At 42.5% G+C, this 115,527-nt stretch overlaps 1 protein-coding gene across 4 annotated transcripts; it reads left to right on the forward strand.

The window, feature by feature from the left end:
* The first annotated feature begins 5,860 nt into the window (after window positions 1–5,860).
* Window positions 5,861–108,336, forward strand: ASIC4 (acid sensing ion channel subunit family member 4). 4 transcript variants are annotated; one of them, XM_070956744.1, is made up of 10 exons: window positions 5,861–7,300; window positions 75,297–75,441; window positions 76,565–76,692; window positions 80,239–80,419; window positions 82,238–82,294; window positions 86,815–86,968; window positions 87,162–87,253; window positions 89,009–89,088; window positions 91,456–91,560; window positions 106,435–108,336. In XM_070956744.1, exons 1-10 carry the CDS (start codon window positions 6,725–6,727, stop codon window positions 106,552–106,554), a joined length of 1,638 nt encoding a protein of 545 aa, XP_070812845.1. In that variant the 5' UTR covers window positions 5,861–6,724; the 3' UTR covers window positions 106,555–108,336. The 4 variants fall into 4 exon arrangements, with proteins under 4 accessions (XP_070812845.1, XP_070812863.1, XP_070812871.1 ...); XM_070956762.1 differs by lacking the exon at window positions 106,435–108,336 and adding an exon at window positions 92,972–93,681; XM_070956753.1 differs by having other exon boundaries at window positions 5,862–7,300; window positions 80,260–80,419.
* Window positions 108,337–115,527: the final 7,191 nt, after the last annotated feature.

Consider the following 115,527-nt stretch of genomic DNA (forward strand, 5'->3'; position numbering starts at 1 on the left):
AGTAGCATGTAGAATGAGAGGTGGGACTGAGAGCTTAATTCTTGCCGCATATCCTCTGCCACAAGTGCAAGAGGAGGAGAAACAGATTTGACCAACAATCTGTCTTATCCCCCAGTCTAAACAAAAGCAGCGAAGTGCATATATCTGACAGAGGTCACTCCATGGAGGACAGAAAAGTGGAGGCTTTAAATGACTCTCTATAAGTATGCATTATTCTGCATGAGCAAACAGCAATGCAAGTAGGAGAATCTGGTGGCGGCAAAAAATTGATCGTTGGATTGTGTGCAGGCATTCCTTTCTTTGTTTTTATTGGTTTTTATGTCTGTAATATTTCAGGGTACAACATTGCACAGTTTTCTTGCTCACAAATTAAAGAGCTTGGGGGGGGAGGTAGAAGCGTATGACAAAATACTGTACAAACACGGTTTATGGTAAAAATATTTTGGATATATTTTTGCAGTAAATTGTTAATGCAAGATTGAGTCTGACCAGTGCATGTAAACACATTTATATGTCTTATGATGGAAGAAAATGGGTTTCCTTAACTTTGGTGGAAGGAGTTAACAGTACTAAATTTAGTTTGGACTATACTCAATAGCCTGCTAATATACTAGGAAATAAAAGACATTCCATTTGACTTAGTACTAGTACTACTTGCATTTTTGAAAGCACCCATATTTTTTTAAAATAAAAACTGCAAACTAAAACTTGGGTTTAATATGTGATGTGAATTATTACTTCCAAAATAATGAAACCAATTACTTTGCTCCTTTTAATCTTTTTTCCCCAGGAATGCCAACAGCAACAGAGTCACTGGGATTTTAGTGACTCCAACACAATGGCTCCAATGCCCAATTTTGTTTTGCAAATATTTCAGAGGTGCATTCTATTCTTCTTTCTTCTACGCTGTTTTTGAGGAGCACCTCATATGTGCTTGGACAGTACCTTTATGAATAGAACATTGCAAAACTTTCAAAATGTGTGTGTGTGGGGGGTAAGGGCTTATCGCTTTCTAGTTAATGAATATTAAATGCCATCAGCCCCCACCCTCCCCACCCTGAAATGTGCTTTTTCTGCTCTGTTGGGGAATTCTTTTAGTCCCATTTATGATCATCTCTGTTGTAATTGCACATCATCTCTTAAGCGCCACAGCAGTACATGCAAATTTGTTTCCTTTTGGACCAAATATGTTTCCTAAGACAAGGTTGATGCTATGGTGCTAGTTTTACCTGGGTTGTAATGACTTCACCATTCTCATTTGCAACAAGGAGGAGGAAACTGCCTTTCTCCTGCACAAGAGGCAAATTACCTGTGACAAAAGATATTCCATTTTATTCTTACATTCTGTAGCCGGAATTGTTTAAGCAAAAGTGTGAGAATGCATAGGGTAGAAGGTTGCATAAAACCAATGTATTACTGATCTGTTTTTGTTTAATCCATACTTGAAGAAATCTAGGTAATGAGGAAATGTTTTTTTTCAGATTCTTTATGCTTGAAATGTTTTAAATGTTTTCCTTGTGCAGTGACAATGGGAGGCATGCGAACTCCAGCATATACATCATTCAGAGGAATATAATAACATAAACCCGTATATCTGATTGAAAAACACCCAAATTACCTTGGCACAAAGGACCAAGAGAAACATTCCAACAGCTTACCTATATAGAGCACACAGCTTCATCCCTTAAGCAGAATGCTACATCTTGGATCATATTTGCTCAGGCATAAATAATGTCCAGACAACTAAATGAGACTCTTGTATCGAACATAAATATGCATATATACATTCATATCAGAGGTGGGTATTCAGCAGGTTCTGACCAGTTCTGGAGAACCGGTAGCGGAAATCTTGAGTAGTTCGGAGAACTGGTAAATACCACCTCTGACTGGCCCCGCCCCCATCTATTCTCTGCCTCCCGAATCCCAGCTGATCGGGAGAAAATGGGGATTTTGCAGTAATCTTCCCCTGGAGTGGGGAGGGAAAGGCGCCCACCAAGCCATGCCACGCTCACCAAGCCATGCCCACAGAACTGGTAGTAAACTTTTTTTAACCCCACCACTGATTCATATGATATATTGAGTGGTATGTGCAGTATATGTACAGATCGAAAGAGACTGTCCTTTTGCATTAAGAGGCACATTACACATCACAATAAGAACCCCCATCTACCTGGGCCTGGGGTTACTTCTTTGGTGTTTCATGCATTCTGGAGTTTGATGGTGTACTGAAGTTCAGAATCTTGCTATATGCTTGTCTAGTAACATAGCTGTGATGCAGATATGAGTGTATGGATGTCCCATTGCCTCACTATTGCGGCTGGTGTAAGATGTGGCTACATCCCACATTCTTTCTTCATTGTCCTTTCTGCTTCCAGCCATCCAAATCCCAGATGTTGCTTCTTCTTATCCTTCTATGTTCAAGAAGCTGAACAGACTGCAGAGGAACCAGCCATGAGGCTGCCCCAGATCTTTTGATGGCACATGTGTAATTGGACTGGACATCTTGTCATCCCAGATCTCCCAAAGGCAGTGTGCTCCTGTCACCCTCATTGTAAGCCTGACCTGGCTGCTATAACAAGCACCATAGGAAGGGCACCAGCCCCCTCCTCTCTGCCACAAGTTCAGGGTATTCTGCTTGACATAAGACTCATGCTTTAACCCAGCTGGGCTTTACAGTCTCTTCAAGTAGATTAAAATTAACATGAGTCCAAATTTTATTTTCTCTAAACATGTGGCTGGGCATGCAGTTGGCTGGGTCTGAATTAGGATAGAGGACCTAGAAAGTGGAGGTGGTGCCAGATCCAAGATGGCACAATGCCTAGAGCCACAGCTTAGAAAGCTCCCTGCTGGCTCTCACTAGTGCTGCCCTTGGCCAGTGCCTTGAAGAGGGAGGGATGTTTCCCTGAGTCAGCATAAGGGATCTTTCAGAGGCAAAGGGAACACAGCGATTGTAGTCAGGTTTAAAAGCTATGTAGATGGAATTTATTCCTTTGACTAGAGACAAGTCTTCTCACCAGCTGTTTTCTTCCCTGATGCATCACTCTTTTAGCCCAAGTTTCTTCAGCTTGTACCCCTTGTACCCCCCAGAACAACTACTCCAGAATTCCAAACCAGCATGACTGGAAATTCTGAGTATTATAATTCCAATATTTCTGGAGGCACTAGGTTGAACAAGCCTGTCTGGGAACTCTGGGAAAAAATAAATCACAGTTGATGGCAGGCGGGGTACATTTATGACTTTCAAGCAGATACTGTAATGCTTTTGTTACTGAGAGACCTCTATTGCCATGCTCTGGAAAATTCATCTTTTTGCTAACAAATCCAGGGCTGTTTTATCAGAATCTTAAACGCCCAATTGTAAATACTGCAACTTCTTAAATGTAACATGCATATTATAGAGATATGTTCATGAAGGAGCTAATGTCGGCTTCAGCTTTCCATAAAGTGTCTTCTTTCTGGTTTGTGCAGAATTTGTGAAGTGATTCTGTAGCATCATTTGTTCAGTCTTAATGCAATTCTGAAGCTACTGGCATAAGTAAGGAGTCTGTTCCAAACTCTGTTTCACAGCCCCCAAGTTCCTTGCATTGTCTTTGTGTATATTACTTTGCTTAGTGTCTTAATTGTAGCTTAAGGATATTTTGCTTGCAAAGATAGAGGGAAGTCTTAAAAGAGAGAGAGAGATGATGGAAATGGTCTTTTATGAGTTTCCTAACTCAGTGAGATGTTTGGAACTGTCAATTGATAGATCAAAAAGATAGATGTGAGATTGAAGGAAGCCCTCAGAACATAATTTAATTGGCTTAATATGGTTGGAATACTAAAGTTCAGTGGAACTGTGGTGATGGGTATTGGTATTGTAATCAGTCAAGCTTCAAACACTTTCGCCACTCCCAAAATTGGCAAATTGATGAACATTAGGATTTGTGGTGAAAATCCAAAGAAATAAAATGAATAAATTTTTGGTGATTTTAGTCTATCTAAAGTTGTAAATGTATTTTAAAGAAAAAAAAAAGTAGACCCATCTGCTTGCCTGATTACCCACCACTGCAGCCTCCAGCCACCAAAAAGAGCAGAGGAAAAGGGTACACTTTCCCAGCCATCAATAACATTGCTACTCCTAGTGTAAAGACCAAGGTCAGCCTGCTGTGTGTACAAGTAATATATAACTTAGATTAAGGTAAGATTCCTAGGTCAGTAGCAAGCATTCAGAAATTAAAGCAACAAATCTTTTATTCTAGACTTTGGTAATCTGGAATCAAGAACAACTGACACTTAATAGAGTGAGGCTGAGAGTATTTGTGTCTCAAATACTCTCAGCATACAGTTTTGAAAAAGATCTTAAAGTGACTTCAACCACAACCGCTTGGTCTGCCACTACCAGTATTTCAGTGTACAACTTTTGCACTGTGCACTATGGCGAGGCGAAGCAGGCGTGGTGCCTTTTGAAACTGGCACTGCAATGGCCGGATCCTCTCCCTGATTTTTGACTTCCTTACTCCTTAACGCTGATCGTTCAGCTCCATTTGAGAAACTCCATGCCCTTCTCCTAATTTTCTGCCACTTCCACCTCCACCCCTTTCCCGCTGGGACACAGCCACCTTGGCATTCCGCCCTGGGCATCGGTTAGCGCTTCCTGTCCAGAAGGGACTTATCCTTCCATCTTCACCCGCAGGGACGTGCATCTTTTCCTTGCAAGGCGATTTCAGGGCTGGAAGACGGGCGAACGAGCTCCTCGGCCGTATTTGGAGTTGACATCGGGCCTTGCCGCCCAGGGAAGCTCGCGGTGACAGGCAAAACCGCCGAGGGAGAAGGGATTTCGGACTGCGGTCTTGGGAACGAGAGCGCGGCGGCGGCAGCACATTTCCTGCCGTAGCGGCGGTTTCTCACCATGGGCCGCCGAAAACCCCGCCGATCCCCCAAACGGAGAGTCGATCGGTCGGTCGGAGGACCTCTCTCCCCAGAAGGGAGCACCCGTCCACGGCCTTTGCGCGCCGAAGCCTTCAGTATAGCCGAGCTTGGAATCTCCGTGAGGGAGCGCCCCAAAGACCGCGGCCTGCCGTCTGGACTCGTCTGGCCGGCGCCTGGAAGCTCCCTCGCAGAGTCGAGTCCGACCATCGCTTTGCGGCCTGAGCCCGACTGCCTTCGGAGCAAGGCGGGCGTCGCCTTCCCAGAACTTTAAACCCAGCCGGGATAACCCTGCCTGCGCCCTCCCGCTCGCCTCCGCACAACACCTGCTGGCGTGGTTGGCGAGCCTGCATTTCCTGCCGGCGCCCTCCTTCTCCTCCTCCTCCTCCGCCTCGGCCCTACCCGGCTCTCCCACCCCGCCCCACGGGCGTCCTCTAGTGCATCACGCGGGCCGGAGCGCTCCGAGCTCTGGTCCCGCGCCAACTGCAGCTGCTGGTGGGTTTCCCCAGCCTGGATTCCACTTGTCAGGCAGGCCGGGTGGGAGGAACTCCAATCCGTTTGGAAAAGCAATTAAAGTGCCTCCGGAGCCAAGGGAGGGAAGGGGATCGATGATGCAGGGAAGGGGGTTGCGCTGCAGCCTGGGTCTGGGCAGTGCCGTGGTCCCGGCTGCGCGGCATTCATTCGCCTCGGAAAGCGCTCGCCTCCTTCGCCTCGCCCGCCCGCTCGCGCGTGCCGTAATCCCCGGCAGCTGCGCTCCCTCCCGCCGATCAATAAGCCTTTCACTTTTTGCCTCTTGTTTGTTCCGTGGGGAGCGGGATCAATAGGAGGAGGGGGCGTCTCCTCCTCGCTTCCGCTTCTCCTTCTTCCGCCGCTCCTTCTCCAATTAAGACAGTTCTGGAGCCTGCGGGGGGGGTGCGGGGGGGGGTGTCGTGTGTGCCGCCGCTGTCCATTGGACCTGGTACCAACCCACGACACGCGAGGAGTCTCCGTCCCTCTCAACTTTTCCTCTCTTCTTCCGCGGCGTTGGCGAGGAGGCGTCGGAAGGTCCGCGGAGATGGAAGGTAGGAGGAATTAGCCGGGCAGCCGCTTTGGGCACCTGAAGGGACTCCCCGGAGGAAGTGGGTGTCAGGCACGGAGTGAGAGCCAGGGAGTCTGTCTCAGGAGCTCCCGCAGCCGACAGCAGCAGCAGCAGCAACAGCGGCGGCGGCAGCCTCGATCTCTGGTTCCTTTGCTCCTTTCCTTGGCATAGACTTTTGCCAGCTTGCGAGTGATTCAAACAAGTGGCTCTAGCAGCACTTTGGAGTGGTGGCTCTGGCAATCCAAGCTCTGGCTTCTATCTTCCGCTAGCTCTCCCCCCTACACCCTGCTTTTTTTTTTTTCTTTTTCAAAAAAAAAAAATGAGGATGAAATAATGTTGACATGCCTTGAATTATTAAGTATCCCCTGGATTTTATTAGCACATGATGCCTAAATGCTGCCTGTATCTGGTGGGGTCTTAACCGGGCGTGCAGAGGAGCGGCACACACAGCGGCACAGGGAGCGGCGGGCAGCTCTGACAGCTGGGCTTGTGCAGATAAGCAAACGGAAGCACCAGAAGATCACTAGTGAGACAAGAGGAAAGCTGCGTTCAGAAGCTTCTGAGAGACTGGGGCCCGATTCCCCAGTCGCCCTCCTCCTCCTCCTCCTCCTCCCTGGTTGGGTTTACTAATTTAGGGGCGTCCTGCAGCAGCCAGGGGTAACCGGCCGGTGCGGGGCACCTCAGGCTTCCACTGCCTCCCCTCACTGGGGAGGTAGCGTGCTGCCTGGTGCCTCGGCACAGATGCCGATTGAGATTGTCTGCAAAATCAAATTTGCAGAGGAGGATGAGAAGCAGGCGGCGAAAGAGGAAGGGGACAAGGAGAGCTTGCTAGAGGAGCCTAGCCGGCCACACCATCCTGACCTGGCCGCCTTTGCTGGCACCAGCACCCTGCACGGCCTGGCTCATATTTGCCGCTCAGGGCAACTGGGGGTCCGGCAGGCCCTCTGGGCACTTGCATTTGTGGCCTCTTTGGCCTTTTTCTTGTATCAGGCAGCTCGGTCAGCACTCTTCTACCTGGAGCATCCGCATGTCACCACCCTGGGCGAGGAAGCTACCCAAAAGATGGTCTTCCCAGCCGTCACCATTTGCAACATCAACCGTTTCCGTCATTCGGCGCTTACAGACGCCGATATCTTTCACCTAGCCAACATGACTGGATTGCCACCCAAGGACCGTGATGGACACAAGGCCTCTGACCTGCTCTACCCTGACCCAGACATGGGTGACATTGTCAACCGCACTGGGCATCAACTTGATGACATGCTGAAGAACTGCAGCTTTAGTGGTGAGAATTGCTCTGCAGAAAACTTCACAGTGGTGAGTATCTATTCTGACTTCCCCGTGTTCTTCTCGTGCTTTTTTTTTTTTTTTTTTTGGCATTAATGTCTTGTCAGTATCCAAGTTTATGTCAAGGCTGAGGTTGCATCTTAAGTATCAGTCTGAAAAAGAAGAGTAGATGTGGTACAAGTGCTACCCGAACATCTGGGAACTTGGGACACTGGATGAAATATGCATGAGATAATATACGAAAGAAAAAAAGGATGACCTAGGCATAAGCAGGCTGGACATTATAGGAACATCCTGGATAACTCTTACTTGTTTTAATAGATAGCCACTGAGAGTGAGGAAGCAAGAGCTGATAATCCTGTAAATTACAAGGGAAGACCATAAGGTCTCAGATATTTAAAGATATGAGATGCCCAGATGGGTACTGAATACGCTTAGGGATTCCTGCATTTTTCCAGGGGGCTGCTCCTTAAGTGCTTTTCCCAGTTTCAAACAAACTGTACTCCCAGTTCAGTGCCCATTGTAGCAGTGGCATTTTCCAGGCCAAGATGGCATGGCAGTCACTCTGCCATCTTCTCTCTTGGCACGTTCTGGCATGGTATTGACTGCATTATCTGAGAAGCTTCCTACTGGGTGGAATGAGCCAGCCCTGTGCTTGCTTGATATTGGGTCTGAAAATCACAAATCCCCGCTGTGGTTTGGGGAAATAAATGTGCTGAGCGGGCGGAATACCTGATGGGACCCTTTTCAGACCATAATGACTCTGGAAATGAGCTGCTTCTCTCCTGCGGACATGGGAGACTGCTTTGCCTTCTGATCACTGTGTGCGTGTTGCCGGGGGGTGGGGGTGGTGGTATTAAAAGGAGGAGTGTGCCGAACAAGAAGAAGTATAAATGGAGAGATGGGGAGAAAATGACCCATGCCTATGCATAATAAGCACACATATTAGGTGGGTCAAAGATCAGCTTCTAGGCTCCTGCTTGCTGTTGTCATCTGGTCTCAAAGTCTGAGCTATGAAAGTGCATGTCAGATTTGGCAGAGGAATACAAGGCAGGAGCCGGCTAAAGATAGATGACAACTTTGGTCCAGAGTTATCAATGGTTGTTTAAAGTGCTTGGTTGCATGAGCCTCATGTAAACTGTGTCAGAACCCCTAGCTGGAGTGGGGGAAAGAACCAGCAATACGAAGTATGAATTCTGCTCTGTAGATGCATCAGCCTGCCATCAAAATACTGAGGTGAAATTGCACAAACTGCATATTAGTCAGATTAAGCCCTGCCCGCTCAGACCACCACCATCCCAATTCCTCAGGCTTCACATTTGCATCTGGATCTCCTGATTATTTACTTGAAATGGTTGTTATTCTTGAAATGCAACCACAGAGTCTGCCAATTTCTTCAGCAGTTTGAGAGAGGAGGACCGAGAGGGTGTTTAACACGCCTCTCAGTTCTGTTTTCCTGGTTTAGATCTGCCCTTCAATCCAGCTGTTGTTGGCCCCACAAAGGAAATTCTCAGGCGTGCATTTCCCCTCTATGGGGCCAACAGTCGATCAGGAAGGAGTTTATTCTTTTTTTCTTTCCTTGATGCAATGAATTAAGTCTCCGTTTCTTTCCCAAGCGCCGGTCCAGAGAAATTGGCAGTTCCTAAGGCTGCATTTCATTAAAACACCATCAATCAATGAAACAACCAACCAACACTATTATTAGGAAATCTAGTCATGGTTCTTCTTAAATAAGGTGTCCTTTGGCCCTGAGATTTAAATGTCTGATTCAGAACTAATGTCTGCTCTTATGCAGCAGAAGACTTGTGCAGTTCTGGGGGCACTGCGTGTTGTGGGAAGCTGTTGAGGGAAGGGTATGTCCCATCCATGGAATCCGTGTGCCAAAGACATGGCGTTTAATGAGTGGCTTTAGGAGGACAGGTAGGAGGATATGGGGACGAGAGATTCCCTTTACTTTTTTGGCCATTCTAGCTGTAGTATTAATTTCGGCTCTTGGTTACTTTGGAGGGGGAGGGCTATGAATAGAAATAACAGGTGTAAGGCATGGGGAAGATGAGTATGTATCTAGTAGCAAGGTACAGAAAGATCACTGAAAGGGTCCAGCTTCCCTTCGGAAGAAGCGCAGCTGCTGCTTCTGCTACTTACCGTCGCTGTGACCACTTCACTGCTAAGCTGACGGCTGCACCAGTCTTTGCCTCTCCTGATGAATCCCCTTTAAAGAACCTGTAAGTAAGAGCTGTGCTTGGTAAATGATCTCCCTCTATTTAGCGTCACAAATTCACATTCTTTATGGGATGGCAAATTAAAGAGCCGCTGGGAAGATTCCCCAGCGTAAGCATCTTGTGTGCAGTAAAGCCCAGCCTGTGTAGTAAATCTTAGCGGGCTTTGCCCGCTCCTGAGCCACGCTGGCCGCCTGCTCTCTTTAGATGCATGGGGAATGAACGGCTACGGAAGGGGAGACCTCAACCACTTACCCTGCACCTCCTCTTTCCTGGTGATGTTGTGAATGCATCTGTGCGTGAACTCAGTGGCTTAGACTCCTCAAACAGTGCTAAGCAGGGTCCTTCCTCCCCCCTCTGCCCCCCCCCCCTCACACATACTCACACACACCAACTGCTGTTTGGTCTGTGCCGGGAAAATCAATTGGTTCTTTGTATTCTACTGGAGAGGAGATTCCCTGGCAGCCATGCATTAGCTGAGGGAAGTGTTCTGCTTTGGTCTCATCCTGTCCCAGTCCCTGTGCAGCAGCAAGGATCACAGGCAAACCATTTGGTTTAGCCATTAACCCCTTCAGGATCAGTTTGCAACACTTTCCAGCCAGCTGTTTTGGTTGTTACCAAATGTGTATGTTTTCTAACCTTGATTTCTTGCCCTGGAAGCATCTGTATTATGAGTGGATCTGAACTTCACATTACTCATTTTCTTAAATAGGCGCATCCCACCCCCACTCAGTGGCCATCGTATTTACAGGACAAGCAGTCTGCTTCCCGTTGGGGCAAGACTGCATTTTTCCTCAATGGAATGCTGGAGTACAAAGCCTCTCACAGATACAAGGTGGAGAGGCTATCATGGCAGATCACAAGGAAGTGGTAAAGGGGAAAGTGCAAATGAAGTTTTATGGAGACGTGCTGGAGGAAATAAGCTCAGCCACACCAAGTGTGCACACTCAAAAGAACAATTACCCAGCTGGCATCTGCTCTGCAGGGATTCCACTTCCAGCACTTGGAGGGGAAGCTAATGTATTTCTAAAAAAATGGAGTCAATGTCAAAGGTTCTTTGGCAAGGGCAATTGTTTTCTTTTTAGATTTCATGCCGCTGGTCTTACCTCTTTCCCTGGAAGAGGTTGTGAGGTAGATCGCCACTTTCCCCTTCGCATCCTGTTTCTTTGACCTTGGTATTTGAAGGCCATGAGAGGGGAGAAAGAAAAGCATCTGGGATATGCGACATCTAGCCACAATGGGTGTGTGTGTGGAAGTGAGGAATATGCTGGAACTATTTAATTCCGCAAGACAGGTTTGCAATGGTGTCCAAAGGGTTGGACGAGAGCTTGAATTGAAAAACAAGGAGGGCTGCGATTCTGACAGAGGAAAGCCACCAGTTAAAGGATTGTGCTCTCCAGAATTTCCAAAGAAGTCAATGGTGATGCAGTAGGTCTCTTTGCTTGGGTTTCCTTAAGCAACGTCTTGATTGGAGCTTGAAGACCGAGACGGTGGATCGGTCAGAGAGGGTGTAGGCAGATATTATACTGAAGTATCTCATGTGGAACAGCAAGAGTCACTGCTGGTGCATTTTAGGCTTGAAGCACCCCCCCCCACAAAAAAAAAACAACAACAACAAACCAACAACAGCAGCAACACCCAAACACACATACATTTCTGTTTCTCTCCCTGCCCTCCCCCACCTCCCCAGCTGCTGTTGTTCAGCCTGGCTTTGCTGCCTCATTCCCCAGCTGTATAATCAGCGGCACCCCATCTTGATGCTGGGGCTGGCAATGACCTTTCTTCCACAATTGTACTTAATAAATGTCACATTTTCCAGCCTATTTTTACTCTGGGTAAATGAGTTTCCTGTTCTGCCTCCCCCTCCATCTGCTGTCTCCTGCTTGCCCATTTGTGCAGCTCCTTGGCCACCACTATTTGAAGGCAGCACCGCAATCCATTTCCCTAACACAGCCTGCATAATGGAAGGAAAAGTGAGAAAAGGAGCCCATGGGCAGTCCAGACGGTGATGGATAGTTAGGAGGAATGAGCAGATTGATTCCTTCAAGCCGGAGAAAGACACCGGTTGCCTAGAGGAAATCACCCTCAAAGAATCTTAGATCGGGCAGATTGGGCGACTTCAGTTTCATGTGGCCCCTGGCCTGGGTTTTTCTAGCAAAGTGGTTTCAGAGGAACCTGTTGCTCTCCTGTCATATTTGGGGGAGGGGGGAGAAATGGAAGTGGGAACAGTCTGCTGTATGTCAACCTATCTCTCTTGTGTGAATCCTTTGTCCTCTTCACCATTCTGCAATCTCCTTCATTTAATATAACCACAGATTTTTGTCCAGGGCTTTGATTGTTTCAAGAGTTTACATCAGTAAATTTTGCATTGCCACATTTGCTTCATTGTCTCCTCTGTCTAGATTTGTGAAAAAGTATTTTGTTAACCTATATCAGCAAAAACTGATATTGATGTCAGTTGCCCTTATGTCTCTGCGTCCCATCATGAAAGTCTGCTTTTCCATTTCATATTTATTTCTCCATTTTCCCTGGGAATTCAGGACAACATACGTTTTTCTCTCTCCTGCATCCCCTGCAGATTTACTCACATAATTATCCACTGAGGTACGTTAGTCCCGTAAACATTTAATTATTTTACTTAAAAATTTTATATACCACTTTCTGTTAAAAATCCAGAAGTGATTTACAAGATCGAAAGCATCTGATTAATCCAAGTTCATGTCTCAATCTTGGGTTCATAGAGACATATTCCAGAAGATGAGTGCTGCAAAAGATGTTAGCAAAAATGGCAAGGTGCTGCATGTCACTTTATAGGAGTACTATATTTTGTATACATTTTATTTAATATAATAACATATTTTATTGCAGCATCAAGTCTACTTCATCAGATGTACAGCATGAATCTGTCCATTCTTTGAAGGCTTCTTAAGCATAAAAAATTTTTTTTAAGCCACAATAAATTGTTATCTTACCATACATACTGTTTGTCTCCATCCTAAGACAATTACATGAGTTCCAATTGCAATTAAGATCTACAACGTATTCATTGATTAATGTGATTGCATGGCTATACTGTTAACATATTCTAACATTCAGTGTTCTGTGTTTAAAGTAAAAGGTCAGAAATGTGGGGGTTTTTTCTTACTCTTCCTAGCCTTTAAACAATAATGTTTTGAACACCCCTAGATTCTTGTGCTGTGCAACTCATTTCTGTACCTGCATTTATTCACACTTGCAAGCATGTACCACTGGTTATTCAAGCCTGATCATTCTTCTTCTCAAAGACTTTACTTGGTTCTTTGATTGGAATTCAGTCACAGAATGACGTAAATTAATAAAATCTTCCAATTACTCCACAATAGTTCCATTTAATAGCTTGTTTGGCTGTAGAGTCAGTAAGTGGCAATCCCAAACAAGTGAGCTTTTTCTTTTAGCATAGGAGGCAAGGATATATATATGGCTTGCGCTTTCTTTATGTTTCCTCCCTTCCCTGCAATTCTTGCCTTGTTCTTGTTTGGCTCCACAGTCAATCGCTTCTGACAGTTGTTGGGTCTTGCCGGATCAGACTAATTCATTAGCCTCACACGTGCCATTATTTTGCAGGAAAGAAAAGGTGAAGAGGCCATCATCCTTGTATCTAGAGGCTGCACCTTATCTGCCCCTAAGCTACCACTCAGTTATTTAGGAATTGGGGCAAGAAGGAGAGAGCGAAAGGCATCGGAGAAAAGCTGTAGCTGCAGAAAGGCGCCTAGTCTTGGCTCTGCAGTGAGAGAAGGCTGTGCTCCATCCATCAGAGCTGCCCGCAGGCTGGAAAATGCTAATAAGCAACCAACAAAGAGAGGGGATCTGTGTCCAAAGCATCTGAATAAGTAACCAGTCCCAGGAGCTGATGTAGCCTCTAGGCCTCTGCACCCCCTTGCTCAGCTCAACTAATCAATTTTGCTTCTCCGCAAAGGTCCTTTCTGGGTAGGGAATGTTCAGCTTCTGATTCTGATCACCAGGAAAGCCCTATGCAGCCTAGAGCTTCCCCAGACTTCCTAACGTGCAGAAAACAGCTTTTACAACGAAGGTATCCCATCTCCGTCATTGGAGAGTTGCTTTGATTTCCTTGTTATTTCATACATCTCTGGCAGCAATTGTATTCTAGCAGGCTGTTGATAGATGCATTGTGAGGTCTTGATGTGGACTCTGCTGAAGAACGCTGTGACAGATGTGAGGCTACTGTCCCAGCCACCGTATTTTCAAACTCTGCCTTATCTTGAATGCACCCTATTCCTGTTCCTATTCCTGTTCATGGCTCTAAAGCAGGGGCCTCCAAACTTGGCAACTTTAAGACTTGTGGACTTCAACTCCCAGCTTTGCTGGCTGAGGAATTCTGGGAGTTGAAGTCCACAAGTCTTAAAGTTGCCAAGTTTGGAGGCCCCTGCTCTAAAGGTTAATGCATTGAGGAGGAAGGACTAAAGTGCTTTGTCTGAACCCTGCATGAGGCTGAAGAACAAGTATGCTATTTTGAGTTTTCTTAATTGACTTCCTAATTATGTGTAGGCCTTTCCTTCTGTATACCATAAGGCAATGGAAAACCTAATTGCAAAGAAGTTTGCTGCTATCGAGAGCCTGCACTTCTCTCTGGACAACCAGGAAAGTAACTGCCATAGACAACAGTAGTCTATGCGTTTCTCAATATCATTGAGATTTTGATGGATTTTTTTGGAGATACACCCCATGTCCAGTTTAGGATTAGCAAAAATGTAAGTGATGAAGGCTCTCAAGAGACTTCCCTTGCAGCTGCATGGAATTGACTGGGCTCTCCCTTTCTTTCCCCCACCTCTGCGGAGTTAAAAGCTGGCATAGCCCCCATCTCCTGACAGATATGAATTGTTCCCCAGGAGCAGTTAATTAACTAGGGCAGGAGCGCAACCAGCCTTGGGAGACCAAAAGCCTCATTAACTTCCAAGGAGAGGGGGCGAAATGGTTGGCTGGAAATGTTGGGGCATTTTTCTTCCAGGACATATGTAAGCTGGGTTAGAATATGCCCTGTTGGGCAAGGATCCAAGTCTTTGTCCATGACAGCAGAATAGAAGAGGCCCTTGCCCTTGCCTCTCCATTCTGTTTTCCTTACTCACAACCACATATGGAGGAGAAATCTCAGGCATAGAACAAGAAATACTTGATCTTGAGATTCCCCGAGGAATCCAAGAAAAGGACCACAGAGAAATCCTGGATTGGCTATGAGTTTTGGCTTACAAGTTTTTGGTGCCTTTGAGTCAGTATTGATTCCTAGCAACTACTGGACTAGTCCCAGAAGTTTTCTTGGAAACATTTCTGGAAGTGGTTTGCCATTGAGTGACTGGCTCAAGTCACCCAGTTGGCTTTGTGAAACTCACAGTTTCATGGTCTTTATCTTGGTAGTTTAACCACTACTCCAAGCAGGGTCTTAAGAAAGGAATTGGCAAAGAGTGAATCCTTGCTTGAGAACACTAGCTCAGCCCAGAAAGAAGCACAGTCAAGAGCAGAGATGCCAGCAGGCATAGCTCCATGCCTATGATTGAGATCAGATTGCTGCCATACATAAAAAAGCTATCTTCCTAATTATATTTAATGAATTGACTTTAAAAGCTCTTATGCTGTTATCTGGGTTAATTTAATATTACACACTTAATAAGCCTGTCTGTAATACTATCAGGGCGTATATGAGTACTAGGCCCAAGGAGCCTCCTTTATGCTACTCTTTCTGTTCTCTCTTTGAGGGAAGTAGCCCTATGCAGCTGTGTTTACCTGCCCACCCGTTGGGGACAAGAAGCAACCTGAAGCTCTAGCCTGGAGCTGATGTCTCTTGCCTTTCCCATAATTGCCAGAGCTTAAATTGTGCTGTCGTGGGAATACCTACAACTGAGAAAGAATCAGTCAGGCGACAGGAAAACTGGTAAGCTTAGGTTGCCACTGAAAAGGTCCCCAGTTTGATTCCCCCTTAAACTCCTCAGGGAAATTTCTCTGAGGAAAAGTATACTTTGTGACTTTCTACAAGCGGAATAAAACTACTCTGAAATCTTTGGAGGTCTGTTGAATTATGTTTTAGCTCTGGGGACTTTCCATTTCACCTACAGATAGAATCTGTTTTCTTAACAGAATGGCATCAGACTCCTGATTTCCCTAGGAATTATACTTGGTTTAGGACTTATGGCTTGGGGATTTTCTGGACTGAGTGATAGTCCACTTAGTTGACGTTTGGTTTGGTTTGGTTTGGTTTTGGATTTGGTTTGGATTTGGTTTGGTTTGGTTTGGTTTGGTTTGGTTTGGTTTGGTTTGGTTTGGTTTGGTTTGGTCCTAAATCAAAAGACAACAACTTAAGTCCCTCCCAATATTGCTGAACTATTACCAGCCTTTGGATCAGATGCTGAGAGTAGTTATGCAGCTTGCAAGAGACTGTAAGTTACCAACCCCGCCCCAAGCCCAGAAAGTAGGAAAAAATTAGGAGTGCACAGTATCTACTTTCTGTCAACTCACTGTTTTATTTTTACAAGGTGAAAATCCGAGAAGTCCAGATAATGTCTGCATAGGTCCTCTTCTATTCACAAGAAGTGTTCTTTTGGCCCCAACATGGCTTTTGAAAGTCCATGGAAATAGACCAGGTTGCTCCCTGGATCATTTCTAGCTTGGCAGTTTGGGTAGTTTGCTCACTCGCTCGCTTACTCCCAGCCGTTTCTCACCCCTGTCTCTTTCCAGTTGCCAAGGGAGGGCATAGAGGGCCGTTTATCTTGGCAGATGGCTGCCTTCTGGGGTCAAGGCCACAGGCTTCAGGTTACAGAAACGCTGTCATTGTATCTTCTGTTAGGTCACTTTAGTATATGTCAAATGCCAGAAAAGCTTCTTAGGATGGACAACATGCTGTTTCTCTCTTAAAAGAACAATAAAAACACCATGGCTGAGAACAGTAACTACTTGGTCAAAGAGTTGGTACATTTCTTTTCAGTGTAGGGAAACAGTGATGGAGAGCCACTTCCAGATAAATTGGAAAATGATATCCCTTCACAATACTTCGGGAATTGAAAAAAAGAAAAAAAAATACACAGCCAGTGAAGCTAGAGGGCACTTATTGCCCATTAAAGATCTACCCTTTTTAAAACTTCAGTCTCCTTTTTCGCAACTTGCCATGTCACAATGGCAGGTGCTCAGAGCGTATCCGAGGGGACTGGCAATGGCTCTGTCATATGTGGGATGAGTAATTTTGGGAACTGCCAGAGTGAATGCCGTGAAAGATGGTGTGCATTTATTTAAGCCCAACCAGGACTTGAAGGGATTAGAGCAGACAGAAATGTATTTTCCTTCCAGTCATGTATTTTTGCATGGAGTAAGGTAGAGTGGAGCAATGTTTTCATCTGAACTGGATCAGAATGTATTGCTAACCTGTGATTTCAGAATCAGAATGGAGCTGGAAGGGACCTTGGAGGTCTTCTAGTCCAGCCCCCTGCTCAAGCAGGAGACACTTCAGATAGGTGGCTGTCCAGTCTCTTCTTAAAAACCTCCAGTGATGGAGCACCTACAACTTCGCTTTAAAGGGTTTGGGGCTTACATAGACCTGTCTGTTTCTCTTTTCCTCGTGTCCCCTTCTTTCCTGGTTTGCAGCATATTTTGATTTGTCCTTTCAGATTTGAAACCATCATTTGCCTTGGTCCTACAAAGACTGAAAATCGCACTTTGAGTTAGTGGATGAATGGAAGAAAGAATATTTCAACCCCTTTGTAATTCATTTCTTATGTAACACCAAAACAATGGTTTGAACCACTGCCAGATAGAGACATTCTTCCACATTTTACTCTACCAATTTTTATTCGGTTTGACAAAAGACAATTTGCTTAATTGTCTTTTCAAAAGAGAAAATAATTTTAGAGAAATTCCCATGGACCCGTGTGGTATTTTTGCAGTTACTTAATTACGAGGTGACCAAGGAATGTGTGTGAGCGTTCATTCCACAAATCTCTCCTATTCCTTCTTGTGTTTCCCCCATTTCAGCTAAATCCCAAGGGAACACAGCAGACAGAATTCCTCCACTGGGTTTTTTTAAAAGCAATAATACTGTCACTGCTAAGAGGGAGTCTTGCCCTTGAGAAATTTATAGGAGTTTTGAGAAACGTGAAACATTTTGAAAGGACAGTGGTTTCCAGCTGTAATTTGAACCAATTAATAGCATTAGATTAGTCACAATGAAACACTAGCCATAAGTTAAGCCTGCTGTGTTTCTCTGCGATTTGGATAATTATTTATTATCTTTTATAATTCTGTGACATTATTCCACAATGCTGTTGGAATGTGTAAAATAGAGGTTGACAACCTCAGCCTAATTTCAAAGCAAGTGACCAGACCTCTGGCAAGAATAATCTGTTCTGTTTTAAGAAGCTGGTATGACTCCGAGGCGGGTAGAAAAAGAAACATGGTTAGAAAAAGAAACAACAAGAGGAGGAAATGGCTATCCACTCTGGACCTATCCTCCATTGCTTTGAGTCAGTCCTAGCCAGTAGACAACCACTGCATCCAAGAGAAGATGAGCTTGGTAGAAACGTAGGTCTACATCCTTGGTTTAAAAGAGTGAGAATGAAATAAATGTCAGACGCGTATGGAATCTAAACCTCATGGTGGTCTTATTATAAGAAGTGATGATCATATGAGACAAGTCTCCATAGTTTGTTTCCCTTAAGTGCTGAGTGATTAATAGCATTGTAAGATAAAACAAACTATTCTCATTCTGTTGCTGTACTATAAAAACATGCAGTGGGAATATACACATACCATGATTCTGGGAAGTTAAGCTTGCAACAACTGGGTGATGTTGGCTTTAAAATATTGTACGTCATGTGTGAGGTTTTAGGGGAGAACTGTTAATGTTCATGGTCTTGTGAGTGGGAAATGATTCATGACTTTTGTGTAATTTCCTCATTAACCCAAGACTAATTAAGTAAAGTTTGTTTAATTGTGCAAGATTAAAAGATTGGTGCAGATTACCCTACCCTACCCTACCCTACCCTACCCTACCCTACCCTACTATACTATACATAGTCATCAGTTTACAACAGTTCATTTAGTGACCACTCAGTTACAATGACACTGAAAAAAAGTGACTTTTGACCATTTTTCACACTTCTGACCACTGCAGTATTCCCATGGTCGTGTGATCAAAATTCAGATGCTTGGCAGCTGATTCATATTTATGATGATTGCACTATCCTGAGATCATGTGATCCCCTTTTGTAACCTTCTAACAAGCAAAGTCTATGGGGAAGCCGGATTCATTTAACAACCATGTTACTAATTTAACAACCACAGGGATTAATTTAACTGTGGCAAGAATGGTCATAAAATGGGGCAAAACTCACTTAACAAATGTCTCAGTAACAGAAATTTTGGGCTCAATTGTGGTCGTAAATTGAGGACTACCTGTATACTAATACTAATACTAATACTAATGTAATTTTTTTTGCATTTGCACTTCTTTTGCACTTCCTGCCTGAGCATGGGGTTGGACTAGAAGACCTTCAAAGTCCCTTCCAATGCTGTTATTCTATTCCTTCCTAGGGCAGACTGGCCCAAGGCCACCCAGCTGGCTTTGTGCCTAAGGCAGGAGACCTATGGCTCCTGATTTCTAGCCCAGTGCCTTAACCACTATACCAAGTTGCTTCTCAAATAACATATTAAAGCTTCCCAAATAAGATACCTTCTATCTATTAGAAGGCAATAGGCACGCATTATTGGTGACTAGGAAATGGACTGAAAATCAGTTGCCAAAAATGCCAGTTACCAATAAGCAACTCCATAGTGGGAAAGTTACCTTTTATCTTCTCTCTGGCCAAGGGCTCTTGTGCAAGTAATTTTATTATCAAATAATAAAAGTGCAAGTTAATAACCCTTTAAATATTAGCTTTTTGTGGATTTTTTTTTATTATTTGGGTATGTATTTATGTATGTATGTATGTATGTATGTATGTATGTATGTATGTATGTATGTATCACTCTTCTTTTCAAGAATATTCTTCTTTTAAAGAAAACTATATGATGGCCATAAAATGCACTGAGCTATGGCTGATTCTCATAGAAGCAGAGAGAATGCAGAAGAAACTGGAAATAGGAAAGTGTCCCCAAGCCTTACCTGATTCAGAGGAGAATGAATAGTGTGTATGTCATCTGGGAGAATTGGGGGTGGGGGGGCATTGAGAAATGTTTTCTGAGAGTATATCTGTATCACACAGAATTTTGTGCCAAATATTCCCAGCTGCAACTGTGGGCTGAATTTTTGGACTTGGGGCTTCCATTCTTTCAGGATGGAATTTGGTGCAAGGTATCACAACTTGTAAATGCATAGGAGGCAAGCACGTCTCTGAATTAGAGGGTCCCCCCAAATCTCTGGAACTGAGTGTGTGGCAGTGTGTCTCCCGTTAAGCACTCCACACAGCATTTTGTGCAGAACAGAAGGTTTACAGAGCTGCACTAAATGACGCAAATGATTTGAGGGCCGTAAAGAGGGACGGTTTTATGTCACACGACTCTATAAAGCACGGCTGTTCTGCCATTGATGAGATACTGGGCTTTATTTATAGAAGGCCATGATTGTGCTAGAGGCCTGCGTACTCTGAACACCAGCCAGAGCCTGGGGATAAGAGGGTAATTCATTTCCATGCAGCTGCTGTCTTCATTTTCACACATTAAAGGGGAAAAATTAACAAGTTTGCAGGCAGTCAGGTGGAAAAAACAATAATTGTTTAAAATTGTGTTCCCTCCCCCATTCTGAAACACAAATTGCTGGAGTCTTCCAACATACTTGCAACGTGCAGCACCAAGATAACAAGAGGCCAAAAGGTCATGCCACAACCTAGCTAGCTAGTCTATATTCTTCTCTCTTCTTTCTTCTTCTTTTTTTTTTCATTCAGGTTGTGTAGAATTTTGGTGCTTTGGCAGCCCATGGTTAAGACATATGCAAAGGAGGGCATTATTGAATGCACATTGTGCAGAATCAGGGAATCTCATTTACAAGCCACAGAATCATGTCATATTACCCAATATTAGGGAAATAAAGGTTCAGTAGCATACATTCCACCCACGATCCTTCAAACCCTATTCAAGAAAACCATTTTCAGGATCAGACTAATGTTTTCTGAAGGCACCTCACGGCCTTCAGACAGAGGGAAGAAGCTTTCTTTGCTGCATATATAAACAAAGGGGGTAACAGGAAAAGCATTACTGTTAACAGTGACTTTTCCCCAATTCTCCCTTTGATGATCCATATAGGATCCATGCCTGTGATGTTTTCTTTGGGAAATATAATTGTGTATAAATACTAAAAACTAACATCTCTCATCTCAAGGAACAGAACAGTTTGTATAAACGTAATTAAATTGATCAGCCAATAAAGGCTTGAATTGAATTTGATCGGCCTCACCTATATCTTACATGTTCTCTTATTTTCTGCTAGGCTATCAGGGATTTTATAGAAGTAAAAAGCTCAAGGTAAAGGTTCCCCCGCACATGCGTGCTAGTTGTTCCTGACTCTAGGGGGCGGTGCTCATCTCCGTTTCATAGCGGAAGAGCCAGCGCTGTCCGAAGACATCTCCGTGGTCATGGGGCTGGAATGACTAAACCCCAAAGGCGCACGGAACACTGTTACCTTGCCACCAAAGGTGGTCCCTATTTTTCTACTTTCATTTTTTATGTGCTTTCGAACTGCTAGGTTGGCAGAAGCTGGGATAAGTAACGGGAGCTCACCCCATTACGCGGCACTAGGGATTCGAACCGCTAAACTGCTGACTTTCTGATCGACAAGCTCAGTGTCTTAGCCACTGAGCCACCGCGTCCCTTTTATAGAAGTACCTAGCATCATTTGAATGCTTCACCTATTCTCCATCATGTTTCCTTTTACATACGTGGTAACATGAACCGTATGTACTGTACATATAAAACACATAGACTTTATATCTATGATAATAAATATTGATATCCTGCTTTTCAGTAATGGTATACTCAGCATTCCCAGGCATTGATCATCAGGTTTAATTACTTTTCCGCCTCTATTGCATCATCAGGGAATCGTCCGGCCGCCCTGTTCAGGGTAACCTGCTCCCTGCTCCATCCAGGAGTGTGGGAGGATCCCTTGGAAGGCAGGGCGGAGGATTTCGGACAATACCTGTATGACAAAATCGCTCAGATCCGGGGGGATTTGGACTCTGACTGGGTAGATCAGGGCAGGGTGACGAGGAATAGTCTTGAGAATGTTATCTGGGAGGAGTTTGATGCTGTGACTCCTGATGATGTGGACAGGATTTTGGGGAGACTTAGTGCGGCCACATGTTTACTGGACCCGTGTCCCTCCTGGTTGGTACTGGCTTCCCGGGAGGTTACACGAGGCTGGCTCCAGGGTGTTATCAACGCTTCGTTGAGTGAGGGTTATTTCCCCACTGCCTTGAAAGAGGCGGTGGTGAGGCCTCTCCTCAAGAAGCCGTCCCTGGATCTGGCAATATTGGCCAACTATCGTCCTGTCTCCAACCTTCGCTTTATGGCGAAGGTTGTTGAGAGTGTGATCGTGCGACAGTTTCCGCAATTCCTGGAGGAAACATCTTATCTAGATCCGTTCCAGTCGGGTTTCAGGTCTGGGCACAGCACGGAAACGGCATTGGTTGCGTTGGTTGATGATCTCTAGAGGGCTCGGGACAGGGGTTGCTCCTCTGTTCTGGTCCTGTTAGACCTCTCAGCGGCTTTTGATACCATCGACCATGGTATCATGCTGCACCGGCTGGAAGAGTTGGGGGTGGGAGGCACCGTGTTACGGTGGTTCTCCTCCTTTCTCTCCGACCGGTCGCAGTTTGTGTTGGCAGGGGGGCAGAGGTCGACCTCGAGGCCTCTCATTTGTGGAGTGCCGCAGGGATCGGTCCTCTCGCCCCTTCTGTTCAACATTTATGTGAAGCCGCTGGGTGAGATCATCCGTGGCTTTGGGGTGAGATACCACCAGTATGCTGATGATACCCAGCTGTACATCTCCACCCCAGGCCACCCCAACGATGCCCTTGAAGTGATGTCCCAGTGCCTGGAGGCTGTGCGGATCTGGATGGGGAGGAACAGGCTCAAGCTCAACCCTTCCAAGACTGAGTGGCTGTGGCTCCCGGCATCCCGATATAGTCAGTTGACTCCATCACTGACTATTGGGGGCGAGTCGTTGGCCCCCACAGAGAGGGCTCGCAATCTGGGAGTCCTCCTGGATATGCAGCTGTCCTTGGAGGAACATCTGACGGCTGTAACCAGGGGGACCTTTTGTCAGGTTCGCCTGATTCGCCAGTTGCGGCCTTTTCTTGATCGGGATTCCCTGTGCACAGTCACTCACGCCCTTGTCACCTCTCGCCTTGACTACTGCAACGCTCTCTACATGGGGCTCCCCTTGAGGAGCACCCGGAGGCTCCAGCTGGTCCAGAACGCAGTGGCGCAGGTAGTGACGGGAGCAGCATGGTGCTCCCATGTAACACCGCTCCTACGCGAGCTGCACTGGCTCCCGGTGGTCTTCCGGGTGCGCTTCAAGGTGCTGGTTATCACCTTTAAAGCGCTCCATGGCATAGGGCCTAGCTATCTTCGAGACCGCCTGCTGCTACCGACGACCTCCCATCGACCCGTGCGCTCCCACAGAGAGGGCCTCCTCAGGGTGCCATCAGCCAATCAATGTAGGCTGGTGACCCCCCAGGGGGAGGGCCTTCTCTGTGGGGGCACCTACCCTCTGGAATCAGCTCCCCCCAGAGATAAGGAGAATCCAGGACCTCAGTGCCTTCCGTCGTGCCCTTAAAACCCATTTTTTCAAGCAAGCCGGGCTGGTTTAGGAAGAAATTTTTAAATGTTTTTAAATGTTTTAATTGGTAGTGAGTTTTAATTGGGCCAAATTTATATATCTTTTAATTGTTTTTTAATATTTGTCCTGCATGTTTTTTAATTCTGGCTGTACACCGCACTGAGTCCACAGGGAGAAGGGCGGTATAGAAATTCAATAATAAATAAATAAATAAATAAACTCAGGATTCGCCCATGTGATCGCATTGTATCCCTTCAAATAATTCCATTATGGAACTATCATCTACATGTATTCGCTTATTATTTGATATCCACTTTTCCTTTAAGGAATTCAGAATGTCATAGGGTGCTCACTTCACAAAATGTCAATATTTGATCAATGGTCAGTTGTCTGATACTCCCATTTTCCCCTTCAGTGCAAAATAGGTTTGGATTTAAATTTATAACATTAACTAGACTTAATTTAATAGCAAAGGAGAGAGAATTCTCTGAGCATCTCAGTTTGTTTCTATCTCTGCATTAGCCCCTCCCTCAGTCTGGCTATTCATTGACCCTTCTACTCTGTTAGTTGAAATGCTGCATAGACGCTACTTCCAAGACAACTGGATGGGATGAAAGGAGAGTTACCCATCTCAGTTACTGTAGATCAGTGGTTCTCAACCTGTGGGTCGGGACCCCTTTGGGGGTCGAATGACCCTTTCACAGGGGTCACCTAAGACCATCGGAAAACACATATTTTCAATGGTCTTAGGAATAATTTTATGGTTGAGGGTCACCACAACATGAGGAACTGTATTAAAGGGTCGCGGCATTAGGAAGGTTGAGACCCACTGCTGTAGATAATAGTAGATTTATTTTTACCGAGCTTTCTTCAGGCCATGATGGTCCCATCTGCAACCACTCCCCATCTAGAAGCCTCACACGTGAAAGGATTCTGAGGAATGTTTACACTGCTTCTGTCGTCACCCAAAATGAGAACCCCTTTTTTTAATGTATTACCTGACTTCTGGGGATGACTTGCATCAGTTTTACCTGGGATACAGGCAGGGGTGAAATCCAGCAGGTTCTGACAGGTTCTGGAGAACCAGTAGTGGAAATTTTGAGTAGTTTGGAGAACCGGCAAATACCACCTATGGCTGGTTCCAGAGTGGGGTGGGAATGGAGATTTTGCAATATCCTTCCCCCAGGAGTGGGGAGGAATGGGGATTTTGCAGTATCCTTCCCCTGGAGTGAGGTGGGAATGGAGATTTTGCAATATCCTTCCCCTGCCATGCTCACCAAGCCACGCCCACAGAACCGGTAGTAAAAAAATTTGGATTTCACCACTGGATACAGGTTTCTTTAAAAGAAATACATGAGAAATGTGTTCGTAGGATTGTTTTTTGAAGAGCGAAACAATATTTACAATTTAATGAATGAAAATATCCTGTCTTTCTATTTCAGTTAAGACTGCAGCTCTTTGTAACCCCCCTTTCTTTTTGTGTTATAAAAACATATAAAACCAATCAGAAATAGGGAGATTAGATCTTACTGCTTACTTCCATTGGGAAATGTGAAAATTCTTAGGTGGAATCTTTAGGGACTATAATGAAAAAGTAAGGAGAGCTGTGGTTCCTATCACCTTGGCAATTATACGCAATGAGGAGAAGGGTAGGATGGCTTCATGTGGAAGAGGGCATTCCAAGAGAGAATTATTCTGACCTTCGCACAATTTTCACTGACCCAGATATCACATTATCCTTTGAGTTCTCTGATGGCAGCAGGAACCTTCTTGAGAGAATTTGACAACAGAAGATGGAAGGAGAGATGTAAATCTGATCCCAGAATGTTAATGACAAAAACAAAAGGACCTAAAATTGTCAGTTGTCATATTTTGTTCTTTAATCCTCCTTCTTCCTCCCACCCCACCCCACCTCAAATGAACCTAAAATAATTGCGGGTCTAAAACCCCAAATGATGTGGCTATTTCATGTTGTTATTTTGATTCATGTTTAGTTTTTCTAAGATTGTCTACTTTGTTTTCATTGTTGCTCTGTTTGTATGCAACTCACAGACACATTATGTGAGATGGGCGGGCGTATAAATTTGCTAGATAAATAAATAAATAGAGTGATTTGATTATCTGGAAAAGCTAGCTTCCTGACATGAACAAATTCTATTCTGAATGTGATCAAACTGCCATTGCTCCTTGTCTAAAAAGCATCCTAGAATGAGGTAGATTATGAATTATTCTGAAATGGAATTGTAGTCACTAAAATTCAGAATCTGGGCAAATTCTGAAGCCCCATAATAGTCAGACATTGGCTTCGTGGGAGATTGGGACATTTTTGTGATATCACCCACTGGCCTATGACAATTGAGTTATTTTTATTGTTGTCAGTTGTCTGATACATTCTGGCTTAAACTCTTCCTTTCTCATTGTTCTAGAAAATCAAAGTCTTGTTAAAGTTGTTCCAGTTCAAGGTAGTACCTTCCCTTACCTTCACTAGTTTGTTTGTTTTTTTCTCTTCAATTATCCTATAGCAGTTTTATCGTGCCTTTGTCTCTTGCATAAATTGATATTTTAATACTATTGCTGCATTCTTATTGTTACTAAATTTATACCCTGCTTTTCTGCTTACCGGTATATATAAGCACTCAAGGCAGTTCTCAAATAAAAAAAAATTACAAAATATTAAATGCAACAATAAAGGCAATACAGTTCCAATCAAAATTAAAATCAAGTCAATTAAAATCAGTGTAGCAGCTAAACACTTGGCAGAAGAGATTAGTTTTTGCCATTTTGCTAAACACGGGGACAGTCAGGGCCAAATGTACCATACTTTCTTGGAAAAGCATTGCATTGCCTTGAGCCACAAAGAAAATAAGTCCTCTCTTATGAACCAAAAGGCTAAAACATTTGGCATCAGAAAGGCCTCTCCTGAGGAAATGACACATCCCCATAACTACTGTTCAACTGCCCTTCTATATCCTTCCTTCCTTCCTTCCTTCCTTCCTTCCTTCCTTCCTTCCTTCCTTCCTTCCTTCCTTCCTTCCTTCCTAAAGCCTGGCAAAGCTGTGCAAGAGAATTACGTATGTAAAGATGCCATTTACTTCTACATATACCGACTGAAGCTAATTTTCTAGGTGGTTATTGTTCCTCTTTATTCCTTTCCATAATTACTCCAAACATCTCAGCTCCTTTCAACAGCTGCAGCCCATTGATCTGACATTTTCAGCGGGCTAGCCACAAGAACTTAAATCTTTTTCCTGAGCGGGAGCACTGTTATACATATATAGCCAATCATAACTCTTACTTTAAAGGATTGCTTTATCCTTGTGTCTGCACCTGCATGCACAGGCATTACGCTCAATCTGATGCTTCATTGTCCCCTTTCCCAATTTGTTTGGGTCCTTTGGGGAAAGCTCCCAATGATCTGCTTCAAATGGTCCTAGGTAAATGTGTATTTTCCCCCTCCCCAACACACCATATCTCTCAGTTGCTATTGAAATCAGATCTTTCTAACACATAGTGTTTACTTCTTTCTGGGATGAAGATGACCATAGATCCTTGTCCTTTGTATCTTATCTTGTAATCAGTTGCTCCTAAAATGGAGAGGGCTGTTGATCCTATCTTACATGCTACTTAATTTTCTTAAAAGCTTTTAGTTTCAAGACTTGTCAGGAGAACTTTTGAGAAAATTGCTTTCCTGGTAGCCATCCTCCCATCTGTTTCCCTCCTCCTTTCCCCTGGGACTCTATTTAACACTCACTACTTCCTTTGTTTTTGCTAGTTCTGCACACCAGCCAGAGAGGCAATAATGGTGCTGCAGTGGATTTCTTCTTACTTGGCAGTGAGTTTCTTTAACCATAGCTAGACTTAACCATAATAGCAGGCAGTTGAGTTATATTACACTAACACTCTTGTTTATATGGCTTGGTGAAGACTAGCTTAAGACAGCCAGCAAAATTGACAAAATAACATTCAACCAATTGTCAATATAAGCAGGGGATGACACCAGACCATCAAGAAGAAAATAGTACCCTAATCAAGGAACTAGCAAGGATAAAATGACCAACACCCGAACAATGTATATAAGCAGAGAACAAACACCACACTCACTCATACTGAAGACATTAACTAATGAGGTAGTGAAATATTTACAAACAAACAACCAAGCTCAGAGAGCACGAAGGACCACACAATTGTTCACACTTAGCACATTCTATCCACACTTTTTGAAATAAATTGTGCTTCTTCCTTAATGCCTTTTTGCAGACAGGTGTTTTGAAATTCATAGCATTCTAAATATTGTTAAAATGAGAGCTACATTCTTTAAATGGGATTAATCATAAATTTTAGGAAAATATGTTAAGATGTGCATTTTTAATTTTTTTGGAGCATTTAAAAAAAAACATTTTGAAAACCAGTTTTGGTTTTAGCCACTGAAACAACAGGAAAAAAAATAAACAATATCTAGTAGAATTGGTGAATAATCAGGTGGAACCTAGTGTCTAGAATTCTGTGCTTTCTACCTTGATAATGTATTTTATATCCTGTAGTTACAGTCATGCAGGTTGGCAAAATCCTTTAAACATACAGTAGTTGGTTGTGCAAACATGTTATAGTTGTAATTTCTGCAGACAATGGTTTCAAAGTGAATATGTAGTACAAGGAATGGGGATGCTTTGAATGTCCATTCTCATGTGATATTGTCAATCCTTAAGCTGACTTAGGTTCACTCAGCTGCTGCACTCCAGAATTTGACTGTATAAATGTAATGGCTTTAAATATCCAGCCTAATTGATGTAAACATTTTCCTTCTTCTTCCACTTCCTTTTTTTCAAGGGGGAAGGGTAACATCAGCCTGAAGAAGAATTCTGGAAAATTCAGAAGTTTGCACACACTTTGTTTTGTAAATAAGATAGATCCTACTAAGAATATCAACAAGTAACTACACTTAAGTGTTTTATTTCAGCTCTGAAGAAAGTTGGATGTGTTTAGTTCAGGGCTGCAGGCTACATGTGAGAGTTAGTATACATTCCACAAGAGGACAATAACAAACTACTACTGTACAGTTGCTAAGAAAATTAAATAGATATATCCGTGAAATCTCAAGAAATCAAGTTCAACTTTATTTAATAATAGTATTGTTTCTGCATTGTATCATGGGGATTTGTGATTTATCTTCAGGTGTACAGATCTCTTGAGAAGGATGGTCGCTGCATTCTATCACTCTTATATCTGTATTCTTAGTCACAAGGTCTAGCTTTGCTAATGCCCATACTGAAGACATGGAAAAGGTAGGAGGGGGAGATCTGTCAACCCTATCTGTTGACAAATAGGAAGTATCAGGTCTGAGATGGAGCAAGAGTCTCCGGTCTATAATTTGTCAGAATACTTAATCTAATCCTACTTGCCTTCAAGGGACAGCAATAGATGTGACAGGAACACATTTATTTGTACTCTTTACCGCCTTCTGGAACTAAATGTGAATCCGAGAGAAGGGCTGAATAGGTCAGCCCTTTCTGTCTCATTGGGATAGAGTGGTTTGGGTTGCAGAGGGGACAAGCATGAGCCATATAGAAATTTGCTGGCCACAATGCTTAGTGAGATCAGTGACCCCTTGATCAGGAAGGAACTCATCTCAGCTGCTGCCCTGCCCTTGTTTCCAATAGCAAGGAGAGAAGGATGGCAGCCCTCTTAGAGTACAGTAGAGGGATGCAAATGGGAGCATGATTGATGCAACCATTAATTTCCCCCTTTCCATTCTAGGCTTTCTTGGCCACAGATGCTGCCAAAATAGCCTCAGCAAGAGATGGCTCCTTGCTGTGAAGCAGCTTTGCTGTGGCTATGCCCTATCATGGCCTCTTGACTTCCTGCTCTCTTTTCCCCTCCCTCCCATTTGCGTCTGTCCACAGCCTGGGAGCTACTAATAACCAGCTCTCTTCTGCAGGGAGCACAAGGGTGATAAATAATCTCCAAACAGAACAATTAAGGCTGCATGTGGCGGACTCTCGCTCCCCACCTCCCCCTCCATATTCCCACCAGCTCTTGCGCATGGAGTCCAAGACTCCTAAGGCGGTAAGAATCCCTCTTCATTAATCAAAGATCAGCTACAATTACACTCACTAATTATTTGCAAAGACTCTTTTGTATTTTCTGTCTCTCCAGCAAAATGCTGATTGGACTCTGCAGAGGCTCCACTGCCCTTGGAGAATGAGGACAGAGGAATGAGAAGGGGGGTGGAGAAGCTGTCCAAAATAACCCAATTCTGTGGTCCTCACTCCATCTAGTAACAGTGCTGAAGTAGGCAAGTCTTCCTTGCAATGCATGGAGAGATCATGTATATGTTAGTATATATCAAGCAAGTCCTCTACAGACTCCAGGCCAGGATGAATTCACCTCACAGTTAGGAAAAGATTGGTAATAGCATTCTAATTAAAATAACCAGTTACAGCTATTTATTTTTGATAATTTTATTTTTCCTTGTGGAGTAGAAAAATAAGCAACTTGGCTACCAAAGTCTGCTCAGTCACTTTTAGTTATCAAATGTCACTAAGGAATACTTACGTATTTTTGCACTAGCTTCTATACTCATTAGGCTAAGAGCTTATTTTCTTCCTAAAATAAAAACAGACTCTCGGGATAAAGAGGGAACCTGGCACAGGCGCAGTTTATTTATAAACTTACTCTATCTTTTTGTGTACGTGTGAAAGCATATTTTTCCAGACATTAAAAAAAATCACAGAAAAGGGTAATCTAAATAATCCTAAGAAGAAAGAGTAATGTACTTCGGGTTTTTTTAATTTATGAGGGAGAATATGATGAAAGTTTTTTACAGATAGGCATGAAACTGGCGGTGCAGTTTTTTCTCTCTTGCCCCTAATGCCAGAACATTAGTTCATACTGTAAAACTAATTGGCCACCAATTTAAGCAGTTAAATAACTTTCCTCTAGGCATAATTGTTAAAATTCACTACCATAAGATCCCCATTGGATTAGCTAGCTTAAAAGGAGGTTGGACATATTCATGGATGGCAAAGACTATCAAACACAGCTTAGGTGTATGTATGGGTATGACAACTTAGCAGAAGCTCCGTTTACAGAGGCAGTATGTTTACTGTTATCTGTTGCTGGAGGATAGTAACAGGGAGGAACTATTGTCTTGATGTCAGGTGGACCACTGTGAGAAAGAGGATACTAGCCCACATTGGCTTGTGAGCAGATCCTGGTGTTTTAAATTACTATTGAAGTAGAGTAACAGCTTGTGTATCTAAGAATATAGGCCACTTTGAAACTTTCTCTCAAATGGAATTGCTATCCCCGGTTATGGTTTGGTCTCACTCTATCCTGTAGTAGTTCATTCTGGGCTCTCCATACACATTTATTGGAGACCTAAATGCCTGGTGTCTTGCTCAACATTGCCATTTTCTGATAACATTACATGTTTTCCAATAACAGCTCCACCAAGCATTCTCTGGACAGAAATAGTTTCATTATTTGACTCAGGAAGGCTGGTAATGACTGAATGGAGCTGTGACTGATTTGATGTACACTATAAGCTAGGTAACACACAAGCCATCTGTTTCAGACAAGAAAAATAGAGGAGAATGTTGCCCGAGTCTTTGTTCGTTGTTTTGGACATTTATTCTTTTGTTTTGAACAAACACTCAAGTGTAATGGGTATGTACTCAAGCAATAAACTATAAGAATGGGTAGAAAAGGAGTAACCATCATGCATCCTATGTCCAACATGCAATGCCTTGGTTGGGAAACAAAAAACAAAAAAATGGTCATTGCCGTGACACCAAAAGATAGGGACACATTTGTAAGATGAATTGCTCTGATATATAAACCTTTGCTAATCTGCCTTCTGTCACCCTTTTGGCCTTCTAACAGTAACAGTATAACAGAGTTGGAAGGGACCTTGGAGGTCTTCTAGTACAACCCCCTGCTCAAACGGGCCTGGTAGCTCAGCAGACTAAAAGCATTGTGATTAACACCAGCTGTCTGCAATTAATGTAAATTCGAATCTCACCAGGCTCAAGGTTGACTCAGCCTTCCATCCTTTCTAAGTTAGGTTAAATGAGGATCCAGTTTGTGGGGACAATAAGCTGACTTTGTATAAATATACAAAAGTATGAAGGCTATTGCTTAACGCATTGTAAGCCGCCCTGAGTCTCCGGAGAAGGGCGGCATATAAATCAAATTAAAAAAAAAAAACAAGAGGCCCTATATACTATTCTGGACAAATGGCTGTCCAATCACTTCTTTAAAAAACCCCGAGTTGGAGTACCACAACTTCTGGAGGCAAGCCATTTCCACTGTGGAAATTTCCACAGGAAATTTCTCCTTAGTTCTAGGTTGGATCTATTTTTGATAACTTTCCAATCATTCAAACCTCAGGTGCTTTGGAGAATAGATCAACCCCTCTTCTCTGTGGCAGCTCTTTAAATATTGAAAAACTGCTATCAAATCACTCCTAGTCCTTCTCTTCACTAGACTAGACATCCCCAATTCCTGCAATCATTCGTCATATTGTGCTCAGCTTTAAGCAAATTGCCTTAATTCTGTAACACTTTCTAAGTATGGCCATTGACCATAGCAAGCAATCTTTTCTGTTTGCTTTTATGTGTTTATAGCCATACAGCATTTGTTATTTTTTTTAATCCACTATTGCCTCCTTTTAGTTTCGTCCAGAGAGGTTTTCCAAATGGCTCAGAATTTTTAGGGATCTGGTCCTAGTCATGTAGAATATTTGGTAGTTCACTATGACGTGTTGCTGGACTCTTTGAGGCAAAAGGGATCAAATTTGTCAAGAATTAGACCCTGCAGTTCAGAACCTCAGTCAGAGAAACCTCAGTCAATATAAAATACTATAATAAAAATACTGACTAGAATTTAGCAATATAAATAGATTATTAAAGTTCTTCCTTATCTTCTCTGACTTCCAATTTGTTTCCAGACCGAATTCAAAGTGCTGGTTTTATGTTGTAATTATAAAACCAACCATAGCTTGGGAACCCAATATCTGAAGAAATGCCTTTATATTCCTATCCATACTCCTAAGTTATCCTCAAAGGACCTGCTTTGGATGCCATCTCATGCTGAGTTGTGGTCCCTTCATTATACCCAGGTGTAGGCCTTTTCAGTGGTATCTCCTCAATTTTAGAATGTCCTTCTCAGGACATCTTTGTATCTTTGTATCACCTGTATCTTTGACTTTGCTGTCTCTTTGATGACAGGCAAAGTCAATTGTTAATGAACATCATTCGTATTCATTCTGCTGTGATGTTTAACATTTTAACTGTGTTTTTTTATAATGCCTATTGTATGTTTTGATTAATTGTTTTAACCCATTATCTTCAATATGAGAGGGTTTTATGTAATTGAAGATAGCTTTCATATATTTCAATCATCTTTGATCTAGGTTAAGTATATCTAACTCCTTCAACTCTTTCTTATTCAGTAGAGCTTGGCTCTTGTTTCTTCATTGTCACCTTCTGTATACATTCTAGTTGCTGGTATCCTTAAATTGTGATGGCTAAATCTAAGTTGGCCCCTGCAGCAGCACAATTGAAGTATACCATTACTTCTTGTGATATGGATATTTTACTTCTGCTGGTAAATTCTTGAATTGCATTTAGCTGCTGCCTGATTTACTGTATGTCTAGTTTATTGCCTATTAAAACCCACAGCTTTTTTTTTTATTTATTTCAACTTGCCCATCCTATATAAATGCAGTCTTTATATTTCCTCTGATTAAATGCATTTACTGAATTTGGTCGTCGTCATTATGTTAAATTCATCTTAAATCCCATCATTAAGTTGCCTCATCTAGTTTGGTGTCATCTGCAGATTTAATGAAAACCTTAATTTTCTTCATGTCATTTATAATATTGAAAACCATTTGGGTCAAGATAGAATCCTGTGATGGTCCACTTGTCACTTCTATCCAACAATGACATAGAACTGTTGATCAGCATTTTTTAGATGTGCTACATTCATAGGTTCATATTGACTGAATATTAGCATTGTCTAGCCTGCCATTCAACATCTTTGTAAATAGGAGGATTTTATCAAAAGCCTTGTTAAAATCAAGGTATATTGCTTCCTCAGTATTTTCCTGATATATTAGGTTAATTAATACACACGTTGTCTTGTATGCTTTCCTGTTGAAAAATCCATATAAGTAATCAAAATGTTTTGGGGGTAAGCGAGCCTATTCAAAGTCTATATTTAATTATTTGTTGAACAACTGTTCTATGTATTACCATCAAGTCTATTATTCAGGAATTTATTAACCCCATAACATTTAAATTCATTTAAATTGGCACAACTGATGTATTTTTGCCTGTTCTAACACTGTTTCCTTTGCAAGAGGAGTCTGATGCCAAGTGGGAATCAATCCATTTCCCACTATCATTTTTCAAGATTATAATTTACAGCAGATCTGCCTTTTTTTTTTTTTTTTTTTTTGGGTGGTGGTGGTGATGCTGATTATGAAGATGATGACGATAATTACCAGTACTTTACATTCAGGAAGACAGTGCTAATCCTACACAATGATGCTTAGAATTTACTGAGACTTAAGGATTCATGGCAAAGATGAAGCTATGGAGGCCATTGAATTTAAGGGAAATATACTCAGAAGTGGACAAAAGTAAACTATAAGAATTTGAGGAAAAGCATCATTGGATCAGAGCAGTAAGAAGGGTTAATAGTTTGGGGCAGTGGTCCCCAACCCCCGGTCCGTGGAGTACCTGGCACCGGGCCGCGCAGCGGCCGGGGGACATGAACGCTGCAGCGCAAAGGCTCCTGGGCCGTGCGCAAAAGCTCCTGGGCCGTGCGCAAAAGCTCCTGGGCCGTGCGCAAAGGCTCCAGGGAAGAGAGCCCCGCACAGGTACGCACGTGTGGCCCAAAGCCCCCACCCCTGCGCGCGCTCAGCGGGCCACGGTAAAATTATCAAAGGCTGATTGGTCCGCGGCGATAAAAAGGTTGGGGACCACTGGTTTGGGGGACACAATGCTACTGAATGTAAGGAGTCACAGTGAGAAGACAGAAGACTAAAGATAATGCTTATCTTGACAAAATTAACAAACCTGAAAGAATTTTTGTTGGAAAAAGTCACTATTTTGCAATATGTTGTTTCCTATAGACCAAATATGGGGTATAAAAGAAAGGGTCTAGGAATATAGCCATGTTGACTGATTTGTTAAACTAAGTGGCCATATGAGTATATGAGAAAGTATATGAAAAAGAGCAAGTCATTGGAAGAAAAGTGAGAACTTATTTACAGAATTACTGAATGGATTTAACAATGAAAAATTTAGTCAAAACAGTTAAAATGCAGAACTAGAGTATTAAGAATGACCCTGGGTGACACACCTTAGTACTGAGTATAACCGAGATGGTACAAAAAGCCATAAAGGACCATTTAAGTCAGGAGGATCAGCTTCTGAGATAAGACCAAAAAGAATGAAAAACCTTAGCTCTTGGGTAAGAGCAAAGCGATTGAAGAATTTTGGTTTTAATCTTCCCACTATCTATGTGGGCTCACTAGCTGTATTCAAGCTTGAAATATGAACAAGATTGCAAATAAATTTGCATTTCATGGCACAAATGCATGGAAGACAGGAATAAAGATTGTGGTTTCCTCTTTTTCATTATAATTTGATAAACTCATGTTAGACTTTGCCCCTTCAGTGATCTGTGCTTTGTTTCACCCTAGCCCTGACAACAGCAAGGCCATGTGCTAGCTCTGCGGTCTCCAAGACCCCTGATCACTGTGGTATTTTGGGCACTGATTATATCTACCAGTCTTGCAAGCATGTGGCTTTACAGACTTTCAGCTCAGCATTGTTATCCCCAGACCAGAGCTCCCCCATTTGCCATCCCTGTTCCACCTATTCCCTTCTCCAACATCCTGTTCTGTTATCATCTGACATGGCCTTAATTAACTTCAAACTGATAACAGACTGTAGACCAAGCTGCTTCTGCAAAAGCATCCACCTAAGAGACACTCTCACACATAGGCACACGTACACATTTATTTCGATTCTTCCAATTTGACTTAGAAAACCAGATGTGCACCATCCGGGTTGAATGGAAGAGTCTGCTGGGTTTAGTTGTGATACAGATAGACCTACCTGTGCACAAATACAGGAAAGCACGTACTTGCAAAAGAAAAGAAATTGCTTGCTCTGCATTTCATTGGTACAGTTATGTGTAAAATCAAAGATGTGTGAATAAACAGCCTCATAACTGAAATTGATAGTGCAAACATTCATTTTTTATTGATATACTAAAGACCTGTTAGTACACTGTGGGGAGGCCTCAGTCCCCAGGGAAAACGCAATGTGCCTTTGCTAGAGGATGCAATTTTGAGAGCACTGCTCGCTGATGTACATCCCTGCTGCTTGCAATGGGCATCTTCAGTCATCATGCAATGAGACCAAAGACCCATCAAATCCAACATCCTATGACCATCCTATGTGGGAAGCCACATGCAGAAAATGAGCATGGTTAACATTCTCCTGCTGATATTCAGAGGCTTATTGCCTTGGATGTTGGATGTAATACATAGTCGTCATGAAATATAGCCTCTGATAACCTGATCCTAAATAAATGTATTACCATCCCTGAAGTTATCTGAACTGGTAGTTATGATAACAAACTCCAAAATTTTATGTGTAAAAAGGTCCATCCCATTTTGTGCACTAAATCTCCCACCATTTGGCTCTATTAAATGGCTCTGGAGTTTCCTACTGTGTGATGGAAAAAATGTCCCTTTCCACTTTTTCTATACCACGCTTAATTATGCCCATTTCTGTAATGTTCTGTATTATGCACCTTTTTTCTAAGCTAAAAAAATCCTCCAAACATTGTAAATGCTCTGCGTGGCCAAATTGTTACAGCCCCAATTATTTTGATCGTTCTTTTCTGGCCCTCTATAGACAGTTCTTTGGTTCTTCCACAGCAGTGGAGGCTACTTTTATTAGAACAGCTATAGTAACAAAATCTCAAAGTTTGAATGTGCTTTTCTTCCTCCCCCTTTTATCCTTTAAGTTAATGGGGGGATGGGGAGGAACTGTCCAAGTTGTTTTCATAATCCACTTTCTTGGTCTGGGCTGAAGCCTTGTTTATTTGACTGTTGTCTTGGCAACAGATTATCTCTCTGCCCTTCAAGGCCATCTTCTATACGCACTGCATTGCCCTACCAGTACACATTTTATCTAGGCGATTCCTGGGGCAAGCGTATATAAGGTGCGTAAGTCTGAGCATATCTCACTGGGTGAGATATGCAGGAAGTGATGAGAGTAATGGGGAAAGTGTGTAAGAGAGAGTATGGACATAGGCAACATGAATGGCAGATTTCTTTTGATCCCACAAGTTCATTCATATGGACTAGCTTTGGGGGGACCGCAGTAGTAAAAAAAAATGTGAATTTGCAGCAGATTTAGGTTTTGCAAATGTAAGGCAATCCTGAGAGCGCCTTTTATCCCTGACTAGTCTGTCTATATAGCAAAGGAATTGCACTTCTCTCCTCCCCTTCTGGCAGATTTCTAAGCCAAGGAATGGTGAATATCCATTATAGGCATATATCCTTTGGTGAAGACTAAAGGTTCTGCAGCCCCAGACCTTTTAGTGTGAAGCCCTCCGTTTTCATTCTGTCAATTTCTTGTGTAAGCAGTTGTTATGTCAGGGGTGGCAATCAAATAGATTCCTGGCATTCAACAATGCTTGGCAAATATTAGCCCAAGAGAGATTATTCCCGAACAAAGTTTGCTGATGGGAATCTCAGCATGGGTGACCTCCTCTGGCTCTGTAGAGTAATTCTGCCTACTCTCCTAGCTCCATTTGCTAAATAGCAATAAGAGGAATACTATTTCTGTGTCTGTGTTTTCCCCTTATGGGGTGCAGACAAATTATTTGGTTATGTACGAATGCATAAATATCCCCTTTTACATCTGTGGATTCTATTCATGGCTTCAAATATTCATGGTTGGAAACCATGAATTAACTTCAGAAATCAAACTGATCGACTGAAGCATTCAAATAACTAATAAAGGGCTTCTTTTGTTGTAATTCTTGGTCCAAAAATGGAATTGCATCTGAGCATGACAGGCTTTTTAAATGGGGACATTTGGTATGATAGGGGTTCATCTCTATGCAGGATGGACATTATCTTTGTGGACCGTAGGGTGTCCATATTTTTTGTTTCTTAATGAATGGTTTGTAGCTTTGCTGAGCAAAGGGAGAGAAATATATAGATTTGATTGGTGCCTACAGGAGTGTCACAGACAGTCCCCTTGTAAGCCTCTCTTGACTTTCTTAAAGTGCAGGTTACAATGAAAGAATAAATATTTATATTAAAACCACAGAGATGGGAGCTGGAGGGGGGGGTGGAAGACAAAACCCAATAAAGATTCTGAATATAGGTGAATTCAGGGTTGTACGCATAAGGCAGAGGAGCTTTACAATGCAAAGAAGAGGAAGTGAGTCATTTCATTGGTGCTATTTGCGGCCTCCCCATCACTTAGTGTGTCGCCAGGGTCTTTGCATGTCTTTCAAGGATGGCAAATCCATTTTTCAAAGATTACTGTACTTTTCATTATTTTTAAATATAATCAGTAAATTTGTAAAAAGTACGTAACAGTTTCACTGTTTGCATGAGGTGGGACGCTTTTCAGGAGATGCTGAAGCCGGGACCTTGCGCCAAACTTTCAAGAGAGGAATTTTTGCAAGTTTGAATTAGTCAGGAAAAGCATGGGAAACAATTCAGCACAGATAAAGTCATGCAAAGTCCTTATGGAGGGAAGGCATTGGTATTGATAAAGCTGCTACCTTTCTAGGAGCCAGGCTTGGAGGAGAGATGAACAGGGGTGATTTAGCTGATCCTTGAGAATCTTTTCCATGTATACTGTTGTGTTGTAAGCTGCCCAGAGTCGCTTGACAGTGAAATGGGTGGCTTATAAATTTAATTAATAAATAAATAAATAAATAAATAAATAAATAAATAAATAAATAAATAAATGTTTCTTTCCTTCCCTTCTACTGTAAGCTTCATTTTCTGTTATGTTATCTCTTCAAGAAAAGTTCAGGGCTGCTGCTTGAGGTGCCAACTTCCCCAGAGCTTGCTTGCCCATGGCTGGCTTGTCAGTGGCATTCAGTGGGAGGCAGTGGATCTTGGAAAGCCAGATCCTATCATGTCTGTTGCATTGATTTAAGCACTGCTGAAAGGGTTTTAATCAGCTGTTAGCTGCCTGCTTAAGCATCAACAACAATCCCATCAGCCAAGAGAACCACAAAGGGCCAGGGCCAGGGTTGGAGTTATCCCAACTCTTTAAAGATGCAAATTGGCAATCAAAGATCAAAGCCGTGAAGTTGGCACAATCTTCCTTAAAAGGGTTCCATTATTAATGAGTCGAGCTTGAAGCTCAACCTACTTCACTTTGCAGCTCCTGATGAGGCTGCCAGATTGTGTCCTCCCATCACCACCCCTCCTTTCTTTCCTTCATCTGCAGGATGGAAGGAGAGGCAAAGGAGTGGGAAGGTCTCATCCTGTTTGTTTTTCTCCAGTCTCTAATGTATTGGAATCAGATTTTGCTTGACAAAAAAGGGACAAACATCAAAATTGAATTGCAGAGAGCGAAGGGAAGGATGGAGAAGATTCCTGTAACATTGAATATGATGCCTTTCAACTCTAAAATAAGGTGACGTCTCTTGAGGTTCTTTACAGAGCTGTCTCCAACATGGTTCTCTGGAACTTAGTTGTGGCTAATGCTGTCAGAATTCTTATCTAAAGCAGTTAGTAGTGATGCTGGCAATGTATTGAAAGGATGGTAATCCTGTCACATACTGAGGGTACCTGGTTAGGAAAGGCTGCCTTGGGGAAATATAATCAGAGTTATCATACTTAACCTTTAGACACCGCCATGGAAGGTCCACCCCCTTCAGGGTCTATGTCTGAGTTAACTGAAGATCCTAAACTGTAATCATGATTTATACAAGGCCATAAAATGGATAGTTAATTCTTTATTAGTTTTTCTGGCAATTTTGTTTGTGTAAGCCATGACTGAAGATTAAACATCCGAAAGGAGAGACAATGAAAGATACTTAGATGGGTAGAAATAAAACACAACAACAACAAAAGAGGTGACTACAATTCATAGAAAGCTGCAAGATTTGCATGCTATATGAGGTGTGACTAACCTTGAGAGGGTTGTTGGGCATTATAGGATTGAAAAGATGTGTCCAGTGACTGAGAATGTAAGGAAGGAAGCAGTCACCAGCACTGAGCTTTTATGTCTTATATAGTAAGTTATCAATGGAGTGGGATAGCTGAGTGGTTAAAGATGCTGAGTTTGTCAGCTAGAGAATTGACAGCTCGGGTTCAAGACCCAAGCTCTGCGTAACAGGGTGAGCTCCCGTTACTTACTTCAGCTTCTGCCCACCTAGCAGTTTGAAAGCATGCAAATGCAAGTAGATTAATAGGCACCACTTTGATGAGTGACAGTCTTCCATGCACCTTTGGCATATAGCCATGCTGGCCACATGACCACAGAAATTGTCTTTGGACAATGCTGGCTCCCTAAGCCAAGAAACGGAGATGAGCACTGCGCCCTAGTTGGACATGACTGACAGGGAAAGTTTTACCTTCATAAAATAATCACCATTTTTATTTGCTACCTTTACTAGTGCTGCTTCTGTCACTTCCTTAGCAGATTTGCAGAAGTTGGCCACGGACTTCTTTCCTTGGAAATGATCTTTGTGGTACACACCAATTAAGAGCTATTAAACCCCTTGTTCAAGCAAGTGAATGAAAATACAGAATGTATAACTAAGAATTGGTGATGTTGAAAGAGTACGAGCTAGCTCAAACCAGGATCGTATCTGACAGTGGGAATTAATATAAATGACTAACATACTGGGGAAATATATTGAGGCCACATGCACACTAGAGCACACAGAGAGGTGAAAATCTGTATTATATTTTCCGTAAGAAGAAGCAAAGTTGGGGGAGAAAGCTATTCTATTTGGTAAGAGTGCTCTGTCTACATTGAAGAGAACTGACAGATTTGTGCAAAAGAGGATCTGAGACAAGGTGCCCTACAGCTTCTCATATAATGATTCCTCCACTCCTCTGTCTCCAAATGTACTTAGCGGCATTGACTTTCAACTCATAGCTGATTGCCTCCTTGCTATCCTATCCCTGAGCAATTCATTGCATTGTCTGAGTGCTGGTTGTTTAAATCTATCACTGAGCGAACACACAAGGGGAAAAGTTGGGCAAACAAAAACACTCATAATGCAGGGAGAGGATTGCCTTACTGATCACAGCCATGTTGGTCCTGGACTTCTTGTTCTTTTTTTCATCTCCATTATGCTGATCCCAACACTTGTCAGGATGGGCAACCAAATTATAAAAAGCAAGGAAACTCTTTGCTTGAGAGGAGACTGTTAGTGCTATGTGTGGAAGCAGAAGTAATGGCCTGAGGTCATTCCGCTAAGAGTCTGATAATCCAATATCCCATAATTTCATGATCATCACAATGTAATGGTGCACTGGTTGGAGAACAAGTTGGTGTGGATCTCCTCCTCCAGGTCATGGTAGAGCAGGAAGATTGATGTCCATCAAACTGCAGAGAATGTGGGTACCTGTATTGATTTAGGGAGGGAGGGAGGGAGGGAGGGAGGGAGGGAGGAAGGAAGGAAGGAAGGAAGGCTGGCTTTCCTGCATGTATAACATATGCTTTATAACTCCCGTTGCCTATTCCTCTTTTTATATTTTATTGGGATTTTATATTTCATTTTATGTACATGTTTTGAAAGATACGTATGCATAAATGGAAACCCTATCCAATGGCTAGGTCCACAGAAAGCCTGTTTATCTCTACACGTCATATGCATGCATATTAATGCCATAATAGGTACCGCAACCCTGGGAAGTTTATTTCCTGTTCATATGCAGGGCACAACTGACCTGTTTTGAAAGAAGCCTTGAGGTCCACTGGATTGCGCTGGGTAGCCCCCGTTTTTTTAATCCTGCCTGCTAAATTGTCTTTCAGGGCAGCCTTTGCCGCTAACCGGGCATGGAAATTCTGGAACCATCTTGGGAGGGAGCTAGTGTGACAATAAATCTTATCAGCAGAAGCACATCCTCTCTTGGAGAGATAGGGCCTGCTCCACGTGCCCTGGAACACAAGTCTCCCATCTGCACAATGTCACCGTGAAGGATTTTGTAGATAAGGCACTCCGGCTGGGTAGGAGATGGATCCTCTACCAGTGCTCAGAAGCGTGATAGGGGAGGACGCCTTTTGTCTAGGTCTTTCCTTTTCCATAAAGTCACATTTCCTATGATGAAGCTTTGCTATTAGTGGGAGGGGGGGTAGCAGAAAATTAGTTTAGGAGAACCACAAAGAAACACAAAAGACAGCTAAGCCTTGCCTCCATAGCACAAAGGCCTGGCTCCAAATGCATAAGCAATGAGGTTGTTAGAGGTGACTTGGATCTCACAATGCCTGGGCTCTCTCACAAAGAATCGAGCAAGGAACAAGTGTTTTTATGTGATGCTAGGCAGTTCCCTAGGTTTTTGAAACGCGACATTCCGGCCTTCAAAGTTGCGAAAGAAGGTTGATGTAAATAAGCGCGCCTCCGGTAGAAGCCATAAATTCGAGCCACATTGACAAGGAGCCACCCGCGGCTGTTACAAAAGACAGGGTGAGCCGGTATCGGGGTGTATTTCCGTCCCTCTTCTTCGCCTTCTTCTTTCCGCGGGAAAGGAGAGCAGGGCTCGATTCCCCGCGCTGAGATTATTAGCGCGGGCCGGCCTTACATTTCGCGCGCCTTCGCGCCCTTGGCGAGGGGGGTTCAGTGGAGGCGCAGCCCCCGCGTGCGTGAAGCCCCTGGTTCCTAGGAGTGCAGCCCGGAGTCCGGGGGGGCTGTTCCCCAGGCCCGTGCCGGCGATAAGCGTGCCGCGGCCGCCGCGTTGGCCTGGCGGGCCTCGCCTGCCCAAGGCAGGTCTTAGTCGACTTTAGTTTATACACTTGCTCGCGCGCGCCGCCGGCACGGGCCTGGGAGCGGTAATGAGATGGAGGCAGCAGAAGGACGGCGCGATAAGGCAGCCAGCTCTGCCCCAGCAGATTAAATGCTGGGATTAAGCAGGCGGTGCCAGCGCGGCTGGCGTTTTATCTCCGCGGCGCTTTCCCCTCTCATTCTCCCGTTTGATAGCGAACATTTCCAGAGCTGTCAAGAGAAGAAATTGCTTGTTAACCCTTTGAGAGCTCATCTTGGCCCTGGAGCTGGGGGAGGGGGCGGACGGGGACCGGATCTCGGAGCTGTCGAGGAGGGAATGGGCTGCTGCGAGAGGCCGCAGGGAGGTTCCTTGGACACTTTAGAAAGCGGTCCGATGCCTTGACTGAGCCCGACTCTGAAAATTAGTACTCTTTGTTGACCTCTGATATGTGGATGGACCTGCGCCCCTTAAGCAAAGCACCTTCGGGTGTCCTCCTCTGAGGCCTCGAATCTCCTTTGTTAACCCTAATCATTTCCGGCCCTCATTTTTTGACCTCCCCTATCGGCAAGACGTTTCGCCTGCCTTCCGATTTTCTGGAAGCAATTATGAACAGTGAGCCTATGAAATGCAAAAAGATGGAACGTTTTCATGCCTCAAACATGCATTAACAGAATTAAACGCAGTGTATCTTCTCCTCTTCCCAAGCCCCCCCTCCCCCTCCCCAGTTGGATTGTCTGCATAATGTCTAGACAAGTAACTATGCAACAAGCAATTTTGAGAATGTTTAAAAAGGCATCAATACTAACGACATACGCATTTGGATTGAGGCTGCAGAGAGGGACAGCACTGGTGAATGTGTGAGTGGCCTTTCTCTTGCCCTCTAGATCAGGGTCGCTTGGTTGTGTCTTCAGTTCTGTAAGGGAAAAGAAAATGTAAAGTGATCCTGTTGTTTGATAAGGAGACCTAGTTCAAGTCCTCAGCCCTGGAAGCTCACTGGATGAATTTGGGCCAGTTATTATCTTTCAGTTCAAGCTGCTCCAGAAGGTTGTTATTAGTAAAATTAATTGGAAGAGAAAGTGTTTTGTGCATCACCTTGAATTTCTGGAAGGAAGGCTGGAAAGCACTTCACGAAGAAGAAAACAATAGATAGTTGCCTCTTCTTTTTTTTTTAATGAATGCTCCTCCAGCAGTTTATCCTGCATTCCTGAATTCAGAGAGGTCTCAATGCCATTTTCAAAGCCTCTCTTCCTCATCCCCATCTGTACAGGGTTGAGGCTCTTAAAAGCAGGCAGCCCTTTTCAAGCAGAACCATTCTTATCGCTTTCACCCAGTTCTTGTCCTCTAATTGTGTTTTCCTTTACTCCAGATGGATTTTTTAACCTACTATTGCTCTTTGAAGGGTAGGATCTTTGCCTTTCTCCCTGAAGTATCTGGATCCCATTACCTGAAGGCTGGCAACTAATTGTATTTCTGTCCTGCCTCATCTCTCCCCTTTAGGACTTTCAGCGTCCTCATTCATTCCTAATCCTCATTTGGCTCTCCCTGTGCACCTCCCCCCATAATTTTCTTCCATAAAATATGAAGTGTTTTTTTTTTTTTTTTTGCAGTGCTTCCCATCTTTCAGCATCCCTGGCCTAGGGGAGGCTCTTCAGACAATCTTTTGCCAAACTGAAAATGGGCCGTTTATCTCTGTGTTTATCCCTTCTCACTTTTCTGCCTCAATGCTGGTTTGTGATCCATGAAAAGACTGTGCTCCTCTCTCTCTAGATGGCTCCATTCTCTTCGCAGACTCTGCCAAGGAGAGATGTTTGTCAAAGGCTTTGTTGAAAATCCCAATAAATTCCTGCTCCCTCTCTGTGCAGCAATCTTTCTCCTTGGCAAAGGAGGGTTCTCTCATTGAGAAACTGAGGCTCAAGTCCAGCTCTGACGTCTCTCAATTAGAAAAGTATCAGGGCGTGTCTGTTTCAGGATTCCTTCCTTCTCCAATATGCTGACCCATTCACATTTATTCCTATAGTGTGGGGCAGGGGATGATGATGCCTCTACTCAACAGGGAAAACCTAGCAATTCGAAAGCACGTAAAAAATGTAAGTAGAAAAATAGGGACCACCTTTAGTGGGAAGGTAACAGCGGTCCATGCGACTTTGGCGTTTAGTCCTGCTGGCCACATGACCACGGAGATGTCTTTGGACAGCGCTGGCTCTTTGGCTTTGAAACAGAGATGAGCACCGCCCCCTAAAGTCAAGAATGACTAGCACATATGTGCGAGGGGAACCTTTACCTTTACCTTTATAGAATGCGGGAGGGGGTAACATTTGGTTTGCAGGAATCTCTTTGCTTCCTAGATAGTCTGTTTGGTGCTCCATAGTTGACCAGACCGATGTGATTTTTTTTAAAAAAAACAGTCTTTAAATTAAAAAACAACCCAGAATGGCATGTTGCAAAGCATCATGTTCTAGGATTGTATGTGTTTATAGTAATGCCTTTGAGAGCTGTGAAGAACCTTGAAGTTCTAAGAATTGATATTTTGTGAGTGTTTGGGCCCAGCGTGATCACTGTTTGTGAATAGCCACTCATAACAGCCATTTTGTTAGTGCTCCTCTCTTGAAATTCCAGATATGCCTCCTTTCCTCAGCTCTCTAAAATTGCCAGCCGTTGAGCTACAACTGTATAGCAGCTTATGATGGCCCTAAATATCAAGACCAAAAATGTCCAAGAAGGAAGGACTTGCTGGGCTATTCTTTACTATCCAGAATGACCCCCAAATTTGGCAAATATGTTTTTTGTTATAGCTAAATGGATAGGAAAAAAAACATTGTTATCTCCTATTATTTGTATCAACCATTTTGAGATTTATTACTGTGTTTCCCCGAAAATAAGACCCTGTCTTATATTTTTTTTGAACCCTGAAATAAGCGCTTGGCCTTATTGCCATGTGTTCAAAAGATCAATTGGGCTTATTATCAGGGGATATCTTATTTGGGGGGAAACAGAGTACATGATTACTAGTAATCAGAGTGTTTTAGCAATTATTTTAAACAGAAAAATTAATCATCTGCAGTATTCTGAAAGGCAAGGTTTTTGCCTTTAGAATGGCTTGCTTGCGTATTTGTTTGTTTGTTTTACAAATTTTTATTTTTACAAATAACTCAAGGCAGCAAACATATCCAATACACCTTCCTCCTCCTGTTTCATGGATTCTTACATTATGAGCAAGAAAAGTAAATTCAACCAAAGACCAAACAGGAAAGCAAATGCAAGAATGGAGAACTGGACTGCACTTGAGTTTTTCTAGCAGATAAAATAATACGGAAAGGAGTTTCAGAAAAAAAGGCAGTTTTACACTGCATAAAAACAAGATAATTGTGGAATCTTTTTTTTGTCTTCCCCACTCAGCACAGCCAAATATATAGAGATAATTCCTCAAAGCAGAGATGTGAGGAGTCTCCTATGGCAGAACCGAGCACTTTCTGACTTGGAAATCCTTGTCCTCTGTTGCCAAGTGTGCAATAGTGTTAAATTGTAGATTTTAAGACCATAAACATTCTGTCTGTGTTTCAGACACTCTTTTGTCTTTCTGAGTCATGTTCCATCAGGGTTGTACAGCTCAAAACAAGTTGAGCCCCAACTCAATTTAAACCTTGCTTCTGAATGTTCCAAATCCCAAAAGCTGTTGCTCTTTCTTTTGCCAATAAAGTATCTTTGAATCAAATTAAATTAATTGTGTGAAACTCAGCAGGGTGGCTAGGGAGGATTAATTAATGTTGCATCAACGAAGTGCAAATTTCTTGGGATTAAGAAACAATTGCCCCAGGCTTTCATTCATGGCTAAGCATTGGTCCTGTAGCTCAGGAGTAAATGTTAGTAAAAACTGTTAATAAGCCATAAAAGAAATTTCAAGCAAAAATTCTTGAAAAAGTTGTCATTTGGAATTAGGATAAAAGAGAAAGCGAGGTAAGGCCAGTCAATTCACCCAACTCGAACCTCCCTTTCCAGCACAAGATGAGCCCCTACTTTATAAAAGCAGATTTCTTGAGAATCTGCTACACGGTGGCTCAGTGGCTAAGATGCTGAGCTTGTCGATCGAAAGGTCGGCAGTTCAGCAGTTCGAATCTCTAGTGTCGCCCAACAGGGTGAGCTCCCGTTACTTGTCCCAGCTTCTGCCAATTTAGCAGTTTGAAAGCACGTAAAAAATGCAAGTAGAAAAATAGGGTCTAACTTTGGTGGGAAGGAAACAGTGTTCCGTGTGCCTTTGGCGTTTAGTCATGCCGGCCACATGACCACAGAGACGTCTTCGGACAGCGCTGGCTCTTTGGCTTTGAAATGGAGATGAGCACAGCCCCCTAGAGTTGGGAACGATTAGCATATATGTGCGAGGGGAACCTTTACCTTTACCTATGCTGGAAAGGGATTGAATAAGGAGGAAGAAGAAAATCCAGTTAGGTGTATCCCTAAACGAACGGGTTGCAGAATAGGGAAATGCTACTGGCTGATGCTAAAGAACTGCCTGTAAGTTTTGGTGGATCTATATTCAGATACATGCCAAAGCCACTTCCTTCCTCCCGTCCAGGTAAATGGGCAGGCCCTGAAGAGGTGAGATTCAAGTCAGAGCCATTTTCTCATTTTCTCTGAGCCATTATTGCTGCATGATTTCAGTCATTACTTCTACAGTATTAGCTCCACTGCACCTTCTCATTCACTCCCAACTTCTCCATACCATCTCAATCTGTTCCTTCCACACTTCATGCACTAAAGGTTTTCCTAACTGCAGGACTTTCTGGCTCATGAATCTCAATGGAGAGTCTCCTGGTGGCAGATGATGAAAATGAACAGGGCTCTTAGTTCCTAACTTTATCAATGAATGTGTTGAGGGGGAAGGAACATTTCTTAGATCATGGGAGACTAGATTCATCCATCTGCTAGTAAGGGATATTGGGATAATGCAAGATAAACACTTGAGTGTGAATAAATTAAGAGAGCCCTAACAGGGTTGCAGTATGCAGTTCCAGAGAGGCGGGGCAGTAGTGTAGATGGCCCCTCATAGTCCCTGATGACACCAATCTTTAAATATTGGGCCCTAGAACAAGTTTTCAGTTCCTGGTGTGATCTGATAGACAGATTCACTTGGTGTAGCTGATCTCACAGATACCCAGGCAATGAGCTATGTTGTGCTTGTACCGGCATGTTGATTTGTACCTGGAAGCAACCATTGCAACTATCAAATTTGAGGTATCCCTTGGACAGATGTTTGAACCACTGCAGACAACCTATTGTTTCGAAATCCAGCTTAACCTATCCTATCCTTGGAATTTTGGAATAAACAATGCCCATCAATATGCACTGGGTGTAAAGGAGATAGAAGCCTGCTCACACCAGCTCTCCCATCCTCCCACACTGTCCCCAGTTAGGTGCTCAGGTGCTTTTTATCTATTTTATCTATTTTCAAGGATGTGGCACTGCCCTAGATTAAGCAACAGGAAGCACACCAGGCAAAAGCTTGTCATAAAGCCCAGAGGACTGGAAGGTGAGGAGTGAAGATTAGGTGTCGCCAATATGCAGCTACTGGTCAAAAAGATTTGGAGGTATGCAACTTAAAGGCAGAGGCGGGAGCTGTAGAGATTCCAGCTGCGAATCCGAAGCAGGCTGTTTAGTCTGGTAACTGATTAGAAGCAGCAGGAGCCCATGGCTGGGTTCATATTGTGCCCTGGGTATAAGATGCATGCAGCATAAGGTTGCAAGATAAAAATCAAGTTATCTGGGACAGAATTTAAGACAAGGGAGGAAACTAATATGGTGGGGAGGGAAGTGAGAGGAGGCCAGTGAGAGAGAGGAAGTGGGTAAGAAGCAAAATCCTATCCCACTGGGTTAGAAAATTGCTGCAAAATCAAGCTTGAAATGAACTGAAATTGCTGAATCCAAACGGATCTAATATCCTAAGCCAACAGCGGTGGAATGCTGGTTTCTAAAGCTGTGCTTCCCTCACAGAACAAACAAGTGGAGGATGTCAGGCTGAATGATGGAATGGAGGGTGGGGGGGTGGAGTTACATTTGGGGGTAAAGAGCCCCCAAGGGGTAAAATTATACTGTGGAGACCATAGGGCTCGGTTGTGGTGTGGGATGAAAGGGCATTTAGCTGCTGCCTTTGACCCTCTGGCAGAGAGAGGGAGAGAGACCGATTTGGCCCTCGGGAAAACTCTCAAACTTAGGAAACCTTTCTCTGTTGGACACTCTGTCCAGGCCGTGCTCCTAGTCTGACTTTCCCACTTACTGAAATGGCCGCTTCTGTTCCTGTACCCATCTCCCTAGGCCATCTCCCTTGGCAACGGGCACTTGTGTGACTCTGGCTCAGCACTCTCACTTAGCAAGCACTGCTTCTAATTTCCACAGTTATTTTAATGGATGTTGTGTGTGCTTTCTCCATAGCCCCTAATCTGTGTACCACACGTTCCAGTCACTAAGAGGGCCTGGTAAACACTGGGATACCCAGGTAGCCCTGGCCCAAGTATTCTCACAGCAGTTTGTAATGTGTCTTATTGGCCTCATGAGGTTTGCTGGTAGCCGGAGGCAATGAAAGGAGGAGATGAACTTGGTTGAAAATGACCCATAAGGCTGGGAGATCAAGCACTGAGGGCTAGTAGAATGTGTGGCAGTTGAAATGCTGGCACAAGGACAGCTTGTTTTTCTGCAGTAAGAAAAACCTTTCTTGCATTGCATGGATTAAAACAAGTAAAATCCTGGATGCAACCAGTTCCTAGGCAAAATGTGAATAACCACTTATGGTTGGAGTTATCCGTGAAAATAATAATGCCATTAAATTGTTTCTAGACAGGCCAGTGTTTGTGCCAAAGCCCCAAGGGACTCACATATGAGAGCTATGGAGTTGTGCGTCATCTACTTTCCCTTCCCCTCCCTCATGTTGTGAGCAGGGGTGGCACCGCATCAATTCCATCATGTACTCAAATTTACGGACACATGCATCCTACTAAATGTTTAAGAGCTGTGGTATGAGCTAATGCCAGAGCTATGTACACCAACCTTTCCGCCAGCCTGATTCATGGAGATGGTTTATAAATGCCTATAGATTAACTGTACCTCTACAGTATATCTCACAGGATAGGCCTGAGGGAATTATCTGAAGGAAATGCTGGATCCTTAGCATAACTTATTCCCCAGCTGCCCACCCTGTCCCACGCTCCTTAGCTATATTGGCCATAGCAGAATACAGCAATTTCTGCTGAGCCCCATAAATGTGTTTTCCAGAATATCCAGTGTTAACATCCTTCTGCCATAGAGAAATCCTTGCTGAGAGAGGTGCGTAGTTTTGTGGCAGAATATAGAAAGTCACAGGTACGTTGCCATCCAGCATAGATTATACTGGGTCTACACAAACCAACAGCTTAACATAGGAGAAAATTAAAGCTTCACATGTTGCATGAAAATTCTCCATATTCTACCTGCCATTTATTATTGGGCAGGCATGGGAGGTGGCTCTTCTGGTTTTGGCATTAGCCATTTCTATATGGTATAGATTGGCAGCCCCAACTCACCACCTGTCACTTCAGGAGTCATTCTCTGTCACAGAAAATGCAAAAGGGCCCTCAAAGCCAGATGCCATTTCTCGTCCATCACTGTTATTTTTTTCTTCATATTTTAACCAGAGACTTGCAAGGTCCATGCCAGCATGGAGCCAAATAAAAACATTCCTGAGTTTGTGATATAGACTGGTTTAGGTTTAATAAGCTCAGTAAATCGAAAGTAATGCCAGCCCACTTGGAGGCTGAAGCTGTGTGATCCGTAAGCAAGGAAACAATGTGAGTAGAGAGAAATGAACATCCAGGCTGTTCATTTGTCTTTCTGTGCATACATTTACTTAAAATGTGCAATTGTTTAAAATAATCACCAGTTCATATTTAGCTAGCATATTAGTTAAGTTTGTAATGCGTGTGTACACACACACACAGACACACATAGACATACAGACACCTTACAAGCTTAATATGCTAGTTAAATATGAACTGATTATTTTACACACTCATACTTATATGTATGTATGTATGTTTGTCTGTGTGTATGTATGCACTGTACTGTATGTATGTATACCTACCTGAAATCTAGAGCTTTTGGATGCCAATATATGGATGCAGTATCTTCAATGGGACACGTTCAGTCTGCTACCATGTTTCCCCGAAAATAAGACTGGGTCTTATATTAATTTTTAGTCCCAAAGACACACTAGGGCTTATTTTCGGGAAAATGTGTTACTAAATGTATCCTGGCTAACGATCTTAACGGGGGCTTATTTTGGGGGGTATTAAGAGCATCATGAAAAATCATCCTAGGGCTTATTTTCCCGTTGGGTCTTATTTTTGAGGAAATACGGTAGGTGGGGATGAAGTAGACATAAGACTATGTGTGCCATATTTCATGCAATGAGGACGAGAATGCAGACAGGCCTGGGAGTGTTGTGGATGGGCAACATATACATTAAATAAAATATATCTGAAAATAAAGTTGCCCACTTTATCAGTGATGCCGAACTTGAGCAATTTGAGTAATTCCCCAAAAGGGCATGGAAATTGCAGTCTTGATCTGAAGCTTCCAGGAAATGCTGATTCTCAGGCAGAATGACATAGCAATTAGAGTTTCTGATTATTAAGCTAAATATTCTCTGTCCCAGAGAAGTGTGTACAAGATCTGTTTTCCTCTGCTCTGCTTCTCTCAGTACAACTACTACAAGGGCCAATTTTTCCCAGCGGAATGCCATTCTTTCTCATCTTCTGGCTTACATAATGACTCACAGAATAAGGTTTGCATTTCCAGCTGAGGTTGAAGAGACGTTTGATGATGGCTTATGCTATAAATGCTGAGCTACTTCTGTCAAGGTCAAGGGTGTAAAGAGTTGGCAGATGCAACAACAGCTTTAAAGAGCAGGTAAATGAGGAACCTCATGCTATGGGTTTTCCCTGACAGACAGCAGCTGGTGATCCCAAGCAACTCGTATGGAAATGGAAGGGAATGACTGTGCTGAGTCACTGAGAGATGAGGAATTGGACCATGAACCAGAGATAGTATGCATATAAACCAAGCCAAGATAAATGGAAATAAAATGGTCAGCTATGCAGACAGAAGGAGGAGAGCTGTTCATCGTTCCTCATTCTCCTTCTTTCCCTACCCTTCTGCCTTCCCATACCTGGGGACATACTCAGAGGTGGGCTGTTGCCGGTTCAGATTGGTTCACCCTAACCGGTAGTTCCAACCACCAGCTGGCCCCACCCACCTGCCCTATGATATCCCATCCTCTATATCTCACTCTCTGGCTCGCTTGCCCTGCCCACGCAGCCCAGCTGATTTCCGCGCCTCACCCGCTCCACTCACCGCAGCCCAAGAAGGTGTGCTGGAAGCCCCACACATGAAATCGCTGTGTGTTTGAAGCCCCGCGCAAGCACGGACACGCTCACATTTTCGGTTCTGAACTAGGCGAACTGGTTGTTAAATTATGTGAAACCCATCTCTGGACATACTTCACCTGTTGTCAGCCCTCCTGGGTAAATCAGATAGGAAACACAACTAGATGAGCTACAGTCAGGTCCAGAAATATTGGGACATCGACACAATTCTAACATCTTTGGCTCTATACACCACCACAATGGAATTGGAACGAAACAAACACAATGTGCGTTAACTGCAGACTGTCAGCTTTAATTTGAGGGTATGTACATCCAACTCAGGTGAATGGTGTAGGACTTACAGCAGTTTGTATATGTGCCTCCCACTTGTTAAGGGACCAAAAGTAATGGGACAATTGGCTTCTCAGCTGTTCCATGGCCAGGTGTGTGATATTCCCTCATTACCCCAATTACAATGTGCAGGTAAAAGGCCCAGAGTTCCTTTCAAGTGTGCTATTTGCATTTGGAATCTGTTGCTGTCAACTCTCAAGATGAGATCCAAAGAGCTGTCACTATCAGTGAAGCAAGCCATCATTAGGCTGAAGAAACAAAACAAACCCATCAGAGAGATAGCAAGAACATTAGGCGTGGTCAAAACAACTGTTTGAAACATTCTCAAAAAGAAGGAATGCACCGGTGAGCTCAGCAACACCAAAAGACCCGGGAGACCACGGAAAACAAGTGTGGTGGATGACCGAAGAATTCTTTCCCTGGTGAAGAAAACACCCTTCACAACAGTTGGCCAGATCAAGAACACTCTTCAGGAGGTAGGTGTATGTGTGTCAAAGTCAACAATCAAGAGAAGACTTCACCAGAGTGAATACAGAGGGTTCACCACAAGATGTAAACCATTGGTGAGCCTCAAAAACAGGAAGGCCAGATTAGAGTTTGCCAAACAACATCTAACAAAGCCTTCACAGTTCTGGAACAAGATCCTATGGACAGATAAGACCAAGATCAACTTGTACCAGAGTGATGGGAAGAGAAGAGTATGGAGAAGGAAAGGAACTGCTCATGATCCTAAGCATACCACCTCATCAGTGAAGCATGGTGGTGGTAATGTCATGGCGTGGGCATGTATGGCTGCCAATGGAACTGGTTCTCTTGTATTTATTGATGATGTGACTGCTGACAAAAGCAGCAGGATGAATTCTGAAGTGTTTTGGGCAATATTATCTGCTCACATTCAGCCAAATGCTGCAGAACTCATTGGACAGCGCTTCACAGTGCAGATGGACAATGACCCAAAGCATACTGCAAAAGCAACCAAAGAGTTTTTGAACGGACAGAAGTGGAATGTTATGCAATGGCCAAGTCAATCACCTGACCTGAATCCCATTGAGCATGCATTTCACTTGCTGAAGACAAAACTGAAGGGAAAATGCCCCAAGAACAAGCAGGAACTGAAGACTGTTGCAGTAGAGGCCTGGCAGAGCATCACCAGGGATGAAACCCAGCGTCTGGTGATGTCTATGCGTTCCAGACTTCAGGCTGTGATTGACTGCAAAGGATTTGCAACCAAGTATTAAGAAGGGAAAGTTTGATTTATGATTATTATTCTGTCCCATTACTTTTGGTCCCTTAACAAGTGGGAGGCACATATGCAAACTGCTGTAAGTCCTACACCGTTCACCTGAGTTGGATGTACATACCCTCAAATTAAAGCTGACAGTCTGCAGTTAATGCACATTGTGTTTGTTTCATTCCAACTCCATTGTGGTGGTGTATAGAGCCAAAGATGTTAGAATTGTGTCGATGTCCCAATATTTCTGGACCTGACTGTAAATCTACTTTAAGTTATATTAACTAAATCTTGCAAGTCTGAAAGTAAAACTTCTTGCCACCACTTTTAAACCCCCCTGATCCATATAGGATGGATATTTCCTAAATTTCTTCCTCTGAATGTTAAAGCCACTGGAGGCTTCTTCCTCTCTTGTCTGATTGCTTCCTGGGCAAACAATCTCAATCTTTCTCTAATCTCCCAAGGTCATCCCCACGTTGCATTACTTCCTTTCACTTTCAAAATCAGATGGGGCACATCCCGAATCTACCAGTATCAGTGCCACCACAACATTTCCTGCCAGTTCCATCATGGTCAGTGATGCCAACATCTCCTGGACACATGAAATATGCCTTTCCTTAGTACTGCCACCACTCTTTATCCAAAAACAGCCCAGGGCGTAAAGGTATGGAGCAGGGGTGGGTTCTAAATTTTTTTACTACCGGTTCTGTGGCTGTGCTTATTTTGTGGGCGTGGCTTGATAGTCATGTGACAATTCTTTAGGATTTAGCAGAGGTACTGGTCTAACAGGCTTTTAACTGCTTGCAAAGCTGTACCGGTCTACTCATTTGTTTTTGGAGGCACTGGTCTACCCATTTATTTTTGCAGGCACCAGTCTACTCATTTGTTTTTGGAGGCACTGGTCTACCAGCACACTGCCTTTTAACACTGATCAGCTGTAGGACGGCCCTTTGAAGTCCCGCGGCAAGAGTTTAAACAGTTTTTTTCCTTCTAGCCGATCAGCTGGGACTCAGGAGGCAGCAATAGATTGGGGGTGGGGCCAAATAAAAGGTAAGAATAATGCGGGGGGCAGAACCGGTTCGGTGATGTCATATCGTCACCGCTATCGGCTCGGCGGAACCGGAAGGAACCCACCACTGGTATGGAGGAAATTGACTAAGGATATAGGACTTTTTGCAACTTGGTCAGAGGTTTTGAGAGGGTATCACTGTGCTAAGACTTGAGATATAAGGATACCATCAGAGGCATGAACTAGACTCTACTTCCTAATATAAAGCCTCAGATTTCACTTTGCTGTTCCTTCCACATATGTGTGTCTTCCTTTGACCTAGTTTTCTGTCATATTTAGCTTCTCAGGCCTTCTCCTTTCTCACACTCTGCTGCTCTCATTTCTATTGTTGTCCCTCAATTTGTCTTGGCTCTCTTGGGACTGCTTTCGATCCCAGGTGTTCATAGATTGGCAGTTGTAAGGCCCTCCCATCTACCCCTCCATAAGTGAAAAAGTTTTTTCATCTTCATAAGCTACCACAAGGCCCAATCACTACACATTGGTGGGTTTTGCTTTAGCTTATCTCCTCTTTCTCCTTAAACCCCTCTTCCCCTCCTCCTAATCTGACACATTCCCCAGATCTATGGGCTGCCCTTTTCTGACATAAATCTCCCTTGGCCATTCCCTGCCCATATATCTTTCAGCTGCAGCTCTCTGAGCATCACTCTTCCTGACACCTGCCCTGCCCTGGTCCATCCACACCCCCTGATTTAATACCAAGTAGATTTCATTACTGCAGTTTGCTCTCCTTGCTGGAGCGTTAATGAAGATGTTAAAGGAGAAAAGCCCTGCCCACGACCTTGTGCTCCAACGTATGTCCTGTTCTCAAGTGCATCCACTGCAACTCATCAGTCTTCAGCACCTAAGATGCTTACAAGAAATTGCAGCACAATTTAGAGCAGCGGTCACCAACTGGTGGTCCATGGACCATTGGTGGTCCGCCAGAAAATTTGGGTGGTCCACAGAAAAATTATTTGCCTTTTTTGTATTGCACTAAGACTATGGTCCCTGGGACAGATGCAATGAATGATTGTGTTACTGCAGAGTGTCTCCCCTTTCGGGGTCTTTTTGTGTGGGGTCGGAGGGGGGCAGAAATTACGACTTGGGGGGGTCTGCTTCAGCCTCCTGGTGTGAGGCTTTGGGCAAAGGCTGGAGGGAAGTGCCACTGGTAGCGAAGAGCCGGAGGGCCTTGTTCCAGTGGGACTGCATCATGACCTGGAACTGGCTGACCATCTCAGCAGATCTGAGCCTCCAGGTGCCGGTACCTGGGCTTGCATTCCCACAGGTCTTCCCTCTGCTTGGAAAGCCTATGCTCCTAGTCCTCAGTGAGGTGCTTCTGCTGAGCCTCCTTCTCGACCAGATCCAATTTGAACTGAGCCAGCTATTTTGCCAACACTTTCTCATGGTGGCTGCTTAGCTCCAACAACTGCTTCCTCTTGGGGGCCCTAAGGAGCCCGGGCAGGGAGGCGAGGAGTGGCTGGGAGGGGCGGGGTGAATAGAGGCCAGCGAGGCGCCCCTCGATGTGAGTGACATTGAGTTGACCACGCCCACCCAGTCACATGACCACCTAGCCACGCCCACCCAGCCAGTCATTTGGCAGATCGTATTAGTGGTCCATGGGATTTAAAATTATGAATTTAGTGGTCCCTGAGGTCTGAAAGGTTGGTGACCCCTGACTTAGAGTGTGATACCTGCTCTCTTTTTCTCTCACCAGGCTCAGACTCCTCCCGGTGCTGCTTCTTCTTCAGGCCTTAGCTTATCTAGCCCTTAAGAGTTTTGAGCTCCTTTGTCTCCCATGACTGTGCTATTCTCTTCTTTCTGGTTATGGTGGTGCTCCCAGTTTTCCCTAGGATAAAAACCATGTGGTTCACATGCAGTGTTGGAGCAAGGTACTCTCTCATTTATGATCTGCTTGTTTTGGATTCCCATGTAAACATAGTTTGTATTTCCAAATTGGTCTGGGCACATTCCAGTTTGCTTTCAAGTAGACTCACATCAGAGGTGAAATCCAGCCGGATCTATCCGGCTCGCACGATCCAGTGGGGCCAGTGGCAGGAGGCTCCGCCCACCCACCCGGACGTCATCACGTCCCATTTTTTACCCTCTGCACATGCGCAGAAGGCTCTGTGCATGCGTGGAGGAGGCGCGCACGCTCGCATTTGTGATCCAGTAGCAAAGATAAGTGCATTTTACCCCTGAATCACATGATTTATGATCAGTGAACTGAATGCAATCCACCAGCAAGTTCCTCTTCTCCATGAAAGCTGTGCTTCTTGAGGTTTGTGTTAAAGGTTGTGTTGTACTCGAAAGCAGATAGCTTCGCCTGATGGTTTGGAAATTTGAACAAGCTAACACATATTAAAGATTAATGTGCTTTTGTGTCAGCAGGTCCTCCATTATTCTTGGGATCTTCGAAATAAAGTTTTACTTTACATATTTTAAAGATTGGAAATGAATTAAGTATGAAACAGGACTTCCCACTTTGCTTTTTCATAATAGGTGATGATCTGTGAAATATCTTTCCCCAACAGCCCACTCAAATTCATAATTGCAGGTTTTCTAAACTGGTACTTGGACTGTAAAAAGGTTTATGCATTTTTTTAATAGCATACTGTACTGATACGTTGTGCTTTTTAATGTTTCTGCTAAGGCACCTTTTACTGAAAAAAATTATTCTTGTGTTGAATGTAGAAAGTTTTTAATTAAGACATTGTAAATACATGCAAGTTCATTAACAAAATTAATTTGGGAAATGCAGCAGAACAAAATAAATTTATTTTTCACAATTCCATATCAAAGAGTGTAGCTCAAGATTCTTCTTCTACCTTCCTATTTTTCAGTGCCTTTGGAGAGCAGTCTTTTATCCAACCCATTTCTACTTTTTTTCACCAATCATGTAACATACCTTAAATCCAGCTGCTGGCCTTCAGAAAACATTTTCTGTGGAATGGATAAGAGAAGTAGAAGCTGCCTCTAATTAAGAAATTTAAGGCTGCAGTTTTACGCATTTAGCAGACTCAGAATTAAGGGCATAGCCAAATAGCCACATTAAAGCCCAACTGGCTGGTCCTTGAACTGGCTGAAAAGCCATATTCTGCCTCATCAAGGGATGGTGTTCTTTGGAAAGGTCCAGCCGTTTTTCAGACAGAATACCCTGCAGAAATCAGGTGTCCGGTGTACCCAGTGCAACGCAACTCAAATGGCCATAGATCTTAGCTCCACATACTGAAATAAAGACCAATGCCAAACATAATGTCTTTGGGTCTGTATCGGCCAAACCTTACCATACTGGAGAAATCGAGAATCAGAGCACTGTCCAACAGAGCCATGAAAATGGTCCTTCAGCAAGAACTAGGTTCTAATTGAGCAGCTTTTTAGATGATTTTGTTCTTGACCCTATTCTGACTTGCCTTTCAACCCTTGATTTAGAGCACTTGAGAGTACTTGATGCCCTGGTCAAGTGGCTACTCTACTTCTGCCTTGGCCTAAATGTGAAGATACTGCTGTCTTTGTTTCTAGGGTGTCTGGAGGTAATTTTATCAGTCCTGAAGAGGGTCAGAGCAAGACACTTTAATTTTCCAATGTCTCATTATCTGCCATCTCCCAGTTGTTAGTCTCAGGAGGCTGTTGGCACCCTCCAACTTCCCTAGTTATCCCACAAATGGGGATGGTTGGGTGACAATACAATGCTTGAGTTTGCATCTTTCTCTGGATTGGTCCTGCTTAAAAGATTCACCTCAACATTAACTTATAGTAAAGAATCTTTCCTCTTTGTTAAACCCAATGAAAGCCCTTTCTATTTTGGAATGAAATGTATAGAACTGATAGTTGTCAATTAACTTCTTTTGATTCCTCAATTTCAGCTCCTTGTGTTCAAGTTTCCTGATTAGTATGTATCATCAGACTGTGACCATATGGTGTGTATGTATACTAATGATATAATTATATTCTTCCTCAGCATCCCCATTTTTCTGGGTTTTGGCTGATTAGTTTGCAAGATAGGGCCTTTCCTGTTGTGACACCCAAACTGTAAATTGTCCTCTCTAAGGAGACTTTGTAAGCTCTGTCCCTTGTGAGCATCAGGCTTTTTTCTCACTAACTTCAAACTTGCTGATTGTCTTACTTTTGTGTTTTTTAAGTACATCTCTTGGATGGGAGTTTTTTTAGGTCTGAAAAGTGGAGGGGAATGGCCTTATAAATTACATTAATCAACCATCTTTGCATCATGGCACACCAGCAGACTTGGCAGATGGGAATGAGACAGAGATGGTTGCATATTTCTGTCCTTTTCTAGTTCCTTTTTTAAAAGCTCTATTTTCCTTCCATTGCAAGCAATGGGAAATACTTTATTTAGTCCTTCCCATTTTGCACACTACTTAATCATTGAGACATCTTCTTTAGGGCTTCCTTAGGTCAAATATCCCAGTTTTGGAAGGTACCATAGAAGTTGGTAGGGAGGCAGTAGGAAAGAATTAACATTGCTGATAGAAAGGTAGTAGGAAAGAATTAATATTGCCTCTGGAATTCCAGGCTGTGTGTCTGAAATATCAGCTGCTGTAGAGCAGAGGTGGGTTTCAGCAGGTTCTGACCAGTTCTGGAGAACCGGTAGCGGAAATTTTGAGTAGTTCAGAGAACCGGTAGTAAAAATTCTGACAGGCCCCACCCCCATCTATTATCTGCCTCCCGAGTCCCAGCTGATTGGGAGGAAGGGATTTTGCAGTATTCTTCCCCTGGAGTGGGGTGGGAATGGAGATTTTTTTTAAAAAAATTTTTTTTGATTTATATGCCGCCCTTCTCCGGAGACTCAGGGCGGCTTACAGTGCATTAAGCAATAGCCTTCATACTTTTGTATATTTATACAAAGTCAACTTATTGCCCCCACAAACTGGGTCCTACCTTAGAAAGGATGGAAGGCTGAGTCAACCTTGAGCCTGGCAAGATTCGAACTTACTTTAATTGCAGACAGCTGGTGTTAAATTACAGTGCTTTTTTTTAGTCTGCAGAGCTATCCAGGCTCCTTCCCTGGAAGGATTTTACACTATCCTTCCCCTGCCATGCCCACCAAGCCACGCCACGCCCACCAAGCCACACCCACAAAACCAGTAGTAAAAAATTTTGAAACCCACCACTGCTGTAGAGCAATAGTGAAAGAAGAATGTCAGCCCTCTGTGACCTTCCTGGACTCAACCAATTTATGATGCAAAATGTTGGAATAGCTGAACCCTTGTCAGCTCTTCTGATGTTCTTGTAAGGAAGTACGACATTCTCAGCATTACTAAAATGACCATCCTATTTTAAAGATACGCTGTATAGAGGAAAACATCCTCCTCCTTTTAGGGAAGTTCAGGGTTTGGACAGATTATATATAGGAGAGAAAGTCTGTATGTATGGTCATCCTGAAGCATGAGTCTCAATTTTTCCTGATATCAGTCTCCTTCTCATGGTTACCATCCTCAAGGTAATGGGTTCTTTAAAATAATATCTCAAATAGTTATCCAATCCAGTGATGAAATCCAACTTTTTTTACTACTGGTTCTGCGGGCGTGGCTTGGTAGGCATGGTAGGGGAAGGATACTGCAAAATCTCCATTCCCACCCCACTCCAGGGGAAGGATACTGCAAAATCCCCATTCCCACCCCACTCCAGGGGAAGGATACTGCAAAATCCCCATAGATTTCAGCCCGATCCAATCCCATATTAATGGAAGGAGTTTCCCGCTGTTTGGAGAAAGAAAATAGGGGCTACTGAATATTTCTACCATTGAAGAAAGATTTTGCAATAGTCTGAGAAGACAAAATGGGGTCTGGAGAACTAAATTTTCTAAGGCTTTGAAACACAGGCAAACTATATGAGGGCTAAGACTATATGAGATAACTTTACAAGGGAAAATTAAAACACTGATAGCTATTTAATTTAAAGGGAGTGTATGCATAGTGTGAGGAAAATGGATAGGAATATTCCTTACAATAGTCTAGATGATAAGAGATTCAAGACAAATTAAAAGTACTTCTTCACACAACATACAATAAAACTATCTGAAATTCTTTTCTCAGAATGTAGTAATAGCACCAAATTATTACACACAGAGAGACAGAAAAATCCTCAGCCACAGCAGCGCATTGGATATCTTCAGGCCAGTCCCTTTCTGTCAGTCCAGCTTACCTTACAGGGTTGTTGTTGAGAAAATAAGACTAGTTCAAACAATAGCTATGGAGCAATATGATGTAACAAACATATTCCATTGAAAAAGTGAGTAAAAGAAAAGAACAGAAACAAAAATTAAGGCATTCATACGGGAACATGCAAGGAAAGGCCATATGGTCAGTTTTGAGCAGGTGCCTAAAAGAAATGAGGGTAGGGCCTCATAATTTTCAAGAGGGAGAATATTCAAGAGGGCAGGAGTCACCACTGAAAAGCCATCTGGGTTGAATGAGGGTTTCTCAACCTTAGCAACTTTAAAATGGCTGGACTTCCAGAATTCCTCAGCCAGCATGGGAATTGAAGTCCATCCATCTTAAGGTGTTGAAGTTAAGAAACTGACTCTGCGGTTTTTGATACATGCAGGACAGGAGAATCTCTCTGAACATTTTGAACAATCAATTCAGTCTGTATCGCCAAAAGCAGTTGGTCAGGTATTTCAGTCCAAGTTACTGAAGGTCTTAGGTGTTATCAAGAATAACATCTTGAATTCATCTTAGTTTGAGGCAGAAAATGCCTGAACAGGGTCATGAGAAGCTTGCTTAGCAACCTCCATACCTGGAAAAGGGTGTACTCGGAGAGAGCACATTACAGTAGTCTAAATTTGAGGTGAACCATTTGAGCGTGAACTATTCTAGCTAGAGAATTAAACCAGTTTGCATAGAATAAAGCAAGCAATGGCCACTATGCCAGGAGCATCAGAAGCAGGAGGCCTGTAGATATAATTTGCTGAGGAAAAGCAGCTAAAGGAAACTGCCAGCCTTGTGCTCCACCTGTGATCTTCACAATGGGGAACAAGGGTCTCATCTAGACCTCCAATCCGATCCAGCCGATGCTCTAATATGGCTGTTGTGTAGCACAGAAAAAGCGAAGGGATACATGGATTGGAAAGAGGAGTTTTAGACTCGAGGCTTTTGCTTCTCCCCCAGTAGCTGGCCCAGCTGCCGGCCTCCCACCTCAGAGACCCCTTTTGAGTAAGCATGGCTGCCATGAACATCACCCATCGGCAGGGTTAAATCAACTCATTAGATGAAAGCTCCTGGCCAAATAAGAATCCTCTCACCCAGCACAGCCAGGAACCACCACCCTCAGCTCTGAGAAAAATTAATATAAAGCTGCCCTTGTGTGAAGGGCCTGATGATATCGGGGACAGTGCAATAAATCTCAATGGAGAACATGTTCGCTGAGACGGGTGCAGCCTCGGCCACACAGCAAAGACTCAGCTGCTCCACACATCCAGGATTTCTTGCTGATGATTCCTTTGGAAACTCCCAAATCGTCCTACCAACCATATTGAAATAAAGCCCACTCCGAGTCCTTGCACAATGCCCTGTGCCCTGGCACACAGGTAATGTTCAGATACAGCCTTCACCCCAGACTGTTTTGCAGTGCCAGGACAATGAAACCCCAAATTCAGCATGGAAGTGAGTGGAGAAAATGCCAGCATACCTAAAAAGAAAGGGGACAAAATCTTGTTGATTTCCTAGGTCGCTCCCAGCGACCGGTACGATCCCACAGAGTTGTTCTTCTCCTGGTCCCGTCAGCTAAACAATGCCGGCTGGCAGGCCCACAGGGGAGGGCCTTCTCTGTGGCTGCCCCAGCTCTCTGGAACCAGTTACCTCCTGAGGTCCGGACCATCCCCACCCTTCTGGACTTCCGAAAAGCTGTGAAGACCTGGCTTTTCTGGCAGGCCTGGGGCCGTTGATCTCGCTCTTGTGATCCAGCGAGATCCGGCCATGAATGGTATGAATGAGTTTTAATGTTTTTAATTTTTAAATGTTTTTTATTAGGATTTTAAATGTATTGTGAGCCACCCTGAGTCTTCGGAGAGGGGCGGCATATAAATTGAATTAAATTGAAAATTGAAACAGGTACCGTGAGCTCCTTAAGACAGGTAGACCTGTGGGTGGATGGGGGCACCTTAACCCTCACCCAGATAGAGATAATGCTATATTTCTACCAAGCACTCCTTCCTTTGGCAGAGCCACAAAAAAGCATGGCATTTGCGTACAGCTATTTCCCTAGTATGGACACCCTATCTTTATGTACTTACTGATGGGATTTATATCCTACCTTTCATAGAAGAAGCATGCATAGCAGTCTCTCATCCTGTTTTCCCCCACAACGCCAACCTTGTGAGGAAGGCTGGGCCTAGAGAAAATGCCTGGTCCAAGGCCACTTCCATGACTAAGGTTGGGCATGGGTTTGCTAATTCCAAATTATGTCACATATTCTCACAAATAAACATACAGAGCAGCGTTTTTCAACCTTGGCAACTTGAAGATGTGTGGACTTCAGCTCCCAGAATTCCCCAACCACAATCTTCAAGTTGCCAAGATTGAGAAACATTAATGTGGAAGATGAGAGGACTATTTCATCATACAGTTGTAATCATCCTGTGTGTGACCATTACACAGTATGTACATTTTCTGGGCTAGTCCTGTTTAACACAGGTAATTGTTACTGTCAGTTCCATTTGATGTAAATCCATGCCATCTTCCTTTCTAGTGTTGTTCTGTTGTCCCAACTTCAACCCATTTTAAATAATTTTTTTTCTTGCTATGAGCATGCAGGCATGTGCACAGACACGCAAATCCCCTAATCTGTGGAAATTCCACAGATATCACACACACACACACACACACACACACACACACACACACACACACACGGTAGAACTTTGGGTTTTTTCCTTTCCCTCCTTGGCTTTCCACATGTCATCAAAACTCTTTTGGGGAGAGATTAGAAAGCTACTGATCTGGTCAGTGTTATTATTGTAATAATTGGCTGCATTTATTTATGGCATAGATAAAGTGGACTAATGGAGGCACAGTTAGTTGCGACTCTTGGAACAATTGATTTCTTGGGGGAGCATGCACAGCTTTTATAGACCTAGCCCTGATGCTTCATTTATATACTTATCTACATACAAACGCCCATACAGATACCGTCTTATTGCCTAGCGTATTAGAAGGCTGTCATTCTGCAGGACTTGAAAAGGTGTGTGTGTGTGTGTGTGTGTGTCAATTTTAAACATCTATAATATGTAAATTGGTACAATAGTGCCATCCACTAGCAAGTACTGCCACCTGCTGACTTATGAGGAGATTTTGCAGTGTGTGAGCCTAGGTTATTTTTTGCCAGAATCTGAAACGAAACAGGCTGGAAAATGAGTTAAAAGGGGGCATGCAAAATAGCAATGTGGAGTTTGTTTTTCATGGTCAGTCAAGGAAGTGTCACAATCTCTGCATTTAGTAATCCATCAATATTTGTTCCCCTCTGTCTGGTTTTCTCACATGAACCTTTTATGCCAGGAACCCATATGTTCATTTTTGGTTGTGTGTTCTCTCGGCACTTGATCAAACAAAATGTGATTGGATGTCTCACTGTAGTTTTCTTCTTTAAAAAATGGCTGTAGTTTCTTTGGAGCAATTATAGTGGAAGACAATTGGATAAGGATATGAAAGAGAGGGAATTTTATTGCTCTTAGCTTACAGTTCCACCCTGATATTCATATGGCCAGAATTCCAATAAGTGAAATCAATCAAACATTATGCACGAACAACATGCTTACTTGCATGTTGTATGATAACAAAAAAGTCTCTTGAGTTGAGCTTCACTTTCAGTGATTTCTTAGTCATGACCATAATGTTTTCTTGGCAACAGTACCAAAATGGTGTGCTGAGCTTTTTCCAGAATTCTTTTTTTCAACTTCCCAATTTAATCTACAATCTTGGATTTTCCAAGTGGTCTTGCATCAAAGTACTAGTACTACTAGTTTGGCCATACTTAATTTTTCAAAACCATCCACAAAGCATAATTAAACCTTGTTAATACTTGTATAAGGACCTTCTAGAAGTTCGAGGACTGTAGAATAACTAAAAAGCCAACCAGAAGAGAATTACAAACAGCTTCCAATAAACTGCCAAGAAAATTACACAGACACAATCGTTATGAATTGAGTGCAACTTGAGAGTGTCTTTAATACAGAATAGAAAACACAGAGGTAAAATGTTTAATAAGCTGCAGAACAACTCTGCAGGTTTTTAGTGCATTACACACAAGGAATTCCTAACCAGTGCATCTTTTGCATGTAGTGCTAATATATTAACACTCTTATCGTTTAGGAAGAAATATGTCTTCATGTGAAGGGGTCGATATTCTGATTATAAACTGTATTAGACATGAAGTGGAGATGCCAAGAAAATGTTTTATGTATACCCCAGTGTGTACAATAGATTATGTTAAAAAGCACACACTCAATGCTTGCATGTTATTTTGCCTTTTTAGTCTGTACAGGAACCAATACCAACTTCCCATTAAGACTGATATGAAGCCTAGTCTGAGTTTATGTAGTGTAGTAATCATTATAGCTTGAGGGCAACCTCTAGTATTTGACCTGGAAACCCTTTCCAGTTCTTCATACCATGCTTAATAGTAACACTTTCTTGATATTAGGATATGATCATTCTAGTATCAAATCCTAATATGAAATTGTATACATAAAAAGAACAGGCTCAAAAGTAAAACTAGGAAATATAAAAATAATTCAGTAAAAACACTCTGCATAATGGATATTGGCTTGTAAAAATAGTAAACTTGTACTATATTGATTCAAGGGGTTGCATTTTCAAAGTTCAGAAGTCCTAATTAAAACCATCTGCTACAACCTTGTTTTCCAAGTCATATCATGGATGCAAATTAACAGTTCCCCCCCCCCAAGGATACATCATAGTCATAGCCACAGTCCATTAGCAAAGCCAATGTTTTTGAATGCAAGATTTCTCTTTGTTTCTAAAGACCTCAAAATGTAGCATAAATGGATGAATGAAAATTTCTAACTGTAATCAATCGTAAGTGTTGAGTATTCAAATACTGAGAAAGTAAATTACCAGATGTCCAATATCCAACCCGTTTAAGGTTCAAATAGTTTGGTTGGCATTGCAAAAAGGAAATCCACAATATTATTGACAGACAGATAAAGCAATGGAGCCACAAAGCTCTCAAGGAAAAGATGCTGATTTGATGGTTAAGCATTAAGGTAAGTTGACTGTGCAATATAGCTATTCATATTTGGCAAAATAAAATATTCAAAATGTGCTAATTAAGTATTAAAACGGAATCCCACATAAGAGACTTAAAGTGAAATGACTGTTTGGCATTGTTGGGTCATTCATTTTCACCCATTTAATTGGGTTTCTTAAACTTGATTCTCCTATTGTACTTAGCAAAATGGAACATAGCCAACTTTTAATAATTGGTACAATTATTAAATTATGAATAATTAATATAATTCCATCATTTTTCCTGTGATTCTGGATTGGTGACCATATGATTCCAGTTACATATAAAAGAAAAGTAGACCAAGAATGCCTTGAGTTTTTATGAAATTTTGAAAATCCTACTGGGGACCTTTCCCCCATTATCTTAGTGATGATTCAGTTCAGTAGCAAGATAATTGAGTGTGTTGAAAAGAAAACTGACAAGAGTTAAAACAGAAAGACAGAAAACAGAAAAACAAGAAGAGATACAGAAAAAATTACAAATCTAAAAAAGGGAAGATAAAGTACTTTAATGTCTGGATAGGTCATTTGCTGGTTTATATGCTGATAAACCATTTTAAATGCCCACAGAAGTAGACATGAACCCCCTATAACATCTCAGTGGAGATTTTAATGAAGCTGGGATTGCATATACAGTTATTTACCCCAGACCAAAAAGTATCTCAAAATAAATATGCTGAGTTAAAAAAAAAACAAAAAATAACAATTGCACATGGTTGTTTCAGATTGAAAATACTTTTCAGTATGAATCAAATCAACTTTATTACTATTATTCTGTGTTCAAATATAAAAATTCAAAAAAAAAAGATTCATACTTACAATTCCTAGAGAAATAAATATAAATAACACATACAGAAATGCTAATACTAAGTCACAAATGGGTAGGGAAATGAAAAGAAATCCAAATTACACCAGGATCCATGAGGCATAAAAATAGTTGGCGAAAAGAAGGCAGTACTCAGAAATTTACTAGCATTACTTTATGCTCAAATACATTTTTCATACATGTACACACACATACTACTACTATTGTTGCTGCTTCTAAGACTTGATTGTATGTGACTCAAACAAAAGAAGAATTATATGGTTATCTCGGAAAGAATTCACATTATGTAGGAGTGAACCCCATTTGTCATCAAATATACACTGTTCAGGAAGCTAAAATTAATTGTGGTTCCCTGATGAGTTTACCTACCTGCTATACGATAGTGCCTTAATTATATCCGTAGAAATTCACTAAAAGAGGCATAAGGTGATTAAGAGTTCCATCACTTCCTGTTTGATGGGATGCATTTTTTTAGAATTAACATTGAAAGTAAGATAAACTAACTTTTTCTGATTTTCTTTAAAAAAATATATTGCCTGCTTTTAAAAAGCCTCACTACAGATTGAGAAGCAAATGTGTTGAAAGCACAGGAATCCTGTCAGAAATAAAATTTGGCAACTTCAGATTAAAAGCTTGAGTATTTGGCAACCTGTAAAGCCCACGACAGATTTTCCAAGCAGGCCCTTGGCCTAACTATCTCTATAGGTCACTTATTAGGCAAAGAAGGCCCTTGAACAGCTCATTTGTATCCAGGCTCCTTGTAGCCCTCTGAACCTGGAGGATGGAAATGCTGTCTCCTACAGCTTGAAAGGGAAAAGAAGGTCAAAAGCAGAAGAGGTTGGTGCTTCTGCAGTGCTTAATTACTGAGAGAGATCAGCTCCAATTGTTGCCTGTAATCAATATTTATTAATTACCACAATTAATTGTGATGCAGAATTAAGGCGGTAATGAGTGGAGTATGTAATCAGGAAGGGCTTGTTAGGCAACCTGCAAGCTAGACAGGGGGCATGCTGGCAGGCAGCCACTTCAGTGCCTCCAAGAGTGACAGAAACAACTGAAAGTGACAAGAAGGGCTTTGAGAAGGGAGGGAAGGAACAGAGTAGCACCAGCAAGCTGCTGTACAAAGAGCCTATGACAAGTAGAGTTTGTTTTTTCATGGTGCTCTATGATCCATGTTAGGCCCAAAGCCGCCTGCTTCCTTGGCACGCTCACTTTAGTGAAAAAGTCAGATGTAATAGCCTTTCATCCTGTCAGGATGGGACAAGCTGAGCTATTGACATTTTTGTGCAATGTTACACGAGGAGCCTTTAATAAGACATCTCTGGCAGGCTTTGTCTTCTCTGTTCTTTATGAAAGAGAACATGGGGTCTTCTGAGTCACAGACCCCTTTTCAAGTCGAGCGATGGTGGAGTCGTAGGAGCCAGTGTTCGTAGTAGGAGCCAATAGATTTGATGGACCGTATCTGTTCCAAGAGTTTCCAGAGATTCAAGTACATACTCATCATAGCCAAGAATCGCCGAGATCTCTACTATAGCATAACAATACCTAGAAAGAGATTCCTCTCCAAACGCTTCTATCATTTGTGGTTCCGTGGCCTTTTTAATGCGCCATTATATTCTACAATTGTATCATTTTGATCAATTTCTATTCTGTTCCCCCATGGACAAGAAAAATATTCTCCCCACCCCACCGCCACTTCTTTTCCTAGAATTTGTTTTTCCTCAACTGGACTTTTCACAGATGTTGTCAGCTTTCTCTCAGGGGTCTGTTGTTAAACACCAACAGTCTTGCACCATTCTGGTTTGGGTAGAGCAGAATGGGTTTTGCCAGAGAAGAATATATGGCCAGGGGGAGATATTTAATCCTTTTTACATTGCCTGGTTTTTGTCTCACAAATTCTTCTCGTTTCTCTAGAAGCAAGCTCTACTTCACGAGCTGCACTGGCTTCCAGTGTGCTTCTGGGCACAATTCAAAGGGCTGATTGTCACCCATAAAGCCATTCATGGCATGGGGCTGGAGTATTTGTGGGATTGCCTTTCTCTATCCATCCCAGTAGATCCATCAAGAAAGGGCACGTTCCAAGTCCCATCTGTGAGGCAATATTATCTGGCAGGATCTAGGAAGCAGGCCTTTTCAGCTGCAACACTTATCCTCTGGAACACACACACACACACACACACACACACACACACACACACACACCAATCCAGTTGGCTCTTTTTTCTGCTGGCATTTCATAAAGCCTTAAAAATGTGTGTGTTTTCCCAGGCATGGAGGTTAGGAAGTTAATAGAGCCATTTATTTGTGGCGGCTTGTCTTCAGCTGCCTTGGTATATATTTATTATTATTGTGTATATTTATTATTATTGTTTGGCTGTATTGAGTTTATAATCTTACATTAGCTACCAGTGAGACGGGCGGCCATATAAATGGATTTAAACAAACAGGCTGAATCTAGCTGTTCTTGGTTTTTGCAAGAGAGAATCAGTTTTGCCCTATAAGTGGCGAAACGAAAGACAATAAAGAAGTTTGAGTAAAAGGGCTGGCAGAAAAGTCAGGAGTCAGTTACATTGGGTATTGTCACAGGGCATTTTATTTTACGAAGGGCATGCAGGATCAACTGGAGCTAACAAGAAGGGAATTTCATACTTAAACCTAGCAGCTGAGATGCAACCCTTGGGGCAGGTTATCTGAAACTACAGGGCACAGATGCATTGTCTGTTCTGTCTGTGGAAGCCTCTTGTGTAATTGCTGAGTGTGGAACCTCCATGGAAGATCATTTTAGGCAATTCAATGGAGAAATCATATGGGGTGATGTGTGCAATTGCCTCTTCCCCACAGCACCCCCTCCCTGTTATCACTTTCAACCCTCTGCTACCCAAATGATTTAATTTAATTTAATTTAATTAATCATAATTCTATGCCGCCCAACTCCCAAGGGACTCTGGGCGGCTTACAACAAAAATAATACAAACAATGAACATAATTTTTTTTAAAAAAAAAGCATTATAAAAGCATTTTAAAAACATTAAAAGCCCATGCACACCATCCATGGCCAGATCTCGCAAGATTGAACAGGGAGATCAACGGCCCCAGGCCTGCCAGAAAAGCCAGGTCTTCACCGCTTTCCGGAAGGCCAATAGGGTGGGGATGGTCCGGATCTCAGGAGGTAACTGGTTCCAGAGAGCTGGGGCAGCCACAGAGAAGGCCTTCGCCCGCGGGCCCGCCAGCCGGCATTGTTTAGCTGATGGGACCCGGAGGAGACCAACTCTGTGGGATCTTACCGGTCGCTGGGAGCTATGCGGTAGAAGGCGGTCTCGAAGATAGCCTGGCCCTGAGCCATGTAGGGCTTTAAAGGTAATAACCAACACCTTGAATTGTGCCCGGAGACCAATAGGGAGCCAGTGCAGCTTGCAGAGAATTTGTGTAATGTGGGTGCATCTAGGTGCACCCACGATAGCTCGCGCAGCTGCATTCTGGACCAACTGTAGTCTCCGAACACTCTTCAAGCGTAGCCCCATGTAGAGCAGGGCTCTACAATAATCTAACCGTGAGGTGACAAGGGCATGAGTGACTGTGAGGAGAGCCTCCTGATCCAAGTAGGGTCACAATTGGTGCATCAGGCGAACCTGTGCAAAGGTCCCCCTAGCCACAGCTGCTAGATGTTGCTCTAATCTTAGCTGTGAGTCTAGGAGGACACCCAAATTGCGATGATTCTATGGTTCTATTATATTTGAGAAATTAAGGGCAATGGCAGAGTGTTGATACTGTGATCACTGCCTCCCCTTGTTAATCACAGAATGGCTGGAAGCATCTGGCCAGTGGTGGGTTTCAAATTTTTTTACTACCGGTTCTGTGGGCGTGGCTTGGTGGATGTGGCATGGCTTGGTGGGCGTGGCTTGGTGGGCATTGCAGGGGAAGGATAGTGTAAAATCTCCATTCCCACTCCACTCCAGGGGAAGGTTACTGCAAAATCCCCATTTCTTCCCGATCAGCTGGGACTCAGGAGGCAGAGAATAGATGGGGGCAGGGCCAGTCAGAATTTTTACTACCAGTTCTCTGAACTACTCAAAATTTCCGCTACCGGTTCTCCAGAACTGGTCAGAACCTGCTGAAACCCACCTCTGCATCTGGCACAACTGGTACTTTGTGGTGGAGTGAATCATGGGCCCTTTGCAGAAAGCAACACACAACTTCAGACAAGAATCATAGTTTCTTTCAGGTACAGCCTGGAGAAGATCTAGGATACTTTAGCTTAAGGTTCTGCACTGCCTGTTGGTATCTGCTGAACAATTGTGAAGATGCCCTTATCCTGCAGCTCAAAAGGATCCCTCCTTATGTCCAATTTAGATGGCTTCATGGCCCTGACCACAATCTCCTTCTTCTGTGTGATGAAGCGACATGGGTTGCTTTATAGTAGCTTACGTCAATGGTCATTGGCACAGATACCTAATGCAGACTGGAATATAACCTTTTTAACATCAGTGGCATTAGTCCACTGGGTGTAGTACTTGCATTAACCTCTGTTATTCAACATCTATTTGAATCATTTTGGGGAACTTGAGGAAGAGGAAGAAATCCTGATGCCTGGAGGCTTTTGTTTTCTGGAGAGGAAGAAACAAGCAAAGACTGAATCCCTGCAAGAAGGAGGTATTGTTTGTGCAGAAACCATTTGGCAACTTACTTCTCACAGGAATAATTCTGGGATGTGTTCCCTTGAAGAAGGTCAACAATCTAGGGTTATCCTAGAAATGGCTAGTGCTAGCCAGGCAGGTGGAGACTATGGATAGAGGGGTCTGGGCCCAGATTTAACTGGTGTTCCAACTGCAGGCCTTCTTGGAACACGATGGCTTGATAGTGTTTACCTGCTTCGTGGACTGACTCACTGCAGAACACTTTACACGGGTCTCCCCTTGGACACTACACAGAAGCTGGACATGGCATCCTATTTATTAACTGGTACCAATATTAACACTCAGTAAGTAGTATTTAAATTAGTTTAAACAGTCAAGGGATTACAGGGTTGTAAAAAGGGAGTTAAACTATTTTAAACAATATAATACCTGTCTTGTAGAAGTTTCATTGGTCCAATTCACAGTGTTGTAAAAGAACACGCCAACTCCTAGCCGTTGTAAACTATCTCAGAGGGATACCGTTGTCAATGATATTGAAAGTTTCTAAGAAGTCTAAAAGACCCAGGAGGAATGCATTCTCCACATCCATTTCTAGCATAGATCATCCATTAGGCTGAACCCTGACTGAAATAGATATATGCCATAAGAAAGGAGAACAAATGAAAGTATGGATTTACTTTGCTCAATCTCCATGTAAAAACCAGTACGATGATCCTTATCTTTGTTAGGTTTTGCACTGGGGTGGAAAGTTAGTTGTTTGATTGTAATGATGTTATCTAGAAATAGCAAGAATGCCCTAAAAAGGAAGGATAAGGGGACAGATTAATTTCTAGAAGTTGATAGCAGAGTTATCTGCTATCTTTTGGCCATTTGTATACCTGATTTTCATTTTCATTCCTTCCATTGTCCAATACAATACTTAACTTGTGGTCCAAGTCATTGTGGTTCTCGTTGATCAGTATTGACAATTGGCTTCAAGTCTCTGCAGTTGAGCTGCGGAAGAACCATGTCACTAGGAATAAACCTGAAGCTTTTGCAATGTGGGTGTTTGCTGCACTGAGCCACTTAGCCCTTACCCCTACATGATATTGTAGTTGGTTTGACATAGGTGGGACACTGAGAGAGTTGCTTAGAACATGCCTCAGAATCTTTTGAGTATTAGAAAACTTGCTGCAGATTCCTTAGTGGGTGGAGGGTCTTTCTATTAAAGTGTCCTGCAGAGAAGATATTGGAAAAGCACAATCTATCCAGGAACAGACAACCTGGAGCCTTAAGAATTTTGGCCACGTTCTTGTGGACTCCATTTTTTTGTGGCTGGGACTGATGAGTACTATGATCCAAAAATATAGATGTTGTGATCCACCAGCAGCTTGCGGAGCTGGCAGCGAAGTCGGACAGTGAGGAGGTTGGGGAGGAACATGGGCCAGTCCTGGAGTCTGGGAAAGGCTCGAACGAGGGCTCTGCGTCGGAGGCAGAGATGGGGCCAGGGCCATCTGTGAGTTATGCACAGACTCTGAAGCCTCCAGAGTTGGACATCAAAGAGGCAGAGGAACAGGAGGAGCCTGTTCCTAGTGCATGCATGTGCAGAGCTGCCAGAAGGCAAGAACAGTTAAAACAAAAGGGACGACTCGGGAGTAAGGCCTGGAGATGATTGGCCCCTCCCATAAGGCTTAAAAGAGGAGCAAAGGCACGTGGGCCCTTTGCAGGAAAGCAACATTGTTAATTTTGTTCCCAGTCGGCATCTCTGTTTGATTCTGGACTCTGTGTGGCTTTGCCAAGTAGGTTTTTGGCAGCGTGTCAAGAGAGATAAAGGTTGGTGATTATCCCAAAGGACTTCTCCTGAAGGACTTTTGGCAACTAATTGGGACTCAGCTGTGAATGAAAGTAATTCACAGCTGTTGCAATAAAAGAGGTTTTTGGGTGTTTTAATGACTCAGTAAGCCTAGGTCACAACAGTAGAGTGCACCAAATTCCCTGTTGTAAAACAACCTAAGTGGGTGCTTATGAACTATTATTGAGAGGAAGAGTGAAAAAATAGCAAAACAATTTATATCACTGTTAGGAAAAGAGACTGTTCATTTGTTGCTGGAATGGATATCTATCCCGGACAAGCCAATTCATGGGACTGGGATTCTCAATAAACTGGCAGACAATGATTCAATCACAAGGAAACCTTGTATGGGAGTGGACATTTCTTCTGTTCAGAAGCCACATTAATGGGTAGAACATTCTGATGATCCTGTTGTTGTCTCTCTGATGCTAGGCCAAGAGGGCAGTGCCCAGTGAGTGTGTTGTGTAGCCATTCATGAATTTTGGTTATGAATGAGGCTCATGTGGATGGATGTTCACAGCAAGGGAAGGTGGGAATTCTCATGGAACAGGAGAGGAGGAAGAAATGTGAAGGTTGAACTGAGAGTACAAAAAATTTGGAGGGCTATTTGCAAAAAAACTCCACATTTATTCGATCAAAAGTATCAGGATAATTCAGAGCCTGGTGGCCATCAAACCAAAATGATCGTTCTTAAATGTGGTTCTCTCCTTTCTTAAAATTTCTTCTTTTAGCATAATATCGCAGTTATGAGATGATGGGATGAATATTCTACTTCTTATTTATTCAGAAGACCCGCTGATTATAAGCAGTTAAATTTTATTTATCAGTAACACTGTATGAATAGATAGCATAGCATGGGATGTAAACGTTTCCTTTTCAGAATCACATCCATGAACTTCTCTGGACTTATTTTACAGAGCAAGGACTACCAATGACTGCAATTTATTTTATGTGTACAGGTTATCTGCTCTTACTTTCTCTTTTTTATTCTGTGTCCCATTATCTGAATTTTTTATTAGCCTCCCTTTCTAAGTCCCCCTGAGATCTCTGCCTTCCTTCCTTATAAAAAGAGGTGGCCAGTAAACCTTTACTTGTTTTAGCAGATTGCAAGTAATCTACTCTTTCATCATAGGCTCCTGTTATTTTTCATTCTGAAATTATGACCCATAGTCCTGGAGACTAAGATGCTATGAATTTTAGGATATGGCTTAGCACTGTGACTTGAAGAAAAATATGAAATAGAAACCAAGCTTCTATTTCAGTTCTGTTTTCTTGGTAATTGATATTCTTTTCTCCTAGTGTCAGAACAGCACTTCTGTTATAGCTATTATCTCTGTTAATAAGCCACCCATTGGTTTTGACAAAAACTACCATGGCTTCACCTACTGAGATTAAAAGTATTGTGTGTATCTTGATTCTACAGGGGGGAAAAAATCCTAAAATATTTCTGATAGATCCCAGAGCTCAGAAATCTGGAATATTAGACCGACAGTGACCAAGAGAAAAGGGAATTGTTCTAAAGTGATTAGTATTAATATCCCGATAGTATCTGATGAGTGTCAAAAGATAAGAGTTTTTATTTATTTATTAAACAAATTTCAATAGTCGTCCATCTCACATGTAGGTGACTCTGTGTGGCTTACAAAATTTAGAATGGTTCCCCTAATTTGTTTAAGAAAGTGGTTGAACTTCTTGAGAACTCAAGATACAAATGCAGCCAACATCACTCCTTGAGGGATATCTGTTGTTGGATTTCATGTAATTAGTATCCCTTTCAAGCTTGTTATTGAATTCTGGAGGTTGCTATGGTCTTTGATTTCCAGCACCATTTGTCTCCCCTTCTCCAACTCCAGTCGTAGAAAAATCAGATAGCTGCAATGCAATAATTGTATATTATAAAATTACAAAAGCCACTTGATCACATCAAAATCTTTTTTAGTTCTATGTTTGCTTCTCAGTGACCAGCTAGGTGCCCCTGAGAAGTGCACAATAAATGTGCCCTCTGGCTTTGTAAAGACTGTAGTGTTCTTTGTTTTCTGTGTGGCTATATAATTTCATTCCTTTCTGGATTGTTATATCCATCTCTCTTTTATGCTGGAGTGAATTGTCCCCTGATGTGATGAAAGTAGCCAAGAAATAAACTTTATCAGGCAGGACTGAAGCTCTCCGGATGTCTGTCTGTTTGTCTCTTTCTCTCTCTCTTTCTCTCTCTCTCCCTCCCTCCCTCTCTCTCTCTCATTAAGTGCTTTTTTAAAAGCAAAAGAAGGGGGAAGAAAAGAAACAGAAGTAAACAGAGTGAAGAATAGATTAGGATTAGAATACACACAGGTGAAGGGAAATCTTTCCACTCCTTGTAACCATACTGATATCTGCAGTATTGTTGGCATTCTCTGAATATTGGACTCCTTTGATCTGTCCTTTCTCCATAGGTCTACACCCGCTATGGAAAATGCTACACATTCAATGGTGACCGAAACAAAGCACGGATGACTCGCCAGAGTGGGATGGGGAACGGGCTGGAGATCATGTTGGATATCCAACAGGAGGAATACCTGCCCATCTGGAGAGAAACCAGTAAGAACTTGCAAGCTATTAGGAAGAGACATGATTCTGGAGTCCTTACATTATTAGTATTAGTCCAGAGGGCTATCCCTGTGCTGACTTTCTATTTTATTCCTTTTATGCAAGACAGATATTAAGCAGCATGGTGCCCTTGAAGTGAAGATACTTGCCTTTCACTCGGAAGGTTGAGAGTTCAATCCTAGGCAGCGGCAGATATTTCTCTATCTGGGTGCAAAGAGAAAATATCTGCTACGAACTCAGCTAAGCTCATTTGGCCAGTAAATGCTCAGCTCCATTCAGCTGTCCTGTTCTATACCTAATAAAGGAATTAAAGGGTCATAAAAAGAAAAAGTGCATGTAAAATACTACATACAATTCCAAAAACACTGAAATATTGATTACATTACTATCTGTCTTAGAGCGAAACTAAGAGTCACAAATGTGTTACTTGTAATAGTAAAAAAATTCTGTATCAGGTTTCTGTTCTCCTCCAGATGTGTTGAGAGTCGAAGACCTGAGTTCTCAAAGTTAGGAAAGCTGCTGCATACCCTTTTCAGTACCTGAATATCAAAAATATAACGAATATCCAGATAGTTCGGTTATCACTCCATATTTTGTGTTTTAAACAAAGCAGGGAAAGTATACAAATGACAGCTTTTAGCATTCTTTCTAATCCCTTAGTAATAAATGCAATCCGGGTCATGTGACTGGGGAGGTGAAGAGAGGCTCAGAAAGAGGAGCTGGCAACTCCTTTCCAACATTGAGTTTGGTTGGAAATAATACAAAGATTAATTATGGTGGACATACCATCACGTCAGCCTCATGAAAAAGTAATGTATCAATTCTAGAGATCCTGGCAGTGTGTCTGTGATCTTTTTAAAAGTTGTAATATATAGCCATTAATAAATCTATATATATATATACTTGACTGCTTTTATTATTTAGTAACTAACAAATCCCCTTTACAAGGCAGGAAACAAACACAGTCATAAGGGCAAAACAAAAATTGAGAAATGTGCCTACAGTGAGTAGCATAAATACATCATCATGGTTGTCAGATGAATCGACATAGTCCACTGATGTCTAGCCCACCCAAAAGCAATCCTAACCATGGCACCACCACTTCTTGTTCCAGATGAAACATCATTTGAAGCTGGAATCCGGGTACAGATCCACAGCCAGGATGAGCCACCCTACATTCATCAGTTGGGATTTGGAGTCTCCCCTGGTTTCCAGACCTTCGTTTCCTGCCAGGAGCAGCGGGTGAGAGCCAGAAAGTAGAAGTTCCTCTAGCTTGATGAAGAGTGAATCAGGACATTTTTTGGGAGAAGCTGAGAATAGCAATAGCAATATCACTTAGACTTATATACCACTTTACAGTGCTTTACAGCCTTCTCTAAGCGGTTTACAGAGTCAGCATATTGCCTCCAACAATTTGGGTCCTCATCACTGGACAAGAATGGTGGGAGTAAGAAGGAGGGATGCCATTGACTGGGTCATGATAGCATATAGACGAAAGTTGACAGAGTGAACAGAAGCCCAGAAAACATGCTTTTACTATTACAGCATCTGAACACCATTCGGAACATCATTTCCCCCAAAATTATATTGGCCCTGACCCTGTTGGCTTTTTGCAAAGCCTCAAATACTTGGATGTGTTCCCTGGCATGGGGTCAGATTGATATGTGAGTTTCTTGTTCATCTGTGGCAGATTGTTTTTTACCTTGGCTGCTAATGTACTGTATGTACTGTGGTTTTGTCATTTGTATTATGGTTTAACATTTTATAAGACACCCAGAATTTCCAAGGTGAGATTGGAAGCCAACTAATTCAAATGATGGATGGATGGATGGATGGATGGATGGGAGGGAGGGAGGGAGGGAGGGAGGAAGGAAGGAAGGAAGGAAGGAAGGAAGGAAGGAAGGAAGGAAGGAAGGAAGGAAAAATTAGTTTTTCACAAGCAGGTCCTTTCCCCAATATTTTTGTTTCAATTCCAAACTGACTGGGAGATTTGGAAATTGTAGTGCTGCATATCCGGAAGTTATTAAACTGGAGAAATCTGTAATGCAGCATCACATTTCTCAAATGATGTTCATCCCTTCAATCAGCTATGAACTGTAAAAAAATCAAACCTGGTTGGACTATAACATTTTGGTGAAAACATTCTCAAAGGATGTGGTCTAGAATTTATTTATTTATTTCTTTATTCATTTATTCAATTTTCTCAGTCAATGACTCCGGGCGGCTTACAATTTAAAAAAATATTACAGTTAAAAATTCTAAAAACATTTTAAAATAATAAAAACACTAAAAACATCCAAAATAACTATGCATAGCAGCCGAGATACTTGACCATAATATAGCCAGGAAACGGGGCCCTTAACACATTCAGCACCCCAGAACACAGCCAGGATTTTAGGGCCTTACGAAAGGCTAACAGAATATCATTATAACAAAATCATAGGACTCATATTTGATTAGTAAGACTAGCTGGAGGTGTGGAAAGCTCTATATACTACAAAAACTCTCATTGTCAGCAGCCACTTAATTGCGGGAGGGAGGGAAGGAAGGGAAGGAAATGACTGAAAAAGGAAAAGAGGAATGGAGGAAGATTTCTGATGCTCTCTCCCAGTTTCACATAAGGAAACTCAATGTGGAAACTGGCAGGAAGTTAGAAGTCATTCCTGCTTCCACTGCTCTTTCGCCCAGCTGTGGTCATTCTGTTTCTGTTTAGGTAAGGAAATATCCTTGAAATGATGATCCAATAGTGCACATGGGTTGTCTAGTTATCAATAAAAAGCGATGAGTTGGAATCTTATTGAACAGAGATCTCTCCCAGTCAGTTCCAGTCCACATCCAGAAGCAGATGCTGGATGTAGACTACTACAGTGAATTCTCCTGAGGAAATCATACTGTGAGTCAAGCCTGGATAACTTAATCAGGCTCTTGACTTCCAAAGGAGTTAAATAAAGCAGTAACTCTATTAGCTGACAGTCAAAAAAAAGACAGTCGCAGAACATATTTTCAGGTTATTCAGTAAATTTTACAGTTTTCCATCTCTAATGCAATTTGAAAGAAAGCACCAAAATACCTGTTAATTTTTTAAGGTGGCCATTTTTGTTTTCCTTGTCTAGCCTCTGATAGAATGGGCCAATATTTGTGCACTACTGAAATTGGTTTAATGGATATTCCATATTTCCAGGGAACTGTGGCAGTTGTAGTTCTATGGGATAGGAACTTCTTTAAAAATATCCAACATTTCACAGAACTACAATTCCCAAGATCCTTTGAAGAAACCATGAGAATTAAAATGAAAAGTAGAAATGTAATTTTAAGGTGTAAATATGTTCTACAAAAGGAAAAAAGGGCAATATTATTTAAGATTCTGGAGTTGATGGCAAAATAACTCTGTCATTATTTGTGTCCAAGGAAAAACCTGAGAAGATAAATACAGTTCCTATGATTAGAGAAAACTGTGCAGGTTTTAAAATCATATGACTCAAAAGTCATTCCAAGAAATATCCTTGTATTAAGCATTATTATCTTAATTGCACCGAATAGGGACAATTTGATATCTCTGCTCCTACTCTACCCCACTGCCACACATTTTCAGATTAAATGTCATTAATGCCATCTGGCTTTCTCTGAATTTCAGCATAAGGCAGGGGTCAGTTTAAAAATATTCAAATGTATTAGTGAATTGGTGTATACGGATGGATGGTTCATTTTCCCTCAAGATAATGTTAAAGAAAATATTGGCATGAAAGAAAATATTCAGAGCCAAAGAGAAGCCAAAATTTGTTCACTGAAGTTTCATTTCCGTGAATTCTGTCAAACTGTTGGAATCAGTTTGATTGGTCACTTCTCATCATATCATTTCCTCATTAGATTCTGATAATGGAGTTAGATACATTTTGGTCCTCTACCATTTTAGTCTTCATCCACAGGAGCTCTTTGAGGGAATTTGGACCAGTCACTATCTCTAAATCCAACTTTGCTGTTGGGAGAATAAAATTGGAAGACGAAGTATTCTGCCTTAAACTCTTGGAGGAAAGATGGATTTAAATCTAATGTCTAATTAATATTAGAAGATGCTGCCTATCTCTCTTACGCTTAATGTTACTCAAAGCCTAATCCTGCAGGATGTGGAGGCTATAATAATAAGGACTGTGTTTTAAAGTAGAGATTTCCTCAGTGCGGATTCTAAACTGCTAGAGTGTGTAATAATTTAGAAAAACAAATACACGAACCTGAGAGGTTGAAGAATCCCACAAAATCAGAGGCAACTGTAAAACCTTCTAGCCTTAAGAATGAAATTCATGGTTAGTACCTCTAATAGGTAAACATTATTTACAACAGAGGTTGCTGGCTACTGTAGAAGGAGAAGTCTGGCTTTGAAAAAGGAACAAGAAAATATATTCTCAGAGTTGTGGCCCAATGGAGAGCATTTTTGGTACAACTATCCAGTTCTGGAATTCCTTTTCTGATCATTCATGGATGTGCCACTCCTTCCAGCACCAGCCTCAGTTATACTTGTTCATCTTTTATTTTTTTTTAAAAAAAAAAAACTAGTGCTATGATGCTAGTATTTTGAATGAAAACCTTTTCAAGTTATTTGTTTTTTAAATTGTTTGGTAGACTTTTCCTTTTGTTTTTAAAAATGTATTTAAACACATTGCTAGTTGTGTATATTTAATGAGTTGCATCCTGTTTGGGGATGGAATGTTGGGTCGCATATGTGCATGTATAAGGAGAGGCTTTTCAGGTAACAACATCACTGGATGAGTACTGCTTTTTCTTGGTGTTTAGCTTGCTCCCCTTCTCCTGCAGCTGACCTACCTGCCCCAGCCTTGGGGGAGCTGCCAGGCCGGCCTGAAGGAGGAACAGACCCTGCCTGGTTACGAGAGCTACAGCATTGCTGCTTGCAGGCTGCAGTGTGAGAAAGAGGCGGTGGTTCAAAACTGCCAGTGTCGCATGGTGCATATGCCAGGTAAGGGAGGCCTTCTCGGCCTGCCTCACAGACTACAGGCCCTTCAGTTGCCTGGAGAATCTGCTCCAGAAATTGATTTGCCATGAGCCTGTGGGGCCAACCTTGGCTTTGCTCACATCTGCTCCTCACATCTGTTCCAGTGATTTGAATGTCACAATCTGACACTTGGACACAAAGCTGGTAAAACTTTTCCCTCCATTTGTTTCCGGCTTCAGAAGTTTTTCACCTGATAAAGACAGGTAGTCCTCGACTTACAACAGTTCATTTAGTGACCGCTCAAAGTTACAACGGCACTGGAAAAAGCGATTTATGGCCATTTTTCACAGTTACGACCTTTGCAGCATCCCCATAATCATGTGATCAAAATTCAGACGCTTGGCAACTGGTTCATACTTAATGACCGTTGCTGTGTCCCAAGGTTATGTGATCATTTTTTGTGACCTTCGGACAAGCAAAGTCAATGGGGAAGCCAGACTCACTTAACAACCAGGTTACTGGCTTACCAGCTGTAGTGATTCACTTAACAACTATGACAAGAAAGGTCACAAAATCAGGCAAAACTCACTTAACAAATGTCTCCCTTAACAACAGAAATTTGGGGATCAATTGTGGTCGTGTGGTATTTGATTGTCATAGTGATGTTAAAAGTACAGGAATCAACTCAGATAGGGAGCATTTGTATACCAGTCTTGTTCAACTACCAGTAGGTACTCTCTGACTATGTTGAATCACACTCCCCATTACCCCAAAAGACATCTTTTTGGCAAGAACAAGTCTGGAGAAGGTGGCTTTGCACCCTCCCTGTCCTCATGCTATACTGCATATCCTGTTAGGCAGGGAAAAAATTAAAATTTGATCCAGCTGCCAGCACTTCCCCCCGCCCCACTTTTCCAAGGTTGTAGCACTATGGATCAACTAATTTCAGCTTAGGGCCGTGATGGCAAACCTATGGCACACTGGCTATCATCCACCCCAACAAGTCAATTGTTATGCTGACAATTCAGTGGTGATGGTAAGTCCAATATATGTAGAGGAGAAAGTTACATTATATTGTCTTCCTTTGGCTTCTAGCCAGGGGTGGGATTCAGCCAGTTCGGACCGGTTCGGGTGAACCAGATGCTAATTTTACATCTGATTCACTGAATCGGTAGTTGCAAGGAATAGCTGGCCCCACCCACCCCGCCCCACCCCTCCAAGAAGTCTCCACGCAGCCCAGTTTGGATGCCAGGTAAGTGCAGTGCCCACACGGAGGCTCTGGGCGGGCGAAAAACAGGCTTCCCAGAAGTTTTGGAAGTCTGGAAATGGGCCCGTTTCCAGCCTCTGGAGGTCCTCCAGAGCCCGGGGCAGCCCATTTTCATCTTCCTGGAGGCTTGGGGAAAGCCTCCAGAACCTGGGGAGGGCAAAAACCAGGACTCCCGGAAGTTTTGGAAGTCTGGAAATGGGCCCGTTTCCCGCTTCCAGAGGGCCTCCAGAGCCTGGGGGAGGCCGTTTTCACCCTCCCAGAGGCTCAATGAAAACCTCCAGAACTAGGGGAGGGTGAAAAAACCCCTCTCCCCCCCGTAGGCCAGGCCACCATGGCCACGCCCACCCAGCAACTGGGCAGAGAACCGGTTGCTAAAATTTTTGAATCCCTCCCCTGCTTCTAGCCAACAGATGCATTTATACCAAGGCAGCAGAATAAAAGGTATATTCATCTACGTCCACATAGCAAAATTATTAGATACCCTCTCTCTGTCCCAACTCCAAGAATAGTAGAAGCTGAGTTTTGGGTAAAGGAGACATCTCTGGTTAACTACTGCCCACACTCTTCTCTTTCAGGCAATGAGACCATCTGTTCGCCCAATGTCTACATTGAATGTGCTGACCACATATTAGGTAGGTACTTTTGAAGGTATCTTAACAAACCATGAAGGGACAATAAGGAGAGGATCTGGACAACAGTCATGGTTAGGTATCGTTTTAGTTGCTTTTGTAGAAGTAGGTTCCAGCCCACAGAAACTCTTGATTGGCCAATTAAAGCCCTTCTCATTCTCTTGAAGGCATGTGCATAGCAAGAGAAAGGAAGAATGGGGAAGAGAAGGAGATGGATGATTTGGTGTGTATGGGAGAAAAAGGAGAATTGTATAGATGATAAAATATAAGGACTGGAGATTGTCCAAACCCCAGCCCATTTCAGGAATTCACTACTACAGCATCCCCAATAGATTCATCTCCAAACAACTGCAACAAAGTAGAGTGCAACTCCTTCCAAGGAAAGACTTTTGAACCATCTTTGAACAGTTCTACTATTAGGATTTATACCCCACCCCCACCTCCCGTCATCCAACTAAACTTTTTTCCTTGAAATGTTTCGTGCCCTATCTTTCTAAAATCATGCCTTACATTTTTTAGCCTGGGATGCAGAACCTACGACAGAAACATTGTATTTCCCCCTGTTAAATTTCATCCTATTTATTTCAGCTCTAATGCTCAAGCCTTTTTTAAGATCTTCTTGTATCCTCCCTTTCATCTAAAGTATCGGGCACCCCTTCGAGGTTTGTGTCATCTATGAACTCCTTGAGTCCCTCAGCTCTTTCAATCCAAGTCATTGATAAAAATGGAGAGTTATAGCAGGTCTGAGACAGAGGTGTACACCATGCCACCCATCACTTTCTCCCACCTTAATGGAGTCATTAATGTATACAGGCCACTCTTCCAAAAAACAGAGATCGGATTAATTTGGGGTGACTTGCTCTTGATAAACCCATGCTGGCTCCTGCTATGTGCTGCATTGTTTTCTAAATGACAAACAGACTGTTTAATAATCTGTTCTAGAGTTTTGCCTGGTATCATTGTCAAGGTGACCACTCTGTAATTACTCAGGTCCTCTCCCCCCCCCCCCCACTTTTGGAAAGACAGAACAACAAAAAGTATTTATCCTACTTCGTTTCTCTGGCATATTGCCCATCCTCCATGATTTCCCAAGGATCACAGAAAGAGGCTCCAAGATAAGATCTGCATGCTCCTTTGAGCTTCTTGGATATACTTGATCTGGGGAATAAAACTCATCCATAGTAGCCAAACAGTCCCTAACCATCTTGTTTGCTTTTCTCAGTTCTTCTGTTTTGGTCCATTGGAACATATGGCTGTTCCCCTTGAGGGAGGGAGGGAGGGAGGGAGGGAGGGAGGGAGGGAGACTGAAGCAAAGAAAGAACTAAGGCGCTCTGCCTTTTGCTCTTCACCTGTAACCATCCTACCATCATCCTCTCCTAACAGCCTGCGCCCACCCTTTCCTTTTTCTCCCTCTTATGGTTGACATGGCTAAAAAGCTCTTTTTGTGGCTTTCCTTGCAAACTTGAGCTTCTTTTCCCCTTAAGCATTTCTAGTTTCCACAAGTATTAGTTACTTAATAGCATGCCTCCTTTGTGATTTCACCCAGTTTCTATTTCCTATACAAATTCTTTTCAATAGCTCAGTCAAAAAGCCCCTGTGTATCCATTGTGGTTTCCTAAATTATTCCCTCCCTACTTTTTTTTCTCTTCTGAGTGGTGTGTGATTGTGCCTCTAGCATTCTATTGTTTTTTTTAAGTTCCCAATTTACCTATGTTCCTTTGACCTGAGGATTTTTTTCCATGGGACCTCATCCAATACACCTCTAAGCCAGTGGTTCCCAACGTGGGGTCCACGCCCCACAGGGGGGCAATTTGAACCTTGTTTAAACCAAATTAATGGGCTTTTAGGCTTCCTCTGCAGTGAGTAGAGTTCACTTTTTGAGTAAAGTAAGGATTATATGTCACAGGGGGACAGAGGTGGGTTCTACTTATCTTTACTACCGGTTTGGAATGGGAGCGTGCGCGCTTGCTTCACTTGCGAACATGTGTGCGCTTCTGCGCACGTGCAAATCATCAATTATGAAGTCTGGGCAGGTAAGCGGAGCCTCCTGCCACTTTTACTACCGGTTCTAAAGAACCGGACAGAACCGGGAGCAACCCACCACTGCAGGGGGGGCATCAGGATTTTAGAGATACTTAGGTGGGGCATGGCCAAAAAAAGGTTGGGAACCACTGCTCTAAGCTCCCTGAAGCTCGTTGTCTTGAAGTAAAAAATGTATGTGTGACTCTGTATGTATGATATACTTCCTTTTGGGGTAAGAGTGATTCTTGAAGCACAAGGCTGGGGTCGTTTCCATCCATGGCCTCACTATTTCCAGTTCTTCAACCAGTTCTTTGCTATTGTTTAGGACCAGACCTGGAAGGGCTGTTCTCCTGATCTGTACTTCAACTTCCTAAAAAAATGAGGCAGTCGGCAAGAACTACTGAGGAATTTGGGGGATTTTGCATCCTTAGTTGATCTTATTTTCCTTCAGACTTGAAAAATAGCAGATCTCCTGTTATTATTACAGATCTCCTCCCTAAAAGTTCTGTCATCTGATCCAGGAGGGCTTTGTTCAGATTTTTTTTGTCTGATTCAGCAATCTCAACAATAGATTCTTCTCCTTTGTATTCTCAGCCAGATGTTATTGCTGAACCTTTAGGCTGAAATCCGTGAATTGCTACAGATGTATGTACTTCCTCATATATATTGCCTCCTCCCCTTTTTTCAGATCTATTAATTTTGTATAAAATTTGTACAAAGCTTTGTAATCCACTTGTTAGTTTCATCTTGCCAGGTTTTACTAATGCCTAAGACATACTCACCTTAGAGAGAGAAGGAGGAAGTGATAACTATAAATGATGGCGAGTATATTGCTCTGTGAATGGAAAATGTGTGAATGGATGGAGATACACATTGTCCATGAACTTTGGGCTATATATTTCTTTCATTGTTTACCTAATGCACTTTTGGTATATAGCAGTGGTTCTCGGTCTTTCCTTCACCATGGTCCTCCTTTAAATACTTTTTGTGTCCACGGACCCCCAAGACTTAACTCAAGATTTAAATCATAGCATTTCTTTAAGCATTCACAGATCCCCTGGGATGACATTGTGGGCCCCCAGGGGTCCGCAGACCACAGGTTGAGACTGTATTTTTAATGGGCAATGAGTGCCCCCACCCATTTATACTTCACTCTAAAAAAACAACAACCAGGAATTATTTATATGATGACTTCACAAAATTTTCAGGGTAGCTGAAATCCCAATTTTCAAGCTTGGCTTTATTGAGCTTGATAGAGGGGAAAGAAAATAGCTTCCAGCCTGATGAAAATGTGTGAGTGTGATATGGTTGAGCTGAAATAACAAGTGCTGAGAATGTTGCGAACTATCCTAAAACGGCCGTGTGGGAATGTTGATCAGTAGCAATTTTGCAAGGGATCTAGAGCAAGAGCAGGCAATTCTAACCCCCCCCCTTGCAATGAGTGGGAGCTGCTATACTTGTGGTGGGTATGGACATACTGGGGGGAGGTTATTTATTTCTTAGCTGCTCATAGTACAGTACTGCAATATTGTGACCTTTGGCAGTTTACAAAATCAAAACATCCATACGTCTGCAGTTATGACCAAAGCTACCATCTCTCCCATCTAAACTTAAATAAGTACACCCAACTTTTTACTTCCCATGTTTGTCTCATGAGACCCATATGCATAGTAAAATGAAATACTTGTTTGGCCAAAGCACAAGATAGCTAGAGTATAAAGCGTGTGGGAATAGTTCTTCTCAAGTGCTCAGCCCCAGTGGTGGGTTCCTCCCAGTTCAGCCCGGTTCGGCCAAGCTGGTAGCGGTGACAATATGACGTCACCAAACCGGTTCTCTTTGTTTGGGAGCTAGGCCCTCCCCCCCCACGTTATTCTTACCTTTTATTTGGCCCCGCCCCCAATCTATTCGCTGCCTCCCGTGTCCCAGCTGATCGGCTAGAAGGAAAAAAAACTGTTTAAACTCTTGCCACGGGGCTTCAAAGGGCCGCCCTACAGCTGATCAGTGTTAAAAGGCAGTGTGGTGGTAGACCAGTGCACTTCAAAAACAAATGGGTAGACCGGTGCCTCCAAAAACAAATGAGTAGACCGGTGCCTGCAAAAACAAATGGGTAGACCGGTGCCTGCAAAAACAAATGGGTAGACCAGTACAGCCCTGCAGCAGTTAAAAGCCTGGTAGGCCAGTACTTCTGCTAAATCCTAAAGAATTGTCACATGACCATCAAACCACGCCCACAAAATAAGCCACGCCCACAGAACTGGTAGTAAAAAAAATTAGAATCCACCCCTGCTCTGCCCCCCCCGATCTGTTGAGCAACCAGCAAGGATGACTTGACTTGGGTACATATGTAGGCTGCAGTCAAAATCCCTGAAAAATGTATATGACTTGAAACCCTGGGGATGCCTGCCAGTGATCTAGTCCATGTGGCGATAGCAATTTCCTTTTCAGCATGGTATGTTATTCTAAAGCAGGTCTGTCCTGCCCATGCGCCTTTTCACTCCTAGATACAGCCATTGAAGATTTCCAGGAACGCTGTATCTGTCCCACGCCATGTAATTTGACCCGTTACGGCAAGGAGATTTCCATGGTACGCATTCCCAACAAGGGCTCAGCCCGGTACCTTGCTCGCAAATACAACCGCAATGAGACCTATATCCGGTGAGTATCACGTTGCTGAGGAGCACCTGAAGAATTCAGATAGTAGCTCAAGTCAGTGGGCAAACTTCCTAGATTGTGGTGGTGGCACAGAACTACAGCAGATAAGGCCTGGAGGCCTCTATGGAGGGATATATGGAAAAGCTCTGCTTGTAAATCTTCTCTTTCCTGCTTCCGTTATTCCCATTGTCCTAAGGGAGAACTTCTTGGTGTTGGATATCTTCTTTGAAGCACTGAATTATGAAGCGATTGAACAAAAGAAGGCATACAATCTGGCAGGGCTTCTGGGTGAGTGATTGAACAGAAGAAGGCATACAATCTGACAGGGCTTCTGTGTAGGCCTCTTCTCTGCCATTCCCCCAAGGTGAAGTTTCAACCCTGGGAGCAAAGCAAGTGCTTTGTGGAGGCAAGGATTGTGTGAGCAGACAAAAAGGGTGAGCGAGCGAGTCTGGTTTTGACTCAGGATGGCTTCGGCTGAGGACTGTTACCAGAGCCGTGTCGGGTCTTATAGCAACTTTAGTGGCCCTTTCTGATCCTGAGCTAAGAACTGCAAGAAGGCCGTCTAGCAGGGGTGAAATCCAGCAGGTTCTGATAGGTTCTGGAGAACTGGTAGTGGATATTTTGAGCAGTTCGGAGAAACGGTAGCGGAAATTTTAATTTGGAGAACCGGCAAATACCACCTCTGGCTGGCCCCAGAGTGTGGTGGGAATGGAGATTTTGCAATATCCTTCCCCCAGGAGTGGGGAGGGAATGGGGATTTTGTAGTATCCTTCCCCTGGAGTGGGGTGGGAATGGAGATTTTACAGTATCCTTCCCCTGCCACGCCCACCAAGCCATGCCCACAGAACCAGTAGCAAAAAAAAAATGGATTTCACCACTGCCGTCTAGCCTCCATAACTGGTGGCACCTCCTCCGAGCATTCCTTCCTTTAGAAAGTCTCCACAGTGACAGAGAAGAGGGCACCTAGATCAGGCTTCCAGAATTCGCCACAAGGCACCACCTATTCAAGAATTGTGGTACCTGTGGCTCACCTATAGCAGCATTTGCACCTATCCCTCCTTCATCTCCTTCTGGAGGAGACAGAGAGAATCCTGGAGTGCTCCCAAAAAGAAGGGGGATGATGATCCCAGGGAAAGCAGAGCCATGCTTGCCATCCAGCTGTCAGACCTGGAAGCCATCTTGTACTTCAGGCCTGCCACATTTTCTGTTGTGGGAACCTGGGGGTGGGGATTGTATGGAGTGTGGAGGATATATAGTCAAAATAACATTCTTTCTCAGAGACTCAAGGCCGCCTTGCTCTGCAGCTGCGATGAGGTGACTGGGAGATATCTCCAGGTTTTGGATGGTGCCTGATTGGATCATGTGATGGACATGTGGGTGCTGGGCAGGGACTTGAACTTTCTTTTGGGTGGGGAAAACCTGGAAACTTTCAGATTCGGGTTTTCCCAGATGTGCCAATATGACATCTCTAATAAAGTGGAACTTTGAGGAAGCTCAAGCCTTGGAGTCTTATTTCGTTGGGGATGTTACTTAGAACCCTGACACCAGCCTTCAAACCCCATCACCCAGTCCTTCCCAGCTATCAATACAGGGAGTCCTTGACTTCATTTAGTGACCATTCAGAGTTACAAAGGCACTGAAAAAAGGGATTTATGATCATTTTTCACACTTACACAATTCTTTTAGCCTCCTCCTGGTCACATGATCAAAATTCAGATGCCTGTCAGATGACTCATATTTATGACAGTTGCAGTGACCTGAGGTCCTATGATTTCCCCTTTTGCAACCTTCTGACAAGCAATCAGTGGGGAAGCCAGATTCACTTAACACCCGTGTTGCTAACTTGGAACAACTGCAGTGATTCACTTAACAATGATGGCAAGAAAGTTTGTAAAATGGGACAACGCTCACTTAACAAATGTCTCGCTTAGCAACAGAAATTTTGGGTCCGATTGCGGTCGTATGTCGACGACTACCTGTATTCTCAACTCCTGGCTGGTTACTTTCAAGATGCCAATCCTTGTCCTCTTCTTTGTCCACTAGGGGACATTGGAGGCCAGATGGGCCTCTTCATTGGGGCCAGTGTCTTAACCATCTTGGAAATCTTGGACTACATCTGTGAGGTAAGAACCCGCTCAGAAACAGAGTAGGCTGGGCTGGAAGGAGAAAGTTGTTGCACTGGAAAAGTGGGGGAAAGCCAAATTTCTCCTGCCCTGTACTAAATCCAATTCTGTCACTAAATGATGAATCCTCATCTGTTCGTCTATGGAGATTCTCAGTCATCCAGCTCATGGTTGTCCCAAAGTTGCTTTTTTCAAGAGACAACTGGACTTTCTGGGTTTTTTCTTTGAAGACATTTCGCTTCTTGTTAAGGAATTCGCAGAGCAACTCTTGAGTAGCAAGGGTGTGCACATGAAAGCGATTGAGAGTAGTTAGGAAATAACACAGCCAACACACAGATACACTGAGTTGTGTTTACTTTCAAGAAATAGTAATAAGGCACAGTCCAATAAACAGTTCAGGTCATACACGTATAAAGCAGTAGATATCAAACAATAGTCCAGGGATAATCCAATAACAAAGTCTTCTTACCAGTCGTTGTAGTCATACACGATAAACAGTTGCAAACAGTAGCAAAGAGCAGTAAAAAGCACGCAGCAAACAGCAAAGATATTAGCAAAGAGAAGCAAAGAGAAACAAATCAGGTTTCTAGCTCCCTTTTAAGGACATTGGCTACAGAGCTAACCAATCAGGACACAGTATGATGCAATATAGCAGTCTTAAAGCTATATTTCTGGTTTATATATTGCCAGCCCAACAAGTTAGGTAAAATCATTTCCTAACACTTCTTATCCAAGAAGCATCCGAGAGCTGAAGTAGCTTCTTGGATGAGAAGCAAAACGTCTTCAAAGAAAAAACCAGAAAGTCCAGTTGCCTCTTAAAAAAGCATCTTTGGGACCTCATCTTTTTGAGAGTTATGCTGACTGACCTCAACTGTGAAATAAATACCTCTTCCTAGAGCAAAGGGCTGAGGGACCTGGAATCTACTAAGTGTAGCTGGATTTCTGATTCTGGTTAGCCCCAATTGACAGGACCAGTAGGTGGGGTGATCAAAGCTGAAGTTCAACTATATTGATAACCATGATCTGCACTGTGTGGGTTTTGGGTGGTGGATGAGTGGGGATATGTGGACAAAGGGCCCAAAATGGACAAGGTCAGAATTTTGTTTTTCTGGACTTGGGAAAGTTTTTGTATATTTCTTACTGCAAAGAGACAGGAAACAATGACTTTGATTTTCAGCAGTCATGTTCAAAGGATGTCCTGAAGACCATCAAACAACAGGTTCAGGCTACATACCATCCAGGCTCCAGAGGAACAAACTGTGTGTTTGGATTTGACTTTCTGTGTTACATGAACCCAGACAATAGTAGTTTATTTATTAAAATACGGTTAAACAAATCATAGTGTAATATAGTAGATAAACACACTATTTATGCATTGAAATGTATGTGCATAATGTACTGTATTTATGACTTAATATGTCTATCTACTGCTTCTTAGAATGAAGCAACACAAAGAGGTTTATAATTAAAGCAGCTATAAAATAGATGCAACAGTATAAAGCAACATTCGGTGAACCTTAAAATATATTCAATAAAAAGTAGAAGAGGGGCATTTTTCCACTCTTCAAACAAAAGAGGCTTGCTGGCAATATTTCCCACTATCTGTGTCCTCAGATTCCAGCTAAACAGTGAAGAATACAATCAGAAGCCCCAAGCCTTTGATGAAGGACCCCAAAGGCTTTCAAAATTGACCCATAAATTGTACCTTTACAGTGGAGAAATTACTAAGCGATGGGTAGTAATTTTACCAACTGGCAGCCTTGATTGCAGTAGCCTAGACACCTGGACAATCAATCAGTCAATTAATAAATCAATCATAGTCTTACATTTTAAAATATAGAGATCTCTTTTATTCTGACTGGATGGCTCAGTGGCTAAGACACTGAGCTTGTCGATCAAAAAGGTTGGCAATTCGGCAGTTCAAATCCCTAGTACAGGTCTCCCGCGTGAGCAGGGGGTTGGATTAGATGACCTCCAAGGTCCTTTCCAACTCTGTTACTGTTAAGTACTGTTAAATGTTAAATATTCCTGGTCCTCTGGCACATGCCCTACCAGAACGCAGCCTGTAGCCTTCCAAAGCTCTGTACCTCTGCTTTGCAACATTGGGCCTTTGACTGAAACCCCACTGGCCCACATGGTGAGCTTGATGGGCAATGGAAAACTAGAGAAAGGGATTTATTTGTTTAATTTAATTTATTGTCTGCCCATCTCGTATACGACGACTCTGGAAGCCTTGCAACATAAAAAACATTGAAAAAAGCCATTGAAAATAATCAAGGGTTACAGTTATTTTTCTGCAATACAGCCACCTCAGAAGACAAAAGCCCTGCTGTGGTCATTCTCCCTCTGTCTTTTGCTGTGCTCCAGGTGATCCGTGACAAGGTGGCCCATGGCCTACGGCGCCCCAAACCTGCCCTGAAGAAGCCTTCGGGCAGTATTGCCACTCTGGGACTGGAGGAAAACAAGGAGCAGGTATAACATAGGGTTCTTCCTCTCCCAAACTCACTCCTGCAGTTGCCAGAGAATTGAAGTAGGAAGGGGGCTTAACTGGAAGCAAGGAAAATGCCATTCAGATGAGCCTGAAGCTTTGAACCTAGTCAATTAAAGGTAAAATAAGCGGGGAGAGGAGGAGTGAGGGACACCGCCCGCTTCTGTATTTAATAGAGTGATATGCCAATTTTATGAGGATTTTGAAGGATTTTGTGGACCAGATGCAGCAAGCTGAGTGATTGTAGATATAATGAATTCATTTATCTATATTTATTTTTTATCTATTTATTTTTTATCTACATTTTAAAAGAACTATTCCACAATGTTGCCGTTTCTGTATATCTTAAGAAGTGCGCATCTCATATCTTGGCAGCTGTTTGCAAATTATCCATCAGCTTCCCTCAGCCTGGATATCTCTAGACATGTTAATTTCACAACTACCAAAATTCCCAGATCTGTTGGGGGCTGGTGCAGCCATGGTCCTTTGCAGGATCTCCCCCCCCCCCAAATTAACGGGCAAAGGTGCAATTTATGGTGTGGTAGTGAATTGTGTCACTCACGTGTATCATTACAACACACTGGCCCATTTTCCTTGTATGTATTCAGTTGGATATCTAGTTATACCATTTTTGTTATATGTTTCCTATGTTCTAGAATATTCCATGCCCTAGATTCCAAAATGAAGTTGCCTTAGACTGAATCAGATTCTTGTCCATTTCGCTTAATGTTGTCTATTTATTTACGAATTTGTATCCTGCCCTTATTACTTTTACAAATAACTCAAGGCAGTGAACATGTCCAACGCACTTCCTATTTTTCCCACAACAATAAACCTGTGAGGTGAGTTGGGCTAAGCAACAATGACTGGCCCAAAGTCACCCAGCTGGTTTCATGGCTAAGGGCGGGACATGAACTCATGACTTCTGCTTTCCATCCTGTTGCCTTAATCATTAGACCAAACTGCCTCTATAATAACTGGCAGCTACTCTCCAAGGTTTTAGATTTGCCAGTCTTATCTGGAGATTTCTGGGCATAAACCTGTGATCTTTGGTCTACACGGTAGGGCCAACCCTTGAGAGCCTCTCTATTCTTTTTGGAAAGATTTGTAATTAGTTCTAATGAGAAGCAATGGAGTCTATGGAAAATGTCTTTTTGCATTGGGGACAAGTAGAAAGAAATATATTTGGACAGAGAAACTCAGTTGAGTTTAGCATGATTAATCAGCCAGAGTTTCATTAGTTAACCTAATACAAAAGCAACAGCAAAAAGTCTTGATTGTATCAGGATCTATTTCTAATGATCTGGTGACATAGCAGATTGTACCGCCACTCCACCAAGATTTATAGAGCTTAAGTATTTGGTTATACTAATTCTACCCCTTCTTTTTCAAAAGGTAAACTTTAGGAACCAAGATCCTGACTGTAGTTTTCTACCTATGCCTGAAATCCTTAAGAATTGAAATCCAGGAAATTGTTCAAGTTCTAAAGCAGTGCTAAAGCAGGTCATGGACAGAATGACTTACAATGAATTGAAGTGCTCCCAATCAACCAGTAGGGAGATAAAAAAATTAGGGACCACTTTGAGTGCCATCTTGGAGAGCTAGCGATAAAAATAGAATTAAGGCTATTATTTAGGTTTTCCTCTCTAGGCCAAACACAAGAGACAAAGTCTAGAATTATGGCACTATAGAGTTGGAAGGGGCCATTTAGGTGAACCTTCTGCTCAATGCAAGAATCCAGATTGAAGACCCCCCCCCCCCAATAAGTTGCCTTCCCTTTGAACACAGCAAATGAAGTGAAGCCCACCACTTCTCAGGATAATGGCTTCCACTGCAAATGGTTTGTGCCATTTTTAATAGCACTTTTGAAGACAAGTCATTGAGCTATGAATAGCCATCATGCCAGATTGCTCCAACAATAAAGTTTATTTTAAAAAAAACAAGAAGACCATCCAGAAAGTAAGAGAATAGAAAATTTGCAATTTTGCTTATCTCAATCCTAAGTAAATATGCAGTCCAAATTACTCAGCTATATAGGTGCAATGATAATAGAGCAATGTTTTAAAGAATGCCTAGCAACTCAAATAAATTGTATTTAAAGAAAAGATGTTGCATTATAGTAATGTTACAAACTCCTGTCTCTGATCATACCTTTTTTCTGGGGGTGGGGTGGGGGGAGTAGGTACATTACTACCCAATCACAGCGACAACAAAAGCTCAATTTCTGAATTGGTTTTTACCAGGCAGCAATCATTTCTCACCAGGGAAGATTAAAAAAAAACCAACTCCTGTTCATTTGTTGCTTAAAAATACCAAAAAGCAGGAATAGCCTTTTCTTGTAAAATTGGCAGATGATGCATGGTGTATTTTGGGTTACATTGAGCTTCTAGAAAGGCTAAATACTTGCTCTTCTTTTAATGAAAGTTCAGAATCTGAATTTACGCTTAGCGAGTGTGGAATGCACCTCTTGTAAACACCAATAACTACAACTCTTACACACATATTTTGTTTCCAGAACATGCACTGTTTGCTTTTATCTGTAAGTTGAATGCAGCATATATATCTGTGTGTGGGAAGAGAGAAAGAGAAGGAAAATAATTCAGCTGTGATGGATCACTGATTAAGTATTTTTGGAACCCCTGCAGATAACATTTTGCTAAGTAAAAAAGATTGTACTGTTTATAAAACAAGTGAACTGCTGGAGGTAAGATCTTCTTAAATTAGACTATATCATATCCAGGAAATTTAATGCAGCCAAACAGGGAAAAAAACTTCTTCTTGAGCTAGCAGAGAAGATTCACAATAATGCCTAGAATATAGGAGATGAAAAATTGTGAGGATCTGAATTGTTATATGATAAAACAGCAGACCTACTTTCAAGAGAATTTGAGATCTGAAGAAGATATCCATCCAAACCTATAACAGTAAATATAGGAAGAGGCACCTATATGGTGCTGTACGTTGAAAGGAACTACTATTAAAAAGAATATGTGCATTTTGCAGCAACTGGGAATTTTAGATGAAATGTGTCCTTCTGGAACAATCAAGAATTTCACAGACAAAGGATAACTGAAAGCAATGGCAGAGCAATTGCTGCCTGGTTGAAACTTATCAGGAGGGCCTTGCTGATACTGGGAACCGTGATTTTGCCCGACCTCACCATCTCAACAGAGGTCTCCTGAAAACTTTCTTGACCGAAGACGTAACTATCTTTTAAATAATGTAAACTTGGTTTACATACATTCTCCAAAATAAAGAACCAAGATCTTCACAACCTTGCTATCAACTCTTCAAGGTAGGCCAGCCCAGGAAACCAATTTCACAAGTTTCGAGAAGAAGTATATTTCTTGATGTAGTTTGTGTTTTCTCTTCCCTCTCTTATATACTAGGAGGGGTTAAGGCAGAGCCAGCCTGAGTTTCTTCTTAATGTTTTCATTGTTTCCAGGTTTAAAACATGTTCTTGTAACTATCTCTTCATAATTTCTCTAATGTTATGCGATCTCTGTAGAGTAGAGAGATTTAACTCTGGCCTGAAGAAGGTGGTGGCAGAGGGAAAACAGTTACTCAGAGCTGGGAAAATAGGAAACATGAGAAAGTGGCTCAGAACAGTCCCCTCCCCCTTGACCTCATTGTCCTTAAAAAGGGGATCAATGAAGATTTTGAATATGCTTTCAAGATCTCTCAATATGCCCTAGGAGGACGATAAAGTCATGCTCCTGAAATCCCTGCGACAAGTCTGTTTCTTGACCTTGCCTACTTGAAGAGTTGATGGATGTAGATGTTAAACTCGCATAGTCCTTGATTTATGTCTGATTGCTCAGCGACCATTCACAGTTACAATGAACCCCCAAAAGGGACTTATGATCCAACTTCAACGATCCAAAGTTTCCCTCCCCCCATCATGTGACTGCATTTTGGGTTTCTCGGCAACCAGCCCACATTTAAGACCATTTGTGGTGGCTTGCAGTCACATGACTGCAATTTACAATGGTTTTGCCAGAAACTAGCATTTACTGCCAGTTTCTGGCAAAACTGCCCCATGGTGAACAATGGGTTCACTTAACAACTGCTGTGTTTGCTTAACAACCACTGTGTTCAGTTAATGATGGTGTTTGCTTTATGATCTCAGCATTTGCTTAACAATTGCTGTGAAAAAATAAAATCATAAAATCAGGTCTGGTCACTTGGTTTATGATTGCTTTATGACCGTCACAACTTAACTACCATAATTGCCAGGATCAATTACAGTTGTAACTCAAGGTCTCCTGTAGATTTTCCCACAACAGTAGTTTTTGCAAAAGAAATGAAAATAGTCTGGAGAATAGCCAGTTGCAAAGAAGGTAGGGACAAATGTAATTGAGCAAATCAATCTAATTTAAAAGAACAACTGTTCTAAAAAGTCAACTATCCAAAGCTGTCACTGGACAGTATCCTCATTATTCCACAGAGCTTTAGACTCAGAAGCTAGAAAAGGTTAAGCTGATGATACTAAAATACAGTTGGATTTTGCTGCTGGACAGCTGGAAAAAGAACTGCAACTGTTCACTGGCCTATGAAAAGATGTTATTCGGATACAATCAGGTGCTGATAAAACTCAAACCTCATGCAAGAAAGAAGCTGATATGGCCATTGAGCAGCAGAAAAAGTGGGCTGGGGATGCATAAAATCTAAGTGGAGCTTATGTTTGCCACGTTCCCAAAATGTGGTGTCTGAAAGCAGAACTGAAAGGTTAGCCTGTGTTTATCCTGGCCATTATTCAGAGCTATAAACACAATCCTGTGCAGTTTTCTACAGAGTTCTTGATTGTGAGAATCAGGACAAGGTTTCTAGAATATGTTTCCTGTGTTTCTCTAATGCACCTCAACTCATAACATAAATAGAAATGCAGTCTTCACATGCCTCTGTTATTCTGTTTTGCAAACGGTGTATTCAGCCAGTGGGATCCTCCTCCTTGTCAGGGATCAAGATAAGCATTTGGAAAAGAGGGCAGCGATTACTGGGGTCAATTGAGCCTTGAAATTGAGGGAGCTAGATTAAGAACTGCGCAAAGTCATAATGCAGTTATCCTGAACAAAACGTTTTGTCTATAGAACAGTGAGAGCGAGCCTTGTGCTTTGTTTCTAAAAATGGGAAGCCTCACAACTGAACGCTGTTCCAATTCTACCGTAATCTGTTTCACCTTTTTGTATAATTGTGTATTTCTATTCCTGGAACAATTTGTATGAAGTCAAAAGCAAACACCAGGGATGAGTATACAAAAGATGGTACACCTTTCCCCAAAACGGCAGTGTGAATTCACGCCTGCCTATTTTTGCAGTCCTAAAATGTTATTCTGGCTGGCCCATTGCTAATATATTGAAGAGGCATTTTGGAAATGAGAGAATTGGTACAGCTTTTGTGGATTGTTCAGAGACTCATTTTCCTGTGAACCGTAGCAGACACTTACTAAAAGGAGAAAAATATTCAAGATCCATAAGACGGTTTGGCTAATGGCCTCATTACCACTATTGGCACTTTTCCCACTGAGCTAAATGGAAAGAGAAATAGATGGCACAGAAAGAAGGAGAGAATATCAGGGTCAATTCACTGAGTTAGCTACCAAGGCTTTCTAATAGTTTTGTTCTTGTTTCCAGAGAAATTCCTTATGTTCTGGTAACCTCAGCATTTTGTCACGGAAATAAATGTTTCAGAATTTTTGGAGCAGGAAGGGATTTTCTTACAAAGTATTGTACATATAATAAAGTGTTCCTAATACCATCAGTATATGATCTCCATTATGTGACTTCCCCCCATGAAATGAAGATAGCTGCTGGAAATTAAATCACCCATACATTCAGCTCTACTGATTATTTGATCTTTCGGAAAACTGCACTGTGCAACTCCTTCTTGCTCAAAGCATAGATTCTAAAACCAAGGAAAAATGATCAACAGTCTAAGAAGTATGGTTTTTAGTGTGTGTGTGTGTGTGTGTGTGTGTGTTTTTTTAAAGGCAGTCATAATAGCAGAGATTGCTGCTACAGAAACACTCTTAAGTTTCCATCTCTGGCTTTGCAGAGTGTTACATTCCTGCCTGTTTCTGCCCAGACCAAACAAAGAAGATTAATGTGGAGCCAAATTGCCTCTGCTGTGTCATTAATGGGATCCCAAAACCAACATAGAGGAGCTGTTGTTTGTATCCATTTGTAAGGGTTGCCCCACCATCAATTCAGCGCTGAGAAACATATCCTCAAGTTTGCAAGAAACCAGGGAGGAGCCTGATCATTGTTGGTTTAGATGGATGGTTCAAATACTGGGATTCAGTACAATTGCTGCAAAACAGAAAATCCAAGTAGATGCACACAAGGAAGAGTGAAAGTGTAGAAGAGGCTTCTCATGATTGATGGCTTGTGGGAACAGACTACCTACCATTCCCTGTGAGAGCTATCATTGCTGTGACCGACAAGTGATAGCTATCAAAGATTATGGATGAACTTGGACAATGACCTAAAAAAATGTGATTTAGAAAGATGGTCTCTTAAGTTAATAGGTGTATCTTATGATTAATTAAGGATGAAGAGTAGAGCGTAATTTTTCATTTAGATTCCAACTTTCAGGCAAACTGTTGGCTCCTTCTGACCAGACTGGCTATATTTGGTGAGATCTCAATTTTCTGGTGAGCCATAGATTTTTTTTAAAACAAGTTTTATTGAGTTTTTTTCTTTTCTCCTCCGATCTTCACCTACATCTTTCTTTCTTTTTTTTTCTTTTCTTTTTTTTTTTGAATAGAGTGTTGGTTGTTTCTTATCTTATACAATTAGTCAAATTCAAATACATTTTGCTCAATTACAATTTTTGTCAATATCGTCTTCCCCCCTTTCCTTTTTTTTGAATATACCTCAGTATTTCTATACTTGCATACATAAACACCTTCTTCATTTATCCCTAAATTCTAACTTTACCAATTGTACATATTTATTCTCTTTTTTATTTAAACAATTTTATTCTCTTTTATTCTTAAACAATTCATTCTTTTTCTTAATATATTTATATTTGTTTCTTCAAAGCTGCCTTTCTTCCACTTCATCTTTTTTTTTATTGTACAGCAATCTTTCTCCTCAAACCTAGCCTCTCCCTCTTCTCCTTCCAACTTTCTTTCCCCACCTTCTTCTTCTCTTCTCTACTTCCCCTTCCCTTCTCCTTCTCCTCCTCTCTTCCCCCCTGTCTTACCTTCTCTCCTACTCTCCTTTCCCTTCCCTTCCTTCTTTCCTACTCTTCCGCCCCTCTCTCTCCTTCTTCCTCCCTTCCAATTCCTTCATCTCTCTCTATTGCTGTATTCATTTTCAATTTAATGTTTTCCATTGTGGAGTTCAGGCAACCCCGATCCCTTATCTTTTTAATTATTAACGATATATTTCATCTTGTTCTCTTTTTTCCTTCAAATCTTTACTCAAATAATTTTCTAATCACTTATCCTTTTTACTTTTACCAATATATTTTTTCTGCTTTACTTCTTGCAAGTATAACATTTAAATCATTTTTATCATTTCAATTTCATTCTGTTTGACATTCAGTTTCAATCATTAAATATATTTCTCAAAACATCTTAATAAATTTCCACTTATTCAAATGTATATTTATAAAGCGCATCTTAATCCTTTCTCATTTTACCCAATCCAATTAGTTCTTAAAATATTCTTAAATTGTCTTCTTTTCTCTTTTTAATTATGTTTCAAATATATAGTTTGAAATATTCCAAAAATTACAATTTCCCCCAACTGGTTTATTCATATTGTTAAAACTTATCATTCTATAAACCTCCAATATTATTGAGCATGTGACATTTATTACAGTTTTCCCTTTGTTTCTACTTTTCTTTTCCTTTTTCGTATCTTTTCATTAATATTTTGTATCTTAAAATTGTAAAATCTTTGCCCTTTATTTCCCATTATTTTCCATCTCTTTTCCCTCTTTCTTATATTTCCACTGTAAATCCCAGTGTAATCATTTATGTTTTTAATATTTTTTCTTCTCCTCCACCCTCTTTTCCTTCTTTGCCTTTTGTTTTCCCTTCTTCTGCCTTTCTTTTGTATTTTAAATTTCTGCACTCTCCTATTCTGCCCTATATTTCCCATTGTTTCTCCTTTCTCTTTCCTTTTTTGTATCTTTTCATTGTTAAGCCCAGTATGCTTATTTTGTATTTTAAAATCATAAAATCTTTTATTTTGTCCTTTATTTGTTATCATTTTCCATCTCTTTTTTATCTTTCTTATCTTTCCACTGTAAATCTCAGTGTAATCATTTAAGTTTTTTATATTTTTCCTATTCCACCCTCTTTTTCTCCTTTGTTTCTTTTCTTTTTGTCCATACTTAATATTACAATTGTTTAATTTTCCATAGTCAGTCTCTTTGTCTTTGTCTTATTCATTATCCCTCTCTCTTTCTTGCTTCTCATTAGTCATTTCCTTTTCATCTTCAGTGCATTCTAGCTCTGTCTTTGCCTCCTCAGATTTTGATTTTCCATGCAAATTTATAATCATTTCCTTTATTTCCAAACACATCATCTTTATCAGTTCGTTAAGTTCCTGTTCCATTTTATTCTTTCTGGATTGAATTATTCCAGTTTTAAGTCGCTTTAAGATCCCACTTTTATAATCATCAAAGTCTATCCTCTTGTAGGCAAAACGTATCCTCCTTAGTTCTCGCCAGTTATCTCTTTAAAAGTTCAAGGTTTCATTTCTTCAAAGATATTCTCAAAGTAAACAATTCCATGTCATGCTCTTCCTTCTCCTGCAGATGTCTCTCTATAATACACAGTTCCACTCGACTAATTAACAAATCGCCATTTTATTTGTAATCCACATCCGTGTTTATCGAGTCATAAATGAGTAAAAAGCCAGTTTTCACCTCTTCTTTCACCTTTATATACCACTAATCAGTTTATAATTCAATCCCAATTGAATCCAAGTTCCAGATTTACATTTCCATTTGTCAATCACTTTTAATTCTTTATTCGGGTTCTTCTATGGCACGCTTGTCATTCTCACTTTCTCTTTCCATCCACCATCTCCCCCCGCCGCTATTTAGCCACAATTTCCACACCGGGGTAATTTTAGTAATAGTTTAGTAGTTAAAAATATTTAGAATTTTCTTTTTATTTTTTGTGGGTTAGCCGATCACTCACCCAACACCAGCACTCTGCCCAAATCTTCCCTCCTGCACATTGCTTGCTCCAGAGGCTCCAGCTTCATGGTGATTCACTCTTATCGCCGCCCCCCGTCACCGGCTCGGAGAGAGTTTCTCGGGTTATCCAAGGGACTTGACTGTCCCTCTTTAGACACCGAGCTGCCTCTCTTTCTTCGCTGTCCCTACAGGACAGCTTCGGTCTGAAGACCTCCTACCCCTGGTGTCGGTTTGTCTGGCTGGTTTTTGCCGAGCTCGTCGGAACCCGGCATTTTCCCAGCCAGTCCCGCCGCGCCGCTTCCGGATTCTCCAACCATAGATTTAAGTTGAAGGTCCAGTTTCATACTTTCCCAAAAAAATTCTGCTTCCAGAATTTTAAATTTTTTTTCGACCTCAGCCCTCTTTGATAACAATTCTTGTTATGCTTATGTATTACAATATGTAATATTGTAATACTATTGTATTAACAACTGCGTTTCTCTCCATAGCAGCCTTTGTGCCTAATTTCCTCATTGCTCATTCAACTCAAACTTCTTCTGTTCAACACAGTTCTGCTCCATTGTAAAATAGCCCATTTCCACTCTCAGATGGAACCAGAATTTTCATATAAAGGAAAGATATGTTTATATTGTAGCATTTAATCCCAAACATCCATGCACATCCACTCCTTCAATAAGAACTACTCATGCTGTTGCAAAGAGGCAAGATGTAGTGTCTAGTTTTATTTTCTTAAGACAACCATCCATGAACGAATGCTTCCATGGAGAGCATCTGTTCCTGGGGACTAGCTGCATGACTTGTTTATCCCCTGAAGGAGAACACATCAGGAAGGACTTCGGGAGATGATCATAACATTTAGGCAAGGTTAATATGACTCTATAGAGGGATGCGGTGGCTCAGTGGCTAAGACCCTGAGCTTGTCAATCAAAAGGTCAGCAGCTCAGCGGTTCGAATCCCTAGCGACATGTAATGGGGTGAGCTCCCGTTACTTGTCCCAGCTTCTGCCAACCTAGCACTTCGAAAGCACATAAAAAATGCAAGTAGAAAAATAGGGACCACCTTTGGTGGGAAGGTAACAGCGTTCCATGCGTCTCTGGCATTTAGTCATGCTGGCCACATGACCACGGAGACATCTTCAGACAGTGCTGGCTCTTCGGCTTTGAAACAGAGATGAGCACCACCCCCTAGAGTCGGGAACGACTAGCACATATGTGCAAGGGGAACCTTTACCTTTAGTATGACTCTGCACTTCCTCTGGCCCTGCCATTAGCCAAGCACTTGCAACCTCATCATTGATTTTCTCATTTTACAAAGACTCAGGAAGGCAGCAGCAGGGAGGAATTTCAGGACACCAAAAAAGAAAAGGCAGCCAGGAGGAAAGATAGGATTTTATGAAAGCCTATTCTAGCCCTGCAAATCCCGAAGCTGGCTCTGTGTGTTTTGCATAAGGGAAGCAAGCAAGCAAGCCCTCCCGTATTGCCCTGCTGGCCTGTAATCTTACAGGAACATGTTGGGGGAATGAGTGGCATAGACCATATGCCTGTATGGTGTAAGCTGATCCACTGCTACATCCAATATCTCAAGAGTCTGATGTGCTATAAAGATAAAATACAGCCGGCAAAGGCATTTGAAGGCTCATCAAACGTGCCAAGTTTTAGCTGGCTCTGGAGCTGTCGGATGAGGAATATCTAATTAGCAGCTGACTTTACTTTAATTTCCTGCTGCTGCCAACATTTAAGTCAATAAAAAACGAGAAATCTTTGAATGCAACATGGTTGCAGTACGAGCTGTAAATAAAGCCACAGCTTGAAAAGTCCCCAAATGAGCCCTCGGGCAGTGAAAAAACCCCTGCCCCTCATTCCCCTCCCCACCGTTGAATGAGTTACTTGGTTACCACTGGACCTCTGAATAGGCCTCTGAAAGACCAGAAGGGGAAGGCTGTTCTCATTACAGGGCAGTGGGCAGAGAACAAGGAACAAGAGCAAACATTTTCTATGGCACTGAAGGAGCTGTGGGTTTATGGGCTTAAACCCAGGCCCGATCTCTTTGGAAGAAGTCCTTGTTCTTGGCTCGATTCTGCACCTGAAAGCTGCAGCTGATGATGTAAATGCTGCCTTTGTATGAGGTTCCTGGGGGAGTCTTACAACGAGTTGGGTCTTCCCTACGAAGAAGTCCCTTCTGTTTCTCACACTCAGGTTGACTCCATGCGAGTCAGCCTTAAAGTGATAGGAATTTAGCTAGATACTGTCCTACAATTGATTGTTTGGAGGGTAATGGGGCAGCTCCCCAAAACATCTGGGCATGATTTCAGGTTTTTAATCATTGCTCTCTGTATGTCTATGTTGGGGAGGGGATACCTGTTACAGTAGCTATATATAGTTGCGTATTTGTGCATTGTTTCAGCTTTGATTTTATATTTTGGATGTGCTCAGATTTATACGAATCGAGATGATAGACCAGAACTCCAAGATAAAGCTTATATTTGATTTATGCACAGAAAGTCCTTTGTTCCCTCTCCCACACTTTTTGGCTTAAAATACAGTATCAGGAAGCTTGTTTTTGGAGGCTGAATTTGGGCAGGTTCCAACTGGTTGGTAGGGGTTTTGGAGATCGGACAGCAAGGGCAGATGGGAGGAAGGAAAAGCAAAGGAGCAAGATCTGTCTTACGGCATTGGCTAGTTGCAATCTCCAGCCAAGTGTCTTTGAGTGTCACTGGGTCTGCAATGACTTGCAACTCCAGGTATTTTTTTTTTTCTTTTAAACTTGTATACAAGAAAATTCAACAATTTATCCATTTCTACAAATAAGTGCAAGGCCAGAGATTTCTTTTGAGAAAGGGTTTTTTCCCCTATTTTTCACTTCTATTTTGCAGAGCAGGCTCTTTTCTCCAATGCAAAATGATAAAAGTCCTGTTCTTTATGGGGAATTTTCTTTCCCTCCCACTTTCTCTCTCTCTTCTCCTCTCCTTCAGTTAGATATATGTCAAGAGTGATCACACAGAATGAAAACAGAGAAAACATGGGGGATCCTGTGCCTACATCCCCATCAATGCCACATTTCCCCTGATTGCCCAACACGGGTACCCCAGAGGTTCTGAGTTGCCCCTGCAGCCTTTTTCAGACTAAACATGATGGAATAGCTCAGAGCAGAGTATATTAGACAGAGTAGATTTATGTTAGTGGGCAAAACCTCCAAGTCGGACAATGCCACAGATGCCTCCGATCAATACCTATCAATAGTAAGCAGTCAAAATAAGCTCCAACCTGCCTGGCTGCATAACCACAGCACCACCTTGTGGACAGAATGGCAGGTGGCACGCAAAGCAGCAACGGTTTTGTTTCTTAACGTAAAGAAAAAAAAAGTGATGGCAATCCATTAAATGCCATAGTGCAGCGTATTTAAGAGCTAAGGTCACCTCATTCAGATCTACTGCTGGTCCTTCTCCGACTTCTCCAACTCCATCTTCAAAATCCCTTTTTACATGAAGCTCTTTTACATTAGTGTGCAGGGAGAGGCAGGACAAAGTACCAGTCCCTTGTCATATTCCGGAGATTTCAAGAATGGATCTTCAGAGCAAAGACTTGGTGCAGCCTCTCCAAGCAGTTACTGCAGTTGGGAGGAGCAGCAATTCTGCCTTCTCAGGTCCCGTTCTCACAAATGCAACATAAGATGCTGGTACAAATTGTCTGCCTTTGTTGTCTCGATGGACTGTGTATATGCTTGTAGTTCAATACGTTTTTGGGATGCCCCATAAGAAATGCATGATGTATTGGATCTTTGAAAAGTTAATTCTGCTTTTTTTCTTACTTGGTAAAACTATTTCAGGCTGTCATGTTTTAAAACCCAGGAGAGCACTTTCTATTTTATCAGATCAGGATGATCAAGGACTGGAAACCCAGCTGTATGAAGGAAGTATAAGGAATCTGGGCATGTTTAACTTGCAAAAGAGAAGATTAAGGAGTGGTACGATAATGGTCTATAAATATCCAAAAGCTGTCACATGCAAAAGAGAAATTTATTCTCTGTTGAAATTTAGAACAGGACGAGAACCAATAAATTGAAATTAAAAGCAAAGAGACTTAAACTGAGGATCAGGGGGAGTTTTCTGAATATCAAAGCTGTTAAGCAGTGAAACAGTCTGCCTAGCAACCCCCTGACTGGAAGTTTTGTAAGGAGACTGGATTGATACCTGCTGAGACGATCCAGTGTATGTGGATAAGGTGCCAGCCTAGAAACCAGGAGATGGTGAGTTCTAGGCTTCCCTTGGCATGAAAACCAGCTGAGTCGCTTTTATCAATCCAACTCTCCTCATAGGGTTGTTGTTGTGGGAAAAATAGTCAGGTGCAATAGGTATGTTCATTGCCTTCAGTTCTATATATTTTTAAAATCAGAATAAAAATCTAATAATAGGTGTCACACACACACACTTCTAAAAAATACATAAATTGTTCTTGAAGATAGGAAATACAGAAGGGGCTTTGAAAAGGGGCTCCTACAAAACACTTTAAAACTCTTAAGGCTTCGTGTATCCTCAAATTATAACAGTTGATGTAGGATCTCAATGACTTTCTTGGTTGAAAATTCCACTAACCCTGAAATTACTATTTAATCAACATAAATTATTCCCACCAACCTTATTTATACCTTCCCCTGAGTACTTTCCTGATCTTCCTCATAAATTTTCTTTTTTGAAAAACATTCATCCCTTGTTTCAGAGTTCACGGGTTCTCTCTGAATTTGATGGTGTGAAACATGCCAAAGTAGAGCTTTTCCCTATGAGGCTATCATTTAATTTCGTTTGTTAAATCACATAGTATGTTCTCAAGCATTTTATAGCCAAACTAACTAGTAATTATATCTGGAATTTTAAACTCATTTCAGGTGATGGAGTGTGGCATTTTTCCAAGCCTATATTCTTGCTCCATTGGGTCTCTTCCTCTCTCCCTTTCTTGCAGTTCCATTTTAAATCTTTGAGGAAAATGCAAATTTAACAGAAGTGGGAGAAGGGAAGGTAGAACATAGAGGGATAATGAAGCAGCACTGGAAATGATGAATGTTACTAGAGGTTGAGCAATGAGAAAATTGACCCAAGCAAACTAATAAAAGAAAGCGGCATAGAGTGAAGGCCTATTTCAAAATTTGGGTGCCATTTAAGTGTGGCTATTTGTCATATGGATCATAACTCTAGCTTCTATCTAAAATCCATTGTCTCCTCCTCTATCATGTATCTGTCTGTCTGTCTGTCTGTCTGTCTATATCATCTATCTCTTTCTGTCTATCATCTATTTATCATATTTAAGAACTGCCCATCGCCCTCATATAGGGACTCTGTTAGTGTACAGTATTATTGAACTACAGCTTCCACTGTCCTGTACCAAGTAAGGTCTTGATCTGATGGAATTTGAGTTCAACAATATCTGGAAGATCACCATTGCTTATCTCTGGTGATGTTATCACTTTACTCTGCATTGCCTCTCTTTTCCGCATTGTTCAGCAACCTAGAAGAGGGGAAGAAGAGACTTAATTTTGACACCTTGTGTTTTTTTTAAATATATAATTCTTTGTTTACCCACATGTTTCTTAGAAGGGTCACTTTGGTAAAATCTGCCCGTATCTCTTGCAAGCTTCTCTAATGTTGATCCTGGGATGAAGTTGCTAGGAAGATATGAACGAATGCTGTTCTCTGTTTTCTCTTACAGAGCTCCTGTGAGACCTTGGGCCGTCACTCTGAGGGCACCTACCCCACAGGCCTCCTGCCTAACCACCACCATCGCCACCACTACTCGCCCCAGGGGGTCTTTGAAGACTTTGCTTGCTAGTCTGACTCCCACATAGGGGAGAAGGGCTGCTAAAGTGGCTTTGGGCCCAGCACATTCCACCTGTGCTAATGGCCCTTCCTAGTCGATGCCAGACCAACCCATGTCCTCCCACTTCCCACGGCTTTCCAAAAGCATCTTACACTTTTCACACCCCACCCCACCCAACCCTGGCCCTTCTCGAAGAATCGGTGCCCTCCCTCCCATACCGAAGCACAGAGGTAGGCTGAACTGCCAAAGTCAGGGAGGCCTCTGAGCAGCTCCATTGATTCGAAATAAGCTCGGGGCAGTCGGCGCTCACCCTCAGAATAGGAGGAAAGACACTGGGGGAAATGGAGCATGCTGGAGAGTAGAGGTGCCTTCTCAAGAAAGAGAAGCAAAATTCTCCCGAGGCCCAGTCGGAAGGGACAAGACTGACCAGTCAATTGCTTACAAGCCTCTGTAGCCGAACCTCCTTTGGCTACAGACTCCACTTGGGGGAAAATGTTTTCTTTGTAGCATTTCTCACTTGACCCTCCCTTTCTCGCCAGCATTTGTATTCCTGTTTTTGCGCCCATCCACACACACACACACACACACCTTTGCCCACATCCAGACCATTCAGACATGCATTAGTACCCTAGTCCAAACGTTACATGCACACAGAGGTGTCTCAGGGCAGAAATCAGGTTCTCTCTCTCAGTGTCTGCTGTTTGGCAGTGCCATGTCCCTGTTGCTCACGTATTGCTGCCCACACCGGGACTGTGTGTCCCACAACAGGGTTCAAGATCACAAATCCTGCTCTTTCAAGGGAGAACCAGGCTATTTGCCTTTACTGTACAGACTCTGGCCTGTTACCTCACCCCTCCTTGCATCTTTCTTCCTCTTTCACAACTGTAAATGTGTACATAAGTGTTTGGGGCCTATGGTTTTTAGGCAGCCACCCGGTCCTCTGTTGTTGCAGCTGCCCCCTGCTGGTGTTTCCAAGAACTGCTGGTGCTGCTAGGCACGTTAAGACATCAAAGCTCAGGTTCCCTCCAGGCCCAGCAGGAGATGGCTGTACCCCTGAGTCTCCTCAGGGACTCCCTTCCCAGATGTACAGACTTCTCACCACCTCAACTGTCCTTCCTTCCATCTGTCCTCTCTCTCCCAAAGCATCCAGGGTTCAAGTAGCAACATCCCTGGAAGAAGAATCTCTGAAGGCCCCTTGTAATACAGTGAGGAGTAAGGAGCTCCCACATCCCCTGTGATGCCAGTTGAAGCAACCCATTGTTGATATATGGGGACGGCTTCTCCTCCCAAAGTGTTGGAGAGGGATGTGTGTGGCAAATCCTTGCTTAAAGTTACAGTAGATCAAACCACCCAATCACTTTCTGGGGCAAAGGATGCCCAGCCATGGCCCTCAGATCCCAAGCAGCAAACCAGGAAGATCCTTACACCATTGTAAAACACCTGCCCCATGCCTAGTCAAGTGTCCCCCCCCTGTACTAACAAGGCATTTTCAGAAAGGAAGGCGGCACTTGCACAAGAATATGCTGGAAATCCTCCTCTCGCTCCTATCTCTAGTGAGCACCAAGTGTCAAGGTATTTGACTGCAATAGAGGGAACAGCCTAGGAAGAATAACATCCAAGCCATCCGCCTGAAAAAGGAAACAGCCTTTGGGTGTAGTGGGATGGGATACGGACTGCCGACCAGCCTTGGATCTTCCTGGGAAAGATCCCTCCTCCCATACTTTTACTGAGCGCAAGTCGCTGTTTTACACATGTATAAATTTCTCCCAATAAAGAGGCACAGGTAGAACTCCAGATGTGTCTGTTATGGCGTCTTCAGCTAATCGACTTAAGCTAATAACGGGAATGCTGCCTTTTGTAATTTCTTCCTCTTCTCCTTCTTTTCTAATTTCTCCTGCAAAGCTGTCTTGCCATTAGAACTGCTGCCATCTGTATCCCCAAATTGATCTACTCTAACTTGAGAAATATAATTAAGGGCTGCCCTTATTAGTAACTGCTGGTTCTTGGTAGAGGCAACTCATGATGCCGCAGCACTTTGAACAGAATTCAAAGTGCTCTACTTATAGCGTGACTATTCAGAGCCAAGCTACAATGGACTGCAGGCTCTGGGTTTTGTTCTAAGCAAAATATAGCAAACGGGTACGGTGGGTGCATTCTTTACCTTCACCACAGAGTAATCAAGTTGAAAAACAAATCCAGATTTATGGAGAAACATTTTCTGATCAAAGGGTTCCATTTTCAAGCTGAATCCCAAACATTTTCATTTTCTCAATCTTGCAACACTTTTACAAGCTCTTGGAGTTTGTCCCCAGCCCAAACATGCCAGATTTGTATTCCTCTATTGGTATTATAGACATGAGTCGCGATGGCACAGTGGTTAGAGTGCAGTACTGCAGGCTGCTTCTGCTGATCACCGGCTGCCAGCAGTTTGGCAGATCAAATCTCACCAGACTCAAAGTTGACTCAGCCTTCCAACCTTCTGAGGTGGGTAAAATGAGGACCCAGATTGTTGGGGGCAATAAGCTGACTCTATAAACCGCTTAGAGAGGGCTGTAAAGCACTGTGAAATGGTATATAAGTCTAAGTGCTATTGCTATTGCTATTGCTATTGTTATTGCTATTGCTATTGCTATTACAGGCTTCCCAAAAAAATCAAAAAAAGTTTCCTAGCCCATTTGCTCTTTGCAATCCTCATTCCTCAGGGTTTCCTACAAAAAGCAAATTATGTGTTTATTTAAAGAGTGCACTGTAGGGTTGTTTGAGGCTTTCTTCAATTATCTAGAGGGATAAAATATCTACCACAGTGGAGGAAGATAATATATCACCAATTACCGTTATCATAATCCTGTTTCCAAAACCATTTTCCAAAACCAGATCCATTGCCCTAATGCCATTTAGGTATTATCGGTTCCAAAATCAGTTTTAGATTGTTACCAGCAGAGGGCAGCAGGATTATTTCTTACACTCCTGCAAACTGGCGGTTTAGCGGGAGGAAATTCTGGAGGGAGCTCAAATAAGGTGTTTGGGGTTTGCAACAGAGCTTGCAAAAAAGTGGAAAGGCGAAGCGCAAAAAGAGAAAGCCCAAAGCTTACACATCCAACCTCAGATTGACTAGAGCTCCTTTTAGGGACTCCCTTTCCTAATGATAATAATAAACTGGAGCTCATGTGCTTGTGCCACCAACTTACTACTGCAGTCCGATGTAGCTTGGCTCTGAATTGTCACACTATAAGCAGAGCAAAGTTAGGAAAAAGTACAGAGACAAGGCATATGCTCTGAAAACAATTTTTGTGCCCCTGTCTATCTGTTTCTGTCTCTCCTTCACACACACACATACACTTCCCCAACAAACAAACAAGAAAGATGTATTGTAGACATCTCCCCTGAGAGCTAATGCAACAATCCACCTGAACCCCAATGTAAGGTTTCCAAATTGATAACACCGAATAAACAATGGGTTTGCTTGAAAAAGCAGCAATTTCAGCAGCTGCTGCCTTTATCTCTATTTACAAAATGAAACACAGAGCTAATTGGGGACACAAAGTAAAGCCAACATCCTTGTGATCCAAGGGGAACACTAGTTAATCGAGTGAATATGAACTGTGAACAAAAGGAGAAGTTATGTTGGCCTGCAAGGTTTTCGGTCACCACAGCCAGAAAAACATCGTGTTTTTTAAAAATCTGATTTCTGTTTCTCCCAAAGTCCAAAATATTTGAGAATGTTTCCTGCTCTTTATTATTCTTAGAACCACACAGTTCAAGGTCATGAGTATTTTAAGGGAAGGCTACCTCAGCCGCCAATTTTTACCAGGGGATGGAATTATCTGCCATTAGAATTGTCCTTTAAGTTTCCCTACCAATTCTCCCATTTATACTCTCAATTGCAAAAATTCAAATGAGGGAAAGGGAACAACTATGAAATTCCTTTGGCCAGTAGCCTGGAAGCAGCCTACAAGATGTTGCTGCCTGGCAGGGTTTCTAGAAGATTCCTGCACCTCATGCACACTTTCGAATGTGCTGCTTTCACATTGCCTGAAGAAAGTATTCCTTCTCAAACTGCCAGTGATAAATGTTGCCTGGACACACTTAATCTCAGGTGGTTACTCCCGGAGAAATAATTTTCATTTCAATTCCTTCTTTCTCTTTCCCTCCCTCTGCCCTGAAAATCTTTGGGTTCCTTTAAGCCTATTTGTACAGATTGTACACTCTTTTAACAATGTAAGAATCCCTATTCATTTAGTTATGTATTTATCTGAATGTACAAGTTCATTGGGAAAGGTATGCTAAAAGTTACACTATAGAAATCGGCTAGAGTGACATATTCTACTACCTGGAATGCTGTGTACCCCCAACAAGCAGTTGTAAGTATTGGTCAAAATCCCAGAAGTAATACAGTCATAAAGCGTGGAGAGGAAGAAAAGTCATGGAGTCCAAAGTGATCCTAAACCAGAATGCTCTAGATCGCAGCAAATTCAGGACTGAGTAGAATAGGAGAATTATCTAAATGAAACAACAATCCAATGATCATTTGTTAACTCAAACCATTTAATAGAACTAGTACAAGCCCAATTGCAGTCGGGTCAGGTGTATAAATTGCAGGCATGCATTCTTACAAGAGACATATGTTACCCCAATCCCTGACCTCCATATTCTGCTCTTATGGACAGGTTGGGGGAATGAGGCTGTTTTGGCCTGCCTGGAACTCTGTTTGCATGGAAAAGGAAATTCCCAGAATTCTGCATCCCCCCTTCCTTGAATTCCCTTTATGGTCCCCCAATTGCAGCAGTGAAATCCCCTCCCTTCCAGTTCTATCCAGCTCGCCGAACTGGTAGCGCCAGCAGCGGGAGGCTCCGCCTACCCACTGGGAAGGCATTACGTCCCATTTTTTAATTGAGCAGAAAACACGTACATAGTATGTGTGCACTCCCGCACGGGAGCGCACCCAAACCAGTAGCAAAGGTAAGTGGATTTCACTGCTGCCCAATTGTATGTCTAGTTGTCTTCTATTCATGCCACCCTTACCTGGTGCTGCTTTTCCCTATGACCTATCTGATAATTGTACAATCCCATCCCCCCCCCCAAAAAAATATGGTCCCAGGTAGGCACTGCCCAGCCACTCATCACTATGTCTCTGCCTTAAGTCTGACCAGGATTGTTCTAATGCCATGCCACATCCTGCCAAAGTAGGACCAAACGTGCAGGGAGAGACAGAGTTGGGGGTTTTGCGTTAGGCAGCTAGTTTTCCTAAACACCCCTAAAGCAGAGTCCCTCTGCGTAAAAATGCCTGCAGGGGAGGGAATCCCAAATGCCTCACCCAAGGGCTAGGAAATCCCTCTCTCTGTTTCCTGGTCACAGACAGCAGAGATATTCCCTAATGTGTAATATAATGTGTCAATCCAAATAGGCCTCAGAAGAGAAGCTCCTGAAATGAAAACACTAAGTAAACAATGTGTTCGGTTGGTAAAGCCAGTAATCCTTGCCATTTTGTTATAATTTCCAAAGTGAAATGAAGTGGTTAATTGGACCTATATTAAAGTAATCCTATTTATCTTGGGAGAAAGCCATAGTTATCTAAAAGGAATTTAAGATGACCCTTCCCCCCCAAAAAAAGAAAAAACCCACCTCCACTCCTTATCCTCATGCTTTAACATCAATCATTTGTGAACAAATTAATCTTTATTTCAGGTAAATACAGCATGTTTAAAATATTTGAGCAATTCTTCATTCTTCTAATCACATTTCAAACCTCAACTTGCAGCTGTCTGCCTCATACAGGTTTGTGTGTGTTACCAGTAACTTAAAATTCAGAACCAGGTAAGGAGGCATCCAGATGTATAGTATAAATCAGGGGTTCCCAACATTTCAGACCTCAGGGACCACTAAATTCATAATTTTAAATCCCATGGACCACTAATATGATCTGCCTAATGACTGGCTGAGTGGGCCGGCTAGGTGGTCATGTGACTGGGTGGGCGTGGCCAACTCGATGTCACTCACATAAAGGGGCACCTCACCGGCTTCTACTCACCCGTCGCCTGCCAGCTGCTCCTCGCCTCCCCGCCCAGGCTCCTTAGGGCCCCAACAGGAAGCAGGGTTTTTTTTTTGTTTTTTTTTAAAATTTGATTTATATGCCGCCCTTCTCCGGAGACTCAGGGCGGCTTACAATGCGTTAAGCAATAGCCTTCATCCTTTTTGTATATTTATACAAAGTCAGCTTATTGCCCCCACAACTGGGTCCTCAATTTACCTACCTTAGAAAGGATGGAAGGCTGAGTCAACCTTGAGCCTGGGGAGATTCGAACCTGCAGTAATTGCAGGCACCTGGTCTTGGTTGTTGTTGGAGCTAAGCAGCCTCCACAAGAAATAGTTGGCAAAACAGCTCAGTTCAAATTGGATCTGACTGAGAAGGAGGCTCAGCAGAAGCACCTCACTGAGGACTAGGAGCATAGGCTTTCCAAGCAGAGGGAAGACCTGCAGGAGTGCAAGGCTAGGTACTGGCGCCTGGAGGCTCAGAGGGCTGAGATGGTCAGCCAGTCCCAGGCCATGATGCAGTCTCACTGGAACAAGGCCCTCCGGCTCTTCGCCACCAGCGGCACTTCCCTCCAGCCTTCGCCCAAAGCCCCACACCAGGAGGCTGAAGCAGACCCACAAGTTGTAATTTCTCCCCCCTCCAACCCACACAAAAAAGACCCCGAAGGGGGAAACTCTCTGCGGTAACACAACCGTTCATTGCAAGTATCCAGTCCAGGGGCCGTAGTTTGAGGACCCCTGATTTAGTGCAATATTAAAAAAAAATAATAATTTTTCTGCGGACCACCAAAATTTTCTCGCAGACCACCAGTGGTCCACGGACCACCAGTTGGTGACCGCTGGTGTAAATCATAATAAACAATGCTTTCTTAAACATAACAATAAACAATGAGGTTATCAAGATAAGTTATCAAGTAAGATATTTCCATTCATTATTTGTTGCCTTGAAATCACATGCAGGGGCATGGAAGACAAAGTGAGTACTCACTAAACAATGATTTAATAGTAGTTACAGATCCTTTAAAATTATTGATTTGTTCCAAGAAATCTCAGATTCTGGGTTAGAATATCTGGGACACGAAGAGCAGATTTTGGGCGGGGGGGATGCAAATTTGAGGAGGGCTTATACCAGTGGTGGGTTGCTACCCGTTCACCCCTGATTGGGTGAACCGGTAGCAGTGGCGGGAGGCTCCTCCCAACTGCCCGGATGCTTCTGCGCATGTGCGTATACCTACAAAGCAGAAGTGCTGTCATTGCTCACTCCTATTCTGCCTGGACAAGTGACTGTCAGCCTGCTGGAGAAAAGCAGAGAAGAAAACCTGCCCCACCGTCTGATAGGGCTACTACAGCCTTGCCTGCACAAGCCATACAAAGCTTAGTCTTAGAATATGCTCCAGGTTCTGCTTATGCAGGCCTTGTGGCTTGCACACTCAAAGCTGGATCTTTGTCAGAACTTGCTCCCATCCTATCTGGACAAGCCAGCAACCCCAGGAAAAAAAATGCTTAGGGAATGGCTTGATGGCTTATTATACTTGCAAAGATAGATGCTGGCAATCCTCATTCACCCCTCTGTCTGGATAAGTCAGAGCATCCAAGAAAAATCCAGAGCAACTTGTGGCAGGGCTCCACTTGGTTTTCCAAATAAGAATAGCAAGAAAGGGGGGGGGCAAGGAAGGGAGAGAGAGAGAGAAAGGAAGGAAGGATGGAGGGAAGAAAGGAAAGGAAAGGAAAAGAAAGGAAAGGAAGGAAGGAAGGAAGGAAGGAAGGAGAGAGAAAGAAAGAAAGAAGAAAGAAAGAAAGAAGAAAGAAAGAAAGAAAGAAAGAAAGAAAGAAAGAAAGAAAGAAAGAAAGAAAGAAAGAAAGAAAAGATTTCTACAATTATGCAAAATTAAGCAGATTCAGCTATCCCAATAAAAATATGGCTTTGAATTCTTTTTTTTTTCCACAATGAAAATGCTTATTTTATAAACGGGCTCTGTCAAGGTTTTACAAAACATTTAATAGTTAAAAGTAAATGGTAAATAGTAAATATATAAGTGTTGTTATAAGGTATAAAATATATAAGTATACTAATAAAAATGCATAAGTATAAATATAAATCAATCATGCTGCGGTGAGATGGACAGCAAACAATGAAACAAACAAACAAATACCTTTACTTCTTATCAACCTTGTCAGAAATGGGTTGATGGCTTGAGCAGGGGGTTAGACTAGATGACCTATAAAGTCCCTTCCAACTCTGTTAAATCTGTTAAATCTGTTAAATCAGAGGTCTTCAAACTTGGCAGCTTTAAAACTTGTGGAGCTTTAAGCTTTGCTGGCTGGAGAATTCTGGGAGTTGAAGTCCACAAGTCTTAAAGCTGCCAAGTTTGAAGGCCTCTGTGTTAAATCCTATTAAATCAGGAGTTATAGTCATGGGCAGCTCTTGTATATGTGATGGGGAGAGACCTGGACCATTGAATTGCCAAGAGTCAAACACAACTGAATAGATAACATCATCATCCTCATTATATGTGTTAGTGCATGGCAAACATATATGCATCATGTTAAGAGTCACAGTGGCACCCGTTCAAGGATTGGAGGGGGCATTTTAAGGCACTGGCCTGTCAGTTGGGCCTCTGCAGCAAGACTGCTACCCATCCTTGCTTCTTACTCCTTTTTATCAAGAAATCACAAGCTGCCTTTCAAAATAAAACATGACATGACATTCACAAATAATAAGAGCAAAAATGTCCCAAATAATGTTAGCCTCAAAGTTCCACTATGGAATAGTAGGCAAAGCCCACGGAGAATAAGAATGTTTCTTATTGCCAACAATAACGAAGTAGGAGTTAATCTAGAGAAAGTATTTCAAAGTAGGTGGGAAGGTGCCACCAAGAAGAATTTCTCCTTCCATTAACCATAAAACAGTAACATCTTCTTTTACACACACACAAGAGCCCATATCTTATAGGT

Source organism: Pituophis catenifer, unplaced genomic scaffold, assembly GCF_029215685.1.
Source record: "Pituophis catenifer annectens isolate HBS135680 unplaced genomic scaffold, rPitCat1.0.hap2 SCAF_1, whole genome shotgun sequence".
NCBI lineage: Eukaryota > Metazoa > Chordata > Lepidosauria > Squamata > Colubridae > Pituophis > Pituophis catenifer.

Bases quoted from the DNA above. Each gene is read 5' to 3' on its own strand.
- ASIC4 (XM_070956744.1), top strand. From the start codon at position 6,725: ATGCCGATTGAGATTGTCTGCAAAATCAAATTTGCAGAGGAGGATGAG. The intron at 7,301-75,296 runs GTGAGTATCTAT...CTTTCTCCATAG, and splicing joins CTGCAGAAAACTTCACAGTG to GTCTACACCCGCTATGGAAA. The intron at 87,254-89,008 runs GTGAGTGATTGA...TTTGTCCACTAG, and splicing joins CAATCTGGCAGGGCTTCTGG to GGGACATTGGAGGCCAGATG.